This window comes from Crotalus tigris, unplaced genomic scaffold (assembly GCF_016545835.1).
Source record: "Crotalus tigris isolate CLP2741 ecotype Arizona unplaced genomic scaffold, ASM1654583v1 scf7180000017625.6296891, whole genome shotgun sequence".
NCBI classification, from domain to species: domain Eukaryota; kingdom Metazoa; phylum Chordata; class Lepidosauria; order Squamata; family Viperidae; genus Crotalus; species Crotalus tigris.
The window spans coordinates 4,942,260-5,086,438 of record NW_024096520.1 but is presented as its reverse complement, the minus strand read 5'-3'; the positions used below and the strand labels follow the sequence as shown (position 1 = coordinate 5,086,438).

General features: G+C 40.8%; 1 protein-coding gene and 1 long non-coding RNA gene across 6 annotated transcripts; one reads left to right on the top strand and one right to left on the bottom strand.

Annotated features, from left to right (window-relative positions):
• Positions 1–39,326: 39,326 nt before the first annotated feature.
• LOC120304008 lies at positions 39,327–43,984 on the bottom strand. The gene is made up of 3 exons (XR_005555585.1): positions 43,822–43,984; positions 41,224–41,586; positions 39,327–39,593 (listed from the first exon to the last, which is right to left on the bottom strand). It is a non-coding gene; the product is annotated as an uncharacterized LOC120304008 (long non-coding RNA).
• Positions 43,985–46,898: 2,914 nt separating this feature from the next.
• DAG1 (dystroglycan 1) lies at positions 46,899–140,342 on the top strand. 5 transcript variants are annotated; one of them, XM_039334060.1, is made up of 3 exons: positions 46,899–47,027; positions 110,317–110,712; positions 135,473–140,342. In XM_039334060.1, the coding sequence occupies exons 2-3, from the start codon at positions 110,434–110,436 to the stop codon at positions 137,855–137,857; spliced, it is 2,664 nt and encodes an 887-aa protein (XP_039189994.1). In that variant the 5' UTR covers positions 46,899–47,027; positions 110,317–110,433; the 3' UTR covers positions 137,858–140,342. The 5 variants fall into 5 exon arrangements, with proteins under 5 accessions (XP_039189994.1, XP_039189993.1, XP_039189995.1 ...); XM_039334059.1 differs by lacking the exon at positions 46,899–47,027 and adding an exon at positions 47,038–47,168; XM_039334061.1 differs by lacking the exon at positions 46,899–47,027 and adding an exon at positions 47,354–47,547.
• The last annotated feature ends 3,837 nt before the right edge of the window (positions 140,343–144,179 follow it).

The following is a 144,179-nucleotide window of genomic DNA, read 5'->3' as shown; positions in this document are numbered from 1 at the left end:
AAAAAATGATGAAAATCATAAATATCCTGAGAATGTAGAAAAACAATAGAATGGAAGTGTAGACTGTGTAACTGGACAAATGTTAATATAGAGATACGGTTTCCTTTAGTGGCTCTGTAACTTATTTATCAAGCTTGGCATTCTTCAAAGGGAAAGATAAACGAATTAGCAAAAATGAATGCAAAACATATGGGTGGATTAGTTTATTTAGCTTGCCTGGGAAAGCTTTCTGATTAGAAGGGTACAAGAGCAGACAATGATAACATTTGGTAAATGCAGATAGAATTGAGAAGTACAGACTTAAGTGAGAACTATATGCTGGGGTGGAAAAAGGGGGAAAGGTGAAACCATTCCCCTTCAGACTTGAAGCTTGGGACTTTCAGAAAAACAAGAAGCAATTCCAGGTAAAAGGAATGCCTGTTTGTAAAGACATGGAAAAATATCTAGTTAGAGTTGCACTAAGATTGTGTTTTATTTTCTGGGCTTGTTAAGACCTTTTATTGTTTCTGAAGTTTATCCTATCTGTGCAAGCTCCACTATTGTAGGCCTGATGCCTTTTGAGATCTAGTAAAAAAACCAATGCATTATACTGTGTCATATGCCTTAACCCAGTGTTGGCGAACCTTTTAGAAACTGAGTGCCCAAACTGCAACCCCAAATCCACTTATGCATCATCAAGTGCCGGGTGGGTGTGGCCCATTGGCTGGGCATGGCCCATTGGCTGGGCGTAGCCGCAATGGTAACGGCAGACTGGGTGGGACTAAAAAGTTCAATCAATCAATTCCAACTTTGCAAGAACCTTTCCCCCCCCCCCCGCGAGAAGTTGAAATTGACTGATTGAACCTTTTTTTTTTTTTTGCACATGGCGGCAGAGGCCTAAAGCAAAAAGGTTTATAAAATCCAGCTGAAGGCCTAGGACTGGAGCTACGACGCACGTGCCCACAGAGAGGGCTCTGAATGCCGTCTCTGGCACTTGTGCCGTAGGTTCGCCACCACTGCCTTAACCTATGAATATAACTTTCTCCCTTGTAACTTTTAATGGGAGAATCCTTTAAGCTGCTGCTGATCTTTTCATCCACCACTGATAGTTTTTACATGTGGCTACCTAAATATAATTTTTTACATTTTCTTTATTTTTCATTCTCAATCTAGTTCATTTTCAGTCATACCCTGTGATATTGATAAACTCCTCAAAGGGAAGTAGTTGGTACAAAGATAAAAAAAATAGAGCTATGCAATTTATTTGATTTTTATGATTCCCTCCTATCTTTAGCAAAGAATCAGTGAGGGTCCTATCTGTCTCACATGCTGGGGATTGGAGGTAAGTACTAGGCAAGAACACCTTCCTAGGACATCAGCAATAGCAGCAGTAATTATGAAGCAATTGCACCATGACATGATGTGGCCCAAGGAATTTTAATCAAGATTACTTATGGGAAGTTGCAGACCTCCAGTTTTTCTTCCTATGAACCAACCCCCATTAGTACAAAAAAAATTATTGCATGTTAGTTGATTTAGAGAAAGTGTATGATAAAATTAAAAGACTTGAGTTGTACAGACTATTTTGTGCAAACAGTTGAAATTTGATTGCTGAATGTGACAGAGTAAAGCATGAACGAGAACAGAATACTTAGCAAATGATTCATACTGAATAGATTGTATGGTAAGGATTAATGATATACTTTTGGCTATTTAATGCATTTATGGATAAATGTATAAGGAATGCATGTAGTGATGTTAGTTGATATTGGTTGGGGACATAGATGTACATAAATGTACTTACCTGATGCTAAGTTGTTGACTAAGAACCTAATGCTTTGCATGGGTGTTAAGTTACAATGCAATCAGAAGCATGGATTTGAAATTAATGTATTGAAAACCAAGTTAGCTCCATTTGATGGGAGAAATGGAATGAACAATCGCATGTAATATATAAATAGCAAAGCACTAGAGCAGAGATATGAATATGTCTACTTTGATAGAATGTTTATGAAAAATGGAGAAATGCACATATAAATCTTAGTTGTACAAATGTGGCATGTTACAAGGAATTAATATTTGTTGAATCAATCTAAAATGGCTGCATATAAGAATAGGCCTCTGCGTATTTTATTACATGAAAATAAAAGTTGTATATGTCAAGGGAAACATAAGAGTAAGATGAATGCTGTGTGAGAGGGTTACATAAGAAATGCATATGACAAAACAAAAAATAGATAAGGTCGAGAATGGGCAAGTGTTGAATTAAGATGGATTTAATATAAACATGTCTACCGGAAGAAAGAAGTACATCAAAGTGGTATGGTCATATGGAGAGAATTTATGTAGATCAAACTGCAAATATATTAAAGATGAGTGAAGAGGTTAAGAGTCATCTGATTGAGTTGAAATTCTGAAATATAAGTTTAAAGAAGAAGAAAAAAGATTGCATGAAGAAGTGTGCAGATGTAGTAGAAGCAATGATGGTTTGCAAGATAAAAAGGAAACGGAGGGGCAGAGTAAATGGAGTGTTTGTATGAATTTGTTTTAGTTGTGTTTCCTTTCCTCTTTCCTATCTCAACAATTATTTGCTAATTAGTTATTCCTTTCCTGTACTCTAAAGCAGTGGTTCTCAACCTGTGGGTCGGGACCCAATTTGGGGTCGAACGACCATTTCACGGGGGTCGCCAAACAACGCAGTCCACCATTTTTTCCCCCTTTTCCTTAGCTGTGCTACTCCCTTTTATTCTATTGGCTTTTGAAAGCCAATAGAATAGACTCTCTTGAATAGAGTCTAATTCTATTGGCTTTCAAAAGCCAATAGGAATTGTCCAGGCTGTCTCTGCCCTGCTGAGCCCGCCAAAAGTCCCATTTTGCAAACGGTGCTGCACCAGTTGAGTAGTCCTCGACTTACGACCGGTTGAGTAGTCTTCGACTTACGACCGGTTGGGGGTTGCGGCATTAAAAAGGTTGAGAACCACTGCTCTAAAACGATTGTGGTTATGGGTATGTGCATCTTGATGGTATCTTTAAATCTAGAATGCTTGATTTTAAGATTAGTGTTTTGGGTTTTCCATTTGTAATTGTTACCTCAAGTCTCTTTGACTAGACTAAGCTATGGACTTCTTCTAGTTCTAAGAAGGTTACTCCAGTAGCTTCCAGTGAAACATGATGGTTAATTTCAGCTTAGGTGCAGCAGTAAATCTTGTCTCTCCAGATGCTTTCCCTTTTATTCAGGAATTGACTTACTGTGAGAATAACTTTGTGGAAGAGCAGGAAGAGAAGCCAATGATCAGACAGGAGAAATCTGAGACCAAAGCAGAAGTGGAAAGCAGTTCAGACTTTTTCCTAGTTCTGTTAAAAAAAAAAAAAAAGAAAGGAAAGGAGGGAGGGGAGGCACATTCAGAGTTGCAAAATTTTGTTACAGTAACCCTATAATAATTTTAGTATTGATACTAAATGCTAAATAGTATTTAGTATTCATTACTTGGTGTTCAAGCTGCTCTATCTCAAAGGGCTGAGACTATTTGACATAGACTTGCAGCCACAACACGATGTTATTAGTTTCGTTACTGCAAATAAGAATGGAACATAAACACCCAGAAGATCTGTCTATTGCAAGGCACTGGAGTTAAAGCCTATATGTAGGTCGTCATTCCAATGTTTACATTCTAAGTCTGTTTCCCCTACCTTTCCAAGTAGCTGCATATGTGATCATTCTTCTGCTGGCTTTGAGAGACATATCTGATCTAGGTTGACACAGCAGTTCTTTCTAGCCCGGGAACTATTGGTTTCTGCCTTGTCATTTCCAGTCCTTCCACCACTTTCCTTTTGTTGGCTTTCAATATCTGTTTCAAAGAAGAGGATTTCCAGGAATGTTACCTGTTTCACACAGTGGAGCACCTAGAGCACAGGTCGGCAACCTGCGGCTCCGGAGCCGCATGCGGCTCTTTGAGCCTTCCCCTGTGGCTCCCAGCCTCCTCTGCCTTTGCAGAGAGAGACAGAGACAGAGAGAGGCAATTGCGCTTCCCTGCTTCTCTCTCTCTCTCTCTCTCTCTCTCTCTCTCTCTCTCTCTCTGTGTGTGTGTGTCTGGGGGGGTGTGGGGGGGTGTTGGGGGGTGTGGGAGTGTGTGTGTGTGAGGGGTGTAAAAGAGAGTGCACTCACAGTGTTCTCTGAGAAGCTGAAAAGCTTACTGGATGGAGCTCCTCCCTTTGCTGCATCTCTGCAGGAAGCAGGAAGAGCAGGAGAGAGCTAGGCTGACTCAGGAATTCTGGGAGTTGAAGTCCATGAGTCATAAAAAGAGACGAGATTGCCTACCCCTGAGCTTGTTGGACAACAGCTTGAAGCTTGCCAGGTGAGCAGCAGATAGGAGGGGGGGGAGAAAGAGAGAGAGAGAGAGAGAGAGGGAGGGAGGGAGGGAGGGAGAGAGAGAGAAAGAGAGAGGAAAGAGAGAGAGAAAGAAAGAGAGTGGGGGAAGAGGAGTGGCAGACCAAGGGCAGATAGAGAGGGAAGGAGAGAGAGAGACAAAAAGAGAGAGACCCTTTTGACATTTAAAATGAAGATAACACTGCATATATCCTTTTTTTACCTTTGTGTGTATGTAATTTTATTCTCTTAAAGCATTCTCTTGGTGATCATTGTTTTAATAGTATGGATATTCTCAAGAGTCATATTTTTACTTTTATTTTTAATGTGTATATATACATATACATACACACACACACACACACACACACACACACACACACCTATAATAAAGGTAAAAAAGGATATATGCAGTGTTATCTTCATTTTAGATATCAAAAGAATTTTGCAGCTCCCAGTGTTTTGTTTTTGGTGGGAAACCGGTCCAAGTGGCTCTTTGAGTGTTTTGGGTTGCCTACCCCTGATCTAGAGAGAGCGGTCCTAAACAGTAACACACCTATGTATGTCTGGTTCCAAGTGGGGGACATTTGGAGGTAAGCTGACCTTGGCCAAAACAAAAGGGACTTTCCTTGAACCAAAAGCAAGCAGACAATTCGCTTTCAGAATAGAAAGGCTCCAAGTATAGAACACATCTGAGATTGAGGTGTATAAGGAAAAACAGTGGGATTGAAAAACATCTGCTTCTGGACAATTAATCTTTGCTGGTGGCCAAGGAAAGATGAGCTGAATGTCCCATAGAAATTAATTAAAAACTTTTGGAAAGCCAAGTAGTCAAAGGTCATTCCCGCCCTATTGTCTTAAAGCACCAACAGCTGCTTAATGTTTTGGCCAAACAATATTGCCCTTCTAAGTTAGGATTGTCCAATTACCAGTTCCATTCTAGATCCACAGTGGATCTCACTGCCAAACTCATTGCTATTATATCCTGTACACTGCTGTATACTGATGGAGCCTAAAGTATTATTGCAGTACCACCACCACCCCATTTCGTTAGCATGACCTCTTGGTGGGCAAAGTGCTCCTCCTCCCAAAAATCAGAATGCAAATACAAGGGACAAGGAAGCCATTGTGCCATTTTGTATAGGGAGTCCTTGATTTACAACGGTTCGTTTAGTGACCATTCAAAGTTACAATAGCACTGAAAAAAGGGACTCATGGCCATTTTTCACACTTACGACCACTGCAGCATCCCCATGGTGACCTGATCAAATTTCAGACACTTGGCAAACGGTTCATATTTATGATGATTGTGGTCTCCCAGAGTCCTGTGTCCCCTTTTGTGACCTTCTGACAAGCAAAGTCAATGGAGAAGCCAGATTCAGTTAACAACTGTGTTATGAATTTAGCAACCATCGTGATTCACTCAGCAGCCGTGGCAAGGAAGGTTGTAAAATGGGGCGAACCTCACTTAACGGTCTCGCTTAGCAACAGAAATTTTGGGCTTGATTGTCATCGTAAGTCGAGGATTACCTGTACTTGAACTCACCTGCCTTTGTCCCCTTTAATCACAGAGTAGACACCTTTATTCTACCCATCCTCCCAAGTTTTGTTTTGATGAGGGAATCTGCTGTGTAAATAGGCGTTCCTGTGACTGGCAGAAAACAGGTAAACATACTTTGTGCTGCTCCCACAGCTAAGCTTTACTGTCCCTCTACAACAAGGGATGGTGTGGTCCTTACAGATTTCATGTAGATAGTTTCAGGGCATTGACTGGTAGATTCCCTTGCTTCCTTGCCCACAAATTAAGTAGCATCTGCCAAGAGGAGGAGGGATACACCAGTGATTCTCCGAAACATGTATTAGAATGGGTTACAGGATTCTATAACCTATCAGTGCTTGAACTTTATCAGGTTCCCCTCATATGCTTCACTAATTGGTCAGCTGCACTTCACACCTATAGGACTGTAGGATTATGGATTCCCTAGAACACTGGTGGCAAAGCTATAGCACGGGTGTCAGAGGTGGCACTCGGAGACCTCTCTGTGGGCACACACACCATCTCCCCAGCCCCGCCTCCTCCCACGGCCCCCTCCTCACTAGCAGCCCCCCCGGAGGAGAGTCGGCCCTGGGCATGGCCCACACGAAGCAGCACAGCCAAGGATATGATAATTGGGTAGTGGGGACAAGACTCCACCCTTGCGCCCTGTTTCATGCGGATGATGCTCTGGGGCACGGGCAGGGGGCATGGCCGCCATGATGCTTCTGGGCTGCCTGGGTGATCTGTGGTGGTCCGTGGAGGTGGTGGGTGGCCCAGTGGGCAGGGCGGAGCGGGGAGGAGGAGCAGTTTTTGGGCATTCAGTCTCTAAAAGGTTCGCCATCACTGACCTAGAAGACTGATAATCCTGTGGTCGAACAAAGTCTAAATTCCCAGCTGACAGGTTTACTCTGGTTGCAAGTTGTCCAGTCTCTCTTGCATCCCAAGCCAAAATGGTCAGCAAGAGAACAGGAGACTGATAGCTTTATATCATCTTGATGATGGCTTTGGGATGCTATGGTGATGCTGTAAGTCACTAGCATGGAAATAATCCAAGCTAAAATGGGTCATACCAGCAATGCCCAGTGACTGGACTGAGCAGGGGGTAAGGCTGCAGACATAATAGGAACAGAGCAGATCCTTTTGCTGCACCATTCATCAAGCATCAATAGTTTGTAGACCAGTGTGTTTCAAATTTAGCAACTTTAAGATGGATAAACTCCCAGAGTTCCCAAGCCAGTATGCCTGCTGGGAATTCTGGGAGTTGGTCTACTCATCTTAAAATTGCCAAGTTTGGAGCACACTGTAGTACATAGATTGTTTGTATGATGAGATTTTTATTTATTTATTTATAAAATTTATTGGCTGCCCATCTTACCATAGGGCAGGGGTAGGCAACCTTGGCTCTTTTATGACTCGTGGCATGGGTGCCACAGGTGGTACACAGAGCCCTCTCGGTGAGCACGCGCACCGTCACCCCAGTCCTAGGCCTTCAGCTGGCTTTTATAAAACCTTTTCGCTTTAGGCCTCTGCTGCCGTGTGCAAAAAAAGAAAAGATTCAATCAATTTCAACTTCTCGCGGGAAAAAAAAAAGATCTTGCAAAGTTGAAATTGATTGATTGAATTTTTTAGTCCCACCCAGTCTGCTGTTACCATCACAGCCACGCCCACCCAATGGGCCACACCCACCCAATGGGCCATGCCCACCTGGCACCCGATGATACGTAAATGGGTTTGGGGTTGCAGTTTGGGCACTCGGTCTCTAAAAGGTTCGCCATCACTGCCCTAGGGCAATTCTGGGCAACTTACAGTTACATAAAAATTAAAACATAAAACAGTTAAAAACAAACTTTAAAACCAAAGACACATGGGGAGAGAGTGGGGAGGGAGGTGGGATTTGTTATTAATCAACCACCTCCATTGCGCTGATCCCCCAGTGGGGCCCCCAAGCCTACTGGCACAGCCACATCTTTAGGCCCTTACAAAAAGATAGGAGGGTTTCTCTTTATGTCAAGAGAAAACAGGAAACATCATTTTAACAGGGAAACAATTATATAACATAAAAGTAATTTCAATCTGGTTCTGCAGTGGGCTGAGGATGAGATGCCATAAAGCCATATTCCTTAAAAGTGTTCAGTGTCTTCATGCCATGGTTAGAGGATGTTGCCACCAAGCCTCTTATTACATCCCAAACACATATGGGGAAGCACTCTAGATCAGTGGTGGCAAACCTATGGCATGCGTCTAAGAGGCAGCACTCAGAGCCCTCTCTATGGGCATGCACGCCGTCGCCCCAGCCCCGCCTCCCCGCATGGCCCCCTCCTTACCAGCAGCCCCCCTGGAGGAAAGTTGCTCCCAACCACAGCCCACGTGGAGCAGCACAGCCAAGGACATGGCAGCTGGGCAGCGAGGACAAGACTCCACCCTCGCGCCCCATCGCACGCAGTTGATGCTGTGGGGCACGGGTGGATGGTGTGGCCACCATGGCACTGCTGGGCTGCCTGGGCAATCTGTGATGGGTCATGGAGGCGGTGTGTGGCCCTGCGGGGGCACGGGGGCAGGGCAGGTGGGAAGGGGCAGGGGTGGGGCTGGGTTTTGGGCACTCAGTCTCTAAAAGGTTCGCCATCATTGCCCTAGGGCAACTCTGGGCAATTTACAGTTACATAAAAACTAAAACATAAAACAGTTAAAAACAAACTTTAAAACCAAAGACACATGGGGAGGGAGTGGGGAGGGAGGTGGCATTTGTTATTAATCAACCACCTCCATTGCGTTGATCCCCCAGTGGAGCCCCCAAGCCTACTGGCACAGCCACATCTTTAGGCCCTTACAAAAAGATAGGAGGGTTTCTCTTTATGTCAAGAGAAAACAGAAAACACCATTTTAACAGGGAAACAATTATATAACATAAAAGTAATTTCAGTTTGGTTCTGCAGTGGGCTGAGGATGAGATGCCATAAAGCTATATTCCTTAAAAATGTTCAGTGTCTTCATGCCATGGTTAGAGGATGTTGCCACCAAGCCTCTTATTACATCCCAAACACATATGGGGAAACACTCTAGATCAGTGGTGGCAAACCTATGGCACGTGTCCGAGAGGCAGCACTCAGAGCCCTCTCTATGGGCATGCATGCCGTCGCCCTAGCCCCGCCTCCCCGCATGGCCCCCTCCTTACCAGCAGCCCCCCCGGAGGAGAGTTGCTCCCAGCCACAGCCCACGCAGAGCAGCACAGCCAAGGACATGGCAGCTGGGCAGCGAGGACAAGACTCCACCCTCGCGCCCCATCGCACGCAGTTGAAGCTGTAGGGCACGGGTGGATGGTGTGGCCACCATGGCACTGCTGGGCTGCCTGGGCAATCTGTGGTGGGCCATGGAGGCGGTATGTGGCCCTGCGGGGGCACGGGGGCAGGGCGGGTGGAAAGGTTCGCCATCACTGCTCTAGATTCTACCTTGGGAAACATCCTTGTCAGCATAGGAAGAAGCAGGAAGATTTGCTTTATTGTGGAACGTGAGATAGCAACATATGACAATTCTGGCCTAACCATTAGGTAAGCCAGCATCAGGTGATCAAAGGGGATAGTTGGATTTGTCAGCAAGTTCTGGTATCCACTGAAGCTGCAAAAGGAAAAGTGTCAAATGAATCATGGCACAAATTATATTTTAAAAATGGGGAGAAATGGAGGTTTGTATGTTAGTGTTTGAAGCATCAGTATTGGGGCAAGTGATTTTGGAAGAAGCATATGATGGCAATATCAAACGCCTATTCCGATTTACAGTTTACTGAATGCAGTAACTCTAGTTCTAAAATCAATGAAAGGGTAAAGTACTCCAAAGGGTGATGAAAATATTGTTGGGATAGTCAATTTATTTTTTTTCTGCTTTTTCATCTTTTTAATATTATTTTTGGACAGAGTATATATCAGGGACTTAACAACATAATTTGTTTTTATCTTTGTAAACCACCCAGAGTCACTGTGAGTTGGGCAGCCATATAAATTTTCTTAAATTAATAAATAAACGTGAAAGAGGGTGCAGAAATTGTCAACTGTTTACTTTTGCTTTGTTGTTATTATTGTTATTGCTTTAATGTGGGCTAGACCCTCCTAAGTTCAAAAGGAAAATCCCACAGAGGATTATAAAGAAAGCTAAGACCTCATTCAGACAGACAGACAAGTACTAGCCAATCAACCAGATACTGTGGTAGTAGATAAAGGCCAGAAGACAGTGGTGGTGATAGATGTAGCTCTGCCAAGCGACAGGAAGGAGTATGAGAAGCTGGAAAAGTCCCAGGGCCTGAAGAAGGAACTGGAGAGGATATGGAAAGTAAAGGCCAAAGGGGTCCCAGTAGTGGCAGGAGTACTGGGGGCTGTGATTCTTAAGCTGGGAGAGAGGCTCCAGCAGATCCCAGGAACAATGTCAGAGTTCTCTCTGTCTAAAACAGCCCAGTGCTAGGAACAGCTAAGATACTGTGCAGAGCTCCCAAATTCCCAGGCCTCTGGTAGAGGACCCGAGATTGCTCTGATGTTGCTCCTATGAAATAGAGTCATCAGAGAGGCAGTCAAATTTCAAAGAGAGAGATGCTGGTAATGGTACTGTGGGAAGAATCCAGAGAAAAAAATATTTTGGGAAATATTAAAAAGGCAGAATATATTTCCCCAAAGATTTTAAAGGCAGAAACCCCCCCCCCAAGTGTCTCTGCCCCAAACAGAAACCAGGTGTGCAGAAATGCAGATGTCATAATCTTGTCAGAAAGATCGGAGTCAGGAAGCTGGGATTGGAAAGAAAGATCCCTAGAATCAACAATCCCTCACACCAAAAAATCTAACAGTCATCAGCCACAGCCCCAGGAAAGCAGGATATGACCTTTGGGGCATAATATGATTAACCCACCACCATCAGAATACCAGAAAGGCACACACTCAGACTCAGGTCAAAGTTCATGCCACAGGAACAACTCCAAACAAAAGCCCAAGAAGGTATAAAAACCCACTCCCTACTACATGTGGTTAGTTTTTTTTCAGAGCTATCTTTCTATCTGGCTCTCCTCTTCAATAAACTAGAACCTTCTTTCTAAAGCAGTTGCCATATTGTTTATTCCCGGCTTGGACTGGACCCTGATGAAGATTTTTCCTTCAACAGTACTCTCCTTCATATACATTCTGATTATATGGATGAGATATTTCTGGATATAATTAATGGTGCAGCAGAACAGATAATTGGGCTGTCAACATGTAGTAATAGCAAGTAAAGTCATATTCAAATGAATTGCATCTCCTGGTGATTTACATGGACACATCCATGCAGTTTTGTTGGCATGATATGGTTGCCCACTGGTGTCACATATTTTTTTTTTTAAAAAAAACTTTCTAGTCTGGCCTATAGATTTCGAGATTCCAGATTGTCTCCCCTTTCTAGATCAGCCAAAATTAATTAAGTCCTGGCACCCAACTGATAAACAACTGCAACACACATTGTGCATGGATGTTTCCTAAGAATCCACTATCTTAAATACAGTAGTGGTTTTCTACAGAGTTGTTTAAAAGATAATCACATCTCTATAAAACAGCATCACAAGGCAAGCGATATTTTAGCAAATGCAAATTTGTAGACAAAGTTAGAAGGAATGATACAGAATTTAGCAAACAGCTGCATAACTGGCAGACAGCTGTATAACTCTGTGGAAAAGCTTGTATTCTGCAACAGTAAATAAACCTTGGAGGAGCCATTTTTCCTAATGTTTCCAATGTTTCTTATGAGTGCCCTTTGATATTTTGTTGTTTGCACTGCCCTCTTATGGATTTAACTGAAATAGCTGCATTGGAAAAATAAAGATCTTGTGAGAAATAAAAGATGGCGTGGATAAGCCTTTATACACAGAGTCTGCTTACTGCAATGTAAAGATGGCCCACTTACCATGGGAATCTATCCTCACAATGGAGGCTCTGTCTCATAGGCAACGCATTGCTGAGGCAGGCTGAAGCTGGTCCATGGAGTTCCAGCATGAAAGTACAGGTAGTCCTCGACTTACGACCACAATCGGGAACAAAATTTATGTTGCTAAGCAAGACAGTTGTTAAGTGAGTTCTGTCCCATTTTACGATCTTTCTTGCCATTGTTGATAAGTGAGTCATTGCATTTGGTATCTTAGTCACAGGGGGAAGCCAGATTCACAGTTGTTGATAAGATAAGATAAGGTAAGGTAAGGTAAGGTAAGGTAAGGTAAGGTAAGGTAAGATAACCTTTATTGTCATTTTTATACTGTGGGCACAATGGCACACATCAAAAATGAAATTTAGTTGCCCGCTCTCAAAGTGAAACACATACATGACACACACCATATGAACAACATATGTATAGATTCACATCCCTACATATACGTAGCAAATAAATATTAAATATTGTCTATCTTGAATATATAACGGAAGGAGGAAGCTTGAGAGTTCGCAAGGTTAATGCTGTATGGAATGAAACTCTGGCTGAATCTGGATGTTCTATGGATACCACGAAGCCTCCTCCCAGAAGGTAACAAGGAAAACAGGTCGTGAAGAGGATGTGTAGTGTCCCAGATAATCTTGCGGACCCTGCTCAAGCAGCGCTTCTGTGGTTGCAAAAGGGGATCACGTGTACCCGGGGATGCTGAAACGGTCATAAGTATGAGCCAGTTGCCAAGCATCTGAATTTTGATCGTGTCACCATGGGAATGCTGCAATGGTCATAAGTGTGAAAAACGGTTATAAGTAAGTCACTTTTTTTCAGTGCCGTTGTAACTTTGAATGGTCCCTGTAAGTCAAGGATTGCCAGAGAAAAATATAAGGCAGCATTCCTGGCATCCCTCCTCCTCCCGCCTTCCGGCCCTTGCAGACCAACCTGGCCCTCTCACCCCATCTGTGCGGCACTTCATGCATTGCCACGCAGGCAGTCCTTGACTTACTACAACAACCATTCATTTAGTGACCACTTGAAGTTACAATAGTACTGAAAAAAGAAGTGACTTAAGACCAGGGCTCGCACTTAGAATTGTTGTAGCATCCCTGTGGGTCGTGTGATCAAAATTCAGGCACTTGGCAACCAACACATCTTTACAACGGTTGCAGCATCTTGGCGTGTGATCGCCATTAGGAGCCCTCCCGGCCGGCGTCCAACAATAAAAGTCAATGAGGAAGGGGAGTCAGATTCGCTTATCAACTTCATGCTTCTCTTAACAGCTGCAATGATTTACTTAACAACTGTGGCAAAAAAAGGTTGTAAGATTCATTGTGAATAATTTAGCAATTAGCAACAGCGCTAGGACACCTATATACTGCTTCACAGTGCTTTACAGCCCTCTCTAAGCTGTTTATAGAGTCAGCATATTGCCCCAAACAATCTGAGTCCTCAGTTTTACCGACCTCGGAAGGAGGGAAGGCTGAGTCAACTGAGCCGGTGAGAACTGAACTGCTGACAGTCGGCAGAATTAGCCTGCAATTATACTGCATTCTAACCACTGCGCCACCCCAGCTCTGCCTTGGTGGTGCAAGGCAATTTAACTGCCTTGCTTAGCAACAGAAATTCTGGTCACAATTGTAGTCATAGGTCAAGGAGGTACTGTACTCCGTTAACATCATGTAATACCTGCACCATCATTCTTTTTCAATATTTTCACTGCACAGATGAATGTCTTTTCATAATTTCCCCCCTAGAATGAATATCTAGGCATTCTTTCATTTGCACTGTTGGATACAATGGAGTTTTTGTTAATTTTAATTGTTTCATTGTCTTCCATTTTTCCCCCAAGGTCTGTTTTTTAGACGCTACCAGATATTTGTATGTGCAAATTCAGTATCAAAAGCCAGTTTGGTTTAGTGATTAAAGGGATTAAGTTAGAAATAGGGGAACCGGGAGTTCTAGTCACACATTAGACACTAAGTCAGCTAGGTGGCACTATCTGAGCTATAGGAAGAAGACAGTGGCGAACCACTTCCAAAAATCTTGCTAATAAAGTTGCATGAATTTGTCCAAACAGTCACCCTGGGTCAAGATTGATTTGAAAGCACGTCCCCCTGCAAACAGAAAGAAAGAAAGAAAAAAAGAAAGAAAGAAAGAAAGAAAGAAAGAAAGAAAGAAAGAAAGAAAGAAAGAAAGAATCAGATACTTACAATCACTAATGCCATGAGCGTGAGCTTATAAGAACTGAAAGAAGCAGCTACTATTAGTCCTGGCAAAACGATGGGTTTTGGGTCACAAAGAGTTAGAAGCAGCTGAACAATTGAAGAGCAAGAATACATCCACCAAAGGAACTTCACTTACAGGTGGTCAGCTGCAGGTTTGTACTGAAAGGGAATTGCCTTCCTCATCCGTCCAGTTATCTAGAGGCCAACTCCAACTTAGAGTTGGAAATATTCAGGTGGAAATATTCCAATAGAAGAGGAACAGCTGCTTGTCAGGGGAGTTGAAATATGGATGTGATCTCTGAGCAGGAGGGCGGCTCTCAGGAGCCTCTTCTGGTTTTATAATTCTGTAATTGTCTTTTATCCTTTGCTTCAGTCATCCACAGACCTGCTCTTACCTGCCCCTTTCTATCTGATTCTAATATATCCAGTGTGTTGCACCATCTGGAGTAACTCCTTCCCTAACTATGTTCATTTAAATGTAGTTTAATTTGCTATTTTATTTAGATGTAGTTGTTTTCTTTTTTCTTGCTTTGGTCACCTTTTTGCTTTTGTGCCTTTTCTTTCCTTGAGATCACGGATTATTTTACTACTTAATTTTGCAAGACATTTTAGAAGCTTTTTTTGTTTTTTGTTTTGAATGATCGTTTAAAATGTTAACAATATAAATCAAAGAAGCTGCTCGCTGGCTATAATTCCTCAGTCTAGAGTTATGCATTAAATAACAAGGATGCAATTCTCACATGAGAATTTCTCAGGGATATCTTGATAGAAGCAGTGGGTTCATCGGCAATATCCTTTGCTCTAGAAGTCTACAGGTAGTCTTTGAATTACAACAGTTCACTTAGTGACCACTCAAAGTTACAACAGCACTGGAAAAAAAATGACTATGACCATTTTTAACACTTATGACTGCTGCAGCATCCCCATGGTCAGTGGTAGGCAACCTTTTTATGACTCGTGGACTTCAACTCCCAGAATTCCTGAGCCAGCCACGCTGAGGGGAAAGGGAGAGGTTTCCAAGCTGAGCCATGCTGGCTCAGGAATTCTGGGAGTTGAAGTCCACGAGTCATAAAAGAGCCAAGGTTGCCTACCCCTGACCATGGTCACGTGATTTACATTCGGATGCTTGACAACTGACTCATGTTTATGATGGTTGCAGTGTCCCGGGGTCACGTGATCCCCTTTTGTGACCTTCTGACAAGCAAAGTCAACGGAGAAGTCAGATTCACTTAACAACCACGTTACTAAATTAACAACTGCAGTGATTCACTTAACAAATGTGGCAAGAAAAGTCGTAAAATGGGGCAAAACTCACTTAACAAGTTTCTCACTTAGCAACATAAATTTTGGGCTCAATTGTGGTCGTAAATTGAGGACTACCTGTACTAGGAATCAATAACATTGCCCAATAAGATTTTTGCATTACCCTAAGTGACCACAGGGTGTCGCAAAGGGCCATTTAGAACTCCAGTTTGCCTGAGGAAAATGTTTCTGAATAGGAAAATGCTGTATGTTTACAACTGAGCTTCAAACTCTCCCCCGTCCCACTTCATATTTCAAACAAATATATATTTTTAGTGCAACTGAATCTATTTAAGTAGCCATGTAGCACGCTCTCTATTTCTCTCTCTCTTCAAGTTATTTATGAAATACTTTTGTCAGGGCTTTTTTTTCTCATAGAACGCCCAGAACGGAGTTCCGGCACCTTTTTTGGATGGAACCTTGTAGGGTAGGCAAGGCGGGTTGTTTGACGGGTGTGAGTTCCGGCACCTTTTTTTTTTTAACAAAAAAAGCACTGACTCTTGTTTTAAAATGTATTTTAATCCCCACCTTTTCTATTCCCGCAAATCCCTTTCCAGTGCTGGGGATATTTTATCGAGCCAAAGATCATCATCTTCATAAGAAATTAATGTAGATTTGCAAAAGTGTATTTCCAGATACATTTTTCTTTCCGATTTTGTGGCTACTGAGCTTTCAATCTGCCACAAGGGAGCTTTCAATGACTGAAACATAGAAGGAGGAGTAGATATTGTATTGAATCATATATCATATTATATCATATCATATCAATTTCTTTTTCATCTTTTTTCAATCAGTAAAGTGAGGCATGTTGGAGAAAAGAAAATAGGCTAGCAATGACTGATTAGAAAAGTGATTTTTGCTAGAGAGTTCAAGTATGATATCAGCCCAGTATGCAGCCACTGTGAACAAATACTCTGCTAAGAATGTTTAGGAAAGGGAAACAGTTTTTTTTTTTCTTCCATTCAATCATGTTCAATTCTTGGAAACCACCTGGACAAGTCCCTGCAGTTTTCTTGGCAAGGTTTTTCAGAAGTGGTTTGCCATTGCCTCCTTCCTAGGGCTGAGAGAGAGCGACTGGCTCAAGGTGATCCAGCTGGCTTTGTACCTAACATGGAACTAGAACTCACAATCTCCCAGTTTCTGGCCTGATGTCTTAACCATTACACCAAACCAACTCTCGCAGTATTATTAAAATACTAATAAAGTCACTCTCCTTGGAATCAGATGTCAGTAAATAATATTGCATGAAAAGGTACAACCAAACGAATGGAAAATAACAGCTCTTTTGCAGCCAAACTGACCAAATTCAGATTTTGGAGTTAACTGGGGGGGGGGGGAGACTCATAATGGAGTCATACCAGTGATGGGATTCAAATATGTGAACAACCGGTTCTCTGTGTGGATCCTGCTTCCGGAAGTCCATTCTGGGCCTGGGCAACAAAAAATTAGCTACTGGTTCTGCTGAAGTGGTGTGAACTGGCTGAATCCCACCACTGAGTCATACAGAATTATGAATGAGGTGGGGGCTGTGGAATGGCTGAAATGTTTCCTGACTCTGCACCAAATGACCTGGTGAGAGATTCAGACCAGTTTTAAAGAGGCACGTTTTGCACAAGACCAAAATTAGAGCCCTATTTCTTGAGTTGGGACCAGTGGTGGGATTCAGCCAGTTCGCACCACTTCGGCAGAACCGGTAGCTAATTTTTTGTTGCCGAGGCCCAGAATGGACTCCCGGAAGCGGCATCCACACAGAGAACCCGGTTGTTCACATATTCGAATCCCACCACTGGTCGGGACTATGTGTGATGCTCATCAGTTCGAATGCTTTTCCATAGCGTTGGCAGATAGAAAAAGGAAAAAGAGGTAAATGGCTGTGAACCATGATGGGTCTAAAACGTTCCCATTTCCAGAAGTAAAGTTTCTGGGATGCAACACCAGGAACATGCTGCTCTTGCTTTCCTGCCTTGCATGCAGGTTAGCCCCAATGATAAACAGAAAGCTGCCCTGCTAGGCTTCTTGGTAGGCCCTGGAAGGCACTCCTTATGGCCCTATTTGGTTGCACTTTGGAAGATGTTATCTTGCTAGGCTGGGGAGGCTTCCATAGTAAGTGCTGTTTAAAAGAGCCCAGCCTTTGCAGAGGAAGAGAGCTGCTGACATAATGCAGGTTTACCCTGACTCTTCACTCTTCTCTAGCTCTTACAGCTGCTCAGTGTTCTGCAGTCTGGGAAAGTAACAGTCAAGCATCTATGCCGTGACCTGGGACAAGCAAGGCCTGTCTTAGGAGGGCAGAGGGGAAAATTAGGATTGCCAGGCCACATTGGCAATGTGGCATATAACTTATCTTTGATGAGCTGATTGATAACTAGCAACAAAATAGACTTTGAATGGTGGCATTTTGGATAGCAAACCTTTCTAGACTATACCCTAATTCCATTTTTAGTATTTATACTGAACAATAAGGATAGAACAGTACTATACTGTTCTGTCTTTACAGACTGGGTGGCTTTTTTCAAGGGAATAAACTGTGCCACTGTTTTTTTCCCCACATAAGGACAGAGAAGAAATCTGCTTTTGCACTAAACACATTTGTGGGTTTTTTTTGCCATTAGGGGAAACTATTCTACCTACTCTGCCTTCTGCTCTGAGTTGAAAAACAGTTTATATTTGCATGACACGAGCAATTACAAGCCTAGTAGCCATTCTTGCACAATGTTTAAAACCTGCTTAATTTTAAACTTGGTCTCTCTCTCTCTCTCTCTCTCTCTCTCTCTCTCTCTCTCTCTCTCTCTCCCTCCCTCCCTCCCTCCTTCTTCCTCTGTGTGTATGTGTGTTTTGTGTGTGTGCATGACCAAGAGGGAGAGAGGAAAAAGAGATGTAAAGCCAGTCCTTTTGCTTGCTTGCATTATAGTGCGGTGTATTGTGAATACTCAGAAAATGGGTTAAACTCAATAACCAGGTTATGCAAATGTAGTCTATAAATAAACTTGAAGAGGAAGTTACTTCTGTGTTGTTTTTTTTTTTTTAATTTTTAGGCAGGCTGATGGGAAGGCTTGTTTGGATTTAAAATCTGCAAGTGGTATTTTAATTATATTGCAAGAATAGTCAGTTTTGTATTAAATTTTATGAACTTATTGCATAAAACTAATTCTATTACCAATTTTTGTGAAGATTAGTGAAATGAAAGGACAATATTATGTGGAACATTATTTACAGGCAGTGACTTTTCTTCAAAGCCTTTGTATATCACAAAAATTGAGTGAGGAAAAAATAGAAATCACAAACAAGGTAAATAATGAGGAGGGGCTGTATTTTGTGTCAGTGCTGATGCACAGGCATTGCCCAATATACACTTAAGATATACCACATGTTCTGTCTTGATAATATCTGCAATAACCTACTAATGGAAACATGGGAGAAGAATCACAATTTTCCAAATGGAAACACTTCTTAGACAACAACTGCTTTTTAGGCCACTGTAGCCCAGAATGGCCTTAATGTGATGGAGAAAATAGAGGTTGACCCTAGAGAAGTAGAGCGGAGAAGAGAGTGTTAAAACCTTCCTTTAATAACCTCCTTTAGCAAGATTCCTAATCCTGCCCTCAATTTTATTTTGTTTAGGAAAGAGAGGCAGCTTTGTGAAATCCTGTTTTGGTCATAGTTCCATCTTCAGCAGGTGAGATAAGGAGATAAACCCATGGCTGGAGCCAACACTGGCCTTATCTCCCTTCTGCCTGAGGATACAGATGGTGGATGAGTTTTATAGATATCATTCTGAAGCACAGATACTTGTACCTACAAGTTCATTTTGTTGAATGTGTAACGAGCACATGCTTTCATGCAGAGAGTCATTTTAGCTATACAACATACTCACTTTAACAAGTATAAACCTTTTACTGCAAAGAAGAACATTTGTAAGAAACAGCGAAGCCTGTATCTCTATATTGAGCCCTGGCTACTTCCCAAAAAAGCAAGAAGCCATTTAGCAAAACTTTCAGAGTAGAGATAGACATTGTATCTGGGGAAAGTAATGGATGGGATGAGGGCCAACAAGTTAAAGCTCTCTCTTGATCAATTGGGAGGAACAATGGAGGACATTCATCTACTCAAAAGTAATTGATGTTCATCCTGCTCTAGGTGGGCCTACAGTCCCTAAATAAGGGCTGAAAAAATACCCTCTGGTAATCTTCATCTGCCTTCCAGTCTGGTTCTTTTCTTGAATTTGTAATAACAGCCTCCTTTGCAAGCAGCTCAGATGAATTGCCAATAAGCATGGTTTAGTCTTAGCCATTTTGTGCCTTTTCAACAAATAGATGGCCAATATCTGACAGAACCACCTTTGCAAATAGGTGAGACTATGTGTTTCGGCTGTCCACAAATTCTTCAGTGGGGAAAAGCATTGGGCAGGTGAACCTGCTCTAGTATCCAGTGGACACCAAAGAGCATGGGTTTTCTTCTTGAGCTTGTATGGACTGCTGCTGTTCATGCAGGAAAAGACAGGAAGCTAAGGCTTCTATTGCCATGCATGGTCATGCAGAGCCAGCTGGCTCCCTGCTTCATCCTGGTGGAGAAATGTAGGGTGTTAGAGATGGGTCTTTAACGAAGGGGCAGAGACTTGCCCACCTGACCCCCTTAAGCTGTACCTCTGGATCATCCAACTTGCCCAAGTGGGGAGGGGATGAATCCAGTGTTAGAGTAGACATCGTTATCTGTCCTGCTCTAAAAGAAATATGTGTGTGTCCTCTCATTTCCAGATTGATGGTGGATTAAGTATTAGCTTAACTGAAATTGTCTTTTTTTCTTTTATTACAGATCTCCCTGCTAGTTTCTGTTGAAGTTTATAGTAGCCTATTTAATAATGAAACCTGACAGAATATTGGTTTTCAAATCCCCCTCTCTCTGTTTCTTTCTCACGTACACACAAACACACACACAAACACATCTTTTTAGCTGAGTGGTATTATAGAGCACTATCTGTATTATAGAGCAAAAGCTATGTCTTCATGTTCCATTAAAGTACACTTGAGACCAATGGACTGGAAATTTGAAGCTGAATCTGGAGCCCAGAAGTCTGCAAAATGTAATTCAGATTTTCAAATGTATATAATCAGATATGATACTTACTTGAATGCATACTTGTAAACATTTTTATACATTTTACTTTTGTTGCGTAAGACCCAGCATTAAAATTTGCTGTCCTCACAAACTGCTTCAGGTGACCAAAATGTGATGGGTTTTGATTTGGTTGATTTACAAGAGTTGATGAAAAAGAAATTATTTTGCTCTTACCTGCATCACTGCAACTTTGATGGTGCCACATGTCAAAAAAAAAAAATATCTAGAAAGAAAGACATCACCACGTCACCCTTCTGAGCAGGTCTTATTTATCATGTAGTTTCTGGTACGAGGTCAGCTAAGTCTAAAGAAGCAGGGCTGAAACTTTAGAATATAATTCAACCCTCTAACCTCAATAGAGACCACATCTTTTGATAGGCCTCTGATTTCTCAGTAAGAAATTTGGGCTTGTTATGTTTCATAATTCAGCCTTCAGAAAAAGAAACACTTGTGTGTGTGTGTGTGTGTGTGTGTGGCAATTGTATGTATGCAACTCTGGGTAAGACACCAACTCAGATCTGAATTCCTGTATTGGCTCACAGAACACTTTGGCGGTTCTTTGTTCTTACAGCTTTCTCTCTCCCTTCCTCTTCAAGCTATTGGATTCAATACAGGAAGTCCTTGACTTACAACAGTTCATTTAGTGACCGTTCAAGGTTACAATAGCATTGAAAAAAGGGACTTATGATCATTTTTCACACTTACGACCATTGCAGCATCCCCATGGTCACCTGATCAAACTTCAGGCGCTTGGCAAATGGTTCATATTTATGATGGTTGCCGTGTCCCAGATCACCTTTTGTGACTTTCCGACAAGCAAAGTCAATGAAGAAGTCTGATTCAGTTAATAACCATGTTACAAATTTAACAACTGCAGTGGTTCACTTAAGAACTGTGGTAAGGAAGGTAATCCACTTAATGTCAGTGCTGCTAACATTGGATGTTCTTGCTTTGACAACAGATGGAAATGTAGCCATTTTTTTCTATTTCTTTTAGAGTTCATTGATGCTGGGAGGGGGAATGTGGATGAGAGTCCAGCTAGTCATAACAATAATAACTCAGCCATGGGAACCCAAGGTTATTGGGTCCAGAGTTGATAGAGAAAGCCCACGCTTCAAGTTAATTGGGGAATGTGATTTATGACTGTTAATTGGAGGAGGGAATTGTGCTTTGCTACTTTGTTCCAGGGGAGGGGAATTCAGTTTTTGGCTTCAGCTATGCAGTGCCGATACTTTGTTTCTCGAATAAAAGATTCTTTAAGGAAAACAATGCGTCAAAGTTTTTTTGAGGAGATTCATCTGTCGGAACCATGACACTTAACAAATGTCTCGCTTAGCAATAGAAATTTTGAGCTCAATTGTGGTCGTAAGTCGAGGACTATCTGTAGCAGCTTTCTCTGTGCAATATTGACCAGGAAAATTACACAGGAGAACCATGTCAACACGCTGTGCTATTTGCCTCATCACCATCTGGCAGCTGTAATTAAATTACAAACAAATCAATGTTCTTATCACAGATCTTCCACTTCCCGTATAACTTAAGCCTCAGCCTTACAATCATCTTTTGATTAAGTTGATTAAGTTTGATTAAGTTGATACTGTGATTTAGCAAGGCCCGCAGTTTGCTTCACAGCTTGAGCTAGTTTAAATATCACATGTTGCTGAAAGATGAAATCAGAGATACATTACTTCAAATTTGGCCTTGTTTCAGTTCTTAAGTATTAGTCCTCGACTGAAATGGGCGGCCATGGAAATTGAAGAAATAAATTATAAAACGAAACATAAAATAATAAATTAGCACTCTTATAAATTAAGGTTTAACTTTCCAATTTTACGTGCTAGTAAGAGTCAGAAGAACCTACTCTCCCTCACCCTGGTAAGAAGCTCATCATGACTATGACCAGAATCAGTGAGCCTGACCGTAATGTGGGTGGTGCTGGGGTGAAGCTTTTTCTTCTTTTTTCCACTGATTTCCCCCCTTTTGTTTCTCTATGAAGAAATGATCATAAATGGAAGAAAAGCTGGTCAGTTCGATCCTCAGTGAAACTTTCCCATGAACCTGTGGATGCTTCAGGAATGCCCTGCTCCATTTTGTGGAACTTTATGGGATGATCAGATGTCACCTCCTGTTTGCATTATTTACATATTCATTTTTTTCTTAAATACAAAAGAACCGCCTTCTTTGGTATCGCTAAGAGCCATCAATTAATATTTCTCAGCAGTGGAGATCAGGGAAGGTCACGGTGAAGGAAATCGACATGCCCAGAGATTCACTGTCAAGGACAAGAGGAAGGAAATGATTGAACCATTTCATGCCATACCTATTCACAGTGAACAAAATGATGCTTCATGCAGGAGGAAATTAAAATAGAATATAAAAGGCACCCCCCAACCCTCATGAGGACAGCGCTGAAAAATATAAAAATTATTAGAGGGTTAAAATGTTCAGCGTGCCGAACAAGGTGTTTGGTGAGAACAGTACAAAAAAACAAGAGCAAAATCATCATTTTACTGGAATTCCAGGCATTTAAAACTGAGGCATCTGGAAATAGGCACGGTGCTTGAATAAACTGCAGATAAGGACTGTTTCTGCTACCTTCCAGGGCATTGCCTGGTCCTAATATGAGTAATATGCAAACATGCTCTACCTGGCATTTAGGTCCTCGGGCCTAGGAAGGGAAAATGGACTCCATTCAGCATTTGCTTAGGTTTAGTGTTAATTCTGCAAAGGATGGAAAGGCAGATGCTTAGGCCAAAGAAAAGGTGCTGTAAAACGTGACTCAGCTGTAATGATTCCTGGGCTGGAATAATACATTCCTGCATTGCTGGGGTTAAAAGGCTGAACTATTTGGCCTGGAAGCAAGACTGAGCTGCAAGCAGGTGAGAGGGGATCTGGCCATTAGTTCTCAGCAGGTCCAGGCAAGGTTGGAGAATGTAGTTGCTTATCTTCCCTCACCCATAAACATTCCTGCTGAGCCATTCATCTGTTCCTTAGATAAAGTCCTGCCATTTGAATTCCAGCTGGAATGGACAGGAATAACAAACTCAGGTGCCTTGCAGGGACTATAAAGAAACAGGGACAAAACTCAGTTGAAGCCATTCTTAAAAACAACAGCTTGACTGATGAAGAACATGCATGATCCTTATGCTCAGGATCCAAAGAAGCGACTGGGCTGTAAGTGCCACATAGGTCTTTGTGTGCTAATACAGTTAAGGTCAAGATGGGTTATAGCCTGTGAACAAATACCATCTCCACTGATGCCCAATGGAGTGACTAGTCTGTGCTCTGTTGAGTCTCAGCCAGTACAGGTGACCAAATAGGAATTTCTACCAGGATGGTGGGTCGTAATTCTTTCTTTACTTTCTCTTCCCTTAGGGCAGGGGTCTGCAACCTTGACAACTTTAAGACTTGTGGACTTCAGCTCCCAGAATTCCACAAGTCTTAAAGTTGTCAAGGTTGCAGACCCCTGCCCTAGGATGCAGTGGGTGAATAACTATTGCAACAAACAAGCAATCTGTTAAACAGGCAAAATCTAAACATGAACAATGAACCACCAAAGGAAGTAACCAAAAGAGAAGGCGGGGGGAATAATCACAACAAAAAGGCATGCTTTGTTGTGGTTTAGTCATTTAGACTTGCTGATTGTTCATGTCCACTTGAACTTTTTTTTTTTTTTTTGCCAGAACTGCATGGCAATATTGCTTCTTTTAAAACTGATGCTTGTATCATCAGTGATATATTGGTCATCTTCTGTCAATCTTTCTTTTTATTTTGATTTTTTTCAAGCATCAGGGTCTTCCCCAAAGACTGGCTTTCATATTATGTGTCCAAAATATTTAGCTTCACTGTTACTGCTTCCACTGAACCCTCTGATTTTTCTTAATCTACTTTGAATGATTTCTTCCTGTTGTGGTCTAAGGTTTTCTCAACGATTTCCTGCAGCACCTCAATTCAAAGGCATCTATTACCCTATATTCTGCAGAGTTTCCAGAAAAGGAAACACATTTACACTATATGAAGCTTATGTTGGTGGCTTCTAACTAGATCACAGTGGAGCGTCATGATGTAAAGCAGGGGTGTCAAACTGCCAGCCCGCGGGCCGGTTTCATTATACCGGAGCTGCATCCACCCCATTGCCAGCAATGGCAAAAAAGCTCCGATATGTGACATCGCAAGTTTGACACGTCTGATGTAAAGGGACTTAGAGGTATCACCAAACGAAGGAGAAATGTGCAAAGTCAAAAGAATAAAATCCTCCCAGATGCTGCTAAATTATTGGTCTTCATTCCATGCAACCTAGTGACAGGCACAATAATGAAGCAGGATTACTTCTTCAGATTATGGGTTTTCTACTACATTACAATTTGACATTTGTGATGAATGTCACTTTCAGTCTACTGTTATATTGTTAGCTTGCATTCTTATATTTGGTTATATTTCTTGGCTGGGTTTAGAGAAAACTTCTTCCCCAGCAGCAAAATCTGCTTCAGTCCCAGTTTACTAATGCCTGATTGATTGGATTTATTACTATTTTTTGTACTTGAGGGACAAAATATGAGAGGAGCAGGGAGAAATAAATAAAAAGTACATTGAACAAATCACATCCCTCTCCTTGTTCTGATACACTGATAGCTATGCTTGTTATCCATGTTGTCTCTATCATGGAATTTAGCTTATTCAAGAAAGAAGGGAAAGAAGCAAAGAGGAAATTATAACTTCTTTATCTTGTTCTGAGAAGAGGAAACCAAACTCACGGAGGGACCGTCTCTTATGGATTTGTTAGTGACAGTAGTTCCCAGAATGATCTGAGCAGTAATAGATAAGCACATTGCTTATTTGCTTTTAAGACAAAATTCAGAATGATTTTAATGATTCAGCTTTGTGCCTTATGCACTGTATGAACCCATAGTGCCATTTTACCACCAGCACACCAGTTGTGTAGAGCCCAAACAGCTACAAACTGGGGATGCCAAACAGTTATTGACATTAAACCAGATGCCCTACTGAAAAATCACTGTAGTAATTTATGAGGATGGTGGTCATTTCAGAGCCATAGAAAAGCCTGGTTAAAAAGCCAGGTGGGGAGAGCTTGTTACTTGGAGTTTCATAACAGACTGTGCTCTGTGAATAAAAGCACTGGGTTTTTTTTTTTTTTTTTGAACTGTCCTGTCCTTCCAAATGACCACAAATCACTCCTATTTCAGTAAGCATATTGTATTTTCTTTGACCAAATAAGTGAATTTAGCCATCGCAACAAGTTCCATAATCTTTACTGACCTTTCCTCCATTGTGGATAGGGCCAAATCTTTATCTATGCATGCAGTTATTTTGCTGCAGTTATCATGTAGAAAAACAAAGTCGAATGACTTTTTTCCCCAAAGGTTTGTCCCTCAATCCCAAAAGAAAATTTTCTGGTCTTTAATCTTTGAGATCCCCTGAATCAGTGTATGCATCAGAAGCCAACATTTACTTGCTTTTTTACATATCCACCAAATGTGATAAAATGTCTCTTCCTGTTGTTTACATCTCCAGCACATCACTTTCAGTACCATATATTAGAAAGGTGTATGTTCCACATTAATGTGAAGTCCCTCAACTATTTTAAAAGAAAAACAGATAAAGCTATGTGTCATCCACACATCAATGACAACTTAATCCATCATCTCCAGATTATGTCCCACAGTGGTTTCATAATTGCAATGATAAAGAAGCGGGAACATTTTTAAAAGCTTATTCAGGTATTTTATGTTCAGTCAGCATCAAGATATAAACTGTGGACCAAATGCTTTAATCAGTAATAAATACAACAGACTACACAAAGCATTTTAAACAAAGAAGTTATGGCTGACATTTTGCAAATCCCAATAGTTCTGAAAGTATAGTGAGGCAGATGGGAGTTTATTGGTAGAAGTGGTTTCATATAGATGCTAAATAGGATAGGAAATGAATCCCATGACTTAGTTGCCCCAGAGCAGCTTTATAAAATTTCAGTATCATCCTCTGGAAGCAACCAATCATGTACTTGCAGAATCTACTATAATGGATAATGCTCTCAACCTCTAGACAGTTGTTGTAGAATCTACTATAATGGATAATGCTCTCAACCTCTAGACAGTTGATCATGTATTGAAAACTGCTGAGGGCTATGAGAAATACAATGAGTTCTACTCTCCCATCTGTCTCTTAACAGAATCCCACAAGATTGCCAGATCAGTTTCCAGCACTTGTTAACTAGCTTGTAAAAAGATTCAACTGGAACTGGTGATAAAGTGAGTAAAGCCCGCTCCATTCCTCACCTGACTTGAAGATTTCACCCAAAATAATGTTTGGTGTATGTTTGTGAGAAGATTATATGGGACCTCCCATTTCTTCTTATCCCAGGCAAGAAGTCTGAATGATGAAGATGAAGATGATGATGATGATATGAAAAGAAAATATGGGGGGCAATTTCCTTCCCAAATGGGATGGTTCTGTGTCCTAGAGGAGAACAGTTGTGCTTGCAGATGTTCTCTGATCTCACTCATATAAAGAATTTTTGCTGGTAGAACTTTTTATTTGTTACAGGCCTCTGACTGATGACTCTGAAACCTCCTGCCAATCACAGTGGACAATCCTGGTCTAGATGGACCAATGGGCCAAAATGCACTATGACTTCATATTATGTTCATATGCAGCTATCTGCAGCTTAAGATAAGAGAAGCCTATGGTCACCAAAAGAAAGAGAGAGAACACAAATTAACAGGAATCCATAATGGAATGAGATATGAGTTTGTTTTTTTCATCCCTTCAAGCTTGCCTTGTCACATATTTCACTGCTAAAGGAAGAGCTATAGAGCAGACCTTGTCAACAAGTTGAGCAAAAATTGCAGGGTAAATTCTTATACTTCCAATCTCTGCTAGATCCAGGAAACTCATACTGTAAATATGCATCTGTTGCAAAATCAGAGGCCAGCCAGTGGGTTTCACCTCAGTGACCGGATACGGCAGGTATTTGGTTTGAAACTCTATTTGAATCATTAGGCTTTTGAGTGTCACACAATTGTTCCATTACTAGAGAGTTTTTATTAACCTTCTGTCCTTTTTTGTAAAGCAGGATGTGGATGGGTAGCGAGCCAGGCCTGGAGATGTCTCTTAATGACTCAGAACAATGACCTACTGAGTATAAACTGGTTGGGCCAGTCCGTGGCAGGGCTGCTGCAGGAGAGTTCAAAGACCCAATTACATGTTAAAAGGAAATGCAGCCTAGCTACAAAACTGCAGCTCAGCGCCTTCCAGCAATATCAGGGACTTTTAAAAAGCAGGTTGGTTTAACTCTTGGATTTCCCAGACTTCAGCCTCCTTAATCAGGGATTTAGGGAGAAAGATCTTGCTTTCAAATGGACAAATTCTCTACATTCTGAAATGACAATGGCCCTTCTTGAATGTTGAGAAATGCCACTCTTGGGAGGTCTTGGGGAGCAGGCAACACTCAGTCATACAGATATGGAAATAGTTGTAGAGATAGAGAGAAAAATTAAGCAGCACACACCCTGGATTTCAGAAACAGAATAACAGAATAATAGAGTTGGAAGGGATCTTTGAGATCTTCTAGCCCAACCCTTTGCATAGGCAGAAGACCCTATACCATTTCAGACAAATGATTATCCAATCTCTTCTTAAAAACTTCCAGTGTTGGAGCATTCACAACTTCTGGAGGCAGGTAGTTGCACTGATTAATTGTTCTCACAGTCAGGAAATTTCTCCTTAATTCCAGGTTGCTTCTCTCTTTGATTAGTTTCCCTCCGTTGCTTCTTATCTATCTTAAGTTTAGGTGCTTTGGAGAATAGGTTAATTCCCTCTTCTTTGCGGTAGTCCCTTACATATTGAAGCAGCACTCTGATCTGTCTGTCCAGAACATCCTGCAGACATTGAGAAATGTATCATACTACCTGGGCATATGTAAAGTGCAAACCCTTGAAGTAAACTGTGATTCCAAGGGTTCTCTAGTAAAATCAAATTAAAAAAAATGTTTAACAGTCTGGACTATCACCCTGAACATATGCAAAAGAAACTGTTGTTAATATGATACCTACTGAACTAATATGCAGAATATGCAACAATAGAATTTCCCTTAAATATACATCTGGAACACTGAACCATCTTGCAGTGAGATATAGAAATCATGCTTGTTGTAAAAAACCTGGCCCAGCATATCCAAATTCTTTTCTCTGCCATCAGTCTTGACCTCTAGCTTTTACAAGCTACTTGAAACACAAACACACAGACACACACTAACCCCTGACTCTTCCAACAGTCTCCAACCTCCACTCTCCACCTGTCAGGCACTTCACATCTGCCAAACGTTTGACCTAATCCATTTTTTCATGCATTCCTCTCTTTCTGTTGCCTCTTAAAAAGTTAAATACAGTAGAGTGCCACAAAGGATGACTAAAGACTGTAACCCGCTGATAACAGCCTTCTGCCCAAAGGGATATAAGGAAACACTGGAAATATCCAAGCCTGAAACAGGCAGCTTTATGGCTTTTAGCCACTGAAATCTATATTTCCGAAGCTCTTTAATTCCATTCTGTCAGTATATTTAAACTCCCCCTTTTGGTTGTTGGGATGGACAAGGGACAAAGGTGAAGGCCGTGTATCTCTCTATAGTGAGAATTTACAGATGTTAAGGATAGACACAGTAATTACAGAACAATTTTCTTAACTGTTGTTAAACAAAATATTCTTTTAAAGTATACAACTGTAGCAATTGCTACAATGATGTAATAATGTACTGTAGGAAAAAAACAGATATCAGCATCCGATATATTTATTGGTATATTTCATTTCATTAGAACGCCTTGACAGCTGAAATGTCTATTTTATCCTCAGGCACCTGTCTGTGGGGAAAGGGAGAGTCAAAAAAAAAAATCAAGATGGCACCATGAAGTTGAAGCCCTGCATACTTTTTATTGCATTGCATGTTCAATCCAGGTAAAAATGGTCAGGATTCTCATGACCACAGCCAATATCTTGATTATAGAATATAAACTGGCAGCAAACCCCACTCCTTACTAGCACCCATAATGTAACCTAGTTTGGGTAATGAAACCTCTGCAAGGAAACAAGCAAGCTCAGAGAGCGCCAAAGACCCCTCATTTCAACCTATGGCTACAAATATTCTTCTTTATTGGTACTATCTTGATTCTTTTTAATCTCTTCAGCAAACATTCCTGATATCCATTAAAATAAATGGTATGTGCAAATGAGGAAATTGCAGATGCTGTACTTCAGACATTGTGCTTCTTAGGCTCAGCACCCCGCACCAGCAAATCCAACCCCCCAAATAAGCACATATCCCATATCACAATTGCTCACCCAAACCCAAATACAGCGAGTTGTACTGCATCCTCTTCAGCACACTTCAGACAAAATCACCTAAGCTTCTGGCAAGGCATATTATTCATCATGCACACCTTGCTACTAATGACTTGCTGGCAGAAAGAGATAGGGCCAGTTCAACTATTTGCATCATAATTAGTCTACCAAAGTCTCCTGAAAAAACTCTGATCTGTTTTATTCTACACTCAACAAATCAAGAGTCTTCACAGCAAAAGAAAGTTGATGAAGGCAGCAGCAGGATTTGTTCAGCAGCTAATACTCTGTAGCCAGCTTCCCTCTGTTTTCATGTAGGAAAGCATTTCCTCTCTGTAATAGCAGCCTGACACATCTGCCAATGCGTGCGAAGGCCACCTAATTATGTATCAATGAAATTATATGTTTACTTTACACTAGCTTGTCACTGCCAGCTCTCAATTATTGTACAGTCCCAGTCTTTTCCTGCACTGCTATGAGGCTATGCTTAGAACAGAAGCCTGCTGAATCTGTCACATGCAGTCACTACCTTTCATTTAGCCTCTGATCCCTGTGTTTCACTTCAATTTCACTTCAATCCTTGCTCAGTCGTAACATTAAATTTTACATTAAATAGCATCACTGTCTCAGCCACTTATCTATAGTACTAGGACGTACCATGGAAGGTTCTTGTATAAATTAGAAGAGATAAATTAAAGGGATTAAACATATGGATGCCCAGAAAGATCACTATATCAACGTCAGTGTTCAACTGGCATTGAGAAGACTCAGGTTTAGTCCACCTTCAGCCTTACCTTAGAACAGTGGTTCTCAACCTTTTTAATGCCACGACCCCCACCCAGTCGTAAGTCGAGGACTACTCAACCGGTCATAAGTCAAGGACTACTCAACTGGTGCAGCACCGTTTGCAGAATGGGACTTTTGGCAGGCTCAGCAGGGCAGAGACAGCCTAGACAATTCCTATTAGCTTTTGAAAGCCAATAGAATTAGACTCTATTCAAAAGAGTCTATTCTATTGGCTTTCAAAAGCCAATAGAATAAAAGGGAGTAGCACAGCTAAGGAAAAGGGGGGAAAATGGCGGACTGCGTTGTTTGGCGACCCCCGTGAAATGGTCATTCAACCCCAAATGGGGTCCCGACCCACAGGTTGAGAACCACTGCCTTAGAAGCTCATTGCATAATTTGGGGCCAATCACTCACTCTCAGTCCAACCTATCAAACAAGATTTTTGCCTTGAGGAAAAGTAGGAGGAGGAAGCACTGCTTTCAATAGGATTTCCAATAGGAGAGCCAGTTTGGCCTAGTGGTGAAGGCTCTAGGCCAGTGATGGCGAACCTTTTAGAGACCCAGTACCCAAATTGCAACCCCAAACCCATTTATTTATCACCGGGTGCCGGGTGGGCGTGGCCGCAGTGGTCACGGCAGACTGGGTGGGTGGAACCAAGGTTGTGGGGGCCAGTCCCTCGCTATCTCCGGGGCATGGCACGTGTGCCCACAGAGAGGGGTCTGAGTGCCACCTCTGGCACGCGTGCCATAGGTTCGCCACCACTGCTCTAGGCTAGGGAGGAGACCATGAGTTCAAATCCTGCCTCAGCCATGAAAAGCCATTTGGGCCAGTCCCACTGTCTCTCAGCCCAACCCATATCACAGGGTTGATGTTGTGGGGAAAATAGGAGGAGGAAAACGTGTTGGAAGATGTTTGTCATCTTGAGTTATTTATATAAATAATAAAGGTAGGATATAAATAAATAAATATTTTTTAAAAATCACGCCAGAAAAGCATGGAATGAGGGGAAAGGAAGGAAATCTCAATCCAGTGTTCTCAAATTGGATCGCCCCATGTCCCCCAGTGTCAGAGAACATCAGATGGAAAGCCTGTACTGGCCCAATAAAGCTTTCCCTTCCTTGCAGTTGCTATTATATCTAAATTAGAAACAGAAGCAAATAACTTCTTCTAATTTTGTTACTATGAATGTAATTGGGAAAAGAATTGGAATTTATATCTATGTAGGCATTATTAAAACATAAAGGTATTGTGAACCTCCCTATGACATTCCCCCCCCCCAAAAAAATAAGATAAATAATTTAAATGAAGATCTGCTGCCAAAATGGGATCCCTAGTTGTTGGTGGTGTTGTTTTTCATTTGGAGTTGAAGAAGAGCTTGTTCCATCCTATAGATATTTGTGGATGTGTTTGAATCCACAAATCTCAGTGATTATGTTTATCAACTGCTCAAAATTATGTAACTGAACTCTACTAAGGTATGCTATGCCTCAAACTGAACTGTAGCTTGTCTGTCCTCACTGAAGAATAAGAGAAATGCCACTCCTTTGACATCAGGAGAAGCTACCTCTTGATCTGTCACTGAGTTATCATGGCAGGACAAGTGTTGCTTCTCTTCCACATTCTTGGAGAGAAGTGACTGAGGAAGGTCAGCCTATCAATGTCCCTTTGGTCTCTCCTCACAGTAAGGCCTGTGGCCTCTTGTCTTTTAAGGGCCTACTCTGCTCCAATACCATCAAACATCCATATCTGCCTATCCCAGGTCCTGGGTAAGGACTCAATAGGTAGACAAAATGCCAAAAATATCATTTGCCTGCAAGCAAAAACTGGTGGGATCATAAAATAGAGAAAGTCATAGAAAATGATAAAATTAAATTGCTCTGGGACTTCAGAATTCAAACAGACAAGCACCTGCAACATAACACCCCAGACTTAACAATTGTCGATAAGAAAGAAAAAAATCTGGATAGTGGATGTGGCAGTGCCTGGAGACAGCAGAATAGAAGAGAAAGAGCTGGAGAAGATAACAAAATACAAAGACCTACAAATAGAAATAGAAAGACGGTGGCAAAAGCAAGCAAGGGTAGTACCAATAGTCATAGGCGCCTTGGGTGCAATCCCAAAACAACTGGAGCACCACTTGAACACCATTGGCATTGACAAATTCGCTATTAGTCAATTGCAAAAGGCAGCCTTACTAGGAACTGTTTCCATCCAGCGACGATATCTGTAATACCATCAAACATCCACATCTGCCTATCCCAGGTCCTAGGGAAGGACTCGATAGGTAGACAAAATGCCAAATATGCGATGATCCATAATAATAATAATAATAATAATAATAATAATAATAATAATAATAATAATAATAGTAGTAGTAGTAGTAGTAGTAGTAGTAGTAATAATAATAATAATAATAATAATAATAAAGTTGGAAGGGACCTTGGAGGTCATCTAGTCCAACCCCCTGCTCAGGCAGGAAACCCTATACCATTTCAGACAGATGGCTGTCCAGTCTCTTCTTAAAAACTTCCAGTGTTGGAGCATTCACCATTTCTGGGGGCAGGTTGTTCCATTGATTAATTGTTCTAACTGTCAGGAAATTTCTCCTTAGTTCTAGGTTGCTTCTGTCCTTGCTTAGTTTCCATCCATTGCTTCTTATCCTGCCTTCTGGTGCCTTGGAAAATAGCTTGACTCCCTCTTCTTTGTGGCAGCCCCTGAGATATTGGAACACTTCTATCATGTCCCCCCTCGTCCTTCTCTTCATTAAACTAGACATACCCAATTCCAGCAGCCTTTCCTTATATGCTTTAGCCTCCAGTCCCCTAATCATCCTTGTTGCTCTTCTCTGTACTCTTTCTAGAGTGGCCATTGATTGGTCAAGAAAGAAAGGAGAGCTACACTTGATGAGTGTCAAGCTTGGTAACAGAAAAGTTCAAAAACTCTGTCTTCTCTCTAAGCTACACATTTTTACCTAGACATGATTATGGGGCTTGTCAGGTCAGGGAGAGATAACAATAAAGGCAGGAAATGTGCAAACAAATGCAGACACAAACACATGCACACACACTCAATCACTCATAAACAAACAGATCAATAGCTGCAAATAAACAGCAGTTAGGACACAGTGGGATGGCTTAGGGCCCCTAGCTATTGCTAGACTGCATCTCCAGCACATTCAGCCAGCAAAAACAATTCTGAGGGATATTGGGAATTGCAGTTCATCAACATTTCTTATCCCTGAGCAACAGAAACTGACAATGACTGTCAATAATGGCAAAGAGTCTGATGGTGCCTCAGAGAGGGACATTCTTAATCTTTCAGGATTGCCAGGCATTCAACCAACTTCAAATACTTTTTTTTTTTAAGCTGATACTTAGAAGAAAGTTCCATTCCAGTCATTACACAAAATCTGACTTCACTGAATTTCATTTGTACAATGGTAATACAATACTCTGGGTAAATGCACATATAATTAATTAAGCCATCCATGAAATAGAATTATTTTTAAAAAATGCCGATTGATGATACTTTTTGTTTTCAACCCCTCTTTCCATTTATAAGAAAACTGACATTTAATATAGGAAAATCAAGATTTTGGGCCCTATGTTGAAGAACGGTGAAAGCTGAATAAGCTTTGCCATTCAAGATTTTTTCCCCTTCCATAAGAATTTTTTTATTTGGATATCGATAACAATAACAATAGAGTTGAAAGGGGCCTTTGAGGTCATCTAGTCTAACCCGCTGCTCAGGCAGGAAACTACCATTTCAGACAAATGGTTGTCCAGTCTCTTCTTAAAAACTTCCAGTGTTGGAGCATTCATAACTTCTGGAGGCAGGTTGTTCCACCGGTTAATTGTTCTAAGAAGTTTCTCCTTAGTTCTAGGTTGCTTCTCTCTTTGGCTAGTTTCCATCCGTTGTTTCTTTTTTTTTTTTTTTAATTAAAATTTTTTATAAATTTTTACAAAAAGACAAAAAAAAACAATACAATACAATACAAAAACAAAGCAAAACAAAACAAAACAACCCTTCCCCAACCCTCCCCAAAACCCCCACTCCCTCCCCCCCTGGAGCTTCCCAGAGCAGAATATAGGTTTAATTAAAAAAAGTTAAAAAAATTATATGAAAAAAAAGAATATAACACTAAAATATATGTGTATATATAAAAATAAAAGTTATAAAAAAGCTAGATGATATTTTTTATATCCAATTTAAATTGTATAAACTTTATCCATTTATCCCAAACAGCAAGAAATTTCTCTTGCGATTGTTCTTTTAAGAAAGCCGAAATCTTTGCCATTTCCGCCAAATAAGACACTTTAAGAAACCATTCCTGCAAAGTAGGCAAAGATTCCTTCTTCCAATATTGTCCTACTAACAGCCTTGCGGCTGTGATCAAGTTCAACATCAATATAACCTCCTTTGTATCACAATCAGTAACTATACCTAATAAAAATAATTGTGGAGTAAATTTTACCCTCCTTCTAAAAATTCTCTGAATATTCCACCATATCTTAATCCAAAAAGCTTTTATATTTCTGCACGACCACCAGATATGATAATAGGTGGCATCCAAACAACCACATCTCCAACATTTAGGCTGTAGGTCAGGGTACATAAAAGACATTTTTTGTGGATCAAGGTGCCATCTATAAAACATTTTATAAAAATTCTCCCTTAAATTCTGTGCTTGTGTAAATTTAACATTTCTCACCCAGATAGTTTCCCAGGTATCCAGTAGAACTGGTTCACCAAAATTCTGCGCCCATTTAATCATACAATCCTTAATTAATTCTGTTTCTGAATCCAATTCCACTAGAACCCCATAAATTCTCTTAATATGAGTTTGTCTTTGATCCTTCACTTGCTTAATAAGATTTTCATCTTCTCTGAGGAAACCCACCTTACGATCCGTCTTCCATCTGTCTACTAATTGCCTATATTGAAACCAAGAATAAATAATATTTTCATGTGCTAGCTCTTCCAATAGTTTTAACTGGCATCCGTTGTTTCTTGTCCTGCCTTCAGGCGCTTTGGAGAATAGCTTGATTCCCTCTTCTTTGTGGCAATCCCTGAGATATTGGATCACTTCTGGATTTTGTGCTTTCAATCAAAAAAAAAAAAAAAGAAACTTTAACTCTGGTTTTGCCGATTAGATAGATTTGCTGTTATAGAAATGTGTAAAAGTAAAAAGTTGAGGTGGTAATGTTATCTTATATTGTGCTAAAAAGAGTTGGAAATCAATGCCTTTTTCCTTCTTCCCTTGTACTTAATGTTTTCTTTCCCTCTTTCTTTTCTCTTCCCTTAATTTCCTAGTTTTATTTTTATCTTATACATTGATAAAACAATAAAAGTTACATAAGAAAAGTGACTTTTCCTAAGGGCCCTTCCAAATCTACTGGCCTATATCTGCACTGAATAATGGAAATGATCATTCAACATATATGGAAAGCATCAGGTTGAGAAATGTTGAACCAAGAGTCCCTGGACAGAAATCTACAGTCCTCCCAATGAGTACATAGTCAGGCTAAAGCAAGTCTGGTTTCCCTCACTTTTCACATGGTTGAATTCTACTGTCCAAAAAGGAAGGCCTTCATAGATTGATTAAATCCAGAACCAAATATTTCCTACTAGCACCACCATTAAGCTGAACAAGTGTTAGACTCAAGAAATCAGACCAACAGGCTATTGCCTAGAGCAGGGGTAGGCAACCTTGGCTCTTTTATGACTCGTGGACTTCAATTCCCAGAATTCCTGAGCCAGTCATAAAAAAAGCCAAGGTTGCCTACCCCTGGCCTAGAGAGTATCTCTCTTTAAAGAGACTTTACAATCACCACTCCTACATGACTCAGGACTAAAAAACCCCAGGGCCTCTCCTTTCAAAGAGCAGCTGCAGGGGATAGGGCACTTTTGGAGCTAAGCACTGGTGTTTCCCCCCATTGGCACCTTTCCTATCCACAGTGCCCACACTCTTCTGCTATCCTGCCACTGCTGGCAGCCCTGCACATTGCTGTGCTTGGGTCTGGCACGTCTCTCACACACAGTGAAAGAGAGCTGTAAGATGAGCTCAGTCCAGTTCCAGAGATTGGGAGTTTGGTGCCACTGAGTCAGAGGAGAGGCGTGCGGGGAACTGGGTGGAAGGGAGAGAGAGGCTAAAAATATCACAGAAGAGCAACACACAAGGAGATCTGCTGGGTGGAAAACACAGCCAGGCAAGGGCAGGTAAAGACACCCAGAAGAGACCTTGCCTCTCTGTTTAATTCCTGTGGAAGCTGAAAATCCAACGAATCGTAAACCCTGATTTGCTGGGACTACCGCTCCTAAGGGCCAGGATGGCCAGTAGCAACAAGCTATGAATATAGATTAGCTTTTCTACTAGGCAGGAACCCTATGATTCAGCAAACATATAGGAAACACACTGATGTGCCTATTAATCCTCAGCTACTTCTAAGGATTACTGCCCAAACCACACAGTCTCGCACTTGATATCAAGGCATTTGTCACAACATTCTGTTTCACAACATCCAAAAAATGAAAAGTTGTTGTTTTTAAAATAAAGTCTGTATCTAAGAGTTTTGTAGAAGGGAGATTGGGAGTGGAATAGGGGAGTGACTGTACTCATGACTGCAGCCAGAGGAACAATGATCCGGCATCAGAGACTGCTAAACTTGTTCCTGGAGATTAGGACCAAATTGATCACTCAGTAGAACAAAGTTCAGTTAGAGAAGTTAGGAGATTCTTTACTTGCAGCAGGGAAAGTCAAGAGGTGCAGAAATCCCGGGAATACAATCTTTCCCTCTAGTCTACACAATGCTTCATCCTCTTATGCTTTTCAGATTGAGCACTGAGCACTCAATCTGGAGCCTTCTTCAAAGCACCACATCTCTCCCTTGCCTTTTTCTTGCTCTCTCAATGGCTCTTTTTGGCTTGTACATTTAGCTCCGATTGTCTTCAGTTCCCACTCAAGAAGACCACACAGGGAAGGATTCCTGCATCTTTTGGTAACGGGGCAGAGAGTTACACCTGCTGAAGGGCTTGACTTCTGCACAACTGTTAAAACGTCCGCCACACGTCCAACAGCTGCACGCCAGCCCAAACGGAGGATTCTATCCCAACACCGATAATGCAGAAGAAATCAATGTTACCTTTGCTCCTGGGGCTTGACAGAAGCTTATTGATAACTTTTTCCCACTCTCTGGGAAGGATGTGTTTGCTCAGCTGCTGGCAGAGGAAAAGACACTGTTTTTGTGGAAAAAGAATGTCACAGTGTGGGAACAGGTGCCGGTGAAATACAGGGGTGATTCAGGGGGGTGACAGCACTGCAGGTCAGGAGGGAATCTTCTTAAACCCAGAAAGAGAGAGATTGCCTGCTCCCCTCCAGAGTGACAGGAGCAATTCAAACATCCTGCAGAGAGCGTGTTTCCTATTACTGCTGTATTTCATGCTTTGGAAAAACATGTAGACTTTGAAATTCTGACACAATTGTTAAAGGCAGGGAACAACATTTATCTTTCGCAAGGGAGATTCTTGGAGGTCAATTTCTTTCTCTTGCAATGCTTTCAACAATGGCTGTTATGACAGCCTTCTTCCTATTTGTGTTGAAGTGAGAAGCGCTGCCAAGGGCTGCTTAGCTGGCCAACTCCCCTAGGCAGTCTACTTGTATTCCTCTGAAAAGATCAAGTGATGGATTCTCTTATTCACGGAAACATTTACTGGGTCCTCTCGTTCCTGCTGCAATGGGATTAGATTGACCATAGTGAGTTTAACACCAGAGTCAGCATTGGAAAAGGGCAGCAGGGAAGGATCCGGCATTCCTTAGACTGTGGGTCTGTGGCAGTAGCAACTGGGCCTGCGCCTGCATGCCTAGCCAGACAATGGTAGCATTGAGATGGGGATATTTCAAGAATCTGCTTGAGATCCTCATGCTGCACCCACAGAGTTAAACCCTCTCTGAACAGCTCATGGGCTTTATGGCCTTCTACCCACTTCCTTTGGGCAACACCCCAGATTCAGCCAGCTTTCCTGCTGTATGTCTTCCCAACTTTTGTGGTTTGAGGTCTTCTAGGTCTTTCCTTTTATTTTCTTTTTAGCGGTGATATGGCCCTTTCCCTAACTTGTTGTCCTCTAGATATATTGAACTGTAACTCCCAGAATCTAGTTAGCTTTAGTACTAGCTAGCACGGCAGAAGATATGCTGGTTGGTAACTCAGCAAGTTGGCTAACAATTTGGAGGAGACAATATGGGGAAGGCTGGCTAAAGACTTTTCAGCCTGCATTAAATAAGTTGACAAAGATATGCAACAATGAAAAGAAACTTGGGTCAGTTAGAGTGTAACCTTGGATGTGCCTGTGCCACACCTGTTTCTCCTTCTACCCAGGTGTACATATGCCTTGTCAGGATGTCTCAGCTTGCCTCATCCTCCATTGGTTCCATGACTCACTCTCTCTTTTCTGAGTGTATGAACACAAAGATTAAAGGAAAGAAAAAGATTAGGAATTCAGCATCACCATCAGGGCTTTTAACGGTTGGCACCTATAGGAAGCAAGATCCTGGAAAGAATGAGTTTGGACCAGGAATGTGAAACATGGACACGGAAAGGTTCAACCCAATGAAATAAGGGACATACAGCACTTTGAGTTGTGTAGACTGGTTGTTATTTCAATCCGGAGTCAGTACAATTCTCATCAAATACTTCAAAGCACTGAGACAAAGCAGAGCTGTTGAAATCTTGCCCTATTTCTACTCCCAGTTCTTCAGACTGTTTTGCTTTTGTTTTCACATTCTTTATAATCTCATTTACAACTGTCATTCTCCCTTTATGTTTTTAAATTGCCACTTGCTGCTTGTGCTCCTTTCTTCTTCTGGTGGCCATTTTCTTTATTTTCTGAGCTCCATAGGTTGCTGTCTCCAGCATCTCCTCCTGCCTGGGGCTGGCTCCCAATTAGAGAGGGCTTTCCACAGAGTGCCTTAGGATGGCCTCCTCCTCTATTCAGGGGAGTTGTCACATAGGAGTGCCTGATGGGGGTCCGTGGGAGAATAAGAGGGGAAAAAAAATGTCCATTTCCTCACAGCTTAAGTTTTAAACAGTAAAGCTTTTGCCTTTTGATCAGGGTTTGAGGATTAATAGGTTCCACCCCCTGAAAGAGTTTGAGAATCCCGGTTTAAAGAATGCTGTCGAACCATTGTATTAGAAGATACCCCTAGTGCAGGGGTAGGCAACCTTGGCTCTTTTATGACTCATGGACTTCAACTCCCAGAATTCCCGAGTCAGCTATGCTGACTCGGGAATTCTGGGAGTTGAAGTCCATGAGTCATAAAAGAGCCGAGGTTGCCTACCCCTGCCCTAGTGGAATACGCCAATCTGTTACCTCCAGAAATCTCATGACATCTTCAAAGCCATAGATGGCCAACTTGCTCTGTAGCAGAGTGGCACAGTAAATCCGACTGCTTGATTAACATTGTATCACTAATGGTTACATTCCAGAAGTAATTTGAGAAAAGGCCGACATGAAAGCAACCGACCCCAGAGAGTAAACAGCTAGCAATCAGAATCTCAGCAACGTGTTTGAAGATAAAGACTTCAAATAAAATGAAAGTAGGGAGAGTACTCATGTCCTTGGTCTGTTCAGAATGACCACCTGTTGCAATAGTTTCACTGTTTGCAATATATCTTATAAGAAAGTCAGTATCAATTTCCGCTGCCCAAGCATTAAGGTGCTGCTCGTTTTTTACTTTCCACTGTGGAAAGACAGTGGTTCCCTGGACATATATCCTTTCTTCTGTAAGTAGATACAGTAATATTGTCTATGTGCTATTGCATCACGGAGAGAGGAGAAAAAAGAACAGGTTTGTATTCTAAAATAGGATTTGCTCAACATTTACTCAAACCCCTCTGCCCCTTCACTTGCTAAACGCTTGTTGTCAGAAACCTATACATACTAATTTCTGGAATCTGAGCACTGGTAAACATGCTAAGCATGCACAGATGCCATATGTATAGGCTACGGTTTCATATATGTATTAGAATATTAATAATTAACATGTCCCTTCCCACAGAAGGAGAGGGCAAGTGTATCACAGGCATAATTAACACCCCCATAATTAACACTGTTCTAGACCAGTGGTTCTCAACGTTTGTGTGACGGCGACCCCGTCACACAAACGTTCTGCGCGGCGCGCATGCGCGGCGGCGCCCCGAGGGGAGAAAATGGCGGATCGCCTTCTTTGGCGACCCCCGAAAAATGGTCGATCGACCCCAAATGGGGTCGCGACCCATAGGTTGAGAACCGCTGTTCTAGACACTTATGGGTGGGATTGAGGACAAGTGAGATGAACTGAGATGATTGTGGCTTAGTCTTAAAACTCTTGAAAAAAACAATAATCGAGCATTATGCAGCTTGATGCCCACTAGCTCCCTTGGGCCTAACCAACAAAATTCGTATATTATATTTGGAGGGTACCAATACAGCTATATCTGTTTATCTGCCTGCCTCACATTTCTAGGTCATCAACAGTTCTGGTTAGCTTAACATGCAAAAACAATAAATAATCAAAGTAAAAACCCAAACACGGTGTGGAGGGGGAAACCACCAACCCCATTAACTCCCTGGCCCAACCCCAAAGATAAAAGAAACAAAAGGCTCACCTGGGGAAATAGCCAAGTTTTTAAAGGCCTCTATGATGGGATCATGTGAATCTCCAAGAGAATCCTGTTCCAGAGGGCAGATATAATAAAGAAGGCTCAGCTCCCGGGTCTTAGTAGAGGACACTGCGTAACTGATGGTAGCTGACTCTGCCAGATCTTCCAGGTAGACAGAAACCATGGGAAGCAGACAGTCCCTGAAATAGTCAGGCCTTATGCGCTACATGGGATCTTAAAAATAACATCCGGCTCCTTGAATTGCATCCAGCAGCCAACAGGAAACCTTCATAGTTCATGAAGCATGGGTGTTGCATTTCTGTGGCCTGTCCTGACGATCACTGTTTGTATCGTTCTGTTTTATATCAGCTGTTGGAGAAGAGTCATCACAGCTGGTTCCATAATCCTTTTTCTACTTGATAAATGTACAGTTATCTTTTTTTTCTTTTTTTTAAAGCATATCTCCCTGCATCTTTTACAGTACCCTGACTTTCCAATATTTGCAAGAGACAATATTTTCTCTCTTTGGCATGTGGTGAAAAACATTTTCTGCTAATTCTTGCATACTGCTACAAAAGGCAAGCTAGATCAGTGGTGGTGAACCTATGGCATGGGTGCCAGAGGTGGCACTCAGAGCCCTCTCTGTGGGCACACACGCCATCACCCCAGTCCTAGGCCTTCATCTGGGTTTTATAAAATCTTTTCGCTTTAGGCCTCCGCTGCCGTGTGCAAAAAAAGAAAAGGTTCAATCAATCAGTCAATTTCAACTTCTCGCGGGAAAAAAAAAGATCTTGCAAAGTTGGAATTGATTGATTGAATTTTTTAGTCCCACCCAGTCTGCTGTTACCACCGCAGCCACACCCACCCAATGGGCCACACCCACCCGGCACCCGACGATGCATAAGTGGGTTTTGGGTTGCAGTTTGGGCACTCGGTCTCTAAGAGGTTCGCCATCACTGAGCTAGATGTTTTCCCTGCCCTCCTATATGGCAGCAGCCATAAAGTTGACTTCTGGGGATTCTGTGTATTTATTGTTAAACTGGTCCCCAGACTTTCCAGTCATCCAGGCAGCTTTCAGCACCCTGGCTGAAATGGAGCTGACTGTGATAAACTCAGTAAACCAGCAATATATTATTACTACTGCTCATACATAACAGTTCATTATATCCATGCTGTGTCCTTTGCTCATCTGTTCAAAATAGCACCAACCTTCGTTTAAAAAACCACACACCTGTTTCTTTGGGCATTTTCAAATTTAACTTTGAGCAATCTGGCAAATGCAGACAAAAGTCAGTTACAATAAGAGGATCAAAATAACAGAAACTCAGTACTGAAGTGGTAGAACAATCACTCAAGCACTACACAAAATATAATTGATAGGATAACTTTCTATTCTTTTTCTGAGGACAGTTAATGAGGTTATGCAAGAAGACAATGAGCTGTTGCAGAAACCTCTTAAACAAGAGTAATAATGGACTTGAAGCAGGGAGATCCCTTGATTTAAGAATGGGTATCACTCATTGTCAGAACTAATGGGTTAGCGCATGAATCTCTTTCACTATAATACTGGTCACTGAAGGGTAGGACTGCCAGATCAGAACTATAGAAACATGGATGATCATTAGATGGCATCAAAGAAATATTGAATCGTTTTCTGCATCTATTTATTGACACCTAATAACATCAGGATTGCAGCCTGGAGTTGGTAGCGCTGTGCATGAATAAGAAACTTGGGAGCCCATTTCTTATCAGCTCCAGGCAACATGACAAATGATCAGTCATGATGTGATCTGGAGTCTAAGGAGAGTTGGAAGATGGAGCTTTAATGTGCAGTGTGTCAGTTTATTGATAATTTCACAAGGTATACAAATCATATTATTTTATAGCTATCAATTGTTTATTTTTTAAATATCTGATTTGTCTTTTTATTTTTACTGGGAATGATCTATTTAGGTAGAAAATCGTGGAACAGTTGTACAAATGCCTATAGAACTTAATGTTTTTTAGGTTTCTGAAAGGGTTCCTTCACCATCAGTAGGGACACTTATAATTCCTCCTATCTACCTTCCCCTGCTTGGATATCGAGGATTTTATGAGTATTTCCACAAATATTCCTACATACTTTTTTATACCTTTAGAAATAGCTAAAATTCCAGACTTTCAATGCACCAAATTATCTCTTTGAGAGTTCTGTACTTTACCTTTTGTTAGCCTTTCCCTTTATATGTAAAGCGCTGGGCAGTTTTCCAGCAAACGAATGTTCTTAAGCAAAAAAATGATGATCCTGTTCTGTTGTATTCCTATGAATACAACTCTAATTCTAAAGAGGTGAAACACCTGGGCAAAGGAATTTAAAACTTACTTTTAAGAGACAATTCTTTTATTCATTAACATGCTACAATCAACCAGTTATTAGAGACTTCGTAGTAAACAAAACATTATCACAATTTTAGGAAACAGAAGAATGATTATTATGAACTAGAAAGCTTTTTTCATCTTTCCAAAGTTTAGCAATATTTATAACTTAACAGCTTACATAAAGCTCACTGATCAATGAATAAGTTTGTATTTTTGGAATTCTGATGTAAAAAAAAGAGTACATACACAAATACTGTGCATCACCTTCATGTACACTTGTACATTCATGTCTATGGAGATTCTCAGTCATCCAGCTCATGGTTGTTTCAAAGATGCTTTTTCAGGAGGCAACTGGACTTTCTTGTTTTTCTTTGAAGACATTTTGCTTCCATCCAAGAAGCTTCTTCAGCTCTGACTGGATGGTGGGGAATTGAAGGATTTATATTCCTTGCAAACAGCTGGTCATTTGCATTCTTTATTTAGAGAGTTGTTGAGGCCATTTGGAGGTTTATCTGTGTCCTCAAGGTTACCTGAGTAGGGACACATGGCAGAAAACATCCTGCAGCCAAGAAGTCTCCACCTTATAATTACAAGCAGAATGTAGAAAATAGAATATCATGTAAAAGAAGTTTTGCATCTGTGTCCTAGCCTATTGATTGGTTGACTGATTTTATCTATTGAATTTATATTTGCCCATATGATCCTGGGTGGCATACAGCAAAAACTATAAAAATAAAAATGTCAAAAGCAATCAAATTAAGAAGTTAAAAAAGGATAATACACAAGATATCAGATCACCAAGACAGCCACCTCAATATTTCACTGGTCCCCTGAGATTTCCAGGCCAGATGACCTAGCCAGGTCTTGAAGAACTTCCATCAAGTAAGCAGGGATGGAGATGGCCTCACTTTGGGGCAGGAGGGGGAACAATGTTCCAAAAGCAAGCACCACTGCTCATCAAGGATAGTCATTGACAGATGGGATGTCTCTCTTGCTGGATCTGATGAGATGGGCAGATGTAATCCAGAAGAGGTGATCTCACAAATAACCCAGCTCCATGCCACAAAGTGTTTTGAAGGTCAAAACCAACACCTTGAAGTGGACCTGCAAACAGACTGGCAACCAAAGCAGCTCACAGAGCAGAGATGTAACATGAGCTGTTTTGGAAGTAGACATAACTGCTTGTGCCACTGTGTTTTGCACCAGCTGAAGCTACCAGATAGTCTTCAAGGGCAGCCCCATACACAGCGCATTACAGTAGTCCAATTAGGTGGTGACTGTCATGAGTGTTTGTGAGCAGAACCGCCTGGTCCAGGAACAGGCACAACTGGTGCACAAAATGAAGCTGTGAAAAAGCCCAGTTAGCCACAATTCTTTGACTAGGAGCCATGAGTCCAGGAGAAGCCCCGGGCTGCGCACTGGGTCTCTCTGGGACTGTACAACCCATCCAGAAGCAAAGATGCCATAATCCCGGAACTGGCAGGATCCAAAACCCAGAGCCACTTAGTCAACGTTCAGCTGAAACCCGATATTCTTCAGATCCTCCCAGCCTCCAGACACCTCCAGATTCTTTGAAAATAAATGCCACTAAATTGAACAGTGCTCTTTCCCAGGTAAATTTGTATGGTATGTTACAAAGCTCTTCATCTAAAATGATTCTAAAGTGATTCTCAGATTCTATATTAATAGCATCTTCCTAGATCATATTGTGTATTTTGTATGTTACTTGATTATTGCAGGATAATGTATTTATGACATTGCATTGCAGAATCTAAAAGAATTATGGCCACATTTCATTTCTATCCATCTGTATCCTCTTAAAAAATCATTATATTTATTTAGTAATAAGGTCCACAAATCCATCTCGAACTGGCATTATGTTGCCCAGAGACATAATGCTCTGTAAATAATCAGCCACATTTGTACACGAGGAAAGACACGTTGTGCAATGCCTGTAAGACATTTGGGATTTAAAAATGTCCCAAATATGATTGTGTCAACTGCTTTTTGCTTAAGGTCGTAACACTTGTAAATAGTTAGTGTGGTTCCTGTCCCCAGTAGAATGAACACACCAGATGATGTATTCTACTCCAAATTTATTTTCCTTTTAGGAAGTGAACACAGAAATATTAAAGGCATCTCTTCCTTACATAAACAATCCCGTCTCATCCCTGTTGCTAAGATTGTAAACCAATCGATAGACAAAATTGGCCAGATTTAAAGCAAGACTAATATGATAGCTCCATATGGAACGGCATATGAACATTGTTGGGAAGGTTCAGCTGTTGCAAAATGTACAGGCCTGTCATATAAGAAATGTGTCACTATAAGCAATTAATGCCAGTGTTTTGACATCTGTCTCTGCTCTTCTGGATCTGATTCAGTATGATAGCTGCAATCCAGAAAAACCTACCTTAGTCCCAACACAAAAGCAGGAGCAGTTCCTCAGCTACGGTATAGCAATCTGCAGGACATGTGTATTAAGAGAGATTCAGCTGCATAACCTGCTGATCTATTAGAACACTTCACTCTGGATTACTGAAGGAATCAAACTGAACTGTGTTCTTGCTCTTTTTCACCGAGATTTCAGAATGGTTGCGCTCCACAGGCTCACCAACTTGGCGCTCTCCAATAGGCTGGGCCAAGCTCCAAAATTCCAGCCACAAACTACACTCTAATCCAACACGTGCACTCAAACGGTCGAGCTAAATTAAGTTGAGGATCCTAAACGATCTTCGTGGAATTTAATATTTTCTGGAAATAATAATGTGTAGCATTTATTGACCCCCTTCCTTCTCTATAGCCGTTTCATTGCGCCTTGCAGTTTTTCCGTGGAGATATAGAATATCTTCCTCTCTTAGTAGCCGCACCAGTTGCCTACAAAACAAGGATATTTAGGGTTTCCGAAAAGATTTCAGCCTTGGCCTCGCTTCTATAATGCAGCCTATGAGCCTGGGCCGCAGGGAAACACTTCCATCCCCCTCCTGGGCTTTGACCCTGGGAAGAAAGAAGCCCGCCTGGGCTTCTCAGGTGGGACGATGCAAGTACCGGATTTCTTTCACCTCCCGCAAGAATGTTAGGACTCCCCACAAGTCCTGCTCCTTTTGCCCAATAAGAAATAAAAGGAGGGGCGTGATTTCGATCCTGGGGGGAGGGGGCGGCACAATAAGCAGATCCCAGAAGGTGTAGCCCGAAGAACACACACGAAAAGAAGAGGCGTGGCTTGTCTTGGAGAGGAGGCGTGTCCTGCGGTCGGGTAGGGGGAGTTCTTGCGCGTGAGGCGGAGTCCGACGAGTTGGGTTAGGTTGGGCTGGGCTGCTGCTGGCCAAACAAGCAGACGCTGCCGAACGGCGATGTGTGTGTTGCAGATCGAGCTAGGGCAGGCTTCGTGATTGGTTGTGGCGGGCTCGTGCCGGCGGTTGCTAGGCTCCTCTGCGCCGCCCCTCCCCCAGGTACGTGTCGCGCGCCGTCGCGCTTGCTCTGTCGCCTGGTCTCTCGGTCACTGTGCCGGTGGCGGGTCCCGGGAGGGAGCGGCCTCCTCGCGGGCCGTACTTCGGAAGGGCTGGCGGGGGAAGGAGCGCGCGAGCCCCATGGTAAGTGAGCCCAGGCGCCGGAGAAGCTCCGTAAGGGGGACGACGGCACCGGTGGACGCCGGGGGCGCGGGACTCCGGGAAGTCCTGAGGCCTCCCGGCGCCCCGGATTAAGTTGCAGCGGTTGGCGCTTTGGGCGTTCTCCCTCCCCCTGGCTCTGGCGCCTCCTTTCTCTCCCAGACGCGTCCTGGAGAGGCTTCCTCTGGTGATCTTCGCCGTGGGTCTATCACCTTGGGCCTGGGCCGCTGCCTCCCTGCCGAAGGGGCGTGTGGCGGTGAGGTAGCCCCGTGAGTGGGGATCCTTGAATGCAACCGAGACAAGCTCAGCAGGTGCAGGTGGCTTTTGGGCATTGGGGTGTGCGCGCTGAGGTGCCTCGGAGCAGGTTGGTGAGTCTTGGTTGTCATTGGCGGGGAAACGGTGGAAAATAAGAATTTAACGTTAACTAGGCTAGGAAATTGAGCGGTCTGTCCTTACAGCCGAGGGTAGCAGTTGTTCCTTTGCCATTTAGTGATCATTGCAGGCCTTTCGCAGGAACGCTGCAGTTGTTTCTCTTGGTGAGGAATAGATGCTTTCTATATATGGTACTACTGAACACGGAAGGTTCTTTAGGTCTTGGCCAAAAGTTCCGGAGGTATCCAAGTTAGAGACTCAAAAAAGGGTTGGAAAAACGTTAAAAGGTTCCACTGTGTACTATGTGCCGAATAGAATAGTACAGTATAACATTCATTCACAATTTCCAGAATTCACATCTACTGTTATTTGGTTTAGATAAAAGTATTCAGCATTATGCCTCTGTGGGCCTTCCAACAATCTTGTAACATAGGAAACTAAGAAATATAATCCTTTGCTGTCAGTAAAGTATGTGCTGGTTGGCTTGCAGCTGTGTAGCAAATTTTTACAGTTGGAAGTACTAGGGGCTTTTTAAGTGCTAGGCAGGAGATAGTGTTTTCCTGTTGGCACATGCTTATATATTAAAGTTATCTTCATGTTTCTAGCCCGGAGAGTTAGGCCTGCAGGAATCATTGACAAGTTAAATGTAAGTTTGTTTAAAAAGATCGATGCATTCACCAGAGGTTCTATTGATCTGTAAAGTAATGTCTTGGAATCATTATTCTTGTAGGTAATGCTGTCATGATACCAGTAAGTGCTGGTATCCACCATATGGAGAATGAACTTTGCATTTCAAAAGCTGAATTTAGTTCAAGCATTCAGCTAAATTTATAAATCCTCTGTATATTTAGAAGCAATACGTAAGGGCATGTTCAGTTTCTTAGCTGATGTTGTAGTGGACATTGTCTTTGTCCCTATATTGCACTGTTTCCATAATTATTTGTTCTGGACATATGAATATGTACAGAACTTATTTACACTGTTTGTAGGAATTAGATGCTATTGCTTTTAGATAGTGGATCTTTTTAAAGAGTTCCAAAATAGTTAACGCTTAAGTATGTATTGTGGACTTGGTTTCTGGGGAAATAACTCCTAGTATAAATGTTACTATATTTGAAATGTTGCATACAGTGTTCAAAGTTATGTTTCCAGGAAATAATACTAAAAAGCCTTGTTTATCATGCATGTAGCATAAATACAGCAGAACAAATAAAATCCTTTAAATACATGTGTTGATAGTTTCAACTTCATTAACTGCTCTAAAACAATTCCAATGAAGGCCAGGGCAACAGAGATCTATTAGAGAAAATTTTACAGTACATTTTAAACTGTGCCAGTATCTTAATAAAGCTATGGGGAACTTCAAAGCATGATTGCAGCAAAAGTTTAAAAATCAAATACAAAGTTTTTAATTTCTAACATGAATGCAGAGTTAATTAAGAAAAGAAAAGGGGTAACTACAGTTTGCTTTTTTTTCCATAGAAAGGCAGCTGCTTTTTTTGAAAATCTGGAAAGACCTCAGGGTTTACTTTTTTATGTGCTGTGCTGAAGTTCTAAAACTAGACCTTGATCCTTGGAGAGAGTAAGCAAAATGATTTTCTCTGTTGTGTTCTTTTTCTCCATTAATATTTCACAGAGAGAAGTTACTATGTAAATAGCTTCCACCTCAATTTATACGGCATTTGCTGATTTTTAGATTGAAATATTACAGTATGTGAATTCCTAAGATGTTTGTGTTCTATCTTGAAATTATTTGAGTCCTTTATAAATTATGAGCTAATTTTTATGTTACTTTTCAAACAATTATTATGTTCTGAACTTATGTCAATTTAAGAGAGAGGCTGGCTGTGGTAGCAATTTGCAAACTAAGAAGATATTTCAAGAAGGCAAGCAAAAAGAACGTTTCAGGAAGCATATGCTGAATTTAGAGTTAATAATAAACTAAAGCAGTTATTTATTTTCAGTAGAGTCAGTCTCTCCTTGCTGTTCTTTTTGCTTAAATATTTGAAGGATAGATGAGACCAAAATGTTTTTTCAACTTTTCATTTTTAGTACAATTATTCATAGAAGGGGAGTGTTTTGTCCCTATCAGAGAATGGTGTACTAACTTTATTCCAGCTGTTCTTTCTCTGTGATATAAGGTTGTATTGTTTTCCCCTTGTGAAAGTGTTCTTCTTGTGATGCAGGATTATAATTTCTAGGTCTCTCTTGGGCTCCTGGCTATGAAATCAGAATACGCTCGCATTGAGCTGTCTAGCTTAAGGCACTGAATGACTTTTTATATGATTAATATTAATTACAAATTGCTTGGGACATTAGTGGAGCTATTGGTTAAATGGCAAATCAAAGACAGTAAAATTATGCAATATTTTATATTGACCTACTTTGATAAAAAAGTTGTATAGCTTTTACTGCCTAAAAGATTAGTAGGTTTATTATACAATATACTAACCTTTTGCATTAAGTGAATAAAAAATGTTTTATGGTCAACTTTTGGTTCAGCATAAGGGCTTCCCTTACTTGTACTGAGAGTCCTAATAATTTAAGGGGAAAAAAATCATCTATAGAAAAATACTTCCTTAGTTTAGGGACAAGGAATGTTCTTCAATGTACAAAAGGATTAATTTTCTGAGTACTAATGCAAGATGTTTTATGGATCCCCATTTTTACTAAGAGGTATCTATTTTAAATGAGTTACTAACATTCTTTTCTCAAATGCACAGAGAATGAAGAAAGGTTCCTTTTAATAAAGATGTATGGTGGTATGTTGGCTGTAACCTGCATACCAATTATGTTTGTTCATTAATTCCCAAATGATGTATCAGTTGTGCTGCATACTTGCTATGCTAAATTAGTTAAATAAAGAGTACTGTGCATACTTAGTATGCACACAAACTACAGGCTGATGCTGCATATGCTCTTATCTCCAATCAGACTTCACTGGAGGTATGCAGTTCTGTATAGTCTCTGCATTCATTATAATTTGAGCATGCAGTCACTTCCAATTCTTGACATGCAGCAGGATTCTTGCCTTCAAAGGAAGCTGCCCATTGTATTCAGCCAGATGGCATGCCATGAACACTGATGTATGCAAAAATGGAGGTATTCCTTTGAATGGGCATATTTCTATGCACTCCAGAATAAATCCTTTTAAGTCTAATGTTTAGAATAACTCTAGTAAGTAACTGTACATTTTTCAGACATTTGGAAAGCATTGCACCAATTTAACTGAGTTGATAATGATTAATGTAATGCTTGTTTGTATATGAATTGGGCTTCTTAGTTAGCTTATAAACCACCATTTGAAATAATTCAAAATAACATGGCTCTTAGAATCAGTCCAGAGCATTGAAGAGTAACAGCATACTGGTACATTTCTGTTGTCATAATTTGGGTAAAGACAAAAGAGTTCCATACACATTTTCCTTCTATTTTAGCTACCTTGTATCTGATTATAATTGTTCCTTGGCTAAAGTATGATGGTAACTTCAGCATATAAAATAAAAAAATGCATTTGTAGTGTAAATATTTTGGCCTGTTTCAGTGAATACTTTAAATGGAAGAGAAGGCTTAGTTTTTTTTATTGTGAATTTGATAAATTGTTGAGTTCCATTGTTAAACATCAACACATGTGAAGTGCTTTTTTTGTTTCTCTTGAAAAGACTCTGGTATATTTTATATATCATTCCTTTTTTTTAACTTCCCATACATAATTACTTGGTTCTGTACAAGATTTAACTAGTAAATTGCTACCATAAGACTTAACTCATAATGGAAGCCCTTCCAAAATAATATGTGAAGGCAATAATCATTGATTGTAAGTAGTTTTAGAAATCATCATATGATAGGATTATTGCAGAACTGTTATCTTAAGAATAAAGTTTTAGAGCATATAGAGCAGTGGTTCTCAACGTTTGTGTGACGGTGACCCCCGTCACACAAACGTGCTGCGCAGGCGCGGCGCGCACGGGGGGGCAGCCCCATGCGCGGCGCGCACGCGGGGGCGGCCCCATGCGCGGCGCACACACGCGGCGCGCACGTGCGGCGGCGCCCCCTGAGGGGGAAAAATGGCGGATCGCCTTGTTTGGCGACCCCCGAGAAATGGTCGATCGATCCCAAATGGGGTCGCGACCCATAGGTTGAGAACCGCTGATATAGAGCTTTTATATACTTGATATAGCAGTGATAAAATGGACTACTTAGTTGTTGCAAAATATTTATATAGTTATCTTGTGATGTATCATCTATATTCTTAATTACTAAAAGAAGAAAGAAAAAGGTGCAAAGTAGAGGTTTTCATATCTACTATTTCTTTGTGAATTGAGTTTTAAATGCCAATCATGAGAGACATTAAATACATCTTGACATTTCACTAGCCACACTCAGTGAATATGTGTCAACACATATTCATTGTCTTACATGGCATTGCCAGAAAGTCATTGTACCAAGAAATAAATTATGTAGTTTTTAAAGACATCAGGTGCTAGTGACAAAGGGATGAATAGATCATTTTTGGATTTTCTGTTAATTTCTCCAAGTTTCTTAAGTAAATTGCCACCTGTTTGTGATTTTTTTTCCTACTGTTATCATATAATCTTGGTGGTTAATATAAAGAAAAGCAGTTTGAATTTAAAGCATTTATGGAATGAGGAGACAAAGTTTCATATAAAAAACAGTGAAAGAATAGAACTGAGTATTGAATGTATTATCAATATATTAAAAATTAGGCAGCAAAATCTCCTGGAATCTGTAGTGGGAATTAGAAATATTTATGTCAGTCTAATGTATAGAACTTGTTGTTATTAATAGTAAACTAACATTTTCAACTCTAGAACAATGGCTAGCTAATACAATAAACAATTTTAGCGATGATAACACGGAACTCTATTAAAATTTCATCTTCACCAGTGATCAAATTCTAGTTTTCTCAGACAAAATAATTGGAAAAAATCAATATATTTTTAAGGATAGGCATTTTAACTCAGTATTGCAAACATGGCGAGATCCAACATGATTAATAAGGGGCCATTTTTGTTACCAGTGTGTAGACCTGCAAAGCAAATAGTCAGTGCTTTGCTCGTGGACTTCCTGAAGACATTTAGCTTCCTACTATAGGGATATTGTTGAGTTAAATGGATTCCTGGTTAGATCCAGCATTACTTTTCTGTTTTAATTTGTAGACGTCTTTTTACAGAAAATTGTATCTAGTGTCAAAAGAATATAATTTCAAGTTCAAAAGATCTCAGTTTTTACCTAGTTCAATACTTGTCAGTACAGAGTTGTGTTACAATGTCCTTTATTTTTTATGTTGTTTAATAGAATTAAATCAGCCTTCCTACTAAAATTTCTTTTGCAGTTATTGAATCAATTTTGCCTTTTGTTTTAAAAATGAATTAATAAATTCTGGATCAGTGGTGGTAACTTATTCTTTACAATTCTTTAAAATGTCTTCAAAAGTAAATATGAAAACCAGTGTCAATTATATAAACTTCCTTAAGAATGAATATAGTTTATGGGGAAAATACAAAACTTCCTCTCTAAAAGTAGATTACTACTATCTTTGATAGCTCCCACACAGATATTATCAATTTGACAAAGAATAAATAATTTCTTCTAGAAGGAATAGATGGCTGGCTTTACATTTATTAGGCTGGGGATTGGAAAAGAGGAAAAGTCTCTAGCCACTGTGTATTGTGCAGTGGAGTGAAAAAATGTAATTAATCAGTCAGAATTTTGTGTAAGCAATTACAGAGATTACTTGTAACTTTTCATTACTGTTCAGTAATGGAATGTCATAACAAAAGTATGTGAAACCAGTATTCTTAATTATAGGTGGAGCTGATAAGATGTGCTTAACTCAGAAGTAAGGTTGACTAACTTGTAGATTTGAATTGTTCACTATAAACCTTGTTCACAATAAATTAACTTCTGGTTTGTTCAAATTTTGTACATCAAGAGATTTAAAAAAAAACTGTATAAAAGCCCCAAGCTACTGTCAACAGACTCACTTTCAAAGCTGTTACATTTTCATAGCAAATTTGTTGTTTAGTTTGTAGTCAGGTGGGTTGGAACTATTTGGTCATGAAGAACTTAATATATGATACCTAATAAAGACCTGAAAAATATTTTTAACTTATGGATATTGACCACAAATAGCTGGTTAATACAGTTATGATCTTTTGTTGTTCTCAGATTAATATTAAGCATGCACACAAATTTGAATGTATAATTTTTATTATGTCATGTAGTAAAACATTTAACTTATTCTTATTTCAAGCCTTTGCGTGTTTTAAGTTGATCTAGTGGCATAGAACAGGTATTCTTATAAGCTGCCTAGAGCAGTGATGGTGAACCTTTTAGAGACCAAGTGCCCCAAAACCGCCCCTGCCCTGCCCCTATCTTGCCCGCTCCGCCCCCGCCCTGACTGCCCTGACTCCAGCCTGCCCGCACCCCGTACCACCCCCTGTCCCACCCGCCCACAGGGCCACTCACCACCTCCACGGCCCGCTTCAGATTGCCTAGGCCATGGCGGCCATGCCCTCCACCGGTGCCCCATAGTATCATCTGCGTGTGACGGGGCGTAAGGGCAGAGTCTGATCCTGGCGACTCTCTGGGGGGTGACTTTCCTCCGGGGGGGCTGCTGGTGATGAGGGGGCTGTGGGGGGAGGCGGGCTGGGGCGATGGCACACATGCCCACAGAGAGGGCTCTGAGTGCCGCCTCTGGCACAGGTGCTATTCGTTTGCCATCACTGGCCTAGAGTCACCTTATAGGGAAGATGGGTGACATAAAAATTTAATAAATAAAAATAAATAAATTCTGAAATTTATTTTGGATCATTTAAATCAAGAGAAACCTTGAGTACTAATTTGTTTAATTAGGGGCTACAGTAATATAAAGCAAAAAAAAAAAAAGTCAGGAAATGTAATTAAGCAGCTCAGCAGTACTCCGGTGTTTGACTTGAGAATTGTCCTAAGTTGAAAATCCATTAAAAATTGCCTTTTTAATTCAGCATTGGAGGAAATTGAAATGAACAATGATTTTCATGGGGCCGAGAACATGCATAATGGTTGATTCTGGGGAATGGGGGAAAAGGATTAGAGAAGTCTGATTACCATCATGTATCTGAGATTTGTTTCCTGCTTGACGGCCATTGAATTCAATCCAGATTTTCCAGCCTGTTAATTAGCAGAGAATGAGAAAATGAGAGGATGTGAATATAGATTGTGGTGTTTAAAGCAAAGCTGTAGTCCCTGACAATTCTGTTAGCCAAGTGCTATCTCTTTTCTTATGAAATTTGATTTAGGCCATGCCTTCCCTTGCCTATGTCACCTTGGCTAAATATCTCTAAACATCCTACTCTATAAATAGAAAACAATTACAATTAAAGAGTTCTCTATCCTGTTCCTGTAGTTTGGTAATTTTGGAAAAATAAATAAATAAAAATCCATGTTACGGCACATTCCTTGTAATCTTAATTGTGTTTTCATAACACTTATCTGAGACAGTTGAAGAACTATTAGCTGCATTAGCACAATATGATAAACTTGGATAACTTTTCACTTTAGAGAGGGAGGGGGTTGGCTCGTGAATGTAACCCATTTGGTTTGCTATTTCTCAGTTATTGTTGTTTTTGAGAACCCAGAAAACAGATTAATAGAGTAACCAAGTTAAGTATGTTGTGCAAACATACTACATATCCTGTGTTACTTAGTGGAATCAATTATGATATCCTTTTGCTTTAATTTTGTGTTAATTCAGTACGTTTTCTTTGCATTCCCAATCTGTGTACTACTGCTTAATTTAGAGTGCTCTGCAGACATTTATACTAGTCCAGGCATGCTGATTTGCTCATTTTTAATATTACCACAGTAATATCCTAAATATAGGTTAGCATGCCAGTTTGGAACATCCTGTTAAGAAGTTAAAATATCTGGAATGCTAATAGGTTTTTGGAGAGTTACAAGCCCTTACTCTATAGACTTCACTGGATGTATTTTAGTATGTAAGTATAACAACATATAACAACATATTAGAATTGAAGGGGGAGCAGCTGTACTGTCGCCAGTAATAAGGATCTGTCTAGCTATGCTGAAGCTTTAAGTTTGTTGTTTAAAGACATACTTGTATTGAGTTTATAAGTTCATAAATATCCTAGTCTGATGGCAGGAATGTCTCTTGGGCCGTTTTCATATTTTATAAGCATATAATTTCCATTTATAATATACAGTTGAAGCTAATTGTAAGGGAGTGTGTGTTGCAGTGAAAACAAAGAATCTTGTGGGTAAACATTATTCAAATTGTTATGGTATGTCTTTTATCAGAAACATGGAATATTAATTTGAATGCTAAGAATAGTTTCCTCTACCAAGTATTAAATCCTTATGCTAAGAAAGGATGAAACTGGTAAATTGGAACAGTACAGTAGTTGAACATATTTGTTCCTGGCATGAAATATCTGACTACTAAAACATGACTAAAATATAGCTTAGATTGTATAATGTCAAACAAACTTATTCTTCCTCCTGAGAATTTTTACTGTGATTTCAGTATGCAATCAAATTAAAAGATTTGTTTAGAGGTTTGGGTGGAAAACAGACATCCTGAAATTGATCAGAATTAATTCAATTAATTTCTAGAGTTCTGATATGGACAACTGATTTCCCTCTTCCCTATTTAAAATTTTCTTTCTTAGTAATTCAAGTCAGTGCTTTATATATCTAGTATTCTCTGTGGAGAGTTTAAAAGTTTTCTTCCTTTTTTAAAATGAAGCTATATTGAAATTTATTGCTTCCTAGTAGTTATCTTGGGATTGGATGCTATTTGACACATTACAGGAGGCTTTGTAGGATTAAAAAAGTACCTTGGAAGTGTTCACCCCCCCCCCAAATCCAGGGAAAGAACCCTCATATCATATCTCATGCAAACGTCTGTCCAATATTTACTTGAAATCTGTACTACCAATGTTTCCCCGGAAATAAGATCAGGTCTTTTTTTGGGGGGGGGGCCTCCAAAAGAGGCACCAGGTCTTATTTTCGGGGGGGGTGCCTTTTATACTGACTTTCAGCACTGACAGCCCCGCCCAGCAGGTCCACTTCTTCTGGGGCTGAAGGAGCAGCTTCATTCTGTAACTGCATTCCGGCCTGCATTTCACAGTCAGGCCACTGCAGCTGATTCAATTCACAGCGTGGTTCTCAGCTGCAGAGGCCTTCTGGAAAGGCATGTGACTGAGAAATGCAGGCCTGGCTGCAGAAGATGCCGCAGAAGAAGTGGGCTAGCGAGGAGATGCCTGGCTGCAAGGTGAGTAGGTGCAGGGTGCATAAGGCAGATCCACCCCCCCCACCCCAAGTCTAGCTTGACTTTGGTGTGTGCCTTGCCACAAACTGGGGCTTATTTTTGGGGTAGGGCTTATATTAGGTCCACTCCCAAAAATCAAGATAGGGCTTATTTTCGGGGTAGGCCTTTTGGGGAAACAAGGTAATAGAGCATCCAGGACCCCACAAGGTAGGATGTTCCATTGCTCAATAGTTCTCACAGTTAAGAAATTTCTCCTTATTTTAAATTTGGATCTCCCTCTGTAAAACTTTTCATCCATTAGTTTTCATCTATCCTTGGGTGCTGTGGAGAATAATCCACACTCTCTTCCCTGTGACAGTCCTTCAAGTATGGAAGACTGCTATCATGTAGCTTTAGGCTAAATACATTACTTCAATAGTTCTTCATATGATTTAGTCTCCAAGCCTCTCGGTATATTTGTAAGTCTTTTCTGAATTCTTTCCAGTTCCTCAGCATCCTTCCTGTAGTGCACAATGTTTATGAAAATATTGAAGAGGACAGGACTGAGCCTACTCAGATACCCTATTACGTCTTTCCATGTAGACCTAGATCTATTAAGAACCACATCTATTGAGTATGGTGAGTCAGTTAATTGTGAATGCATCTGACAGTGGTACCTCCATCCTACATTGTTCTGCTTTATCAAGAAGGAAAGTGTGGTCAGTTTTATTAACTGCTTTATTAACTCTAAGCATACCCCATATATAGGTTTCCTTTGGTCTACTAATTAGTCACTTTATAAAAAAAGAAGAAATAAGGTTTGTATGGGACAATATATTTTTAACAAACTCATGTTCAACTGAAATACTGTGCATTTGATCAGAGACCAGCAACATTTGGAAATATACAATACAAAAGTAAAACCAAATGAGTGAGCTAAAGTACTAGCATAACAAAGATTCTCTATAATTAAGACATAGCATATAACTACTATACTGGTGTGTTAATTACCCGTGCAAGTATAAATCTAAAATATTACAATCTATGAGATAAAAACACATATCACTTAAAGCAAGATCGCTAACACATAATGTAAATTGTGTAATGTATAAAAAATAGCATAGTAAAAAGTGATGAATAAAAATGCTGGTTATTTCTGTAAACAATTATGCCTTATTTTCATCACGGCAATCAGAATTTGGCTACTGCAGAAGTGATAAATATTATAGTTGGAGGTTCTGAAGTAAAAGGTTTTTTTTTTTTACAACTTTTTAAAACTTAGTTTGTATATCCACAATTACTGTTTTCTTAAATAATTTTTTTTGTGTAGGGCATGTTTGAAATATCCCCAAAACGTCTACTTTAAAAATATTTTTGAGCTTTTGATAGAGATGTGTTATAGCTTTTAATTCTGACATGGATTCCATCAGGTAATAAAGCAACTCTAATGCCTTTAAAGTCACCAAATGGCCTCCTCCGTATTATTTCATTAGAACTTGCTTAAACTGAAGATACCGACATGTGGCAAATTGGGAAGACCAGAGTGAACTTGAAGAAAGGCAAAATCCCATTTAAAGGCATGAGTCCAACTTCTGCCTGAACTTTCCAATAGTAGTTTTTTTCCAAAATATTAGATATTTATGAGTCTCATTATTAGTTTACATTCCAATACAGCCCAAGATAATTCACTGCTTGTACTCCTGGAAATAAAAGGCCTTTTCTGCTATGTGTTGTTCCAAGTATTTGCCATGACTGCAAAGGAAATAAGTAATTCTCCAGCACTGGAGATGGATAATCCACGCAGTGGGTTGAGACTGTATTCCTGGCCAATCAGATCAGTCAGCCAAAGTTGCCACGCCCCGTCTTGGACCATGATCCTTAGTCTTGACTGATCTGGCCATACAGAGACACCTACAACTTTTGGCTCCTGGGCAGGTATAGTTCCTTTCCATTAGGGGGGATTTTTTCTAGTAGCTGAAATTGCTTAGTTTAAAAGTTAATTAGAGATAATTTAATTCAATTTAATTGATCACTCAAAAATTTCCTTGCTAAATTGTAAGACTCAGGAAGTCAGATTCCTACAGGGGAAACCACCCCCACTTAAAAGGGGGAAATCCCTAACTCCCCTCCCTAACCCAAAAACCCCAGCCACCTTCCAGCAGCCGGTAGCCGCCTTAAACAAACGGGGAGGCTCGGGCAACCCCTCGCGTCTAAAACAAACAAAACAAAAAAGACAGAAAGGCAAGCAGTTAGCGAGAGAAGCGGAGGACAAAGGGGACGCATGCTGGGAGGGAGATTGATTAAGGGAAACAGCTGGCGTGCGAAGGAACAGTCTTTTCACTCCAGGCTGCTCAGGATTTTTTAAACGAGGCGCCATTGTCTGCACAGCTGGAAGCACGCGCAGCTCTTTGTTACAACCGCACGTGGCATAGGCAGCCTTGTTAACACATGCGCAGTAGCCTCCTGGCAGCGGCGGCCATATTTTTTGTCCAAACAGGGGAGTTAAAGCTCACTGAGAAAGCTAGGTTCAGCCGCTGGAGTGAATTAATAGGCAAGCAGTACTGGGGTACTAAAGCATCTATTATTCATTCAGAGACATTCAAATCAGACACATAGCTACTGGTTCCAGGACTTGGTGTCTTCTACCTAAAGTAAATAAGAACCTTTCATAACTAACTGTGTTTAGTTGCCTTTGGCTCCTTCCAGACTTCGGGTCCCCCATTAGTGGCCCGTACGCCTCTGGATTTAGTGGTGGGTTCCAGGCATCCCCAGTCGCGTGCCTGTCCTTACCCACCATAGTCAAGCCGGGTTCCAGGCATTCCCATTAGCGTGCCTGTTCTTATCCGTGCACAGTGACTAACTCTGACAATTTTGCAGAGTCTGCTCCTGAGTTCCAGACGCCCCCAGTAGTGCGCCTGTCCTTACTCAAAGTTGGAGCTCTCCTACTACCTGGGTCCCCCCTATCGCGGCCCAGCGTTAGTGGAGAATGGAGGAAGCAATCATTCCCTCCACTGGAGCCCCGCCTTCATCCTCTGGAGCACCTGCTTCAGAGGATTCGGAATCCTCTGCAGCCCCTAGAAAGGCTGCAAGGAAGTCATCAAAGAAGGCTGACAAACAGGCAATCAGAAGACACCAAGCCCTAGAAAAAGAGTTCGACAGAGCCCAGAAAAGGGCCAGAATTGAAAATAGGCAGAATGGGGGAATAGGTCCTGATCTACCGCTGGGTCTCCCTTCATCCCCACGGGCCATTTGGTCATTAGGGAGCTCATCACAGTCCCAAACAGAGGGTGGGATAGGCGAATTCTCATCGCTCTCCCGATCCCCCTCCCCACGGAGGTTACAGGAAACCCCGAGGACCATGCTAACCACAGCACCTGCAGGGTCGCAGGCAATGGTCACTCCTCCTGCATTGACGGGGGATCTGCTAGCTACCCTAGTAGCACAGGCAGTGGACCGTGCATTTGAGGCCAGGGCTCAAACTTCAAAAGCCAAGCCTCTAGGACTTAGAACGAGACATCGGGAGGAAACGGAGGACCATCAGGACCTCTCCTCCGTCTCAGACTCGTCGGTCTCTAAGGAAGCTTACCTGGACCAGCCAGGTACGTCACAAGGGATTCAAATGTCTGAGGAGGAGGAGGACACCTCACCTCAAGGGCCGTCCTTCAGCGGCCTGTTTAACCCTTCTCTTTTTGTTACTATTCTGCGCAAGGCTGAGGCCACAGCCCATCTGGGGCATGGGACACCAGCGGAGCCTGTCACAGTTGACACGGAGGCTGAGCCGACGTTCGCCGAAAAGGTAACCACTCAACACCGCATACCATGCCCGACCATGTTCCTAAACACAATAAGGAAACAGTGGGCAGCGCCAACCTCCCTACCGCTTCCTAGCAATGCGGAGAGGAAGCTATTTAACGTAGCAAGGGAGCTAGAGGGAACATTGGAGGTGCCGGTGGTGGACGAACCCATAGGTCCCCTGATATCGGACACGGCCATATCAGGAGATTTTGCTGAGGCTCTTAAAGCCGAGGACCGAAAGAGTGAGTCCAACTACAGGAGAACGCACCAGGCAATAGCTTGGGCTACCAGGGCGTCTACCTCCGCGTCCTTTTTCACCAGAGCCACACTTTGTTGGCTCCGTGAGTTACAGGGCCGGGTTCCCATGGAAGATATACGCACTCACCAGGAACTCAGCAAAATGGTAGCGGCCACGGAATATGCGTCGGACGCAACACTTTTAGCGACCAAGTTTTCAGCCAAGGCAATGGCGGCAAACAACACGAGCAGGCGCATCCTCTGGCTAAAGAACTGGCAGGCGGATACCAAATCCAAGTGGAAATTGGCTTCGGCTCCGTACCAAGGGGCAAAGCTGTTTGGTGAGGCACTAACGCCATACCTGACAGAGAACAAGGACAAGCGCAAGGTCCTTAAACACATGCTTAAAAGGCAGGACAAGAGACCCGGCTCCTGGGGAAGGAAACAATCCTTTCGTACGGAAGCCAGGGTCAACTACTTTCAAAATTCCCAACCCTTCCAAGCTAGACAGGATAGGGAAAGACAGGGGGACAGTCAGAACACAAGACATAGGCAAACACAGGGAAGACGGCCCTTTCGGGGGAACAACTGCCCCTTCCGCCGTACCAGATGACTCCCGCCCAGACCTTCCCATAGGGGGCAGGCTAGCAGGGTTTGCTCCCCAGTGGGAAGAGACCACCACGGACGTATGGGTCAGGAACACCATACGTCATGGTCTATCTCTAGAATTTCTCTCAAAGCCCCCGAACCGCTTCCGCCCGTGCCCCTGTCCCACAAACCCAACAAAGAGAAGGCTCATGAACGAGGCCGTTCAGCACCTTCTAAACATACGGGCCGTAGAGCCGGTGCCTATGAACCAGAGAGACCAGGGGTTTTATTCTATCCTCTTCGTGGTCCCAAAACCCTCGGGGGGTTGGAGAGCCGTTTTGGATTTGAAAAGGCTAAATTTCTACATAAAATACCGCAAATTCAAAATGCAGACACTACGCTCCATCCTTGGAAGCGTAAGGAAAGGGGATTTTCTGGCATCGATCGACCTCACGGAGGCATACTTGCACATCCCTATCTCTCTGGCTCACCGCCGCTTTCTACGGTTTGCCTACAGGGGGCACCATTTTCAATACAGGGCACTTCCATTCGGCCTGTCATCAGCGCCCAGGGTGTTCACCAAGATTCTGGCGGTTCTGGCAGCACACCTAAGAAACGTACCAGTCAGAGTCCAGTGCTACCTGGACGATATTCTAATCCAGTCATCGTCCGCCCAGCAGTCTCGGGCGGACCTAAAGTTAGTGATAAAAATGCTGCAGGACCACGGCTTCTCGGTGAACTTTCCAAAGAGCCATCTAACCCCAACTACGAGAATACTCCATCTGGGAGCGGTCATAGACACAAAGGAATGCAAGGTGTACCTATCACAGGAACGCCTCAGCAGCATAAAGAAAGCCGTAAAACAGGTAAGCCGCGGTCAGTCAGTGACGCTGGTCTGCCTCTCCCAGCTGCTAGGGAAGATGATATCGACCATAGCAATAGTTCCTTGGGCAAGGCTGCACTCAAGAGAACTGCAGTGGTTCATGCTCCCGTTTCAGAGACAACAAATCAGTGCATCCTGGAAGAGGGTAGGCATACCTCTGAGAGTACGACACTCCCTCAGGTGGTGGCTATCTCCAGCTCTCCTCAGGGGGTCCCCCTTCAGGGAACCAGACAGAGTAGATGCGAGCTTATTCGGCTGGGGAGGCCACTTGGGGACCAAGTGGACACAGGGCCGCTGGTCAGCGGTGGATCTCCGACACAACATAAACTGGCTCGAGCTGCGGGCTATTCACCTAGCGTTAAGGCATTTTCACAGCAGCATAAAAGGCAGGCACGTACTGGTCCTGACAGACAACGTGACAGCCAAGGCCCACATAAACCGTCAGGGGGGCACACACTCTCGCTCGCTCTCGGCCGAGGCCCTCCTACTGGGGGCCTGGGCGGAACAAAATCTGGCCTCCATAAAGGCCGACCACATATCGGGGGAGGCAAACATCCAAGCAGATCTGTTGAGCAGATCAACAATAGATCACTCGGAGTGGCAACTACACCCGAGGATCTTCAGGGAGGTCTGTCACCGCTTCGGGCTTCCCCAGGTGGACCTTTTTGCCTCTCCTTCCAATGCCCACCTAACTCGCTTCTTCTCCCGATTCCCATCCAAGGGAGCAGAGCAGACAGACGCGTTACGGAGCCCATGGCCAAGGGGGCTCCTGTACGCGTTTCCACCCTTACCTCTCCTTCCGGCGGTAGTACGCAAGATTCTGCGGGAAAGGGCCGAGGTAATCCTTGTGGCCCCTTATTGGCCAAGGAGACCTTGGTTCGCAGACTTGAGGAGTCTCTCCCGCACGAATCCATGGCGGATTCCTCCGGAGAGGATCTCCCTCAAGCAGGGGGAGATCTCCCACCCAGAGCCACAATGGCTACAACTAGCCGTCTGGCTCTTGAACGGTCAATTTTAGCCAAGGAGGCTTGCTCACAGGGTGTAATTAGGGTCATACAGGCATCAAGGCGCCCCTCCACGAACCGTATCTACGAGGCCACGTGGAGAAGCTTCCAATCATGGTGCTCTAAACAGGAATTGTTACTCGAAGGGATCACAATTCCCAAGATCCTAGAATTTTTACTAGATGGCCTAGAGAGGGACCTCTCGCCAAACACACTGCGCAGGCAAATCGCCGCCCTCTCAACTATACTTTCTGCCAGCCCCGGTGAATCCTTGGGCAAGCATCCCTTAATACGATCCTTCCTCAAGGGGGCTGCGAACATCAGACCGCCAACCGTGCACAGGTATCCATCGTGGGAACTACCACGAGTACTACAAGCTCTTACCAGAGCGCCCTTCGAACCACTCAAAACATGTGACATTCGCTATCTGACCCATAAGGTAGCATTCTTGGTAGCCATCACGTCAGCTCGGCGGATATCCGAGTTAGCTTCTCTCTCAATGAGGAAGGACCTGTGCCATTTTCACAGGGACAAGGTAGTCCTAAGAATAGACCCTTCATTCATTCCAAAGGTCAACTCCCTTTTTCACAGATCACAGGAAATAGTCCTACCAGACTTCTGTCCAAACCCAGCTCATCCCCTGGAGCAACAATGGCACACCTTGGACGTACGCAGGGCACTAAGACATTACATTTCACGCACAGCGGAATTCCGACGCTCGGAAGCGCTTTTCATATCCTTCCACCCCGCTACTAGGGGCCGGAAGGTCTCGTCCTCTACCATCGGTAGGTGGATTAGGGCATGCATCACTGGGGCATACCAGGCGGAGTCCTTGCAAGTCCCCAAGCATATCACGGCCCATTCCACAAGGAGTGCTGCCACCTCAGCAGCATGGGCCATGCAGGCTTCTATTGAAGAGGTATGCAGGGCAGCCACTTGGGCCTCGCCCTCTCCATTCATTCGTCATTACAAAATCGACAGGTACTCCTCTGCAGAGGCCTCCTTCGGTAGGAGGGTTCTCCAGCAGGTGCTAGACCAAAGTTGCACACGGGACCAGTCTATTCCCCAACCCAAGGGACAATAGGCTTTGGTATGTCCCACTGCGTGGATTATCCATCTCCAGTGCTGGAGAAGGGGCGTTGACTTACCTGAACGCCTTTTCTCAGCACGGAGATGGATAATCCACACCCACCCTTATAGACTAGAATAATAGGGTATATTTAGTGGAGCCAAAACGTCTTACTGTCAGTCAATGGCTGCACTCGAGTCAAGACTAAGGATCATGGTCCAAGACGGGGCGTGGCAACTTTGGCTGACTGATCTGATTGGCCAGGAATACAGTCTCAACCCACTGCGTGGATTATCCATCTCCATGCTGAGAAAAGGCGTTCAGGTAAGTCAACGCCCCCTTTCCAACTCAGCCTTGAGATCGGATTCATAAATTTCTTTAGCACCCACATTTCTGTATCTTTGCTTCAAGCACAGTATAGTTCAGTGGTGGCAAACCTATGGCACGGGTGCCAGAGACGGCACTCAGAGCCCTCTCTGTGGGCACGCACGCCATCGCCCCAGTCCTAGGCCTTCAGCTGGGTTTTATAAAACCTTTTCGCTTTAGGCCTCTGCCGCCATGTGCAAAAAAAAAAAAAAAAGGTTCAATCAGTCAATTTCAACTTCTCGCGGGAAAAAAAAGATCTTGCAAAGTTGAAATTGATTGATTGAATTTTTTAGTCCCACCCAGTCCGCTGTTACCACCGCAGCCGTGCCCACCCAATTGGCCACGCCCACCCACCCGGTACTTGACTATGCATGAGTGGGTTTTGGGTTGCAGTTTGGGCACTCAGTCTCTAAAAGGTTCGCCATCACTGATATAGTTGAACGAAGAAAGTTATCTTTTCATGTAATTGAATAGAGTTTTTTTTTATAGATATATTAAGCTGGTAAAAAGCTTTGGTCTTTCTGCATCAACAAAAAGATGCAGTACTGAAAAAGAAAAATGGAGAAATTGTCTCTGATACTAATATTCAACTTCATAAAATTATTTTGATCAGACAATTTTAGCTTAGGATTTTTTCAAACAATTTTTATGTGCAGAATTATTGAAAAGTGTTCTCTCCATTTGCATTCTGAAGTAAAACAGTCTTCAGAAAGGCAAAACGTATTGTTGTGGATTGAAGTATCTAAGACAGTGATTGGGCTAGTTGTTGCAGACTAGATAAAAACATGTAACTTGGTATCAGTTAATAGGCGGCACAAATAATGAAGTTCATTGTCCCAATTGTAAGAGGCAGAGTGAATACTGTTAATTAAACCACAGATACCTCTGATTTTATAGAGTGGCACAACAATATGATTTGTGCAAAAAATTAAAAACCTTTAAGTACAGAATTCAAACACTTTTCCTATAGAATACTAGCTTTTTTTTTTACTTTCTTGCGTAGCTTTATCAGATCCAATGATTAGTAGTGCTTTTTATTCAAGATATATGAATAAGGATTAAAATATGGGGTGAAATATAGCACTTGATTTTAAGGAATTCATTAACATTCCAAACTATTTCAAAACCTTTGTCCCCAGGACAAAAGATGATAATATAGAACTATGCATTTCTGACAGTTAAAACCCCACTTCTTATATGATTACATTTTTGACAGATATCCTCAATTTATTAGAGATTGAATGTAGATTTGATTTTAATCTAAATATTTCACTAAAATATCTAACACTGTTACCTAAGACAATTAACATTCTTGCCACTGTCTCTTTTGGTGTTTGTTGAAATACTTCCTTCAGAACATGAGTAACAAAATGTCTCATTAGACTGCTTGCTTTTATTTGTTTTAGGAACATTTGACCAATGTCCAAATACTTTATTTACCATCTCTGCTGCTGAATTATGTGGATTCAGTAGCAAAGCTTTGTATTTTTTTTCCTTTTTAACTCATGCAAAACTTCATATCCAAGATACATGACCATATCACAAGAACATTTTTTATTGTTTACAAAGCATATGACTCTACTAATTTGTATCTTGAGTTGATAAATAGATGAATCCTAGTGGGGAAAAACACTGGTTTCACTAATAGATCAAATAAATAACTTTTGGATGTTTGAAAGAGCTATGGTGGTGCAGGGGGTAGAATGCAGTATTGCAGGCTAACTGTTCACTGCCAGGAGTTCGATCCTCACCGGTTCATGGTTGACTCATCCTCATCCTTCCAAGGTCAATAAAATGAGGACCCAGATTGTTAGGACAACATGCTGACTATAAACCGCTTAGAGAGGTCTGTAAAGCGCTAAGTAGCAGAATATAAGTCTTAACTGCTATTGCTATTGAAGCACCTAACCTTGATAGAGAGTAGCCTTTTGCATTCTGTGCTGAATATGGATGTTACTTGATTAGAAGAAATAACTTTAATGGAACTTTAAACAGAACCTAAAATTGGCTTTTCAACACTCAACATTTTTTTTATCCTTTATATTTCTTTACAGAAATAGTTAGGTGTTGTTTTCTTTATAGTTAGATGTTGTTTTTGTTTTGTACTTGAAATATCTAGGTTCAGATGTAAGTTCAAACTACAAACAACACTGGAAATAAGGTACAAGCTTTTAGGGCTTTTTTTTTCTTGGTTTATACCCTGTCTTTATACCAGTATAGCACTCAGGTAAATTAGCAGGCAAAAAGAGAACGGAAAAACAGCTAAAATCCATTTAAAACAACAGTTAAAATCATCCAGTCTAATCTCACTCTGGTTTTAAGAAAGATATAGCATGAAACGAGTGGGTATTACCAATCTTTAACAAAGTGCATTCCTTAGCTTGAAAGGAACACAGGATTGAGCTGAACATTTTTCAGACATCAGAATTTTCCACTCTAGGCAAATTTGGCAGTTTCAAAGTTACATGCAATTTTATTTTCTGACAGTTGCTCTAAATGAGAATCTAAAGCTACAGTACAACTGCATATTATAGGTATGCTGAATGACTGCTATGTTTAACAACCATTCATAGTTGACAATGCTGAAAAGATAAAGTAATTTTACAGCCAGTCCTCGCATAACTATTGCACTGTCCCGCAGTCATGTGATCACTATTTGTATGCTTCACAGAGTTAATGCAGAAGCCAGCATAAAATTGCAAGCCTCACTTAATGATTGCATCACCTAGTGGTGGAGTTGCCAGTTCAAATTGTGCTTGTTAAATGTGGACTATCTGTATTTTTTAGCCAATTGCTTGACATTTTTCCATCAACATTTCAATAAATATTTTTCTTCTCCCATCAAAGTATTTTGTTCCTTTGACAATACAATTCCCCCCAAAAATCCACATTTCCAAGTGCAAGTTATTTTTTACATCTTAATTCTATTATCAGTGGCTTATGAATTATGTGGAGGATAAAGTGGAATAATCCAGAATATGTTATTTTGAAGCTGCTAGGAAAAAAGAATTTTGTGTAACTTACAAATTTGTATCAGAAGTATCTGTCCTCTTGTAGATTTTCTGAATTTTTGCATATTTTATAACTTTCTAACTTTCAGTAGACTATCAGAACAACATGTAGATCCTAATGATATAAGGGGGGTTGAACAAAAACCCTTAAAAGTGCTTGCTTGTTTGTCCTCTAAGATGTAATGTACCAGTGTGAAGAATTAATTACTCCTTTTTGTTCTGTCACATTTACCGGCAGTAAATATAAACCACACCTCCTGGAATTAATGATCGCCCTCTTACAACAAGTGGGAATTTTGGGCCATTCTTTCTACTTGCAACATCTAACATGGATTGTTCATTTAAGATCCTGTCATATTTCAGTGGATGTTTAGAGCTGGATTTTAACTTGGCCATTTGAAAACATTGAATTTGCTCTTCATCTTGTAATTTGCTCTTCATCTTATAGATTTGCTGATATGTGGAATTACTGTGCTTTGAATGTTGGACAAATGGCATAATATATTCCTACAGAACTAAACAAAATTCATAATTTCTTCAGTGAAGGTAGGTTGTCTAGGTTTTGCAACAAAATATATCCAAATTGGAACTACTATCAGCATGAGATTTTTTTCATGAAATTCATTGTTTTGTTTCTGCTACATGATAGCCATGTAGTCTGATAAAATACACTTTCCGCTCTTCGTCTAGAGCAGGGGTGTCAAACTCAATTTCACTGAGGCCAGATCAGCATTGCGGTTGCCCTGGGGGTGTGTGTGGCCAGAGTGGGTGCAGCCTACTGGGTGGGTGTGGCTAGTTCTACCTCATTCGCGCCAAGGTTGCCTATGGGGGCCTGGGCAGGAGTGGGACAGATCTGAGGGTCTCTGGCAGAAGGAGGTGGGACCAGGGCAAGTGCCAAGGCATGGTCCACTGGGGCAAGTGCCAAGATGGCCACCACAAAATTGTACATTGGCTCCCGGCTGTCCTGGGCCAGGGCCAAGGCAGCGGGAGCCGTTTCCTCACTGTTTCCAGTATGGCTTCGTGGGCCACATGAAACCACTTCGCAGGCCGCATCCAGCCCCCAGGGCTTGTATTTGACATGTCTGGTCTGCATTCCACCAGAAATTTGCAGGATACTTCAGTTGTTGTTTGGCAAAGTTGAGATGAACATTAAAGCTTTTCTTATTCAACAGTGGTTTTCACCTTGATCTTTCCTTGAAAAACAAGTAGTTTGGAATAATCATGAAACTTTTATTGTACCAGTGGTCCTCAACGTATGATCACAATTGAGCCCAAAATTTCTGTTGCTAAGTAGGACAGTCGTTAAGTTAATTTTGTCCCATTTTATGACCTTGCTGTAGTTGTTAAGTGAATCACTGCAGTTGTTAAGTTAGTAACATGGTTGTTAAGTGAATCTGTTATCTACATTGACTATCAGAAGATAGCAAAAGGGGATCACATGACCCTGGGACACTGCAACGGTCATAAACATGAGTCAGTTGCCAAGCATCTGAATTTTGATTGCATGACCATAGCGATACAGCCAGTCATAAATGTGAAAAATGATCATAAGTCACTTTTTTCAGTGCCGTTGTAACTTTGAATGGTCACTAAATGAACTTTTGTAGGTTGAAGACTATCTGCCTTTTGAATTAGTGGACTTATTCTTTGAGTCTGAGCCCAACATTTTAAGGCATATGAATGCATATTAGAAACTTTTCAGTCTTTCATATCTTATTAGACCATGCAGAAAGTCCTCAATACTTGTTAGGGATCATTAGAAAATCTTTATTTGGAGAAACAAGTTGTAACTGAGGTGATGGAAAGTGATGATGAGGCTAAGGACCAAAGTTTATACAATTAGGCTTCTCTCTTACAGCTTTGAAGCAATGTAAAATGCAAATGCAAAGTACATTCATAGTCAAACAATTGTTCCATTTACGAGCCCCCCCCCGTCACCCACTCACTGAAAAGGAATTAGCTTTATTACCATGACTCTGGAAAGTTACTGTATTTGTTAGATTGAAACTTTTTGGAGACTCACTATGAGATTGTAGACATTTTTGCAATGGTTATTCTTGTCAGGTACTTCTCTTGCGCAGGGAATTACTGAATCCACTGGCTTTTCGATTCACATTTTTGAATAATTTTTATACAGAAAGTCTTCTATTAGTTGAGGGGGGAAATGAAAAAAAAGTTTTCTGTTGTTTTGTGAAAGACTAGTACTGTAAACTTTGTGTGGAGGCCTTGGTCGATGTTTCTCGGCACTTTCATACCTTCTTGGTAATATAGTGTAATTTATATGTTTTTAAATGTATTTTATCTTAAAGCAGGGTTCATAGCATAGCCCTGTATCTAACAAATAGGCATTAAGAAACACATTCTTCAGAATTTGAATGGTATGCATCATTATTCAACCCTTTGGCAATTAATGACCATTTCCTCATGTTCCAAGAGGAAATTTTACTTAGGTTTACTTCTGTATAAACATCCTATAAGATTAATCAGGCTCTTGGCTCTAGGGCTCTTTTGCCAACTTTTTATTAACTTGGACAAGACGTTTTTAGATTTTTTAATCCTGCCTTTGTTATTTTTATAAATAACTGAAGCAGGCAAACATATACTCTTTCCTTCTCTTATTGTCCCCATAACAACAGATCTGTGAGAAGCATTGGGCTGAGAGTGATTGAACCCAAGTGATTCAGTGTTTCAGGCCTAGGCCAAGACAACAGTTCACAGCCTCCCTGTTTTTAGTCTTGTGTCTTAACCATTACATCGGTGTTTCACTGCAGACATACATTTAAACGTCATCTTAACACTTGTAAATAGTTTAAAACACTTTTAGAGTTGCAGCTACAGAGGGTCCTGGATGAAACAGATTATCTGGACTCCTTCCAGTTGGGTTTCAGGTCCAGTTTGGGACAGAAATATAATTGGTGTTTCTGGCCAGAGCTTTGGGACAGAAATATAATTGGTGCTTGTGCTCTCCTTGACCTCTTGGTGACTTTTGATACAATTGAGGATTGTATCCTTTTGAGCAACTGCAGCACTTGGGGCTGAAAGGCACAGTTTTGGTATTGATAAGGGAAGGTTCAGCCCATAGTCTCTCCTTTGTGAGGTGCCATAACCTCGGGGGGGGGGCCTCTCTGCTTCTTTTTAATAATCATCCAATACCACACAATGAGGTATTTTCAGTATGCTGATGATTCTCATCTCTGTTCTGAGTGACCCGAGAAATGCCGTGGTTTCCTTCTTGCATTGCCTGGAGGCTGTGAGTATCTGGAGGGGGGGGGGGCAACAGGTTTTAGATGAATCCTACTATGATGGAGGTGGCTGTGAGTGTACAGAATCTCAGCATTTGGGAGTTTATCATTTTTTATTCTGGTGAAGTAGCACTATCCCAGACAGACCCAGCGCTCAACTTGGGGCATTCTCCTAGACTCATGATTCCTACTAAAAGAGCAAGTGGCATTATGATAGGAGGACTTTTGCACCTTTGGAGCTTTGTTATGTGTCACTTGTGCCCTTTCCTGGATTGTGAGACCTTGTGCTCAGTCACTCATGCCCTGGTCATCTCCTGAATTACTGCAATGTGCTTTACACGGGGCTACCCTTGAAGAGTATTCAGAAGTTGCAGCTTGTATACAGTGCAGTAGCACATAGTCTTAGTACCCCTTAGGATGGTGCACATAGCACTGCAGTTACAAATGCTGTGTTGGTTGCTGATTTCCTTCCAAGTTCAATTCAAAGTATTGCTTATTAACTTTAAAGCCCTTTATGGCATGGGAACCGTCTCAGCCCAATGGTATTGGCCTTCCTCATTCAGTCCAGCAGATCTCTGATATTTGGCTGGCAGGTTCCAGAAAGGTGATTTTTCTGCTGGTCCTTGATCCATGAGATGAGGTCTATCCCCACCCTCTTGGCCTTTGGGAAAGATGTTAAAACCTGGTTCTGCCTTAGCCTGGGGTAGACCAGGCTAAGAACCAGGTGCTTTATGTTGGAAGTGGCTGATGGATTAACAGAGAAAATAATGTCACTGTATTGATCTTGCCTTTTACTTCTCTCTTTACTTAATATTTTTAATATATTTATACTTATGATTTTAATTGTTAGCCTCCCAGACTCACTTTGCAGAGTGAAATAGGAGGCATATAAATTTAAATAAATAACTTGCTTCAAGCATCAGAAGAGGTGTCAGTATTGTTTAGAGTTATTCCAAGACAAGAAACAGTTTAAATGGTAAAGAAGTACATTTCAGATGACTGCCAGGAAAATATTTCTAAATGTAAGAACTGTTCAGTAATAGAACTCTTACTTCACTGTAAGTGTTTAAATAACACTTAGTAGCAGTTTGCTTGGATTTGTAGTAATGGATTTCTGCATGGGCAGGATTTATCTTAGGTAATCTTCAACATGTCTTTCAGGCATTTCATTTTATAACATATAGAGCAGACCTGGGTATTTAATGGCCCATGGGCCACATCCAACCTGTGGGTGGTCCCAGTCTGGCCTGTGTTATCAGCATGGGACAGGGCATTTGTGTTGCATTGGTGGAGGTAGCAATGTGACATCAGCAAAGGGCAGGGTGTCTATGCAGCATCAGGGGTGGGGTGGAATAGCGCCAGACAGAGCGGTGGGGGAGAGCCCTCCACAGCAGTCCCAACTTCTCACTCTTTTAAAGTCCCTAATTATCCACCTCTGTTACAGAGTATTCAAATTGTCTTGATTCCATCTGATCCATGGGATCATAGTCATTTGACTGTCATATTTTGCTTGATCAAGTTAATTTATGGAAGAGGAGAAACATACATATTTATTGAGCACTGACCCCAAAATATATCTTTGTTTAATGTGGGTGTTTTCTTAGAATATGCAGTGTTTTGCCAAATCTAGGAAACAGAGCAGGTAAATTTTTTAACCATTTTCTTTTATTCAGAGCAATTATTTTGATTATTTCTTACTGAGTTCCTGGTTTGTCAAAAAGTCTTCATAGTTAAGACACTACAAGCATTTCTCTTATTGCTGACCTAAGAGGTTGCTTTTTTTCAAATGTGTAATTGCTACAGCACAGCACTCTGAAAGTTATGCTACTATTTTTTTTAACATTTTCCATTCCCTAATTATCTTCTTTTTATTTCAGCTATTTGCATTTTGTGTTGTCTGTTTTGTTCCTCAATTCCAAAGAGGCTGACTAGTTTAGCTTTATGAGAATTCTTTTTAATAAAATATGCCCAGTTTTTCCTATAAAAATGTATCCTGCAGATACATTAAAACAAAACAATAATTAAAAAGATGAAAACTGATACACACAAATAAAAGAATAAAAAATAGAAAGTGCAAAAAAGATAAACAATAGAAAGAAAAATACAAAAGAAAAATAGTAAAGAAAAATTCATAAGGAAATGACTTCCCCCTTCACGTAATATAAACAATTGTTATTCAGTCCTGATAGCAAAAGTCCTTTAAGAGTTACCAGAGATGATAACATATCTATTTTAACCTTAATCAAGTAAACCAACTTTATATTCTTTCCTTTTACTTTTAACAATCTTGATCCTTAAACCCTTCAAACAATGTGCTAGAGCTAGACATTGATTTCTTTTTAATTTTTTTCTTTGTATTGTCTCACAAAATTCTTCAAAGCTTTTAGATGTCTCTTTTGTAAATCCAGTATAGGAAAGTATCCTGGGCCACTTTTTTGGTTTGTTATTTGTATGTCCCTTTTAATGATTAAAATATTAACCAGTTTATTTATTTATTAGATTTTATATGCATTTATTAATTTGTATAAGTAATTCAAGGTGGTGAACATACCTAATACTGCCTTTCCCTTCTATTTTCCTCACAATAACAACCTGGAGGGAGTAGGATTGAGAGGGAGTAACTGCACTCCTTAACTTTCCTTTCTAGCCAATAGCTAATTCTTAAAGGAGAATGTGCCTTTTTAAGCTAGTTCACTCAGCAGTTTATCTTTTCTGTCTCTGGAATCTTTTTTTTGTTTGATGAATATATGAAAGGGAGAAAATATGGGGGCGGGTTCAAATTCTTCCTTCAGAAGGTGGGCATGAGAAAGAGGGAGGGAGGGAAGTCCCACCTTAGCACTTGGCCACCAGCAGCCCTGCCATTGACTTTGCTTGCTTTGCTTCCCCTTTTATTAGACAATAGAAGTTAGACAAATTTGCATCAGCGGAGGCCTCATTCGGCAGGAGGGTCCTCCAATGCGTAGTGTCAGATAGTGGGACACAGGCCCAGATGGCTTCCCACCCACAAGGACAGTGAGGCTTTGGTACGTCCATTGGTGGATTCTCCACTTGTCATGCTGGAGAAGGGGCGTTGTCTTACCTGAACGCCTTTTCTCAGCATGACGATGGAGAATCCACTTCCACCCTTGGGCCAGTCAGGTCCTGTGCTGGGAAAGAATTGAAATAACACATTTGAATCATAGTCAGCAGCTTCACCTCAGTAAAGACTGGGAGGAGGTCCCAGGAAGAGGGGGCATGACAGTTTGGTTGATTTAGTCTACACGAGCAGAAGACAAGCAAAACCCATTGGTGGATTCTCCATCGTCATGCTGAGAAAAGGTGTTCAGGTAAGACAATGCCCCTTTTCTCAGCTCAACCTACAAACCTACTGAGTTGCTGTGGAAATAAAAGGATGCTTACCCATACTGAACTCTCAAAAAAAAAAGATGGGATGTAATTGCAGTAATAAATAAAATAATAAATATCTAGGAGAGCTAATAAGCTTATGTTTCTGACATCCAGTTCTCAGTATAGCTCATGTTAAGTTTTCAAAATACTCTGTTTATTTTTCTTCAGAAGCCTAGTTGAAATGGGCCTAGTTGATCAATATTCTTCTTAATGGTTCTGGAATTGTGAAACCATCACCACTGTGGGGTCCTTGCTTTGAAATAATTTAGTTGAAAAATTTATAAATTATAATTGCCAAATTGTCACATTTTTTTTAGTTATGGGGATGCATATCTCCATCTCTGTCTCATCTGTCTAGCTCTAGCTCTATTCCTTTATCTAAAAATGTCTGTTCTATCTATCTTAGTTATGGCATCATCTTGATTTTAATCCATATTATTATTTTAGAAGGAAAAAAGGAATAAATACAGGAATTTCCATTCTATTAATAGTTTGCAGTACGTGGCTCCTTTTGTGTGAGTTCAGAAGATAAGCACATTTGAATGTAGTATGTACTACTATGTACTATTGCTGTAGGCCTTGAGAAACCTCAGAATCTTTGAGAAACTGAAAAAAATACGAATAAGGCAGTGACAAACTGCTTCAGAACACTGCAAGATAACTGGTTGGCTTGTTTATGTTTATTGTTGGCTTGAGGGGTTAAGCTCAACTCAACTTATTTTTATTTTTAACCTGTGGATTCCTTGTATGTATTCAGCTCAGCAGCTGATGATTCTGGAACACCCTTTCACAATGCATAGCTCAATTTCCCTATGTTGGACTCCCTCCAAATATGTTGATCAACTCCCAGAATTCTTGATAATGATCAACAGACGATAATGAAGTCCTCAGGTTCTAATAAAGAGATCTGGAAATCTCCATTGGCTGGGATCAGAATTTGGTTCTTGTCCAGGATTCCCAGTGTTCTAAGAAAAATCCTTACGTGAACTGAAATTCTATCCAGTGACAGTGTCCTCTTACTCCATAAGACATGTGTTAGTATTGGAGAATATACAGTATCTGTGAGATAATGTGGGTTTTTTTCATATTTCATAATTTTTTTCATATACTCAAGAATCAAATTAATATTGAAAAGGAATCACTTGTATTTAAGTGGAATGGTAGTACTTTCTGAATTAATTTTGTTTATCACCAATTTATTTTTAAAATCCTTCTACGTGCTTCATCATTTTCTATTATTTTGTCTATTTTGTGGTTCCACCCGTTCTTGCTTGCAGGCAAATGGTATTTGCAGGCATCCCAATGCATTTTTGTTGCTACTTTGTCATGTCATTGTTTGTAGTCTGTGTTTTCTTCTTGTAGCAACTAACTAAGTGGTCCATGTTTCTTCAGTTTCTTTATAGAGGTGGCATTTGCTGTCTCCTGCTGTCTTCTCAATTCTCGCTTTGTATGCATTTTTTTTCTTAAGGCTTGGTCTTGTACAGCCATGATTAGCCCCTCTTTTCTTGAACTTTGCTGCTCTTAGCCTTTTCCAGACATTGTTACCTGCTTTGCCTGCTAGTTTTGTTTTATATACTGGTCATGTAATATTTTGTACTGCTATTGCCATCTATTTTATTCTTCATTTGGTCTTATAGACTGGTTTGATCTCTTTGGTATTCAGTAAGGCCAAGGGCATATTCTTCACTGTTCTTCAGATAACCTTTCAGTGCCCCTTTTCTCCAGCATGATGAATGTAGAATCCACTCGATGGGTAGTTTCAGCCCTCCTGCTCAGAAAGAGACTAAGTCAGAACTTTGGCCACGCCTCCCTCTGGGTGTGTCCTCCCAATTTTGACTTAGTCTCTGGCTCAGGTAGGCGCAAATTTCTTGACTCCGTAGTTAGATTAAGTTAGGATAATTTTTTTCAAAGAATCTAAATTGATTAGGCATAATTGAATATATTTAATTGGATATTTAATCTAAATTAGGGCAAATTGATAGATTTGAAAATTTAGGCTTGTTATTGGGCTCTTTGGCCTTGGGCCATAGGCCCCTCTTGGAGGCTGAAAGCTACTAGTCTTCAGACAAGAGTTTTCAGTTCTCCTCAGTCCGTGGGACTACGGACAACCAAGCAGCTGATTTTCGGCGATTCAAGCCTCCAGTAAAGCGGGCTGATCGGCGTTTTTCCCCCCTTGGCTTTGTCGACAGAGGCGTCTCTTCATTTCATTCCGGCGGAGACTTCGCATTCAAACAGCAAGTGATTTAGAGGATTCCTCTTCTCCCGTTACTCCTATAGCCATATTCTGGCTGGGGTCCTTTCCTCTCGCTTTCTTCCCATTCTATCCTCCCTTCCCTGAGTAAATCCCTCTTGGGTGACTTTAGGAGGGCGAGGTCGCCATTTTGGCCGCATGTTTTGCAGGCGGCCGTCATCTTGAAATCCTACCTTCCCTGAGTAAATCTCTCTCGGGAGGTTTTTAAAAGGGCGCAGCCGCCATTTTGGCCGCATGGTTTACAGGCAGCCGCCATCTTGAAAGGATCCAAAGACAACAGACGCCATTTTGGGTGTGGCCTTGGGCGGTTGCCATTTTTGTGCGAACTCCGAACACGCCAACCATTGGGAGGGGCCTCATCGTGCCTTGCAGGTATGGAGACTTGAATGCCCTTTTATTGGTCTGACTTGTCAGCCACTTTAACAGGGGGAGGAAGCTCAGTGTCACCGGAATCACAGACCTGAGTTTTGATTGCTGGAAGACTGTTATTGCTTTATCTTCCTTTTGTGCCTTAGTATATATCTGTCTTTTTGGTGAGTTGAGCAAAGGGGAATTGTTTATCCACCTGTTCAATTTAGAGTGTGGCATTTGCCACAGGCCTGGACAGGCAGATCTAGGAAGCTGCCTGACTGTCTTTGCCATTGCTGTTGTACAGAGCGAGGATCGTTTTCCACCTCTGTCAACTAGATCTGCGTCTGTGGGTCCCCCCCCACTCCTGAATATTTCCTGCTCTATATATCTAGATACCAATGGCAGACAGTGCCTCGCCTCAGACATTACAGGGTTCTGCTATTCCCCCATCTCAACCAAAGCGCAGATCTACTGATTTGGCCACAGGGGGAAAGAAAAAAAGCCAAAACAAAGCATATTTCTCCCAGGGAGCCCTCAAAATCTGCTGAGCGAGAGGCCTCGAGGAGACATTTGGCACTGGAAAGGGAATTTTCCAAAGCCCAAAGACTCAGGCCCAGTGAGGCTGAAGTGGCTTCCCCCGCCCCATTGGACAATACATCTGAGCATCAATTTGCACCTCCTCAGGATGTTACAAGGGCTTGGTCTCCTCAGGGGGAAACTGTGCAGGTCGGTCCCCCTCGCTCCTCATCTCCATCTTTTTATCAAGGCCATGAGGCCACGTTTATCCCAGCTGAGGCTGGTACTAGTCATATGGAACAGGAGGAGAGATGGTCTGCTGAATTTCAGACCTTCATGCACAATGCATTCAGACAATTCATGTCTTCTAAGGGTCAACGATCCTTTCATCCACCTCCACCTTGTTCTATACCTACTTTTCAAGTGGGACACACTACTGTCCCTGGTTCAGGTGTTTCTGAGACTTCTTCGCAACTGGGGGAAGAGGAGTCTGTTGACCTGGAGATAGCTGACACCCCAATGTCAGAGGATGAGGAGGCAGTGCCTGAACAGGCGTCAACTTTGGGACTATTTGACCCTTCTCTTTTCAGGTCTTTACCGTTGAAGGCTGTTGCCACTGTCAACCTCACTTCGGTGCAGGAGGAGAAGCCTTCTACCTCCACCAGTCAGGAGTCTAACCCTCTGTTTGTGGAAAAGGTGGTGGAGGACATGCAGATTCCTTGTCCACAGGTTTTCCATACTTCAGTGGAGAAACAGTGGAATGCACTTGCCACTCTGCCTTCCCCTAACAGTTCAAAGAAGAAATTGTTTAATGTTTCTCCTTCATTTGCCTGTCTCTTGGAGGTATCTTCTGTAGACACTCCATTGACTTCTTTATTCTCCAGTACAGGAGATGGATAATCCACCAATGGATTTTCTCTGTATGCCTGCTCTTGAGACCAAGTAGCCCAGTGCTTCTCAACGTTTGTGTGACGGCGACCCCCGTCACACAAACGTGCCGTGCATGCGCCCCGGGCACAAGCAGCTTCCAGGAGGCCGCGGAGCTCATTTTTGAAGGAAAACGAGCCGTGGTCACCCTCTTTTAAAAAGCGCCGAAGCACAGGAAGGGAGTAAGCCCCAATTAAGAACCGGGGGCTAGAGAACCTTCCTAGGAACCGCGGAGCCCGTTTTCGGAGAGAAACGAGCCGCAGCCGCCATCTCTTACCAGAGGAAGGTAAACGGAGCTCAAGGAAGCTCCACAACATATCCGGAAACCCTGATAGCGGCGGAATAGGAGCGCACAGCCAGCGCTCCATCCCCGATATACATATATAATAATAGGATAAAATATTATAATAAATAAATAAATAAATAAATTTTAAAAAAAATAAAGCTAAAAATTAAGCTACTGCAAGACCAACAGGCTAAAGGCGGAACACACAATATTATTATCATCATTATTGTTATTATTATTGTTATTATTTTATTATTATTATTCCTATTATTATAATAGGAATAATATTAATAAGAATAAATTCCTCTCTAGGTGACCGTCATTTGATACCTTTTGTTGTGTATTAAGTCAGGCCTACAGACCCTTTTGAGGTCGCCACTGATATTTTTTGCCTCCCCTTTCTTTTTTCTACTGGTGCACATTGCCTGGTCACCTAAGGCCTCCGGGAGGCACCCAAAGAGTGGTTCCAAACGTGTCTTCGGTACCTCCCTCAGCTACCGTGACCTTAGCCCAGAGAGAATATTTTTGTTGTGGTTGGGTGATCAGGGGAACAGTCCTGGTACTTGTTCCAATTTCGCTCCTGCCAATTACTTGCCTGCCTGAGCGTCTTCTCAGTTTTTCTGGGACTGCTCAAACGGGATGGAAGGACCATCATTGCCTCAATCCATGAGCACGACCTCTCCACCTCCCAATTACGGCTGCAACACACCTTCTGGCCAGAAGGCAGCAGGCAAGTGCAAAGAGAAGAAAAAACACTCACTCAAGAGGCCCTCTAAGTTGGCGGAAAAGCAAGCGAGCCGTAGGCACCAGGCTCTGGAGAAGGAGTTCTCCAGAGTGCAGAGGCAGGCCCAATTGGATTTGGTTCAAATGGCAGCCACCGAGACGGAATTACCATTGGGCCCAGAGTGTGTGGTCCATTCCAGGAACTCCGCTACCACTGGGTTCGCCATCCACATCGACTCAACAAACAACCACGATGCAGGCACAACCACTGAGTCCACCTCTCCACCTGCGGTCACCACACCCAAAGGTAATGACATAGGGGACATCTGGGCAGATGGACGGCTAGAGGCCCTATTAACCAAAGTGGTGGACCGAGCCCTAGCACAGCGCTCCGCCCACCACGACCAGGGGCCCTCCACCTCAGCCATGCCACACTCGGAACTCCCCTCAGAGTCCTCAGGCATTCAGGAGCCCGCCTCCCCGGCCCAGTCCTCCATGAGTGGTTATTCTTCACCACAAGAGGAGGATCAACCTGAGATCTCTATGTCAGAGGATGAGGAACTTCCCCGAGCCCCCCTCAGGGGGATTATTTAATCCCAGTCGCTTCCTCACGATACTACGCAAGGCCACAGTCATTGCGGACATAGGGACAGATCAGTTTCCTCAGCCGCAAGCGACATCGGCCACCACGTCCAGACCCATATTCGTTGAAAAGGTGACAACGCAGCACCATATACCTTGCCCCGCCATTTTCCTGAAAGGAATCAAGAAGCAATGGGACTCTCCCGCTTCCTTCCCATCAGTGAGTGGTACGGACAAAAAATTATACAGCACTGCCGCAGACCTCAATGAGGCCTTAGAAATACCTAAAGTAGATGAAGCCTGGACCCCCTTGGTCTCCCAGACAGCCATGGCTGGGGACCTAGTGGAGGCCCTTAAGGCAGATGACAAAAAGTGGGAACAAGCCTTTCGCTAAAACCACCAGACAGCGGCATGGGCCATCAAAGCAGCCATCTCGGCCTCCTTTTTTGTCCGGGCCACCCTCATGTGGTTGCAACAAGCCATAGTTCCTATGGAGGACATGTGAAAGCACCAGGACCTGGCTAAGATGGTAGCAACCACGGAATACACTGCAGACGCAACGCTCCAATCGGCCATTTTTTCATCCAGTTCCATAGCATCCAACATAATTGCCAGGAGAATGCTATGGCTAAAACACTGGCAAGCTGACACCAAGGCTAAGTGGCGGCTAGCGACCGCCCCTTACTCAAGCAGCAGTCTGTTTGGGGAGGCCTTGGGCCCTTATCTTGTAGAGAACAAAGACAAGCGGAAGGTCATGGCACACTTGAACAAAAGGTCGGACAAACGTACCACATCTTACTTTCATAGGCAGTCCTTTCGCCAACCGACAACCACACCTATCAGTCAGACACCCAAGCCATTCACTCCCAGGCAGAACAAACCATACGGCCGCCCCTACGACAGACCGGGTTTCCAGCCCAGACAACAAAACCAGTCGAGACAACCCTTTCGTGGAACGAGTCGTCCGTACCGGAAGACCAAATGACTCCTACACAGACCTACCCATTGGGGGAAGACTAGCTCACTTCTTTCACTAATGGGAGCAGACCTCCATGGACAACTGAGTACTACAAACCATCCAGTCCGGGTTGTCCCTGGAGTTCCTGGTCACACCCCCAGACCGACTCATCAATTGCTCGGTCTCCAGGAACCCCACCAAACGCAAACTCATGCAGGAGGCCATCCAACACCTGTTGGACATTCAAGCCATAGAACCGGTCCCAGCAGAATACAGAGGCAGAGGATTTTACTCCATCCTCTTCGTGGTTCCAAAGACTTCAGGAGGATGGAGAGCAATCCTGGACCTCAAATCCTCAACTGCTACATAACATACAAAAAATTCAAGATGCAATCCCTTCAGTCCATCCTGGGAAGCATCAGACAAGGAGATTTCCTGGCATTGATAGACCTCATGGAAGCCTACCTTCACATCCCCATCCACCCAAACCACCGTTGGTTCCTACGTTTCTGTTACGGGGGAAAACACTTCCAATACAGGGCTCTCCCCTTCAGTCTATCCTCGGCACCCAGGGTATTTACCAAGATACTAGCAGCGGTAGCCGCCAAACTGAGAAAAATCCCAATACACATCCAATGTTACCTAGACGACATACTAATCCAAGCAACATCCCTACAGACAGCTCAGGCGGACGTAAGGACCATCATTCGCATCCTCCAATTACACGGATTCTCAGTAAACTTCCAGAAGAGCCAGACAGTTCCCTCGTCCAGGCTGCTGCATCTGGGGGCCACGATAGACCCAACCAACTGCATGGTCTATCTCTCTCAGGAGCGAGTGACCGGCATCAGGGAACTGGCTCGCCGGGTGCACAGACAGCACTCAGTTCCGATAGTAACACTCTCCCAATTATTAGGCAAGATGGTATCGGCAATAGCCATTGTACCCTGGGCCAGGTTCCACCTACGGGACCTACAGTGGTTTCTGCTCCCTTACCAACAGCAGAACACCAGCGCATCCAACCACCTAGTCAGGGTCACGCCGCAAATCTGCAGGGCGCTACGCTGGTGGTGCTCTCGGGCCGTGACTAAGGGGTCACCCTTCAAGGAACCAGACAGGGTTACCATCACTATAGACGCCAGTCTGTATGGTTGGGGAGCCCATCTGAACTCTCAGTTTGTGCAGGGACGTTGGTCCACCGCGGATCTGAGAAACATCATCAGCTGGCTAGAACTCAGGGCTATCCACCTAGCATTGCAACACTTCAAAGACAGAATCAGAGGCCGCCACGTTCTAGTCCTAACAGACAACGTAGCAGCCAAGGCGCATATCAATCGGCGGGGGGGGACCAGATCAAGAACCCTGATGACAGAGCCGCGACTCCTATTCAGCTGGGTAGAGCCCAATCTGAAGTCACTAAAAGCGGAAAACATATCGGGGGTCAACAACCAGCAAGCGGACTTCCTCAGTCGCACCACAGTGGACCCTTCAGAGTGGGGGCTACACCCGAACTTGTTCCTAGACATCTCCCGCAGGTTCGGGTACCCGATCCTCGATCTGTTCGCATCGTCAGACAATGCCCAGCTCCCCAGATTTTACTCTCGCTACTTCAACCCACGAGCAGAGGGGACGGATGACCTGAGAACTCAGTGGCCTCAAGGTCTACTTTATGCTTTTCCCCCACTCCCACTCATACCGGCGGTCATCCGCAAGCTGATACACGAGCGGGCAGAAGTGATCCTAGTAGCACCATATTGGCCACAGAGACCGTGGTTTGCCGACCTGATCAACCTGTCTCAGTCGCCCCCGTGGAACATTCCCCCTCATCAAGTGTCCCTACACCAGGGAACCATCAGTCACCCGAAACCCCAATGGTTACAACTGACCGTCTGGCACTTGAGCGCCGGATAATGGCACAGGAACTATTCTCTCCTGGGGCCATTACCATAATTCAAGCTTGCTGTCCAGCAACAAATCGCATTTACGACTCCACTTGGAGAAATTGTTGCCTTTGGTGCAGGGAACGGCAGTTTGACTTACACAAACTCTACATCCCTCAGATAGTAGATTACCTCTTGGAGGGACTAGACAGAGGTCTCGCCCCCCGCGACCATCCACAGGCAAGTGGCGGCCCTGTCCACCCTCCTCACCTGCACGGATTCGGTTCCCTTAGCTCATCACCCCAGGATCCACGCCTTTATCAAGGGCGCCTATAACACCAGACCTCCCGTAGTTCACAGGTACCCGTCCTGGGAACTACCGCGAGTCCTTCACGCGCTCATTCGGTCACCATTTGAACCATTGGCAACCGTTTCCTTGCGACACCTGTCGCTAAAGGTGGCGTTCCTGATTGCCATCACATCGGCCAGACAAATTTTGGAACTGACTGCACTGTCAGTCAGAAACGACCTATGCATTTTTCACAATGACAGGGTGGTCCTTAGGTTAGATCCCTCCTTCATACCGAAGGTGAATTCACTCTTTCACAGGACACAGGAAGTAATTCTCCCAAACTTCTGTCCAAATCCAACACATGACTGGGAGCAGCAATGGCATACATTGGACATCTGCAGAGCCTTGCGGCGTTATATAAAGCGTACAGAACCCTTCCGCAAGTCGGAGGCCCTATTTGTGTCCTTCCAAGCGGGCACCTTGGGGCGGAAAGTTTCCGCCGGCACCATTGGAAGGTGGATCCGAAGCTGTATCGCAGAAGCTTACAATGTATCATCCCTGCCGCCCCCAAGTCATCTCACGGCCCATTCCACTCGAAGCACTGCAACTTCGGCGGCATGGGCTACCCAGGCATCAATCGAGGAAGTTTGCAGGGCCGCGACATGGTCCTCACCTTCCCCGTTTATACGCCACTACAAGATAGACCGCTTTGCATCGGCGGACGCCTCCTTTGGTAGGAGGGTCCTCCAGCAAGTTGTCTCAGAGATCAATCTACCAGCCTTATCTGTTTCCCACCCCTCGGGACAGTGAGGCTTTGGTACGTCCCATTGGTGGATTATCCATCTCCTGTACTGGAGAAGGGGCGTTGGTCTTACCTGAACGCCTTTTCTCAGTACAGAGATGGATAATCCACACCCATCCCAAGGCCAGCAGGCCGCTAGTAGGGAGCTGAGAGCCAATACCTCATCAATCTTCAGCCAATTCGCCCTCGTTAAGAATGGACTCCACAGGAAGTGGGGGCGTGTCAAGTTTGGGCTACTTGGTCTCAAGAGCAGGCAGACAGAGAAAACCCATTGGTGGATTATCCATCTCTGTACTGAGAAAAGGCGTTCAGGTAAGACCAACGCCCCTTCTCCACATTGGCTATTCCAGGGGACATGGCGGAGGCCTTGAAGGCGGAGGACAAGAAGTTTGAACTCTCTTTCCGTTGAGCGCACCTGGCTTCGGCCTGGGTGATCAAAGCCGCAACTTCATCCTCTTTCTTCACCAGGGCTTCTATCATGTGGCTTCGGGAGCTGCAAGCGATCATTCCACTGGATCAGATTCGAATACACCAGACCCTGGGAAAGCTAGTGACCGTGTCAGAGTATGTGGCAGATGCCTCTTTGCATTCCACTAGGTACTCTGCCAGGTCCATTGCGGCCACAGTTGCCTCTCGTAGGCTTCTTTGGTTGAAACAGTGGAAAACTGATTTGAAATCAAAGTGGCACTTGTCCACATCCAAATATAGCGGGACACAATTATTTGGATCGATCCTGGAACCTCATATTATTGAGGGCAAGGACAAACGCAAGATACTTGCTCATCCTTCCAAACAATCGGATAGACGGCCTCAGCAGGAGTTTCGTAGGCAGGCCTTCCGCTCCAGTAGTTCCTGGGAGTGGAGACAGCCCTTTCTGGAGGGGCAGTCCTGGGATTGGTCAAGAGGCTCGCGATCTTTCCTTTCCAGGCACGATCGTCCGCAGGACCGCCAGAACACTGGAGCCAAAGGCCAGTTTCAATCTAAGCGTCCCTTCAGGTGATCAGGCGGTCGCCCATATAGGCGGTCCAAGTGACGCCAAGGAGAGCTTTCCCATCGGAGGTTGTCTGAACAGGGGCTTATCACCCAATAGCATTCGCAGGCTCTTTCAACGATTCTCTCCTGCGACAATTTGAGTCCATTGTCGCAACATCCAGCGGTTATTGTCTTTCTAAAGAGGGCGGTCAATACCAGGCCACCAGTGGTACACCGCTATCCATCTTGGGATCTACCCAAGGTGTTGCAGGCTTTGACTTCTCCTCCTTTTGAACAGTTCCTGTTCTCTACACTTTCTGTCCTTGAAGGTGGCGTTCCTGGTAGCCATAACATCGGCTAGACGAATATCGGAGTTGGCTGCACTTTCAGTTAGGGACGACTTGTGTACCTTTTTCGAGGATAGGGTGGTCCTCAGATTGGATCCTTCCTTTGTTCCAAAAGTAAATACCTCGTTTCACAGGTCCCAGGAACTAGGTCTTCCCAACTTTTGTCCAAATCCCTCACATAGACTGGAACGGCAGTGGCATAAATTGGATGTGCGCAGGGCCCTGCACTACTATGTTAAGCGAGCCTCGGCCTTTCGCAAGTCGGAGGCCCTGTTCGTGTCCTTTCAACCCTCTGCCATGGGCTGGAAGGTCTTATCTTCCACCATAGGTAGGTGGATAAGGGCTTGCATTGCTCAGGCTTATATTTCCCAGTCACTTCCAGTTCCCACGCACATTACTGCTCACTCGACCTGCAGCGCAGCTGCGTCTGTTGCTTGATGCAAGCAGGCATCGGTTGAGGAGATTTGTAGGGCTGCGACGTGGTCATCCCCTTCTGCATTTGTTAGGCATTATAAGATAGATAGTTTTGCAGCGGCGGACGCTGCGTTTGGCAGGCGAGTCCTGCAACAGGTTGTTTCTTCTCAGGGGACACTAGCCTAGACTTTCCCACCAGTGGGGACACGAGCAGCTTCGATATGTCCCATCCAGTGGATTTTACATTCATCATGCCGGAGAAGGGGCGTTGTCTTACCTGAACGCCTTTTCTCAGCATGATGATGTAGAATCAATACCCTCCGGTCCTGGTAGTTTAGGCAGGTGTCGCAAAAAAATTGGAGCCATTGCGCCGGACTTCATCAGTGATGCTTTGCCTCGTCAAAACTGGGAGGACACACCCAGAGGGAGGCGTGGCCAAAGTTCTGACCTAATCTCTTTCTGAGCAGGAGGGCTGAAACTACCCATCCAGTGGATTCTATATCATCATGCTGAGAAAAGGGGTTCAGGTAAGACAATGCCCCTTTTCTTCTTAAACTGGCTGGTGTACTTGCAAAACTCCATGCCCACTTATGCTCCTTAATAAATAGTGTCTGTCAACCTTGCTCCTACTGCTCAAATTACAGACAATCAGCCTTTCAGAAACCAGCCTTCATTATGAAAGTTCCCCTAATTTATTACCGTGAAATGTTCCTTCTCTAATACCATACCTCTACACTTGTACAAGTAGGCATGAATAGAATTTGTTGCTTTCACACCTAAGAATCTCCTAAGAGCATGAATTTCATCATATTTCTAAGTGTATCCTCTTTATGGACTGTAAGATATTGCAATTTTCTTTTGTTTTCATTTGTGTCTTTATTAACTGAAATAAAGTTTTCAGCTTAGGAATGTCAGAAATGCTAGAATCAGGTAAAAGAAGAAATATCAAATAACTATTCACGTTATTATATGAAACGGGGGTACATAGTGAAAAAAATACACCTATGATGGTCTAGCTCACAGGTGTCAAACTTGCCGTGTCGCATTGCCGGCCCATGGGCTGGCAGTTTGACACCCCTGGTCTAACTGATAGTTTTTGAAGTCTTCAAATATAAGTATGTGACTGAAACTAATGGTAAATATCTTGAAAGAATGCTATTTATATTGCATGGGTTAATTTACAGCTAAATTCTTAGAATTCTGTTTGGGGCATACATTATTTGATAGTTTTTAATGGAAAATTTAGTTTTCTTTTGTCATATTAAAGCAAACTTTTTGTTTACTTTTCAAATCACAAGAGGAGTTAATGCGCAACAAGGAAAACACACACACAAGAATAAAAGCACCTGGGTGTATCTTATATTAAAATATATTTTAAATCAGGGCAACTGATTAAATTTAAATTAAATAGTTACAAGGTTGCCTGGAGGAAATAATTTTTAGGGGTTTCAATTTGCTAGCCTTTTTTCAATTGAAATAAAATGTTAGACTTAAAATATATGTTATATGCAATTGTTTCTTGCAGTGGTAAGCCTTGAATGGAAGGAGAAGAGGAATTTAGAGTACATGAAACAATTTAGTATAGTTATTATTTTTCTTGAGTTATTTTTCTGGCTTATCTTTGTTTTTTTGTGTCTTATTTTTAGAAATGAAGAGTCTTCAAAGCCCCACAGTTCTAGAAAGATTAGCATAATACTGGAATCAGTGGAAGTCATGCACTGTAGCATTTTATTATAATATGTTAGTTTAATATTTGTTTTGAATATATTGTTGATATGTAGTAGTTTATTTTGTAGACATAGTAGGTTTAACTGGAATAAACATGCATTGAGTTGTACAACCAGTTCCGGGGATTACAAAAGGCTAGAAAACGCTAGGGTAGCATTTATTAAATAGATTGCATATTAGAGTACAAAAGCTTGTATGGCTGAGTAAAATTAATTGGAAAACTCAAAACATATTGTTTATTACAGATTATGTTACCCTACTTTGTTTTTGATTAAGTTTCTCAACCTACCCTTTCATTTCATTTTTAAGTTTCTATCAAGTTTCACGTTCTTCTTTGAAACCTTATCGTTGTAGATCATTCTACATGGTAAATAAATTTGTATTCCATAATATGGGACTTGAAATTGAAACACTGTTTACTCAAATATATATACAAAGAAAGCTATAGGCACTTTCCAAATTCTGGAAACATTAATTTCTAACATAATCATTGTATTCAGAAAGTCATATCTGCTAAATTCATGAGATATATTTTTCACATTGTATATTATATTAGGACCAGTATGCTAAGAAGGATATCATTGGTAATGAGCCATATGTGCCTTTCCCACCTCACCCCTGTATGCGTAATATAAATTTGCATTTTTATGTGTGGTGTGGTCCATTTTTGTTTGTAATTAAGAATGTTCTTACTCTAAAGCCAGGAACTCCAGTTTTTACTTGAGTCCTAAATTGCTTCTCCAAATAATGTACCTTAAGAGTCATCTTTGATTCACTTTCAGTACAGTAAATTAGATTTTTTTTTCACTTTGTACTTCCTAGAGAAAGGATTGTTTGTCTTCACATAAATATTGTAGGTCTATTCATAGTATCTGAATTAGTTGTTTTTCCTAATGGTGAGCATATTCTTCCAAAAAAGGAAAACTACTTGATGTTAGAAGTACACTGTCATCTGAGAATTTATTCAGAGCTTATCAAAATATAGTCATATAACTAGCTAGCTAATTTACTTAGTGAAGAGTTTAGCATATGCATATGTTTGTATGAGATTATTCTTTAAATACTGTTGTAATTAAGAGTTTACTAGAGGGATACTATCTCATGTGTATATTATTAAAGTGGAGACTTGATGTGAATGAAATGGTTGCTTGTAATTCAGAGCATATATGAGCTTGCTGCCATATGAGAACATTCCTGTCCAAACTTCCAAAGTATATTTCTTTCAAGAGCCATATGAAAACTGTAGCTAGTCCCAGGCATAAATTAGGCAAGTGATCTGTGTACATTTGAACGCCTAGGAAAGAAGTGCCGAGAAAGAGCAAGAAAGATTGCAGAGAAAACAGTAACAGTAATAGAGTTGGAAGGGAGCTTGGAGGTCATCTAGTCCAACCCCCTGCTATCTCAGGAGACCTATACTATTTCTGATAGATGGCTGTCCAGTCTCTTCTTAAAAGCCTCTAGTGCTGGCACACCCACAATTTCCAAAGGCAAGACTAACAAAGATGATAAGGGATCAGGAGACTAAACTATATGATGAACAGCTAAGGGAATTAGGTATGTTGAGCCTAAGAAAGAGAAGGCATAAGGGTGACATGATAGCTATCTTCCAATCCAATACACATAAAGGGTTGTCATAGAGAACAAGGGATTGATTTGTTCTCCAAAGCTCCTGAGGGCAGGACCAGAAGCAGTGGGTGGAAACTCATCAGAAGGAGATCCAAACTGAAATGAAAACAATTAATGAATGGAACACTTGCTTTGCAGGATTGTGGGTGCTCCATCTCTGGAGGTATTTAAGAAAAGATTGGACAGCCATTTGTCTGGGATAGAATAAGGACTCTCTTGTTTTGGCAGGGGATAGGACTAGAAGACCTCCAAGATCTCTTCCAGCTCTGATTCTGTGATTCTCCAGCATGAGGAAGGAGAATCCATGAGTGGGTTGTCTTATTCTTCCTGCTCAGAGTAGACTAAGTCTGAAAAGTTGCAACGCCTCCTGCTGGGCTAGAGCACTCCCAGTTTATGACTTAGTCTCTTGCTCAACAGGACGCACAATTTTTTTGGCTCCTTGTAGACTTAGCAGCTAGGCTGAATATCCCTCGTGAGTGAGTGAGTGAGGGATATTTAACTCCCTCATCACAGTGAGTTAAATTTTTCCTTCCTTTGGCAATCCGTTTGCGTTAAGCTTCTTTATCTCTGACAGTGGACTCACTTTATTGCTGTCAGAATCGTGTGGAAATTTCCAGCTCGTTTCAGGCTTCCCCTGGCAACTGCAGCCTCCCAGCCACCTGGGATGGCTTTCCCACAGCGTGGGTCATTCCGCTGTATGCAAACAACCCCCAGCTGATCCGAATGCCGGCGAGCCTCATTGGAGAGCTGTCAGACTCACGGGCTTCTTGTATACTTCATTGCGGCTTCCCGACGATCCTTTGATTGCTCAGCTCGACGATTCAGCCTCTGACCATCTGACCTACTTTCCGCGCATAGGCAGCTTCGTCAGGACGAGCAGCCAGCTTACAGCACGGCGACGAGCATCGCAGGCCCAGGCTGAATCTCCCTCAAGGGCTGGTCGGTCCTGTCAGCGCTAAAAGGGCCGTTATTTTTGGCGCGTTTGGCGCAGCTGCCGTTTTGGGCATTGCATGGCCATTTGCTTGCCTTGAGGCTATTTACTGAGCCAACAATAAGTTAGCCTGTGAAATTGGAGGGGCAATTATTTCTGAGGGTCACTAGGGCCTCTGTCCAGCGCCATTTGAATCTTCGCTGCCTGTAGCACTCTGTGATTAGAATGGCCGCCATCTTACAGGCTGCCTCCTCTAGAGTGGCCTCAGAGGCCTTCGCTCCCTCTCTATTTTTCAGTTTGCCCCACTTAATTCGATTGGGGAATTCAAGCACGGACTGACGATGTGGGGGTTTCTGAGGGCTAAGACTCTCCCTCAGAGAGCAGCCCTTCATCACTAGGCTCTTATTATTCCCCCCCCCCTTTATAGACCAGTTAGGAGGCTGGCACACCTTTGGGCACTGCCGTCTTTCCCCAGATTCACTGTGCAGACCCCATCCCCCCGGGGATCGGGTCGCTGCTGTTCACTTATACTGTGTGCGGGCACTGTGCCACCATGGTCGGCCTCACAGATAGTCGCTTCCAAACTATCTGCCACTGTCAGCCATTGGGAACGCTAGTCAGAGCCTCTCTGTTTCCAAAGTTTGGACTCAGGTTGTCATTGCTCTGCTCCTCATTTAGAGATCTCTCCCAGCAAACACACTGGGATATCTCACCTGAAATGGCAGACAATTTATCACCTCAGCCTGCTCAGGGCGTTCTGGACTCCCCCGCCAAAAAGAAACATAAGTCCTCCAAGCTGGAGGCTGTGGGGAGGCTTAAAACCAAGGCCTGTCTAACAGGAAGCCCTCTAAGGCAGCTGAGAAGGAGGCCACGAGGAGACATCAAGCATTGGAGAGAGAGTTCTCCAAAGCTCAAAAACTGACCACCACAAGACCTCGTCTCTCCTATCCCTCCTGAGGTGTCACTTTTTGAGCCACAGCTTGTTCCATCTATCCTAGCCCCACGGGCTTGGTCTCCTCGGAAAGAGGCTGGACAGGTGAATCTTACTCCCCCTAGTCAGGATCCATGTCTGGGGTGGGTTCCCCTGTCACCTAGAATTCAGCCGGGGCCGGAGTCTACCTTCATGCCCACGGCAGCGTGACTTCACCCTGTTAACGAGCAGGGACTGTAGCCTGACCAATTCCAGGCACTGATAGCACAGGCTTTCGCCCAGGGTATGGCCTCTTCCTTTTACTAGAGTCCCCGACAGGAACCTACACTTCCACTGATACACTTCCCCAGGCAGAAGCCCTATGTTTCCTCCCTCTGCCTCTTCGGACCGGTCCTCTAAGGGTGGGGAGTCAGGGTCTGAAGATTATGAGCTGTCTGGCATACAGCTGTCAGAGGATGAGGAGGCTTCTCCGGAACCTTCTCCATTCACCGGCCTTTTTGACCCGTTGCTGTTCGGATCATTGCTCCTGAAGGCGTGTACCTCGGCCAACATCACTCCAGATCAGGAGCCACAGCCGACTCCTCCTACCACCCAGGACTCGAACCCATTGTTTTCTGAGCTGGTGGTCACGTAGAGGCATATTCCCTGTCCGCTTTTCTTCCGCAACACTGTTCAGAAACAGTGAGCAACCCCTGGCACTCTCTCCACTCCGGAGTGTCGCCCCCTCCTTCTCGTCATTACTGGAAGTACCTCTTATGGACGAATCTCTAACTTCTCTGTTTTCCTCCCCCACTGTACCAGGTGACATGGCTGAAGCTCTAAGGGCGGAGGACAGGAGGTCTGAATTTTCTTTGCGCAGGTCTCACCAAGCCTCGGCATGGTCGCTGAAGGCAGCTACATCCTCATCCTTTTTCGCCAGGGCCTCTATCATCTGGCTCTGTGAGCTTCAGGACATGATTCCCCCAGACCAGGTACGCGCACCGGAACCTGGGTAAGCTGGTGGCGACGTCAGAATACATGGCAGATGCCTCTCTTCATGCCACCAAGTACTCGTCACGAGCCATAGCTACAAACGTTTCAGCTCGCAGACTTTTCTGGCTGAAGCAATGGTGAGTGGACTTGAAATCTAAGTGGCATCTGGCATCCGCTCCTTACTGTGGCGGACGTCTTTTTGGAAAAACTCTCAACCCGTACCTGGTTGAGGGCAGGGACAAGCGGAAGGTATTATCACATATTAGTAGAAGAGCTGATAGGAGATCCCATCAGTATTCCCGAAGACAATCCTTTCGTTCAGGGCCTGCCTGGGACTGGTCTCAACCCCCCCCCCCCCGTTCCTTTCCCCCTAGACCAGATCGCCCTCAGGAGCGCCCAGGGCTAAACCTCGGTTCCAGTCCAAATGACCCTTTTGGGGTTCGGGAGGTCATCCGTTCAGACGGACCAAGTGACTCCAGAGAGGCCTCTCCTATAGGTGGCCGGTTATCTCTTTTCACCACTGTATGGGAAGCCACCACTATGGACTCCTGGTGTTAAACACCATCAGAAACGGCCTAGCCCTGGAATTCTTGTCCAGTCCCCCAGAGCACTTCCTGTCTTGTCCCGTTCTGAGGAACGCACTCAAAGTGGACCTCATGTCCAAAGCCATTCATCACCTGTTACAAATAAAAGCCATAGAACCAGTACCGGAGGATCAGAAGGGAAGGGGGTTCTACTCATTCTTTTTGTCATTCCAAAGTCCTCGGGGGGTTGGAGAGCTATATTGGACCTAAAAAGACTAAACATTCATCTGACCTACAAGAAGTTCAAGATGCAAACCTTACAGTCTATCCTAGCCAGTATCAGGAGGGAGGATTTCCTATCTTCCATAGACTTGACAGAAGCATATTTGCATGTTCCCATCCTCCCTGGACACCACAAGTTCCTCAGATTTTGCCACGCGTACCGACACTTCCAATACAGGGCATGCCATTTGGTCTCTCCTCAGCTCCTGAAAATCTTCATGAAAATCTTTGGCAGTGCTGGCCGCCTATCTGAGGCAGATTCCAATACGGGTCCAATGTTACCTGGACAATATTCTTATCCAGTCCCCATCCTTCCAATCAGTTCAGTCAGACCTGGCCTTCACCATCAGTACCCTTCAGGCACATGGGTTCTCCATGAATTTTCAAAAAAGTCAGACTGTCCCATCGACCCGTCTCCTTCACTTGGGCGCAGTCATAGACACGAACCTTTGCATGGTCTACCTGTTGCAGGATCATCGGGACAGCATTCGGACCTTGGTTCGCTGGGTCTGAAGAGAATGGGTGGTCACTCTAGCAATGCTTTTGCAGCTCCTGGGAAAGATGGTATCCTGTATGGCGATTGTTCCGTGGGCCAGACTTCATTCCAGGGATCTACAATGGTTTTTACTCCCGTTTCAGAAACTGGGCACCAGCTCTTCCAACCGGAGAGTACAGGTTCCACATCAGACCTTGAAATCCCTTCAGTAGTGGGCCTCCCCAGCGATGGAGAAGGCTCCCTGTTCAAGGAGCCAGCCAGGCTTACCCTGACTACGGACACCAGTCTGTTCGGCTGGGGAGCACACCTTCAATCAGAGTTAGTTCAGGGCCGGTGGTCCCAGTCAGACTTGAAAAACAACATAAAATGGTTAAAGCTCAGAGCCATACATCTCACCTTACATCACTTCATCAAGCAGGTGATGGGGCAACATGTCCTGATTCTCACAGACAATATAGCAGCAAAAACTCACGTGAACAGGCAGGGGGGGACCCAATCCAAATATCTAATGAACGAGGCCCAGTTATTAAGTTCATGGACGGAGGTCAACCTCTGCTCTCTCAAAGCGGAGCATATCTCGGGGGAGGCAAATCAACAGGTGGACTCCCTGAGCAGGTCAACGATGGATCACTCTGAGTGGTGCCTGGACCCCACCCTGTTCAGGGAGATCATGGACAGGTTTGGTCCTCCGGTATTAGATCTGTTTGCCTCTCCAGCCAATTCCCAACTTCTGAGATTTTTCTCCAGGTTTCTGTCTCAAGGAGCAGAGAGAACGGACGCCCTCTGCAGTCCTTGGCCAAGGGATCTGTTGTATGCCTTTCCTCCCCTTCTCCTGATTCCGGCAACGATCCGCAAGATGTTATACGAATGGACAGAGGTCATATTAATTGCTCCACATTGGCTGAGACGTCTGTGGTTTGCCGACCTGGTGGATCTTTCCATCTCTCCCATGTGGAGGATCCCTCCCGGCCGCATTGCCCTCAGCCAGGGAGTCCTTCAACATCCAAATCATCAGTGGCTCCAGTTAACTTCCTGGCACTTGAGCGCAGCTCCTGACCCAAGAATCTTATTCGACGAGGGTGATCACCATGATTCAACCATCCAGGCGCCCCTGTACGAATAGGATTTACAATGCCACGTGGAAGAACTTTTGTCACTGGTGTTCAGGGCACCAGTTCGATCTCTCGACTATCACTATTCCGACAGTCTTAGAATATCTGATGGATGGGCTGGAGAAGGGATTATCATCCAACACCATCCGCAGGCAGGTTGCGGCCCTTTCTACGGTGCTTCTTTGTGACAATTCAGCCCCCTTGGCACAACACCCTATGGTGCATTCCTTCATCAAGGGGGCGACTAACGCCAAGCCACCGGCAGTACATCGTTATCCCTCTTGGAACCTGCCGCAGGTCTTATAGGCCCTTACCTCACCATCATTTGAGCCCATTAAGACATGTACGCTGCAGCTCTTGTCTATGAAGGTAGCCTTCCTCATAGCGGTCATGTCAGCCAAGCGAATATCAGAACTGGCTGCCCTCTCCATCAGAGAGAACCTGTGTATTTTCCATGAGGACAGGGTGGTCCTTCATTTAGATACTTCATTTGTCCCCAAGGTTAATTCCTTGTTCCACAGGTCTCAGGAAGTGGTACTCCCTAACTTTTGCCCTCGCCCGTCTCATGACCTAGAAAGACAGTGGCATACTCTGGACGTGCTCAGGGCCCTGCGCCACTGTATCAAATGGACTTCTGCCTTCCAAAGGTCTGAGGCACTGTTCATCTCCTTCCAACCCTCTTCCATGGGTCAGAAGGTCTCGTCCTCAACCATAGGCAGGTGGATTAAAGCTTGCAGCACGCGAGCATACCAATCACATTCCTTACCCGTTCCTGGCCGCATCACTGCCCATTCCACCCGCAGTGCCGCAACAACAGTGGCTTGGGCGACACAAACAGCCATCGGAGAGATCTGCAGGGCGGCGACTTGGTCCTCACCTTCCTCATTTATTTATTTATTTATTTATTTATGAGACTTATATACCGCTTTAAGTGCAAGCACTCTCTAAGCGGTGTACACCAGTAAGCAATGTCTATATATATATATATTTACATTGCCCCCAACAATCTGGGTCCTCATTTTACCTACCCCGGAAGGATGGAAGGCTGAGTCAACCTTGAGCCGGTGAGATTTGAACCGCTGACCTGCTGAACACAGTCAGCTAAAGTGGCCTGCAGTACTGCACTCTAACTGCTGCGCCACCTCGGCTCTTTTTGTCAAACATTACAAAATAGACAGGTTTGCCTCCATAGATGCTTCATTTGGCTGGAGGGTATTGCAACAAGTGGTATCCTCTAGTGAGACACAGGTCCAGACTGGTTCCCCCCCCCCCCAGGGACAGGGCAGCTTTGGTATGTCCCACTTGTAGATTCTCCATCCTCTTGCTGGAGAAGGGGTGTTGTCTTACCTGAACGCCTTTTCTCAGCATGATGATGGAGAATCCACACCCATCCCTTAGTGTCCGTCAGGTCCTGTGTCAGGGGTAGAAGGAGCCATTGCGTCGAACTATCGTCTGTTGCTTTGCCTTCGTCGTAAACTGGGAGTGCTCTAGCCCAGCAGGAAGTGTGGCAACTTTTCAGACTTAGTCTACTTCGAGTAGGAAGAATAAGACAACCCACTCGTGGATTCTCCATCATGCTGAGAAAAGGCGTTCAGGTAAGACAACGCCCCTTCTCCAGCATGAGGATGGAGAATCCATGAATGGGTTTACTTCATCCTCCTGCCCAATGAGACTTAGAGACAAGTTGCCATGCCTCCTGCTGGGCTAGAGTGCCACTCAGTTACGACTTAGTCTCAAGCCCAGCAGGACGTACAATTGTTGGCTCCAGTTGTCAAACTAGTCTGACAGGTCGTATATTCCCATGGAGAAAGAAGATACACAACACTAGAGAGGTTGGTTAGATGCTAGGTGGCAGCAGTGGGGAAAGACGTACAAGGAAAGTGGGGAAAGAGGAGTGGAATGTGCTGTAAAGATCAGCAGTAGGCTAGTATACAGCTGTGGAGGGTTGTGAAGGGATAAGATGCGCCAGCTTTGTCTCATTTGTTCTTCTCTTGATTTTCTTTGGTCAAAACATGCTGCTTCAGTTGGGCCATTGCCTGTCCACAATAAAGTGCATTGTTCATTTTATGTATACTTCTACATCAAATGTTATGGCTGTAAATGTTTCACTAAAATTGATGGGACTTGATATAGCATATCTATCAAATTTTAAAATTTAGAGAAATAAAACAAGACTATTCATGCTTCTGGAACATGTAGTGAAAATCTTGTGCTTTCATTTTCTTTATTTATATAACTGCCCATCTCACAAAATGTAACTGGATATACAAATATAATAACATTTTAAAAACTATAAAACACATAAACTTAAGTTAACAAGTGATATTGCTGAATAAAGTAAAAATTCAGTATTGTTGAATGCTTTCTATAGTTAAATCCATTGTGAACAACATTTTAAAATCTTTCTCAGAACCATCTGGAGAGTACGTCTGGCTTTTTGGCAACTATTCCTCTCTGTAAAAGGTAGTATGGATTAATGTGTACTTGTGGTCCCATAAACATGTTATATATTGTCTCAAACCTGATAAAAAATGAAAACACACTTTATATGGTACATTCAAACTTCAAGGAGCAAACTTCAAATCATTTAATATGCATTAATTTTTATAGGAATCCTGTAAAGTAGTGATGAAAAGTCCCATGACTCTCCAAGATTACAAACTGGATTCTGTACCAATTACAGTGTTGTCTGAGGTAAATAGAGGACCACGCCTTTGATATGGGAAATTAGTGTGATCCTTCATATTAGATGCAAGAAGAGAGCAGTTTGCTTAATAAGCTCATGGCAGAAATAAGATTTGGGCCAAGGACTTCCCAGTACATAGCATGGTGTAGCCACTGTGCTATATTAGTTCTAGCCTTGTAAAAATTTGTTTTTATATAAAACAGTTTATAACAGTTTATAAACTGTCATTTTTGTTAGGAGTTTTTTCCTCTGAGGGGAAAAAAAGACTCCTTATCAAAGATCACAGGAGAGATTTCTGGGGAATGCATGGAATGTAAGCACCAGGTGGGGACAGGCAGATGTGCTTATCAGTCACAACACATTTAATAGAGGTTTATTTCTTTAAATCTCTCATATAACTTGTGCAACAGCTTTATGTATCTGTTTTCACTGACATAGATTCTGATATGGTAACTTTATTATGCAGTTCATTGCAGGTAGATTTTGGTCCTGATTCAGCTTTCAAGGTCCAGTTGTTCACTACTTTATTATAACCTAAATTGCTCTTGAAGTGATTACTACTGATTAAAGAATACTCAAGGAAAATAAGGAGATAGAAGAACATTACAGAATCTTTCATGTTCTATACCCAGTAGACATCTTAATTTGCATCTAGATGGTCTCATCAGTATGTTTACTGAAAAGCAAAACTGATAGTGGAAGTAGGTTATGGGAAAGGTTCTTTTAGGGAGTGGAGGAGTGATGGAATTTAGCAGCGAAGCAAGTTTTCAATACATTGAAAATACTATACAGTGTTCATTCTGTGCTTTTAATGTTTTCCCAAGTTATCACTAAGTTAAGCTAGTTTGTTCTGCAAAATATTAGATGTTTATAGATCAAAGCTGTGGAATAGATTTTTGAGGGAGAAGCATATACTTTTAGAGCACCAAACTGATCATATTCAAAGGAGACAATAATAATCAGTATAATGGAAGACTGAGGAATATTAACATAAATTTTCAGTTTTGGTACTAAATCAAAGGACAAATTCTTTTCTATTGCTAATTAGTGGACTTTGTATAACAGATATTGGGGCAGACAGTGTAATCATTACATTTCTTTGTCAGTTTCAAGAAATTTAGGATATATGCTATCAAAATCTGAATAATTACTGTGATGAAAATTGTTTTGATTCAGCAAAGTAATTAGAGGCTACAGATGTGACACTCAGCAGAATCCAAGTGTTTTAAAATACTTGAATATGAAACAATTTAGAAGTTATTCTTCAGGAGTATTGCAGTTCTAGCAATTCTTAAAGGTAGGTTACATAATTGCTCAAGGTTATCAATTGATAGTTTCCTGTAAGTGAAGAAGCCTTTTGATACTTTCATTATGTGTCCTGTGTTGACCCCATACTGAGATAAATAATGTAATAACTCTCATTCCATCACCTCAGAGTAGCACAGTGCATTTAAGAATCTATCATAAAAGTCTTCTGCAATTATTATCACTCTGCTGTCGGAATTGTTTCCATGCCAGCATCCATTCCCTTTGCTTTGCCACAGGGATTCTCCTAAATAGAATGAAATGTGGGATAACAGATTGTGAGATAGTGGAATGGGGGGAAAATTACAATCTTATGTCTGAATAGACCACATTTAGTAGACTTTGTCTAATGTGGTGCTGTATATTTCAGTTACAAAGCAAGATGAAATAATCTGAAAATAAATCTTGTTGCCTAAAATAGTGTGGATACCATATTTAAGCTCGTTACAGACTAGGGAAGGATAACTAAAACTATTTTCAAGGCATGGGGGGAGGGGAGAGATCTAGTTCCCATTTTCAAGAAAGGAAAAAAAACAGACCCAGGAAACTACAGACCAATCAGTCTAACATTAATACCTGGGAAGATCCTGGAAAAGATAATCAAAAAACAGATCTGTGAACTAGAAGCAAGCAAAGTTATAACTAGTAGCCAGAACGGGTTTGTTAAAAGTAGATCATGCCAAACCAATCTTATTTCATTCTTTGATAGTGACTAAATCAGTAGACCAATGAAATGCTGTGGATGTAGTATACTTAGATTTCAGGAACACATGTAACAAAGTAGACCACAACCTACTTCTTGGTAAGCTAGAAAAAGGTGGAATAGATAACATCACACCAGATGGATTTGTAGCTGGCTAACAAACCATACTCAACATGTAGTCCTCAATGGCACCATATCTACATGGAGAGAAGTAAGCAGTGGGATACCACAAGGCTCCATCTTAGGCCCAGCACTCTTCAATATCTTCATACATGACTTAGATGAGGGAATAGAAGGGGAACTCATCAAATTTGCAGATGACACTAAACTGGCAGGAATAGCCAACACCCCAGAAGACAAGCTCAGGAGCCAAAAAGATATTGACAAACTTGAACAATGGGCCCTATCCAACAAAATGAATTTTAATGTGGAGAAAAGCAAAGTGTTACATTTAGGCAGGAAAAATCAAAGGTATAAATACAGATTAAGCGAGACCTGTTTCAAAAACAGTAACTGTGAGAGGGACCTTGGAGTCCAGTGGACGATCACAGTGTGCAGCAACAGCCAAAAAAGCTAATACAATCCTTGGTTGTATAAACAGAGGCATAGAATCAAGTTCACGCAAAGTAGTATACCGCTTTATAAAACCCTAGTAAGGCCATACCTAGAATACTGCAACCAATTTTGGTCACCACACTACAAAAAAGATGTTGAGGCTTTGGAAAAAAAATTCAGAGAAGAGCAACTAAAATGATCAAAGGTCTGGATACTAAAATATACAAAGAATGGCTGCAGGACTTGGGTTTGGCTAGTTTAATGAAGAGAGAAACTAGGGTTGACATGATAGCAGTGTTCCAGTATTTGAGAGGCTGCCACAAAGAAGAGGGGGTCAGATTATTCTCCAAAGCACCAGAGGGCAGGACAAGAAACAGTGGTTGAAAACTGATCAAAGAGAGAAGCAACCTGGAATTAAGGAGAAACTTCCTAACAGTGAGGACAATTAACCAGTGGAACAGTTTGCTTTCAGAAATCGTGGACGCTCCATCACCGGAGTTTTTTAAGAAGATACTGGACAGTCACTTATCTGAAATGGTATAAGTTCTCTTGCTTGAACAGGGGACTGGACTAGAAGACCTCCGAGGTCCCTTCCAGCTCTATTTTAATCTAGTGCAGATGAAAAATGAAATAAATGTAATCAAGAGCTATATCTAAAATGTTAGATCAGAAAGGTTAAGAAAACACCATTAATCAGTTTTGTACATCGACTTATGTCTTCATTTATATGTTAATTTCTTACATTTACTATTTAAGGATATATAAAGTTGGGATATCTATTAGTAGTTAATAAAGAAAAAAATGTGCGAGATTGAAGCCTGTAGGGAAAGAGTGTTTGAGAATGAGAATCTTTCCTCAAGAGGTTAGTTGAAATGGAGGATTAATACATGGAGAAGGAAGAACAGCTTCCAATTGTCAATTCTTTTTGTACTTTCCAAAGTATTTGAAAGCCTATTATGAATTTTAAACGTTAAAAATGTATTTCCATTTCCATTAAATTCCATTTATGTGGAAGACTAGCATGCCTGTTTCAGACTTCCCAGGAAATTAAATTTCAAAAAAGGAAGTATGCTCAGCCAATTCTGTAAGAAAGCCCAGTATTGATTTTTAGTTTTATTTTAATTATTTATTAAATTTATATGCCACCTAGTGATTCTAGGTGGTTTAATATAGGAAATGGACATTAAATAACTTGAAGAGTTAAAATGCCCATTTGGTTTAATATAGTGGAACTCTCTAAAACTCTCTGCTGAATTTCAAACAATGTACAACCATATATGAGGTTTAGTTGGAAGACAATATTCCATGATGAAGCTGCTAGTTTGCTATGGCTAGTTTATGGGGGTGGTGCTGTTTTGGTGTAAGGTTTTTTTTTAATCTATCCTCGCTATTATGCTGAATGGGAAAAATTAAGTATATCAGCTACACAGGACTTACAGAATTTGCAGTCTATTCTTCAAGTATGTCAGTGAACAATTTTATGCAGACAAAATGCCTGCCTCATGATTCATTGTAGATAATATAGATACACAATATGTGCTAAGTGCATGAATGCCTCCAAAATAGTTGAGGTTACCTTTGAGGTTTGGCCTATTTAATGTCTACATTAATATAAAATATAAAGTTGGTGCTGGCAACTTTTTCCCTCAGAAATATTGCACAAGTGCAGACTTTCCCCTTTAAATTTCAATGATAAGAGAAGCCTCTTCCCCCTGAAAGAGCTTTAAGCAGCATTTAACTGTATGTTTATATGTACTAAGACTTCCCAAGGCCACCCAGTGAGCTTTCTCCTAAGCAAAAGTGTTTGGGTTTTTTGTATGAAATAAAATCTCTGTAACCATGTATTAGCTCTAGTTAACCTGAACTACTGGTGTTACTAGATCTAGCATGTCCCTTATAAAAGAAATAAAGTTGAGGGATGGTTCAGTTTTTATTCTCAAGCTTTGATCTATCAAGCATCATGCATCAAGCACCATTGTATTATGATTTCCCTTTTCAGTTGTGGCATAGAAATGTTAGTATTTATCCTTCCTCCCTGTGTGCCTAGGGAGTGGACAGTAACTAGATCTCCTACATGTAGGCTTAGGCTTTTCATCTACAGAGACACCAAAGTATCTAAAGTAATTTTGTTGTAGAAATTTGCATCACACTTATCCAGAGAGCATCCCTCCCAACACTTCCCCCCTTTATTGATTATAGGAAACTGTATGCATCTGCATTTTAAAAGATTTTTCTCTCTCTCTCTCTCTCTCCTTCAGCTTTTTCTTTAACTCTTCACATTTGAACAAAGCCTTTGATGATGCCTGCACAGCTGCAAATTGGGGATCAACAGAATTTTTGAGGGCAGGTATCACAATACATAGCTCAATTTCTCCATAATACCATGATCAAAATAAGTTATTAATGTTCTGAATTAATGCTGATGCAGTGATGGGATAGATGAGGGCCAATAAATGAGACTGAATCCTGACAAGGCTTTGTTGTTGAATGTTAAGCAAATATGATAACTGGGAGTCTGCTTGTTCTCAGCAATGATGCATTCTCAGAAGGAACAAGCATGGAATTTGGTGGAGCAGCCCTCAACACACATACTGGATGTTTAGATTATTTTGTGACCAGGAGAGTTCATTATAACCAGCCTAGGTTTAGATTATTTTGTGACCAGGGGAACTCCTTATAACCAGCCTGGGTTTGATTGTTCGTGTACTGCTCACCTTATATATAGTGCTTATGACTGGTCATTTAATGACCATTTGAAGTTACGATGGGTCTCAGAAAGAGTAAAACACTTCCAGCCACATGCTGGACTGCAGTCACATAATCACAGTCTGGGTGCTTGGCAACCTTTTCATATATGACTGATTGCCAAGCACCTGACAATCATGCAATCTCCATTTGCCCCATCTCTTACTAATCTGGCAGATGATGATGATGATGATGATGATAGAGTTGTTCCACTGATTAATTGTTCTAACTGTCAGAAAATTTCTCTTTAGTTCTTGACAGCTGGAACCAAGAATGCCAGAATTATGATCATTGAGCAAAGCAATCATATGGGCATCTCACTTAACAATCATTTTGCTCAACAACCAAGATTCTAGTCCCAACTGTGGTCCTAAGTTGAGGACTGTATGTATTGCATTGTGCTCTATGAGGCTTTCTAGTTCCATAAGCTTCAACTAATGTAAAATGCTGCAGCCATTTTTCTAATGTATCTACTACATCTCTATTGAAATATCTACACTGGTGACAGATTATTACTGAACAGGGTTCAAGGTTTGGCATATGATATATAAAGCCCTGAACAATTTGGGACTAGGATAGTTCATTGATTGCTTTTGCTGTTAAAGATACTTGCTGAGATCAGGATCACCAGGGGAAGTCTATTGCATGTGTCTAGCGCTGCAGTGCAATCTTCTGCACCTTTTCTATTCATTTTCTAAGCATTTTCCTCTAAAATCTAAAAGGAGTCTACCATTACATCCTTTAGGTGCTGGCTGCAGACCTGTCTCTTCATCAGAACATTCACTCTATGGACAATAGAGAAATATCTTTTTTTTCAAACTTGCCTTCTTATTTTTACACTGTCTCTGTACATGTATAATACAGTACAGCATTTTATATTGCTATAGTGAATGCAGAGAAATCCTATCTTAAGGGATTCAGGCAGGAAAAAGTTATAAAAAACCTAAAACTTCATACAATATGTTAATCAAATCCATCCTATCAGTCTATATAGAGCAGAGATCATCAGAGCCCAGAAAAATGGAAATCTAATCAACCAATCAGAAGCAGATTTTCAGATTTTTTCCCCCTATCAAATGGACTTTTTTTAAAAAAGTGAGCCACATCCATTTTGCCTTTGTTATGCGCTTTTCTCTCACAGGAAGACAAAGTATCATTACTTCATGGCTGATTCCAAGCTAGGTAAGGAACACTTCAATTTTCACAGGAGTCTGGGATTGAGGCGCAACAACTATAGAGCAATCTATGAACTAGTTGAAGCTAGATGTGAGCAGAAATCTTAATCTAAGCAATGTTGTTAAACAGAAATCTGGTCCTTCAGGTTTTTTTGCAATATTCATTTGGTAGATTTATAGCACCGTCTACCTCAACTACATAAGTTTGAGAAGATAACAATATTAAAAATAATATAATAATATTAAAAATAATATACAAAAAACCTATTGAGAGTAAAAAACAGGCAAATACTATGGGTAATAGAGAGAAATCATGGAATATTAGAAATTGCACAATAAAGTTAAAATTCATTGGATGTAACCATTGTGTTCAAATCTGTCTACCATGAAATTGCATCCTAATGATAGTTAAGGAAAATATTATTTCTTCCAAAACAGGGTGCAAAACTAGATTGAATAGAAAATATATTCTCCTGCCCTGAAAGGCAAGAGGATTTTCATGCAATAAAAGCTGGAGTGATGGCAAATAGTAAAATTTGTTAAGAAACTTTATTTTAATTTCCCTACCACTAAATTATTAAGAATATATAGAGCTGGAATATATAGAACCAGTGGTAAAAAGATTAGAATTGTTAATTAAGACTGAGGTGAAAAATTAAGTGACTTTGAATTCTGGGTTCTTGTGGGGAGAAATCATTATCTTCTTTTCTTTTTCTTAGTTACATACATAAAAATAAGATTAGTTAAACTAATATTTGCATAGTACCTTAATCCCAAAATATTCCAGGGAATCACTATGAGCAGCTTCCAATTTACAGAACTTTGGTATGAAGATTTTGATTTTTTTCTTCTTAATGAGTACTGAGGGAAAATAATTTAGATCAAAGAGAAATTTGGAATAAAAAGAGTGATCTGTACAAAAAGCTTACAGCACATTAACCAATGCAAAGGATTTTAAAAACGAACCACTGGCTTAAAAACTGGTGCCGTCAAGAGAACTTTGGTTTCCTAGACCATGATCTGCATTACCAACATGAAGGGCTGCTGGCAAGGGATGGAGTGAACCTCACAAGAACTGGAAAGAATATATTCAGAAAATGGCTTATCTTATTAGAAGGGCTTTAAACTAAAATTGAGATGGGAGGGGGCCAATCTTCAAGACCTTTAGAATCTGATTCCAAACAAAAATCACTAGATAACCAATCAAATAAGGAGGTAAGGAGTAAAGAGAAAAAAGGAGGAGGAGGAGGAGGAAAAACACAGTGAAGTAGAGAGTGATGTAAAGGATGGAAAACCCAGATACAAGGTAGGAGATATAAGAAACATACCCAACACTCATAAAGGACTCAAATGCCTATACACGAAAAGTTTACGGAATAAACCGGGTGAACTTGAAATACTAGTACATGAAGGTAAATATAATATAGTTGCCATTACTGAAAATGGTGAGATGAAACTCATGACCAGAATGCACTGATGGAAGGATAAAACTATTCAAAAGAAAAAGACCTAACAAAAGAGGAGGTGGAGTTGCATTATATATAAAAGATTACTGTATCAATGAAGGAGAATATTTGTAGCTCAGGGTTAGAATGAGGTGTCCTTGGTGTTCTCTGAGCTTGCTTGTTGATGATGTTACCTAGTTAGGGAAACACGAAGAAGACAAGCTCAAAAAGCACCAAGGACCCCTTGGATCACTATATCTCTACATAAATCCACAAAACCAAGGATGAAAACTACTTAGAATCCAAATGGGTCAATATAAAAGGAAAAAAGAATGACATTGCTATAGACGTATACTACAGGCCACCCAACCAAGCAGAAGAAATAGATGAACTTTTTGCTAAATAACTAATGAATGTATATAGGGAATATACTACAGTAGTAATGGGAGCCTTTAACTACCCTGATATCAACTGGGAGACAAGCTCTGCAGCAAGTGGGAGATCAAACAGATTCCTAATCAATGTAGCTAATGTGGAGAAAATTAAGGTTTTACACTTAGACAAGAAAAACCAAAGGTACAAGTACAGATTAGGTGAAACCTGGCTTAAAAACAACAACTGTGAGAGGGACCTTGGAGTCCTAGTGCAGGGCTTTTCAACCTTTTTACCGATTGTACCACTTTTAGGATATAGCAATATTCGAGTACCACCTAGCAAGATGTCAAAAATTTGATGACCCCAAAAAAAACCTGTTCAAAGTTGCAATTGCACTGAAATGACTTATGACCATTTTTCACACTTATGACCATTGCAGCATGCCCAGGGTCATGTGATTTATATTTGGATGCTTGGCAACTGATTCATATTTATAATGGTCACAGTGTTCCAGGGTCATGTGATCCCCTTCTGCAATCTTTGGACAAGCAAAGTCAATGGCAGAGCTGCTGGTGGCCAAGTGCAAAGGTGGGACTTCCTTTCCTCCCTCCCTTCCCTGCCTCCCTTTTTCTCATTCCCATCTCCTTATGAAGGAAGAATTTGACCCCCCCCAATATTTTCCCTCTTCTATATATTGATCAAACAAGGAAAGGCCTCCAGAGACAGAAAAGACAAGCTGCTGAGTGAACTAACTTAAAAAGGCACATTCCCCTTTAAGAATTAGCTACTGGCTAGAAAGGAAAGTAAGGAGTGCAGCTGGCACTTAAGGAAGAAAAAAATGTAAGTACTAGCTGCCGGCTAAGGCAACCTCCCCAAATGGCTCCATTCATAAGTAAAGGAATGCTACAGGCAAAATCCATTCAGGGAAAAAATACTTCAAAATCTCTTTCAGCAAAACTTACAGCTAACAACAGCAGAGCAATAGAAGCTAACAGAAGACATCAGCCATCAGCCAAATAGAAATTGCCAAACACTCCTTAAGAACACAAAGCCCTCATTGCACAAATCCCAGAACTTCAAAGTCACAAAAGCACATAAGAATCCTTCCATTCTCCATCTCCCCTCCTCCGTGGCTCACCTCCAGCCATTACTGCCTTTTTTCATTCCTCTTGGAGGGTGACCCCTCCCCCACTGCATTTCTTGCCTGTTTGCTGCTGCCAGCACAGGTGGCTGCCACAGCAATTGTAGATCAGCTCATGGCCAGCCTGCTTGACCTCCTCTCCCCCTCCGGTGCAGCTGACTCCACCTCTTCCCAAGGCTGCTGCTTTTTTCTCTCTCTCCCTCTCCTGCCCAAACTGCCTCCTCTTATAGGCTCTCCTGTCTCCACCCCCTCCTCCTTTCTCATGGGGGAGGATGAGCCAGAAGTGAGCCTGGGGCCTTTGCAGCTCCAGAGGACTCTCTCACTGTAAGTCCTTGCCTGCGCTGGCTCTTTCCCTTCCCCACTACACTTGGCTAGGCAGGGCTGTGTACCACCTGCCACTCATTAATGTACCACAAGTGGTACACGTACCACCGATTGAAAAGTCCTGTCCTAGTGGACAATCACTTAAATATAGGCCAGTAGTGTGCAGCAGCAGCCAAAAAAGCTAATAGAATCCTTGGTTGTATAAACAGAGGCATAGAATCAATTTCACACGAAGTATTATACCGCTTTATAAAACCCTAGTAAGACCACACCTGGAATACTGCAACCAATTTTGGTCACCACACTACAAAAAAGATGTTGAGACTTTGGAAAAAAATGATCAACTAAAATGATCAAAGGTCTGGACACTAAAATATACAAAGAATGGCTGCAGGACTTGGGTTTGGCTAGTTTAATGAAGAGAAAGACTAGGGTTGACATGACAGCAGTATTCCAGTAAATACTGCCACAAAAAAGAGAGGGTCAAATTATTCTCCAAAGCACCAGAGGGCAGGACAAGAAACAATGGTTGGAAACTGATCAAAGAGAGAAGCAACCTGGAATTAAGGAGAAACTTCCTAACAGTGAAGACAATTAACCAGTGGAACAGCTTGCCTTCAGACATTGCTTCATCACTGGAGGTTTTTAAGAAGAGATTTGACAGTCACTTGTCTGAAATGGTACAGGGTTTCCTGCTTGAGCAGGGGGCTGGACTAGAAGACCTCAAAGTCTCTTCCAGCTCTATTGCAATGCTCTGTATACTTTCTCTAATTTGTTTTCCAATATTTTTCTGTCTTTAATACGGTGAGCTGTGAATTAGCTTGATCAAAGTACACGTGTTGAAGGGCAGTGAAAATAGATAGGAACTTGTCAGATACATAGATTTTGTTCTCTAAACTATAGCTGTTTCAGTACATTTAAATTTTAAAAAGTGCCTCTTTTTAAAACCTTACTTAATATGCTATCCATACATTTCTGTATAGTGTTTTTATACTTTTTTAGTTAGCTCACTTTCTCCTTTCCTGATCTGTTCATGTATTTCTTATCACAATTTTGATTCCTTCTTGGTTGGATGACTTCAATACTTTCACATCTCATATTGTTTTTAGCATATAAGGAGAAAAATCCTCTTTCTTGAACTTCTTGGAAGTTTATCACCATGATCAAACTTTCTGACTCCCAGTTTGTCCTTTCCAAATACAGCAGTTATTTCCACCAATCGGTCCACTTTGCAGATCTTTAAAAAAAAAAAAAAATCCTGCTTGCTTCTTCTGGGCTTTAGTTGCAGTGTCTTCCCCCAACCGTATCTGAATTCACAGTGACTCTAGCGGAAATGCCAAATACAAAAAAATGATACTTCACTGAACTTTGCAGACAGGTTGCAAAATGATAGAAATATCAGTGGCTCTTGATGTAGACCACCTACACAGTAACATGTATATAGGTAATCCTCTGTAGGTAATCAGACTACTTCTGAGTGCAGCTAATCCCTATAAATACTCTATGACAAGTTGGTTAACTAGTAGCTAAGTGTGAGCTAGATGGCATGTATTTAAGTGAATATTATAGCTAGCTCAGAAATCATACTCCAAGGTTGCTTATTATTGGTGCCTGAAATTGGGAAGTATCAAGTTGAGTATCACTTCTGGTGTAATGGTATGTGAGAATAACCTTGGAGAGTTGTAGACTGAAAAACCAGGGTGTAAAAGTTATCTCGGCCCACAGAAGAGGCCCAGGAAGACACCCCCCCCCCTATTTTTCTGGAGAACAAAAGGAAAGGAAGGGAGAAATATTTTCAGTTTTGCAAGACCTGTTAATCTAATCTTACAATAAAAATAGAACTGGTACTCCATGTTGTGCCTCTTGTCTGGACTATCTTGAAGGGTTAACACCCTGATCTATTGTTCTTCAATATTTTCAGTAATGACTTGGGTGAAGGAGGGGGAATTCTTATCATATCTGTGGATGACCAGTTGCTTGTGAATGTGGATGTTGGTGAGATCTGAATTAGTGGTAGCTCTGTTAAACATATTATAGGGGTAGGGGCCAAAACACACACCAGTTGTTCCTTTCCAAGTTTATTGATTGAGGTGTCACAAGGTTTAGGATGACTTCAATGAGGCGGGAGAAAGAATAGTTGTGAAGTCTGCAGATAATACAGCATTGGGTTAGACAGCTAATTGTCTGGAAGATAAAAATAACATTTAATTGGGCTGAAAAAACAGAATGGCAAGTGTAAAGACAAAACAAAGAATGAGGAAAGGGGAATCAAATGCACAAGTATTGGATGGAGATACCTCACCTGATAATGGTTATGAAAAAGATCTTGGAATAAAGGTTAATTGAAAACTAATTATGAGCCAAAAACATCAAGAAATATATTGTTTATTGGTGTTGAAAATTTGGGTTTTAATGGCTCATCAGTGCAAATAATTTATAATTTACACATGTGAATTGTTCTGAACATTATATTTTACACAAGTTTTTAAAAATTGATTAAAAATAGCCACAAATAGTATACCAAATTATTGCTGTGTTCCACTCTACATTTCTGTATATAATGAAATGTAGCTATCTACTAACTCTTATTTGCCCTGTATATTTTAAAAACCCATACTTATCTGGAGTTACTGCAGTAAAAAAAGGAAAGTGGGAGGATAGCCAGTTTTAGAACACTTCCCTGTCAGAGGTTACTTAATAGTGATTTATGATTTTGTAGTTTATGACTGTGGTAGTGCAGAGTAAGAAATGGAGGGGCTGTGTTTCAGAAGGACTATTGCTATCTCTCCTTGTGTGGAAAGTTTATTATGTGTGGATGTAGATTTTCAGGGATCTTGCTGTATGCATATTTGTCAAAATAAACACACACATTTCTGAAATGACATAGTGGATTAAGGATTACAGAATGTCTTACATAGAACTTTGTCCCTAAAGGAAGAAAGGTCATATAGAAAGGTTCTCCAGCTATCAAAAGTTATGATTTGATGGTTTGAAAGTGTAGTGTGGGAAAAGCTCAAAATAGTGAAAATAATTCTGTGATTCACTACAAATGATCTTTTAGTCTGATAACTAAAATGTAAAATTCTTGCACGAGTGCACTTTTGTTTTCTTGAAAGGTCATCTGGTTCCATTATAACACCTCAATTGATTTTTTCTTTTATTTAGATTATTGTGATTGATTAAAGTTATTCATGGAGGGAGGAAACAGTAAATATCCCAGGAATCTCTAATACTGAAATTGCTAAAACTTAGGTGGCATGAGCCTGATTAAAAATGTAAATAAAAACCTTTGATAGATCCTTTAAGAGCAGGATAATAGTTGAATAAGAAAGTACAGATGGTAAAAAATCTGTTTGGTCCTACATTGGGCGGCATCCAACTGTGCTGAAGCACACCTATAAAATTTGAAGAGCAAGATCCTAAGGCAGGTTACTTAATTTCAATTCTTGAAAGATTTCATGTACTAATTAGCTAATAAAATGAATCAGATAACACTTTAGTGAATTTCTTTCACTTTCTCATTAACCTTGTGTATGTTCTTCTTTCAGGCATCAAGACTGACAACAATGAATCTGATGTGAAGACCTTTTGATTAAGCAACTTTATACAGATTATTGGCTTTGAGCCTTATTTTGTGGCTAGTATAATTGGTGCCTATAGTTAAAATGAATCCTGGATTTGTACAACTACCCCCAGTATTGGGGAGGACTTTGCTGGTTCTGACAGTGATTACTTCTGCTAAGTGCCATTGGCCCAGTGAAACGTCAGAAGTTGTACGGGACTGGGAACATCAGTTAGAAGCCTCCATGCATTTGGTGCTTTCGGACCTCCGTGAGAGTGCCCCAGCAGTGGTGGGGATTCCCGACAGCTCTGCTGTGGTAGGCCGCACCTTCAGAGTCACCATCCCTACAGAACTTATAGCTTCCAATGGAGAGATTATCCAGGTGAGAATTTAAATTGATTGGTTTGACATTTATAACCTGTATATAGCCTCCTATCTCACACAGTTTGCATAATTAAAAACAAGCAAACCGACCAAACATATATATGCCTCACCTCACTGCCAAGAATAAACTATTAACAGAAGCAGAGCTCACTTCACCTCTGACCTAAATATCTAGGAAAACACCCAGGTCTTCAATGCCTTATGAAAGGCTAATAGTGTTGGGGTCATCTTAATCACCATGCTATGTCTGGCAGGAGGAATAACTGAGGAGCAGGAGGAACAGACACAGCCAAGGCAGGGGTCAGATAAAAGATATCTAAGCCTAGGTCAGAATTGTAACCTGAAAAAGGATCTCAGACAGACTTTTCCTAGTTCTCACAAAAATAAAAAGGAGGAAGGGGGAAAGTGCACTGAGACACGCAAGATTGAAGTCAGCCCTTCAAGGTAGATGGACTTCGGCAACCAAAACCATGCATTCCATTACTGCTGTTTCTATAAGGATATAATAACAGAACCTTGAAAGTCAAAATGTGCTTCCCCTCTCCCTCCCTTTATCTTCCTCTTCCTAAAGATTATTCCTTCTGTTCATTTTGGAGAGATGTTATGCTTCACGGTAAGTGTTGCCACTGAGAAGACATAACTCTAGGATCCCACATATTAACATTGTTTAATAGGAGAGACCTGGTACATGCTCTCTGCTAGATCGGGTAAGGTGGGCAGAAGCAATAAGAGAAAGATGATCCTGCAAGTAGTCTGGCCCCATGCCATGGAAGCACCTTGAACTGTACCCAGAAGCCTACTAGGAATCATGCAGCTCATGAAGCAGCAGTGTTACATGGAGGTAATGAGAAACACCAAAAACTGCCTGCACTGCTACATTTTGGACCATCTGCAGCTTCCAAGTGCAGCCCCATGCAGAGCTCATTACAATAGTCTAATCAGGATGGATAGGGCATGAGTCACTAGAGAAAGCCTCCTAGTTCAGGCAGGGGCACAGTTGGTGCATAAGATGGACCTGTGTAACTGCCCCCCCCCGGCCACAGCTACCACGTGCTTATTGAGCAAGAACTGAGAGGACCCTCAAATTGCACACCAATTTCTGAAAGCGTACTCCCATGCAGAGTTAAAGATGTAAAATCCCCTGAACTAGGGGCCTTGAAACTCCATCTTACCAGGGTTGAGCCAAAGCTTTTTCTCCTCCATCACAGCCTCCAGTCATTCAGAAAGGTCCTTGACATCATCACTTAGTCAGCCCAAGGAGAAGATGTGCAACTGGATATCATCAGCATACGGATGATTCTGCATCCCATACCTAAAGATGACTCCCCCCCCCACCTACCCAGCAGTTTCATATACTTAAAAGTTTGCAAGCCCGTTTTGAATTTTAAATATTTCTGTATAGACATGATCTAAAATGTGGTCTATTGTCTTTAGGATCTAGTTCTAAAAGTAGATAAAGAGAAGCCAATTAAGCAAATGGGTCAAAAACATACATTCATTAAATTATTGTGGAAAACAATCTAAAGTTACATATTTGTGCAAGGTAGCTTGTCAGGCACAACTTTATTGTATAATTCTCCAGTGAGAGAAGTTGTGGTAGTGGTAATGATTGACTTTTCTTCAAGTGGGAAAAGGTGCTGCCATCACTGACCTACCTGGGTCTCTTTTATTTTCTTTTTGGACTGTTAGACAAAGAATTACTTTGCACCTATAATTGAAAGGTCACCGTTATACTGTAGAAAGATAAAGTTGGAATGTTTATGAGATACAGGTGGCTTCCCAGACCATAAATAACTGAAGTAGTTCCCACTCTGTCATGTCATTTCTCTCTTTCTTGCTCTTTCTCTTCTTTCATTGTTTTCCCCTCCTTCCCCAACAAAGAACTGCTCATTATTCTGGCAACAAAAAGTAAGAGTCCTTTTTAGAGTGACAGCTTGCATTAGGATTGTGAGGCTTATTCACGAAACATGAGTTGGTCAGCTTTAAAATTTACTAAAAATATAAAACTTATCTGGCTACACAATTACTAAACTGAGAAAATTCAGAAGTGATTGTTATTTTATTGTATAAATGCTTCTTGGCACCCTAGTCAACTGTCTTATTATGCCTCAACAAAAACTGTTAACAGGAGATTTCATTCACTCAATTTTCAGTCTGAATACAATCTGAAATCCAGCTACTGGAACTTGATTTTCAATTTGTGTGCAGAAGCTGTTTCATTTCCTTTTATTTGGCCAGCAATTTTGATGTTATATATGTTGATGGCAGCAAGAATACTTTATGCACAAAATTGGAAGGATACTTTGATTCCCACAATGGACGAATGGTTGCAAAATTTGATGTAGTTAGCAGAGAGAGCTAAATTGACTGCTTTGATTAAAGAAAAGAACATAATTTTATTTTACTTGAAAACCTCTTTTAGACTTTGTGCTTGAGATGTTAAAAAATGAAACTTTGATTTTGGGTTTTGCTGATTAGATAAGTTTGTTGTTACAGAAATGACTAGTATATATTATCATATAAAAGTAAAAAGTTGAGGGTTTGCTTTGCACCAAAAGGAGTGAGAAGTCAATGCTTTTTCTTGTTCTCCTTTCCCCTATACTTTTCCCCATTTCCTCCATTATTTTCCGATTATTTTTGTTTTTCTTTGTATTTCTGTACTTTACATTTTGATAAAGTAATAAAAATATTTGAACCCTTTTATTTGGGCAGCAATATTGTCCATGCTGTTCATAGAAAGCCACACAGGTGTTACCTTACAGCTTAAAGCTTTTAGTTACAGTTACTACTGAAAATTGCCATTAGCAGGCAAGAATATGTTTGCAATTTGTTAAGTGATTTCCGAGACGTAAAGAAATGATTTTCCTCTTTCCCTTTTAAGCTCTTTACATTTATGCTCTAAGAATCTGAGTAGTTTTTGGGTGGAATGAATTACAGGCAAGTGGGAGAGGTTTTAATTTTGAATCACTTCAGAGGCTTCATTGTAGAATTGACTGGATTTCAGTGTAAGATGAGAGCATCTTATAAGAAAAGATAAGGAACTTCACATATCATCCTGACTTCTAGGTAACCAACTTCTCAAAAGGAATAAAATACCCTGTTCAAATTTGCTGCCTTACATTTTATTCAGCTTGTCTTATGCCACAGTCATGGGATTTTAAAACAGGAAGACGTCTGAGATCAAGCAGTTAGGACCCATAAACTGCATAATAGATACTTATGAAGTGACAGGTCTGCTTTGATGAAATGATTAGGCCATGAAAGCACCCCAATTCATTTCAGTTAAATAATGTGACCTTGTGATTTTATTTATTTATTTATTTAGCTTATTTGTATGGCCACCATTTCACAAGAAATTACTCTGGGGAGCATGCAATACTTAATTTAAAAACAAAGTGATTATCCTTGAAGTAGCTAGTGTGAGGAGAGAAGACTCTTCCCAGCCTTCTCCCTTGGTGTTCCCTGAAAAGCATCTGCCCAGCCTAGGAAAAAGTTGGCAGGGAAAAAAAACTTAGTCATCTGTAGCATGAGTTTTGTAGCTTTGCTTCATTATACCAAAGTTTCAAACAAAGTTCTTGTTCAAAGTTTTGCACAAGAGTACAGCTTAATAGAGGCAAGGTGAAAGAATATATTTATTATTCATCAAATATTGTATAAAATTGAATTCCTTTTTAATTCTAAAAGGAACAAAATGGTCTTTCGAAGCAGACTTTACTTCTAAGTTCCAAGGAGTAACCTTCCCACTTTTCTTTAGTTAATTTTGATTAGTCTAATTTTTGGCATCCATATGAACCTTTATTGGATTAGCTTTTATCGGCTGCTTTGAACTCTTAATGTCTTTAATCTTGTGATACCATGATATTTTAAACATTCTATTAATTCCCCTTTGCAAGCAAGAAAATAAAAATTAGTAGCTCAGTAATTTCTGCACACCAGTTTGTGAGTTAGCCTCTATTAAATCCCATATTCTGAGAGGAATTTGTTATTTAATTATGAGGTAGCATCTCCTTGAAAAACGTGCACACATTTGTGAATTATTTGACATTTTGGTCACTTCCAAAATGTAGATCCTATAGGTGTTGTTATTCTATAATTGAACTGGGGAAAGTTCAAGTGGAATCAACTTTGATTGGCAGGGCTACTTTCTATTTATCTCAGAACCTTGAGGTGCTGTACTCCGTTTTTCTGTAAAATTGTTTCATTTATCCATAAAGTTGCAGGGTACGGTGAGATAGAACTGAGGTGACAAAAGAATTGGAGAAAACTAGTAATGACAACGAGTGTTGATTTTTTTTAAAGGATTCTTTTACTTGTATATACTGAACAATACAAAAGTGTAAGTGTCTTTTACAATCCATCAGGGTGTTTTTGTTTAAGAGACCATAGAAAATCATTGGAATGTTTACGAGTTATTTCCAATTGAAAATACTTACTGATTATGGACTGTTTTGTTTCTTTTGAATCCATTCAAAAATCAAAACCTTTCTTAGACAAAAATTATTGTCCCAGCAAATGGAACTTAAGTCTACCTAAAACCAACAAACACCCACACCAGTGATTTGGTAACAGTGCGCATTTCTTATCAAAAGTTTCATCAATATTATATATCCAAAATAGGAAGTACCAATAAATATTTAAACAATGCCAACTTTTAGAAAGACTCTGCACAAATTCAATCTTTCTGTCCGAAATTGTATAGGATTTGAAGACCAATAATCCCCCCCCCCTATAGTATCCAGCAGTTGCATTCCCAAGAAACAGTGTTATACATGCCCTTCTTGCAGAATATGAAGAACTCATCTCCTACATCTGTTTCTTTGACATTGAGAAATGCTTATCTCCCACAGTCTACATATCTCCCTCTGTAAAAACAAATTTTTATTTTAGTCAAATGGAGATATGCAAGCCAGAGGTGTAACCCTTGAGCTTGAGTTCAAGATGAAGCATCTCTGTCAGAGTCAAATCCTGTGGTCAGTGTATGCCCTTATTAGTTTGCATTACATCCCTGGAAAGAAAGAAGAAAAATGCCTCTTATCTATCTGCTTTAACAAAATTGCCCTCTGCTCTCTTTACCGCTGGTAGCTGGATAAATGGTACTTTCAATTCTGCATTGTTTTGGCCCCAGGCTCATAGACCATTGTAAAATGGTCCCATTTTCCCTGCAAATAAAAGGCTACATTGCTTTTCAGCCAAAAGTGCAGAGCAGGAAAACAATCTAACAAATAAACTTTCTTCCTAGTCTTTTTTATCATAACTCAATGATTCTGCAAAACAAAATGTAACAGAAATACCACTATAAACTGCCAGATTTAGTCTTGAAGTATCAAACAGTGGAATTAGTTTCTAATAAATAAAAAGCCACTAAGGTTGGTAGTAGTGACTATAATAGAACAGTATTTTAAAAAATATGTGTAAGAGGCTTTTCAGATTTTTTTTGTGTGTATTGTACTAAATAAAACAACCCTTGGTGCAGTTAGTGTGTTCCTTATAAGAGAGGATTGTAGGTTAGATGAATCTGAATATGTGCTGGATATAGATTCATTGTGTGATTCTGTGTGCTGTAATGAACTGGAAGTGTATTTTTTTTGGCTACTTACTCTGTTTCAGCCTTCCCAGAGTTTGAGGATGTTTTCCATACATATACTGTAATAAATGTACAGATATCGTTTTGACTTGTCCAAAGTGAATCCAACTCTTGAATAAGCTCATTCACTATATAAATGGTGTTTTTTGTGAGTAATGAACCATTTCACAATAAATCTGAACATTGTGGCTTAGTGAGCTCAAACAGAACCTTTTTTTTTCAGAGACTGATAACAGTCATAATTTATTGGGAACCTGTTTTAACAGGTTTATCTTAAAAAGATTTCATCTTATAAATAAGATCTGAGGACTTTCCTTAAAAGAAGCCAAACAATATTGTTATCAGTTCAGCCTGTCCCAAATAACACAATAATACAATAGCTATGCCAAGAGAGGGATTCTTCTGGAGCATTGGCATGTGCATGTTTTTTCTTCTGGCCTGTTATGATGAAAATTGACATATTGTATAGACTTTTAACTGAGCATGAACTCAAGAGTAAGGAATAAATGATACAAGAATCATTTTTCTTACATATTTGTGCTAGTAAAGTTATGGTTCAGCAGAATGTCTGCTAAATAATGGGCTTGGTATTGTGCACATCTGAATCTGGATTTCTTAGAGAAGGACATCTGATCATATCTCCCAATTAAGGAATTCTGACTAGTGTCTCACTTGTGATTTCTTCTGTGGCTTCTGGTGTAAGGGATTTGATCCTTTTTACTTTTAGTTTTCAGGTTTGGAAAGTACAGCTCTGCCTAATTATAAACTGATTTCCCAGGCAAAATAATTTCTTGTCTCAACATTCTACATTATGTTCAAATAGGTTTGATAGCCATTACAAAATAGTATGCATTTAGGTATGGGCTGGATAAAGGTCACTGAATCTGCTCCCAGTTTAGGCATCAGAGTATCTGCTGACTATAGGAAACAGTAGCAAGTACAGAACCTAAAGCATCAATAAGCATCTGGTGCAAATGTTGTCTAAGAGATTGTTTTTTCCTTTTACCTTTTTGCTTGTAGAAAGGTCATGGATATTGTAGTGTTCTCTTTTAAAATATGATATCTTGCCCTTGGTTTTTGTCAATAAAATAGGAACAGTCTTAGTCACAGTCCAAGTGCTTATATCACTCACAAGGAATAGACAATTGAATTGTTTTTAGATTTGCAGCATTTCCTTATGAAAGAAGCACTTCATTCAATAGTCAGTGTTTTGCTGTGAGTACCCAGTGAAATTACTGGCATGCTCTGTAATACAAGAGGAGAAATCTTTGAATAGTTGCTTTATAATAAACATGGGCACATCTGGAAATGAAGGCGTTATAGTGGGAGTGATAGAATGGAATTAGCTGGAACATCTGTTTATATCTTTGTGAACTGAACAATACTGTCTCACAGAGACGTTGTTATGGACAGGAACAATGAATGTTTTCTCAGTATAAATAATTTCTATATATTTCTCTGTTACTTAAATTTGACCAAATATTTAATATGTATGGCAAAAATTTTGTTCCTTGTTTCCATTCTCAGAAGATTCTAGTTTCATTATACTGAATATATTGAATGTGTTTATTTGAAACAAAACAATCATATTACCATAAAGATAATTCTTGGAATTGGTGTAATACTATATTGTGTCAACATTCAGGCAAACTTGCTCAATCTTTTTTAAACATAATTATAATATACTTTATAATATCTGTTACATAAATGCCAATTAAATTGTGAATATCTTAACTCCCTCTAGTGGCTAAATAGATGTTTCCGTGACTAGAAGTCATACCTGACATTTATCTGCGTAACATTTTCAACATCTATACAAACCTTTTAGCATCTCTGCATATATTTGTTTTCTATTATGATTATATTAAATCTTTTCTTAAATTTCTGGCTTTTTTAATTTGGTTCCATTAAAGTCCATCATCAATAATCCCTACTCTGATCAGTGGTTTGAAATAACTTTGAAATGCATTGGTTTTAGGTCTGGATATCGTCAAGAAAATTCTCCTTCAAATACAATGAATGTAATTCATTGTTAGGTATATGGTGATGGCAGTCATTGTTATTAATGTAGGTTTATTTCAAATAATAATAAAATAATGATGGTGGTGGAAAATAACTTTCTCAATTAATATTAAATGTTCCATATTCTGTACTAGCTAATAGTAATTCCATACTGCTAAATTATACTTAATTACATCTTTCACGTTTTGTGAGTGGTGTATTGAAGACTTTATGGATTTTTTGATCTTATCCAGCCAAACAGATGCAATGCTTCATAGGACATAATTATTATGTCCATTGTGGCGCAGTGGTTAGAATGCAGTACTGCAGGCTAATTCTGCTGACTGTAGCAGTTCGACAGTTCGACTCTCACTGGCTCAAGATTGACTCAGCCTTCCATCCTTACGAGGTCAGTAAAATGAGGACCAGATTGATGGGGGCAATAGGCTGACTCTGTAAACCGCTTAGAGAGGGCGTAAAGCCCTGTGAAACAGTACATACTGTAAGTCTAAGTGCTATTGCTAAATGCAATTGCTATTATGGTCTTACAGGAGTTTTACACTTCCCATCCTTGATTTTACCAAACCAAATTCAAGGAGGTAAACATATTTTGTGCTCAGGAGGCTCAGCCAGAAAGATAATTCTATAACATTGGAAAAAAATCAGTCACTGATTAAGGCTCATCAACACTCAAAGCCTTACATATCCAAGAATCTCACTTCAGTTTTTGGTAGTAAATGTTGTCATATTCTGCAAAGGTTATGTCTTAGTTTATTCCAGTAAAAATAAAGAACTTGTGACAATTTAAGAACAAGCAAATTTATTCTACATAAGCTTTTGTAGATTGCAATCCACAAAACTTAATCTCACAATATTAGTATTTAAGGCTCCACAAATCTCAGTATTTTTGTTATATTCTAGAGCTTTATGTGTGCTTAAGTTAAAGAAAGGTAACCGTTTAGGTTAATGGATTATTTTCAGTAGATTGTGGATAGTCTTTTTGCAGCTATCAGCAGTCGTAAAACACCCAAAAAACTTTTATGACAAACTGGCAGGGTTTGAAGCTATCTACCACCTTACCTACCTTTGTTCTTTTTCTTGGCATGTGTGAGAGGAACCTTAGCAATATTAATTTTGGCTCAATTCTAGTCGTAAGTTGAGGGCTACCTGTATTTATGGACTGTATTTATTTATTGTTATCATTTATTATGCTGCTCAACTCTCAAAATAATCTTTGTGTAAATGTACTCCATAGATTTTAAGGAAGACAACCAGAGCTAAAGATATTCTTTTAAAACAGATGATGATAGAGGCAGGTGCTTCTCTGGACAACAGTTTTTCATTTAATACTTTTAAATCATTTTTTCTAAAATTAAGAGAGATTTTTTTAAAACAAAAAATGAATAAAGACAATGGGATCATAGAAAACTTGAGAGGTGCCATAAAAACGTCCAGAAATAACAGATTCCTGCTGTCTCGATTACATTGGTGATATATTAAAATCTAAGAAAAGTTAGTGAAGCAGCACAGATTGCATTTCGTGCTCACCACATTCAACCATGAGTGTAAACTGTAGCTTATTAACACACACCTAAGTAGCAGAGAGCCTTGGATTCTTGTAATTCTTAAAAACACTAGAGCACAAGAAAGATGATTGGGAAATTTTGTTTTGTTTCTTTGTTCTCTTTGATCTCTCAACCGATTGATCTTCATTTTGAATTGTTTGAAGCGAGATTACGTTCATAACCAATAATTAAGTTTGAGGTTGACCCAAGTTCTTCCTTTTTTAATCAAGCTGAGTTTACTACATATATTATATAATGATTATGGCACAGAAGGATAATATATTCAAACCCTTTTCTTCTGGCTCAACTAGGAATATTAAGTTTTCATTCTTGTCCTGTTCAAAGTAAAACTCTTGCCAGCAATTTGCGTGTTCTGCAGTTTAAAAAAATCTATTTATTATGACATTCTGCAACTACATTTTATTATATGTCTCACTGTTGTTCATGTTCACAAGAAAGTTCATATTTGTTTGCAATTTCTCAGGAATTTCTTAATGTTATGAGACAAAAGTAGAAAATATTTTAGATAGAAATAAAAAAATGCATTTTGGCATTAACCTTGGTCATAATTACTTTCTACCTTAGTCCTTAATTCTATGCAGTTTTTTCTCTATATTCTTAAAACATAACTCTTTGCTTAGAACTCAATATAGAGTCTAAAAGAAAAAGTGAAAAAGCTTATCTTTGAACAGAATAGAGATTATACTAAGAACATAAAAAAAATTCCTATGTTTTCCAGCATCTTATTCAGTGTGTATTGGGACAACTCTAGTATTACTTAGTGAAACATTTTTGGCTCTTCTTCCTTTTTTTGTTCAACATAGATGTTAAACTCTTTTGTCTGGAAGATTTTTGCCACTGAATGTAATTAATTGATGCAGTATCCTTCTAATTATGCTGTGGTTACATACATTTGCAGAGCTAACTGCCAACGTTGGATCAATAACTCTAACCCATGTGGTGGGAGAAAAAGTTAGACAGCCAAAATAAGTGGGCATAATTAATTGGTGCACAAGATTCATTGGCAGGCAATTTTGGTAAGCAAAAAAAAAAGCAATTGTAGTAATTGATTACTAAGTAATTAGTAATCATAATCCATAGGCTAAAACTGATTTTATTTTTACCTAAGAATATTTCTAAGAAAAATTGGGTGGAATCCAGATTAAGAATGCAAGGGCTCTTAGCACACTACAGGAAATGTTTAGAAACCGTTATTTTCTGTTAAAATAGGTGTAACAAATTGCTATCTGGAAGAGTGGCCAAATTCCTGCATCTGTCATATTCATTTTTTTCTTACTTTGAATGCATAAATAGTGTGCATTTAAATTTGCAGAAAAGTTTAGGGATTAATTGAAACATACAATTTGATCAGGAGTGCTTACATTTTTATATGTACTGTGGCTGTGTTTACAGATACCTGTAAATAGAATTGCTTTACTAAATACTGAGGGCTCCAGTCTTCATGTATGTGAATAGTTGTAGATTTAATGTGTTTAATACACTAAATGCTTGACTTCTAAAAACCATTGCATATAGTGCTTGTCTTAAAAAGACTGTTGTATACAGAATCCATCTGTATATAAATTGGAATAAATTGCAAAAATGTAAAGAATAAATACAGAGTTGATTGTATTTTCTAATATTAGAAGTGAATTAGAGATCTAGCTTGCATAAAAGAACCGAGATATGCTTGGGATAAAGTTGATTCTTGGTTGCATTTGTCACTGCTTTGTGGGGTGCTGCAAGGCTCAGTATCCTCTCTGCTCTTTTTTAATAATAATAATAATAATAATAATAATAATAATAATAATAATAATAATAATAATAATAATAATAAAAAGTTGGAAGGGACCTTGGAGGTCATCTAGTCCAACCCCCTGCTCAGGCAGGAAACCCTATACCATTTCAGACAAATGGCCATCCAATCTCTTCTTAAAAACTTCCAGTGTTGGAGCATTCACCACTTCTGGAGGCAGGTTGTTCCACTGGTTAATTGTTCTAACTGTCAGGAAGTTTCTCCTTAGTTCTAGGTTACTTCTCTCCTTGATTAGTTTCCATCCGTTGCTTCTTGTCCTGCCTTCAGGCGCCTTGGAAAATAGCTTGACTCCCTCTTCTTTGTGGCAGCCCCTGAGATACTGGAACACTGCTATAATGTCCCCCCTCATCCTTCTTTTCATTAAACTAGACCAGTGATGGCGAACCTTTTAGAGACTGAGTGCCCAAACTGCAACCCAAAACCCACTTATGCATCGTCGAGTGCTGGGTGGGTGTGACCCATTGGCTGGGCGTGGCCCATTGGCTGGGCGTTGCTGCAGTGGTAATGGCAGACTGGGTGGGACTAAAAAGTTCAATCAATTCCAACTTTGCAAGATCTTTTTTTTCCCGCAAGAAGTTAAAATTGGCTGTTTGAACCTTTTTTTTTTTTTTTTTTGCACATGGCGGCGGAGGCCTAAAGCGAAAAGGTTTTATAAAATCCAGCTGAAGGCCTAATAAGATAATAATTATCTTATTATTTTTGACTTAATTTGTTAATGTTTGTTTTGAGAAGGAGTTAAAGTGTGTTATGGTTTTGATTGATAGTATAGTTGGTTTATGTTAGTTAGATTATGTTTGTTTATTTTATTTTTTATCATATAATCAGCTCTGGGAAGTGGGGGAGGGGGTTTATATTGTAATAAATTTATAAAACTTTTAAATTAAAAAAAAGAAAAAATGTACAAAAGAGATGGTTTGCATCCATCATAGAAAGGGACTGAGTTACTTGGCTATAAATTCACAGATTTTCTGGAGGAATATTTAAACTAAACAACGGGGACAGTGAGTTAAATGACACAGAACATCCCTGTCCCCAGCAATCTAAAAACTACAGGGCTATCAGTGCATGTAACATAGATGTGTGTGTGGACAAGAATATCAACCTTGCTGTCAAGCAAAATCAAGCTTCTAATAGCAAGTGCCACAAAAAGTGCACTAACCAAATAGGTGGTAAGACAGTAGGGGAACTCAGGCACCACACAGGTTACATAGAAAGTAAACACAGGGTCAGTCATAAAGGACTCAAATGTCTATACACCAATGCACAGAGTATGAAGTAAGGCTGTACTACGCAAATCATCTTGAAAAGAACACCATGATACACGATATGCTTGACTTTTGGTATGCCTTGTGGAACTCTGCCACTGGTATCAGATGGAGGAGCAATGATTAATTTCTGCCTTAAATCTTTAGAGAAATGTGCATATCTAAGTTAATTTACAAAGCATAGCAGAGGGGAGCTTGTTACATGGCAAGTTCCAGTATTTAAATCTAGGTTCACTACTCTAGGTTTCTTACATTCTGCCTTCCAGGGCGATTTCCTCCCATTTCCTTCTGTATGGAAAATAGAATTTAACAATTGAAGGGCACAAAGGAAAGCAGAGTAAGTAGCAGGTAAAGTAGCAGATAGAGAAGGTTTCTGTAGTAAGGCCTAATGGAATGGAATGCCTACATTCCACATAGAGCCCCCAGTAGTATGTAAGGATTGTAGAATGGTGGTAAAAAGAAATGAGGGAGAAGAATTTGTCTCCCAGAAACCTTGTCGCTTTTACTGTTCTTAAAATGCGTTGGCTGTAATTTTTCCTAAATTACAGGTAATGCCAATAAGAGAGGTTTAAACATCTTGTAGTTTCAATCATCAGTACTGGCACAGAAAGAAAAATCATAGATCAGGAAGTGTGCATTCTCAAGACTAGCTTTGATTAGCGAATCATGGTTTACAGAGAGCCAGTACCTATATACCTTGTTCAAAAATTGTTGAAACAAAACATAAGGGAAGATTAGGGCTACATCCTCCTTTCTACAGTATCTAAATTGGAACTGTAAATTTGTAGCACAGTACAGATAGTCACCAAATTATGACCACAATTGAGCCCAACATTTCTGTTGCTAATCAAGACAATTGTTAAGTAAGTTTTGCCCATTTTACGACCTTTCTTGCCAAATAATAATAATAATAATAATAATAATAATAATAATAATAATATACATAGAAAATGATAAAATTAAACTGCTCTGGGACTTCAGAATTCAAACAGACAAGCACCTGCAACATAACACCCCAGACTTAACAATTGTCGATAAGAAAGACAAAAAAGTCTGGATAGTGGACGTGGCAGTGCCTGGAGACAGCAGAATAGAAGAGAAAGAACTGGAGAAGATAACAAAATACAAAGACCTACAAATAGAAATAGAAAGACTGTGGCAAAAGCAAGCAAGGGTAGTACCAATAGTCATAGGCTCCTTGGGTGCAATCCCAAAACAACTGGAGCACCACTTGAACACCATTGGCATTGACAAATTTGCTATTAGTCAATTGCAAAAGGCGGCCTTATTAGGAACTGCTTCCATCCTGCGACGATACCTGTAATACCATCAAACATCCACATCTGCCTATCCCAGGTCCTGGGTAAGGACTCGATAGGTAGACAAAATGCCAAATCCAGTCTGAACATCTGGCTGACTGTGCGATGATTGAGAATAATAATAATAATAATACTTCAGAATTCAAACAGACAAGCACCTGCAACATAACACCCCGGACTTAACAATTGTCGATAAGAAAGACAAAAAAGTCTGGATAGTGAACGTGGCAGTGCCTGGAGACAGCAGAATAGACGAGAAAGAACTGGAGAAGATAACAAAATACAAAAACCTACAAATAGAAATAGAAAGACTGTGGCAAAAGCAAGCAAGGGTAGTACCAATAGTGATAGGCTCCTTGGGTGCAATCCCAAAACAACTGGAGCACCACTTGAACACCATTGGCATTGACAAATTCGCTATTAGTCAATTGCAAAAGACGGCCTTACTAGGAACTGCTTCCATCCTGCGATGATATCTGTAATACCATCAAACATCCACATCTGCCTATCCCAGGTCCTGGGTAAGGACTCGATAGGTAGACAAAATGCCAAATCCAGTCTGAACATCTGGCTGACTGTGCGATGATCCATAATAACAATAATAATAAAATCGGAAGGTACCTTGGAGGTCATCTAGTCCAACCCCCTGCTCAGGCAGGAAACACTATACCATTTCAGACAAATGGCTGTCCAGTCTCTTCTTAAAAACTTCCAGTGTTGGAGCATTCACCGCTTCTGGAGGCAGGTTGTTCCACTGGTTAATTGTTCTAACTGTCAGGAAGTTTCTCCTTAGTTCTAGGTTGCTTCTCTCTTGATTAGTTTCCATCCGTTGCTTCTTGTCCGGCCTTCAGAAGCTTTGGAAAATAGCTTGACTCCCTCTTCTTTGTGGCAGCCCCTGAGATATTGGAACACTGCTCATGTCCCCCTCATCCTTCTCTTCATTAAACTAGACATACCCAATTCCAGCAACCGTTCCTTATATGTTTTAGCCTCCAGTCCCCTAATCATTTTTGTTGCTCTTCTCTGTACTCTTTCTAGAGTCTCAACATCTTTTTTACATCATGGTGACCAAAACTGGATGCAGTATTCCAAGTGTGGCCTTACCAAGGCATTGTAATGTGGTATTAACAGTTCACGTGATCTTGATTCTATCCCTCTGATAATGCAGCCTAGCATTGTGTTGGCCTTTTTGGCAGCTGCAGCACACTTCTGGCTCATATTTAGGTGATTGTCTACTAGGACTCCGAGGTCCCTCTCACACTTACTACTATTGAGCAAGGTACCCCCTATACTATACCTGTGCATTTGGTTTTTCTTGCCTAAATGTAGAACCTTGCTTTTTTTACCATTGAATTTAATTTTGTTAGATAGTGCCCAGTGTTTAAGTCTGTCCAGATCCTTCTGTATCTTAAGCCTATCTTCTGGAGTGTTGGCTATTCCTGTCAACTTGGTGTCGTCTGCAAATTTGATGAGTTCCCCATCTATCCCCTCGTCCAGATCGTTGATGAAGATGTTGAAGAGCACTGGGCCCAGAACAGAGCCCTGCGGCACCCCACTACACACTTCTCTCCATGTAGATGCGGTTCCATTGAGGACCACACACTGAGTACAGCTGGGTCAGCCAGCTACGGATCCACAGTTGTTAAATGAACTACAGCAGTGGTTAAGTTAGTAACATGGTTGTTAAATGAATCTGGCTTCCCCATTGACTTCTTGCAAAAGATGATCACATGACTCGGGACCTTGCAACCATCATAAATATGAGCCAGTTGCCAAATGTCTGAATTTTGACCATGGGGATGCCACAACAATCATACGTGTGAAAACAGTCAAAAGTCACTTTTTTTGGTACTGTGGTAAGTCGAGGACTACCTGTATGACTTTTCCTGATCCTGTTGAGATACATAATACGAAATGATCTCCAACTTTTCTTTCTACATTCTTTTTAAAATTCCTGAAGAGAAGGTTAGAGTTGCATCTTTTCTGAGTGCAGGGTAGAATCTATTTTTGAAATGAGCATCACGTTTGCTTTAACTTTTACTCTACAGCAGGCATGTCAAACCCGCGATGTCATGTGACGTTGCACGACATATCGGGACTTTTTCCCCATTGCTGCCAATGGGGTGGGTGCGGTTTCAGCGTGATGCATCTGGCCCAAGGGCCGGGAGTTTGACATGCCTGCTCTGCAGTATGATCTTAAAGAAGCTGCTATCTTTTTGACAAAAGCTTTAAACAGTATACAAATAGCATCCCTGTACTTTTTTATAGGGCTATTGTAAAGATTTTTGGAATAATATTATGAAGGTTTTTTTTTTTTAACTTTAAAGTCTATGTCTGTCTGCCTGCCTGCCTGTCTCTTATCAGCCGCAAATGCTTAGTGTTCTGGGAAATATAATACAGTATTACACAATTGTTCAGTGTGGGGACTACAAATACTGTAGCATAGTTGAAGTATTTTTAAGTTGGCAGAATGTGTACTATTCACATTTCGTCTTTCCCTTTCCCAAACTGCTGCCGAGTTTTAACTACTTCACCGAGCAAGAAAGAAAAGGGCATGGTTGAAGCATTTCTGTGATTACACACACACATACATACACACACACACATCAATATTTGGAATAAACTATTTTTGATAAGTATGCTTTAAAAAGTATTGTTTTTGAATTAATATTTTATATAGAATTTAAGAAAAATAAAATAAAATAACTGGAACAACTTCCATGCACAGAACTCTGGAAGATAGTATCTACCTGGCCCATGAGCTTACAGTGACTTTTCAGGAATATCAGGAAAGGTAGATTGTAACAGTGGAGTGTGGTGGGAAGACAGAGAAAGTGTACAAATAGACCTCTATTGAATTTCAGACATTTCTAAAAAGTTATTAAATACCTTCCTTAAAAATTTATTTCTTTAAAACAGAACTATATTTTAGAGAACACAAATTTATTAAAATGTAGGTTTAAAAATCATGCAGTACAGTTATTTAAGGGCCAGTTATTAAGTATCTGAGAACTATTTGGGAAGACGACGACTGCTCAGATGTGAAAAATTATAAAAAGCCAACCATTATAGTATTTATTATTGAAAGATTTTAAACTCCAGAATATGCTGGCATGTATTCCCCAAGGTTGTCCATTAAACCCAGATGGTTCATCTTTTATTTCTATCTCATGAGCTACCTCTGACCAGTCAGCAGTGTTTTTAATTCTCTAATTGTTGTTGTTAATTGCGAAGTCGTGCCCGACCCATCGCGACCCCATGGACAACGTTCCTCCAGGTCTTCCTGTCCTCTACCATCTTCTGGAGTCCATTTAAGTTCACACCTACTGCTTCAGTGACTCCATCCAGCCATCTCATTCTCTGTCGTCCCCTTCTTCTATTGCCCTCAATCTTTCCCAGCATTAGGCCCTTCTCCAGTGAGTCCTTCCTTCTCATTAGGTGGCCAAAGTACTTGAGTTTCAACTTCAGGATCTGGCCTTCTAAAGAGCAGTCGGGGTTGATCTCTTCTAGGACTGACCGGTTTGAACGCCTTGCAGTCCAAGGGACTCTCAGGAGTCTTCTCCAGCACCATAGTTCAAAGGCCTCAATTCTTTGGCGCTCAGCCTTTCTTATGGTCCAACTTTCACAGCCATACATTGCAACTGGGAAAACCATGTCCTGGACTATACGCACTTTTGTTGGCAGGGTGATGTCTCTGCTTTTTAGTATGCTGTCTAGATTTGCCATAGCTTTCCTCCCCAGGAGCAAGCGTCTTTTAATTTCTTGGCTGCAGTCCCCATCTGAGGTGATCTTGGAGCCCAGAAAAATAAAATCTGTCACTACCGCCATTTCTTCCCCATCTATTTGCCAGGAATTGAGAGGGCCGGAAGCCATGATTTTGGTTTTCTTAATGTTGAGTTTCAAGTCAACTTTTGCACTCTCCTTCTTCACCCGCATCAAGAGGCTCTTTAGTTCCTCTTCACTTTCTGCCATTAGAGTGGTATCATGTGCATATCTTAGGTTGTTGATAGTTCTCCCGGCAATCTTAATTCCAACTTTTGATTCATCTAGCCCTGCCTTTCTCATGATGTGCTCTGCATATAAGTTAAATAGGCAGGGTGACAGTATACAGCCTTGCCGGACTCCGGCAAGTATACAGCCTTGCCGGATTCTCTAATTAGACATCTTTTATTTTGCTTGCTAAACTGCATGGGCAATTACTGTATTGGAGAAAAAAAATGTACTACCTGGTAGCTAGTATGTCTGGCTTCTGGAAAATTTCAGATTGTTATTTCAGACTCAGCCTTTGAACGTAGACTTGGAAATGAATCCTGCACTAAAGTTTGTTTCCAAATATGCATACATAAGATTGTAGTCTTACCGTTCAAATAATCTGCATGTACAAAGAAAGAACTAAATAAAAATTTGGCTCTTGCCAGAGTGTGGAAAATATGTAGCCAAAGTGTTTGAATTATGCTCTGTCTTATATTTAAGGGTTCTACTAAAGTCAGTTTGGTTACAGATCAATTTGAACAAAACCAAACACTTAGGTGATATGTATATACAGTACATTCCTTTTCAGCACACCCAAAGCTAAATTCTTCTGTTACTCTTACATATAGTCGTCATGTTTGGAGACTATAGCAAGAATTAACTTGTTCTAGAATAGCAAGCATTAAGTTGTTCTAAGTTTTTGCCATGTTGTATAGTAGCAAAATAAAGATAGCTTTCATATTGTTAAATATAAACCTTCACTACAGAACACTCAAGATCTAATAATGTTGAACTATTTTTAGAAGGATGGCATTTTTATACAAAATTGAGGAATTTTCTTATTTTCTATGAAAGCATTCATCTTAAAGGCACAGTTTTCCCAGACATAGGAATATGGATATTATACAGGTGTCTGTTTTGCTGGAAAAAAGTATATTTCCTCTAATAATCTGCAAATACTTATTTCATGTGATCTTTGCTATGAAACAGTACCATATATGTTTGGGGAGCCCTTCATATTTTTCTTATTCAACTTTTCATGGTATGGTGGAACTTCCAGGGTGATGTATTTGGGGAAACTAAGTTGGCAATTCAGTGTGAAAAAACTGGATCTATAGGGCATATTAGAATTTTTTTTGCTACATTTTCTGATATAATTAAAATGCATTTATTATTACATAGAACACTAATAAATTAGCAACATATTCAGTGCTATCATAAAACACATGACTTTAGCCAAACCAAAATCTGTCAGAATGTTTTGTGCGCAAATTTTAATATCCATATTTCCAACATTTGCTGTGTCTCAAAGGCTATTCATTTCTTAACTATTTTTTAACTGTAAACTTACTTCTTTTAAATAAAAGATGACCCTTTCATATGAGCTGAATTCTAACTAGATATAAGATTATGTATTTTATTTTATTTTATTGAAAATTTTTAAAATTTTACAAAATAAGAAAAAACAACCCTCCCCAACCGACCCCAACCCTCCCACTCCCTCCCTCAACTTTCCCAGAGCTGAATATAGGCTTAATTAAATTTTCTTGAATTCTTAAAAATATATATATATATATATATATATAAACCATAGATAAGTCTAAATACATTACTTAAACTACTAATAGAATAATTAACAATAATATATATATATATAAAAGAGATAAATATTAAAGAAAAAAAAAGAAAATACTTAAAAAAAAGAAGAATAAAGAGAAAGAAAGAAGAAAAGAAATATAAGAAAGTAAAATAATAATAAAACATATAAAGAAAAAATAATACAATCTATAAAATATTAAAATTTGCATATAAATTATTGATAAACTAAGTAATATTTTTTATATCCAACTTATGTTGTATAAAATCTATCTATTTTTCCCATACCACAAAAAACTTCTCTTGCGATTGATCCTTTAAAAAAGCCGAAATCTTTGCCATTTCCGCCAGATAGGATACTTTAAAAAACCACTCTTGCAAAGTAGGCAAAGATTCCTTCTTCCAGTATTGCCCTACTAACAACCTTGTGGCTGTAATTAAATTTAACATCAATATGACCTCCTTAGTATCACAATTGGTAACAATACCTAGCAAAAACAATTGTGGGGTAAATTTTACCCTCCTTCTAAAAATTCTTTGAATATTCCACCATATCTTAATCCAAAAGGCTTTTATATTTTTACACGACCACCAAATATGGTAATAAGTAGCATCCAAACAACCACATCACCAACATTTGGGCTGTAAGTCGGGATACATACGAGACATTTTTTGTGGATCAAGGTGTGATATAAGATTATGTATTATCAAGAATTGGATTTTTCCCCCCCAAAGCAACACTATACATTCTATATTACAAATGATCATTGGGATGATAGAGGAGAAATTTTGTTTAGTAAACTCATTTATGACATTCATTAAACAGTCCATATAGTGCATAATGAGTTTCTTCACAGACTACTAGAATTAGTAGCTTTCTTCTTGAATTAAGAATTTGGGGTCCATTTTATTTACATGACATGATATATTGCAAACAATTTGTATCACTCTGTTTTAATGTTAATAGTGAGGTAATGAGATGTCAAATAGTCTAATTGCTAAATATCACATTTTTCCAATTTGCAGATATGAGTTTTTGTTTTTTTTAAAAAAATAAAATCTATAAATTGAACTCAACTTTTGGTCATTTGAATGAAAAGTAATGCCTCCAGTGTTGTAACTCCCCAACAGATGACAGTACTGATATTCTTTAGCATCTGTTCCTTCAGTTCATAGGAAGTTGCTGTGAGAAAAGGTTGTGTTATTCTTCATGAAATGGAACTTGCAATAGTATCACTGAGCTTTAAGCAATCCAGTATAGTGTATATTGTACAGCCCTAGAATTGCCTGAAGACTTTCATTTAAGAATTCATCTTTAGATTCGCCAACATGAAAATCTGGTTAGTAGAGGTAGTTGTCACTTAACAATGGGAGCTGGGACCTGAATTCTGTTGCTAAGTGGTTGTAAAGTGTGCCATATGACCACATCGCTTAGTGACAGCAGTCCTGGCAGTCCCTGTTGCCATCATAGGATTGTGACTTGGAATTTCCTGTTGACATCCAACAAACAGTCAGTAGTAATCCATTAGGAAGTTGCAGGTCTAGGCAGTTCAGCAGGTCGGCAGGCCAGCAAGTGTTGTGGAATGTGGCGTGGCCAGACAGAGGTGCTTCGGAGGTATAAGAGACTGTGCGGATGGCTGTGGCTGCCATGATGGGGGTGCTGCAGTCTGGCGCATGCATGTGTGCTACCAAGTATGGGCAGATGGGTGCGGCAGGTGTGTGCCTGCTACAGAGTATGAGATTGCTGGAAGATGACTATGGGAAATTTGGCAGCTCTGTCTGTCTGTTGGTAACGCTGACAGTATATCTAGCAAGAAGATAAACAGTAGCCAGTTACAATACACTGTATATATTGAAGGTAATTATGTATTAGTGAAGAATTGATTATAGAATTATGACAAGATTTCAGAGGAAAGCTATTCCTCTGGTCTTTCCATTATACAGTAATTCATTTCATTGTGGAGTGTTTCTAAAGAATCTTAAACTTTTAAAGGGCAACCCAGAGACATGTCTAGTGAAATCAGTGGAACAATAAGCTGAATCTATTATGCTAATCATACATATTTTATTTTACTACAGTTTATAAATGTTTATAAAAACAGCTGTCTTGTTTATAATGCTCTGAACAATTAAATAAAAGTTAATCAAATTACCTGCAGAATAAATGAGGTTGCCAAACATTTTCACTTCTACAAAGAAATAATATATATAAACATAATTTTATTTTCCTCCTTGAATTGTGCATTTGAAGGTTTTTTAAAAATGATCTTATGTAGTCCAATATTTCAGGATTCTAATTCTAAATAGCATGAGTTTAGAGTTATAAGAGATGGAAAGAGCCCTTTAAGTCACTTCTGTTTGCAGAAAATGGAAGAGTGAAATTGAAGAAAAAAAAACTAGGTGAAGTGAACTCTCATTAGAGTCTTTTGAATATTGAAGTGCTACTTTTGCTTATGTTATGCTCTTTCATTCCTAAATTAGGCTGGAGGATATTGGGCAGGCACTCATTTTAGTCCTAGTATTCTTAGAATTAATCCTTTTCATATTCACTGTGATAAAATTACTTCTAGGAAAGGCTAGGAAAAAATACGCAGACCTTAAATGCAAATGATGGTGACTGCAATACTTTGAAATTTGTATAGCTATTTTGGTTAAGCTCTCCAAAGAAAGAATAAAAAGTGTCTGAATTATTAAAAAAAAAAGAATACATAACAAGTGCTTAAAATATAAATGAAAAAATACAACAGAAAAATAAAATATAGAATATGTAGTCACAACATAATCTTTTTTTAAAAAAAAAAGGTTGCTATATTTTGTATAAATGAGCCCCATATTTCATTATACTTATCCATAAAAAACCTACATTATAGGCAATCTGCTTATAAATAGCAAGTGTCATCAAGTCTTTAATCCGTTGAGTAAATAGGCTATACATTCGTCTTTCCAATTAGCTATAGTAAGGGGATAGAGAATCCCCTTACTAGTTCATTACTTTCTCTTAGTAAGTATAGGACATTGTAAAAACATACATTTTAAAGAAGCATTGTCTTTATTACATCTCCAACAAAATGGTGTCCTGGACAATCCATTTTTATACAGAAGTAATAGAGTCCAATAAATTCTAAACATTATCCTTTGTTGTATATTTCATAATTGAAGATCCAATGATATTCTTGCTATAGACATTAAGACACTCATTGTCTAGGCAATATAGGAACCTCTAATTCTTCATTCCACTCAGCCTTTAACATTTGCGCATAATAGATAACAAATATCAATAAAAACTTATTATAGATAGTTCTTGACTTATGACTGATCATTTCTTAAAAGAACAATATGTATTTTTCTGTTTGTTTGTTTTTTCTGTTGTTATTTTAAAAGCAACAAAGTCTGAATTATTTCTTCTGGAATTATAAAATTTGTCTACAACTAATTTGGATCAGCAAAATTACTGATATTTTAAAATAGACCCAACTCTGTTTTATCCCTTCAAATGCCTGATTCAGGCATTCCTATATAATACATAGCACACACATAATACATTTCTTTTGTGCTGGAATTTTGTGTTTCCTATTCAGGTTGCCCTGGAGAAAATGGCTGGATATGCTAGATGGTGGCAGTGCCAAAAATGTATGTGTATATTTTTATACATATATTACAATGTATATAGCTACCCATCTCATTCACAATTTGTCAGGCAGCAAACAAGACTTAAAGCCAAAGCAAAATCACAACAGCCAAAGACAAATAAAACACAAAAATTCTATGATCTAAAAATATTCCACTTCTAATCATAGGATTAGGACTAAATAAACTCAACAATTAACTTCCCAGCCCTAAAGTCTGAGGGAACATGGATATCTACAAGAAAAGTTAAAACATTCCTTGAAAAGGCCCATTTGGTCCCTTTAGTAGTTGAGCAGTTTCAACACTTTAGTTGTACTGCCATTTTTAAAATTGTTTTTGTCTCCTTGACAAAGACAGCAGAGGCTTTTGTATATTATTATTGCTGCAAAACTGGGTAATTTTAAAAAGCTGAAAATCACTTGGATTGTGGTGGGATAGAAATGGAATAAAAAATTCACTTGAAATATGAATGTTTTGATGCTTTTGAATACATGTGTAGATGATGTTAGAAAATGAACAATAAATAAACTATCTTTCAGTTCTGTACAAGTTCTCAACCTTCTATGCCACACAGTCCTTGCTTAGGTCCTGTTCTATTACCACTGGTGTGTCCACATATTTTCAGTCAGTACAGTATGAAAGGAAAGAAAGGAGTCCCTGTGGATTTACTCTGCTAGTTGTTGCTGACTATAGGGGGTAGCGCTCATCTCCAATTCAAGACTGTGATCTAGCGCCATCTGAAGATGTTTGGGTGGTCATGATGTCATGGAGCGCTGTTTCCTCCCCACCGAAGTGGTACCTATTTATCTACTCACATTTGCATACTTTTAAACTGCTAGTTGGTCAAGAGCTAGGCCAGGGGTTCTCAACCTTGGCAACTTTAAGACTTGTGGACTTCAATTCCCAGAATTCCTCAGCCAGCAAAGCTGGCTGAGGAATTCTGGGAGTTGAAGTCCACAAGTCTTAAAGTTGCCAAGGTTGAGAACCCCTGAGCTAGGCGAAGACATAAACTTACTCGAGTCTGCACCTACAAGCCCAGCATCTTAACTGCAGGGCCATTGTGTTGCCAGCCCAGATTCTTTCATTATTTATTACTTTTACAAGAGGACTTTGCTGCAGAGTTAGGGCACTTTGTTTTAAGAAACTGCCAAATCAAAAAGAATCTTATCCTTCAAGAGGTAGCTTAATTATGTGGGCTAGGAATGTATTAAACTCTAGCGTTAACACAGTCTCCCAAATAAGCCTATGAAAGTTTAAGACTAAGCATTTATACGATTTGTCCTAATCCTTTATGAAAGATAACATTCCTTTTACTCTCAATTCCTTTATTTCCAACTATACAAAGATTAATCCTTGGCACTCCATAAGCAATAAGCAGATACTTGTTTATAAGGAACAGCTTCTAACAGTTTTCAGTTATTTTATGTATTCTTGGTTTGCTATAAAAAGTTGCATTCTTACAACTCAGCCATTCCCACTCAAATGGTAATAATTTTATTCATTCATTCATTCATTCATTCAATTTCTATAGCCACCTATCTCAGTCAATGACTCTGGGCTACTAACAGTTCAAAAAATATTACCAGTAAAAATACTAAAAACCTATTAAAACAGTAAAATATGCTGAATAAACCACAAAAACATACAATGGTCTGTTTACTAAGATGGATGAAGCCAGGCGATTCCCTGCTGAAAAACCAGAGTCAGAAGGCTTCAGTTTGGCCAAAAGAAACCAGAGATCCCAGCTCACAGGTTAACAAACTAAAGAAGAATCTTCTATGTTTGATTAGCCTTTTTTTTGGAAGAAAAATTAGTTCACAGTAAGCCAGAAAATTTCATAGTTTTGGCATATGGGGAGAAACAAAATTTCAGTTTCCTGTAGCTTCTCAACAGCGTCCATATTTTTCTTGAGTAGCTGCCTGTTAGGAGAATTTCTAAAATGTGTTTTGCATTTTGTGTATTATTGCTTTCTAAAGAATAATGTAGCTGTCATTTTTTTTTTCACTTTAATAGATTGCTGAAGCTGGAAAAGAATCCTTACCTTCTTGGTTGCACTGGGAACCTGAGAGCAGAACCTTGGAAGGGCTCCCGCTTGAAACAGATAAAGGCATTCATTATATCTCAGTGACTGCAGTGCATCTGGTATCTAATGGAAGCTACGTGCCCCAAACCACCAATGTCTTTTCAATTGAAGTTCATCCTGAAGATCATAATGAACCTCAGTCGGTACGGGTGGCTTTACAAGATGTAAATGAAGCATCACCATTTGTGTGTAGCGCTGAGGAACCAGTCACCATCTTAACTGTAATTTTGGATGCTGACTTAACAAAAATGACACCAAAGCAGAGGATTGAGCTTTTGAATAGAATGAAAACCTTCTCAGAAGTGGAACTGTATAACATGAAATTAGTTCCTGTTGTAAATAATAGACTCTTTGATATGTCAGCCTTTATGGCTGGGCCAGGGAATGCTAAGAAGGTGGTAGAAAATGGAGCCTTGCTATCATGGAAACTGGGTTGTTCTCTGAGCCAAAACAGTGTTCCCAACGTAAGTAATGTTGAATCTCCAGCTAAGGAAGGAACAATGTCTGCTCATCTTGGTTACCCTGTAGTTGGTTGGCACATTGCAAACAAGAAACCTAATCTTCCAAAGAGAATAAGACGGCAGATTAATGCTACACCAACGCCTGTGACTGCTGTTGGACCTCCAACAACTGCCCCCCAAGAACCTCCAAGTAGAATTGTTCCAACACCAACTTCTCCAGCCATTGCACCTCCTACTGAAACAATAGCTCCACCAGTAAGAGAACCTGTACCATTGCCTAAGAAACCCACAGTTACTATTAGAACAAGAGGTGCTATTATTCAGACACCCACCCTTACCCCACCTCAGCCAACCAGAACAGTAGAAACAGGTACTATTACTTCTGGCCAGATTCGACCAACATTGCCTGGGCAGGTAGAACCTACTGCTGTTGTTACACCTCCCACAACAAAGAAACCCAAAGGAACAACTCCAAGAGTATCAACACCCTCAACAACTGATACAGGAACAACACGAAGACCAAGACCTTCAAAAACTCCTCGACCTCCAAAGCCTCCTCGGACTACTAAACCAAGTGTGGTGGCTGAAAAAACCGTTTCACCACCAACTCGTATTCGCACTACTGCAGTTGGAATTCCCCGTGTGCCCAATGATCCACCAGAGTTGAAAAACCATATTGACAGGGTAGATGCATGGGTAGGCACATACTTTGAGCTCAAAATACCTTCCGACACTTTCTACGACAAAGAAGATACCACCACTGATAAACTACAACTGACTATGAAACTTGAAAATGAGAAAGCATTGGAGGAAAACTCCTGGGTGCAGTTCAATAGCACTAGTCAATTAATGTACGGATTACCTAATCACACCCACGAAGGCAGACATGAGTTTTTTATGCATGCTACAGACAAAGGTGGCCTTTCAGCTGTGGATGCTTTTGAAATATTTGTCCACACTCTTGAAGATGATGAGATACCTCCAGTTAAATTTAAGGCCAGATTCCATGGAGACCATAATACAGTAGCCAATGACATTCATAAAAAAATTATGTTGGTAAAGAAGTTGGCATTTGCTCTTGGTGATAGAAACAGTAGTACTATTACCTTAGAGAATATTGGCAAAGGTTCTATTTTAGTTGAATGGACAAATAATACTCTGCCTCTGGATCCCTGCCCCAAAGAAAAGATTGTCGTCTTGAGTAGAAAAATTTCTGATGACTCTGGAGTTCCAAGCACAGTTTTTTCAAATACCCTAGAACCAGAATTTAAGCCCATCAATATTTCTGTAGTTGGTGCTGGTAGCTGCAAACACATTCAGTTTATTCCTGTGACTAAAGATGGGTTCCCTACAACAGTACGTCCCACGGAAGTTGTTCCACGAGCTCCGGAAAAGACAAGTGAAGATGATGTTTATCTGCACACTGTAATTCCTGCAGTAGTGGTGGCAGCCATTTTGCTTATAGCTGGCATTATTGCTATGATTTGTTATCGCAAAAAGAGAAAAGGCAAACTCACTATAGAAGACCAGGCCACCTTTATCAAGAAAGGAGTACCAATAATCTTTGCAGATGAGCTGGATGACTCCAAGCCTCCCCCTTCCTCTAGCATGCCACTGATTCTGCAGGAAGAAAAAGCTCCTCTCCCTCCCCCTGAGTATCCAAATCAAAATATGCCGGAAACCACTCCACTGAACCAAGATGTCATAGGAGAATATACACCTTTGCGGGATGAAGACCCTAATGCCCCTCCCTATCAGCCTCCCCCTCCTTTCACAACACCCATGGAGGGTAAAGGTTCCCGCCCAAAGAACATGACCCCCTACAGGTCTCCACCTCCCTATGTCCCTCCTTAATGAACCAGAGACACCTTCGGAGATGGAGCCTTTAGTTCCACACCAGTGTTATCTGTAGGGATCAGTGGCCTGCAAATCTGTTGCCAATTAGAAAACCAACATTCAGAATCTCAAACATTGCCTGATCCCAGCAGGCCCTCTCCGAGTGCATTTGCAAAACCAGAGTGCTTGTGGAACTTTTGGGACACTGATTTTATTTTTGCCTAACAGCTTATGTTTTGTTTATTCATAGAAAAAAAAAACCTTCTTGGCTCAAAATATTTCTGACAGCAGGCGTCTCAAAGCATTTTGTGCAAAGGGAGACTGGACATGCAGGCAGCACTAGGGGTGGCACACTGGGTTGGTCTCTGCTGTTTGCCTTTAAAACTAACTGTACTGTCTTTTCTATTCAAGTGTGTCTAGCTACAGGGCATAACATGAAACATAGCCTAAGAATTAAATTCAAAGGACTTTATGAAATCAATATTAAGTTTTTACACTTAATTACCGAAACGTATCTGTATAGGTTTGGGAAAAGAGGGAAGTGCTTTACTACAAATAAGCTCAAAGGGTGTTTCCAGTGCCAATCAGGCTGAGGAATCATCTTTTTTTATCAAAGGAATCCTATTTTTTCACATATTATACAATTCAGTCATCACCTGGGGTCCTTTCTGCAAACTGTAGCGCTCTTGTTTCTCTAGCCTGCTGTTGCTTGACCGATGGCACAAATATCTTTAACAATGGAGTTTGAAGTATCTTTGCCATTATCAAAAAGCAGAATTATGGAGTAATGTTGCTGCCTTTTGGAAAGTGGAGGCCCAACAGTGGTATCTGTAGACTGCAAAGGGTCATGGTGCTGCACTGACATTTTTCCATCTGGAAGGTATACTTTGGCTTTTGAAACACTCTTGAGGTATTTTGGTGAAGATGCAATATTTTTACAGAGTGTAATGAGGTTTCCTTATATGAACTCCTTCTGGGCCCACAGTATTGGAACAGCCCCTTGTCCCCTCCACCGTTCTGGTTGTCCCAGTTCACTCCTTCACTGTTTTCTATTGCATACAGATGCAGTAGAACCAGTCTGACGTATGGCAAAAGTAACAACAGATGCCAGAAGCAGTTCTTAGTAAACATCAATGAACTCTCAGCTCTAATTTTTTTACTAAATTTTTGATACAGCGTCAAATTTTATTAATTATAAAAAAATAATAGTGGTAATGCTGCCAGCAGTTTGTATGAGCTTAGCTTCTTAGTACCAATTCACTGGGTCTGATGCTATGCTCATGTTGCTTTTTTTTCCTTTTTTTTTTTTGGTCTTTCATAGTAATTGTTTTAAATATTAGAGCCATGTCTCGGTTTCTTGCCTTTTTAAAAAAAGAACTGAACTTCCTTCTGAGAAGTTGGAGCTACTCTCAGGGTGGTTCCCAGCTTTTTTTCTTTAGACAAAATCATTTTACGCATGGATTTTTTTTTCTTGTCCTTTGAGACTATTTTGGGTACACTAGAGGGAGGAGAAACCTTTTGCAATAATGAGTCCATCCCCTGGCTGGGGGTTGGGCAGCCTCTGGCTGACTTTGCACACAAAGCAAACACTTCTAAGCCATATTGACTGTTTTGCAAAGTATTTTTGTGTGCTGACATGGCCAGTTAACATGCTAGTGGATAAATGGCTAAGATGACCTTCACCTCTGAACTTGTTCCAGTGGCATTTTTCATCAAATATCTTTTAAAATATGCGAACAGAATTTAAAACCTGAAAACAAATGTTAATTTTGCTCTCCCCCACTCTGAGAGGGCTAGAAGGATACGTGTTGGAAGTGAGGGCGACAGTATAGATTTGCCCTAGAAAGTTTCTTTCCCTCCCCCCCCAATCCCTGATGCTTGAATATTGTCCTGTGACTGCTGTAAAGTAAAGACAGGCTCTGGGACGCTTCTCCTCACTCAAAAGAGGTCAAGGAAGATCATTGTGGCTTCAGGTAAGGCACAGTGCATTTGGACAGATGCACTTTGGAAGTAAAGTTAATAAGCTACTCCTCCCCCTTCCCTGAGTTACCAGTTTGATGCCAATAGCCCTATTGGCTGGCCCACATTTCAAGATGTCCCCCACTTTATCAACACCCACAGCCTCCTAAGCCTAGATGCTGCAAGCTTGAAGGGCCTTCCAAACAGTGCCGTTGTCCCTAGCAACTGATACCACTTTATTACTGGTCATGTGCACACGCAAACAATTTCAGGCCTGGGCCTACCTGTCACCATAGAAACTGGAGGCGAAGGGGCAGTGAACAGAATAATAACAATGGCGTTCTCATCAGCTGGTTTCCCCTAAGCACCAGTGCTGTTTGTTTATGCCACTAGACACTGTAATGATGGGAGAAAATCTTGTATTAAAAAGTGTTCACCAATCACTGATGTGTTTTTATGTCCTTATATAATTATTTTAAAATGTGTTTTCTGCATTATGTAAAGAAACATATCAACTAAATAAACCAGTGTACTTTACTATAAACTCAGAAGTTATAGAGCTCTTCCATTGGATCCACAGGGTTCTCAGCACACTAATAGTTTCATTACTTGAAAAACATCCAATAGAGGTATTGCATAAAATTCAGCAGAATGATCCCAGGTTGTTTGAGCACTGTGTTGCACAGTGAGAAAGTGTTGTGGTATTCTTCAAGGAATTCCAGGTATTCTTAGTGTTGATTTCAAAAGCCTTCCCAAAGGTGGGGCGGGTAGAGACTGAGTTTCAGCCAAGTTCACACCTAGTTGCCATAGATAGATAGGTAACCTTTATTGTCATTTTTTACTGTGGGCACAATGGCACACATTAAAAATGAAATTTAGTTGTTTGCTCTCAAAGTGTACACATACATAACACAACACATATTTAAACACACTATATACAACATACATATAGACCTACACTCTTACATATACATAACATAAATATTAATCACTGTCCATCCTGAATACATAAAGGAGAGGTGAAGCTTTAGAGTTCACAAGGTTAATACATAAGATGGGGAATAGCTTAAAAAACTTTGCAGCTGAATTAAATCTTCACCGGTGAGTGGAGGAAATTTAAGGATCAAAACTGATAAGCAGAACACAATAACAGTAAAAATATTCGAATTATATTAAGGAAAGTAAGGACTCTTCAGACACGATTGTAAATCATATAGAATCAAAGGACCTTGGAAGAAATAATGTAAGGGAAATAAAAAATTAGAGACCATGAACATCTTTTAATTCTGCCTGCTTCTTCCACCTTTTGCCCAATGAGAAATTTAGTAGTCCTGAACTTTCCATGCTATTTTTTTAAATTCAAATTCTCAGTAAAGGAGTTGCCACAACAAGAGATTTCTGGAATAATTTCTGAATGGCTGGAGCATAGACTGGGATTCTTCATATTAATTACATCAGATTTTTATTATTAATAATATAGTCTGTCCATGAAAATGCCTCACAGGCATGATTCATCCTCCTAACGCAAATAACCTCAAGGGCCTATTTTAAAGGTGAAAAGCATTATAGCATAATTAAATCTTCACTTTTAGCATTCTGTGACAGTTTCCCAGCCAGTCTTGCAATCCCTTGTTCCCTCCATCCAGCAGCAGTCATTTGCATGCCTACTAGGAAGGGAAGGAGGAAGGAAGGGAAAAAAGGAAGGAAAGTAGATTTCTGATGTTCCTTGCCACATTCTCACAAGAAACTCAATGGAGACGTCAGCAGGAAATTTCTCCTACTCCCACTGTTCTTTTTCTTTCTTCCTGCCCTTGGTCATTCTCTTTCTCTGCTCAGGTAAAGAAATATCTCTGAAGCAATAACCTAACAACCAAGGACTATCACTCTTACTGTTCTCTAGGTTCCCCCAAACACCAGTTCTACTATTGTCCTGGTGGGATTCCTCAACCAGCAAAAACAGATTGTAGAGTGGGAATAGGAGCTCAGGGAATCTGTTTAGGACAGGTGATCTCTTCCTCTCTTTAGCAGGCACTGGAGATAATTTAGTTTCAGTAAGAACAATTTATCAACAAAAATTATATTCACTTTGCTACATTAACTATTCAGTGAAACTTGCTGGTCCTTTCAAAATTGTATCTCTACCGCAGAGTAGGTTGTTTTTAATAGATGGTTGTAATTTCACTTTCATTAGGGGAGTATGCTTTTCCTCTGTGACTAGAAGCATGTTTAGTTGTTCTTTTGGAGATTGTAGGTCAGAGGGATGACAGAAAGATGATAAAATTGAACTTCTTGACCATATTCTGTATCTATAGCAGCGGTTCTCAACCTTTTTAATGCCGCGACCCCAACCGGTCGTAAGTCAACTAAACTGGTCGTAAGTCGAGGGCTAAACCGGTCGTAAGTCGAGGACTACCCAGCCAGTCGTAAGTTGAGGACTTTCCCTGCCCGGGAGCACCACGCATGCATGGTGCTGCCCCTTGCGCCGGCTGAGGCGTAGCTGGCAAGCAGCAGAGACGGAGCAGCTGGCCCAGCCCAAGGGAGGTAAGGCACCCGCCGGAAAAGGGGAAAAAAATGGCGGACAGCCTTGCTTGGCGACCCCCGTGAAATGGTCGATCGACCCCAAATGGGGTCGCGACCCATAGGTTGAGAACCGCTGATCTATAGGATATGTCTTCACTGATTCCAGACTTAGTATTTTCTTAAACTAATTAAGCATTTAGATTAATTCTATGTTATAATAGTTTTACATAGGCTTTAAAACTGATAAATATCTAATTGGGGATAATTCTATATGCATTCATAATTCATGTAGTTGTATTTGCTTTAGTCAGGAAGACTAAAGTTCATATTAACATTCTTTCTGTATCCCTAAGGCACAATTCTATGCTTACTTAGAACACTGGAAGCCCCATTTAATGCAGGCAAACTAATTTTCAAGTAAATAGAAACATGATTACACCTCATGATTATCTCACTTTTCAAGAGGTAGGAATATATTTCATATTCTTTTTTAACTATTGGTTTCCCCTTTATAGGACAGGAAGTCCTCTACTTAACAACAGTTCATTCAGTAAACAAAGTTTACAAAGGCACTGGAAAAATGACTTATGATCATTTTTTACACATAACCATTGCAGCATCCCCATGGTCATGTGATCAAAATTCAAATGCTTGGTAATTGGCATGTATTTATGACAGTTGAAGAGTCCCAAGATCACATAATCAACTTTTGAAACTTTCTGACAAGCAAAGTCAATGGGTAAGCCAGATTCACTTAATAATGATGTTACTAACTTAACAACTGCAATGATACAACTATGGTAAGAAAAATTATAAAATGTGGCATAATTTACTTAACTGTCTTGCTTAGCAATGGAAATTTTAGGCTCAATTGTGGTCGTAAGTAGAGGAGTACCTATATTGTGAAAAAGCTTGACAGGGCTTCCAGCTCGTTAATTCAAAATTTCCTGCGGATATATGTAAATATGGGTAGACATATATGGTCCCCAAATCATGTAATCAGATTATCTTTTAATGGAATATATTGCCTTTGCACAATAATCCAAATTCTCCCTGAAATACCTCAGTTTATAAAATTATCTGAGGAATTAAAGCCGCATTAGCCAAGAACTCAAAATAATTTTTAAGAGGCAGGAGGAAAGGTAGGTAATAAAAGAATTGACTTGAAATTCTCAAACTAGGAGTATCCTAGGGTCAAAGTATCTTTCCTATGTGTCTGATAGTGCCTAATACTGAAAATATAACTGAATTTTGCATAAAACAGAACCAAGACCACTGCCAAGATATTGAAAAGGTAATTTAACATTTACCGTAAATGCCGGCGTACAAGGCGACCCGGCGTATAAGACGACCCCCGTCTTTATAGCCGGGCCGTATTCCTAGAATGACGTCTTATACGCCGGAAACTACCAGTATTTCCGGCGTATAAGACGACTCGGCGTATAAGACGACCCCCGTCTTTGGCGCCGATTTCAGTGCTCGCGGAAGTCGCCTTATACGCCGGCATTTACGGTATTATCCTGAATTGCAAAGGTCTTTTAAACTAAATCATTTTTAATTATTTATCTGCTTAAAATACCTTAAAGGGGTTAATATAGGAACTCCTCCAAATATATATATGAATCTTGAAGCAATATTCATTTTTAATGTTTCTTTTCCATAAACCCATTTGGATTTTGAAACTTGTTTATGTTAAAACTAATCTGAAATAAAGAATCTTAGGTATTTACATTTACAAACAATTTTATTTGCACTAATTATTTCAAGAATTTAAATTTCAAATAAAATATCCTTTTACCAATTTCCTTAAGTAAATTAAAGCCTATGGGAAGTATTAAAGACTTACTCTGGTTAATTTAGT

Excerpts from the sequence above, each read along its gene's own strand:
- DAG1 (XM_039334060.1), top strand. The coding sequence starts at position 110,434 with ATGAATCCTGGATTTGTACAACTACCCCCAGTATTGGGGAGGACTTTG. Across the intron at positions 110,713-135,472 it reads CCAATGGAGAGATTATCCAG|ATTGCTGAAGCTGGAAAAGA; the intron begins GTGAGAATTTAA and ends TCACTTTAATAG.